The sequence below is a fragment of the Ammospiza caudacuta genome, chromosome 38 (assembly GCF_027887145.1).
Source record: "Ammospiza caudacuta isolate bAmmCau1 chromosome 38, bAmmCau1.pri, whole genome shotgun sequence".
NCBI classification, from domain to species: Eukaryota; Metazoa; Chordata; class Aves; order Passeriformes; family Passerellidae; genus Ammospiza; species Ammospiza caudacuta.
In genome coordinates this window covers 82,797-218,593 of record NC_080630.1, presented here as the reverse complement: position 1 = coordinate 218,593, position 135,797 = coordinate 82,797, and the positions used below count along the sequence as shown (strand labels likewise).

Genomic DNA, 135,797 nt, shown 5'->3' with positions numbered 1-135,797 from the left:
ATTTGGGGGGATTTTGGGGAGATTCTGAGGTAATATTGGGGGGGAATTTTAGGGAGATTTTTGGAGGAATTTAGAGCAAATTTTGGGGGAATTTGAGGAGATTTTTGGGAGATTTCTGAGGGAATTTTAGGAGAGATTTGGGGAAAATTTGCGGCGATTTTGCACAGAGTCCAGGGGAATTTTTGGAAATTTGGGGGGAATTTGAGGGGAGTTTGAGGAGGGTTAGAGGGAATTTGGGGAGGGAATTTTGGGGAAATTTGAGGGAATTTTGAGGAGATTTAGAGGGAATTTTGGGAGGGAATTTTGGGAGGGAATTTGAGGGGAATTTGGGGGGAATTTTGGGGAGTTTTTTGGAGTAATTTCGAGCGAATTTTGGGGGGAATCTGAGGGGGTTTTGAAGGAATTTAGGGAGGGAATTTGGGGGAATTTGAGGGAATTTTGGGGAGGATCCAATTAAATTTTGGGGAGATTGTGAAGGAGTTCTGGGATGAGTTTTAGGGCAGATTTGAGGGGATTTTGTGGAGATTCCACGGGAGTTTTGGGGGGAATTTGGGGACAATTTGAGAGGATCCCCCAAAATTCCCCAAATTCCCCCCAAAATTCCCCAAAATTCCCCCCAAAATCCCCCAAATTCCCCCCAAAATCGGCTTTTCCCGGGGTGGGGGAGGGGTGGGAAGGCCCCACCTGGGCCGGCACCGCCCGCCGGGGGTGGGGGAGGGGCCGCTCATTAATTAATCATTAACGAGGCCTCCTTTAATTAGCGGGGTGACGCGGAGCCCCCCCAGAACAGCCCCATGGAGCCCCTCGGCCTCGTCCTCCTCCTCCTCCTGCTGCCCCCCGGTGAGGGGACACCGGGTTGGGGGCAAAATTCGCGATTTCGGGGAATTTCGGGGAAAATTCGGGGGAGTTTCGGAAAAGTTTGGGGATTTTGGGGGGGATTTTAGGGGAAATTTTGAGCCATTTGAAGTAAAATTTGGGTGGTTTGGGGGGATTTGGGGGAAAATTTGGAGGAAACTTTGGGGGATTTTAGGGAAATTTCGAGAGGTTTTAAGGAAAGTTTGGCGGGTTGGGGAAATTTGGGGGGGTTTTGGGGAAATTCTGAGCGATTTTAAGGAAAACTTGGGGGGATTGTGGGGGAAATTTTGAGTGGTTTTAAGGAAAGTTTGGGGGGGTTGGGGGGGGAATTTGGGGGAAAATTTGGGGGATTTTGGGGGAAATTGGGGAATTTCGGGAATTCCGATCGCCCGTGTCTCTCTCTCAGGCCGGGCCCACCCCGGGCGGATTCTGGGGGGCTCCGAGTGCCCCCCCCGGGAGCACGCGGGGCTCGTGCGGCTCTTCCAGTTCGACCAGTTCGTGTGCGGGGGGGCCCTGCTGAGCCCCCAGTGGGTGCTGAGCGCCGCCCACTGCCACGCCAGGCACGCACTGGGAGGGACTGGGAGGGACTGGGATATACTGGGAGGGGATTGGGAGGGATTGGGATATACTGGGATATACTGGGAGGGGACTGGGATATACTGGGATGGACTGGGATATACTGGGAGGGGACTGGGATATACTGGGATATACTGGGAGGAGACTGGGAGTGGTAAAAAGGGGATTTGGGGTTACTGGTTTGTACTGGTTTATACTGGGAGGGACTGGCAGGGCCCTGCTGAGCCCCCAGTGGGTGCTGAGCGCCGCCCACTGCCAGGCCAGGTATGGACTGGGATGGACTGGGAGGGACTGGGATGGACTGGGAGGGACTGGGATGGACTGGGATATACTGGGAGGGGATTTGGGGTTACTGGTTTATACTGGGAGGGACTGGGAGGGACCCCAGTGGGTGCTGAGCGCCGCCCACTGCCAGGCCAGGCACGCACTGGGATGGACTGGGATGGACTGGGAGGGACTGGGAGGGGATTGGGATATACTGGGAAGGACGGGGATATACTGGGATATACTGGGAGGGACTGGGATTAAACTGGGAGGGACTGGGAGGGGACTGGAGGCGGTAAAAAGGGGATTTGGGGTTACTGGTTTATACTGGGAGGGGATTGAGAGGGAACTGGGGTGGACTGGGAGGGGATTGGGAGCGACGGGGACAAACTGGGAGGGACTGGGAGGGACTGGGATGGACTGGGAGGGACTGGGAGTGACTTCCCGGCCTCATCCAGGTGAGCACAGGTGAGGTGAATAACTGGGATTGATGGGATTTGTCTGGTTACTGGTCAAACTGGGATGGACTGGGATGGACTGGGATGGACTGGGTGTCACCGGGATGGACTGGGATGGACTGGGATGGACTGGGATGGACTGGTTTGAACTGGGATCTCTCTCAGCCACCTGCAGGTGCGCGCAGGTGAGCACAGCCTGGCCCAGGTGAGCGGCCACGAGCAATTCGCCGCCGCCGTGGAGCTCGTGGTGCACCCGGACTTCGGCAAAGCCGCGGGAAATGCCCGGAATTTCGGCGATTTTGGGAAAACCGGGAGTTTTTCCGGGAGTTTTTCCGGGAATTTTTCCGGGAGTTTTTCCGGGAGTTTTTTGGGGGAAGATGCGGGGGATTCGGGCCGCTCCCACGACCTGATGCTGCTGAGGGTGGAGCCGCCCTTCACCTGCGGGCCCCGCGTGAGGCCCCTCCCCCTCCCCCAGGCCACGCCCACCCCCGGCTCCGCCTGCACCGTCATGGGCTGGGGCAGCACCAGCAGCCCCGAAGGTGCGGACTGGTTTGGACTGGTTTGGACTGGGAGGGATTGGTTTGGACTGGTTTATACTGGTTTGGACTGGGAGGGATTGGTTTGGACCCGGTGTGTCCCAAGCGTATCCCAGGTGTCCCCAGGTGTGTCCCAGGTGTGTCCCAGCTGTCCCCAGGTGTCCCCCGGTGTGTCTCAGGTGTGTCTCAGCTGTCCCAGGTGTGTCATTGTCCCCAGGTGTCCCCAGAGTCCTACCCGGACGTCCCCCAGTGCCTCAATGTCACCGTGCTCAGGGACATCACCTGCCCCAGGTGTGTCCCAGGTGTCCCCAGCTATCTCAGGTGTGTCCCAGGTGTGTCCCCAGGTGGTGTCACCTGTCCCCAGGTGTGTCTCAGGTGTGTCTCAGGTGTGTCCCCAGCTGTCCCCAGGTGTATCCCAGGTGTCCCCAGGTGTGCCCCAGGTGTGTCTCACCTGCCCCAGGTGTGTCAGGTGTGTCCCCAGCTGTCCCCAGGTGTATCCCAGGTGTCCCCAGGTGTGCCCCAGGTGTGTCTCACCTGCCCCAGGTGTGTCCCAGGTGTCCCAGGTGTGTCATTGTCCCCAGAGTCGTACCCGGAGGTCCCTCAGTGCCTCAACGTCACCGTGCTCGGGGACAGCGCCTGCGGTGACGCCTACGGGGGGCAGGTGACACCGGACATGCTGTGCGCAGGTGTGCCCGAGGGCGGCAAGGACTCCTGCCAGGTGTGTCACCTGTGTGTCACCCGTGTCACATCATCACCTGTGTCACCTGTGTCACCTGTCCTTGTCACCTGTGTCACTTGTGTCACCCATGTCACCTGTGTTAAGTTGTGCCGCCTGTGTCTCATCACCTGTGTCACCTGTCCTTGTCAGGTGTGTCACCTGCGTCACCTCTGTTAGCTGTGTCCCGTCACCTGTGTCACCTGTGTCACCTGTCCTTGTCAGGTGTGTCGCCTGTGTCACCTCTGTTAGCTGTGTCCCGTCACCTGTGTCACCTGAGTCACCTGTCCTTGTCAGGTGTGTCACCTGTGCCACCTGTCCTTGTCAGGTGTGTCGCCTGTGTCACCTCTGTTAGCTGTGTCCCGTCACCTGTGCCACCTGTCCCTGTGGCACATTGTCACCTGTCTGTCACCTGTGTCACCTGTGCCACATCGTCACCTGCGTCCCCTCACCTTCCCCTGTGTCCCCCCAATCCCCCAATCCCCCAATGTCCCCAATCCCATTTCCCCCATTTTTTCCCATTTTTCCCATTTTTCCCAATTTCCCCCCATTTTTTCCCAGTGTCCCCAATGTCCCCAATGTCTCCAATCCCATTTCCCCCATTTTTTCCCATTTTTCCCATTTTTCCCATTTTTTCCCAATGTCCCCAATGTCCCTAATCCCATTTCCCCCATTTTTTCCCATTTTTCCCAATTTCCCCCCATTTTTTCCCAGTGCCCCCAATGTCCCCAATGTTCCCAATCCCATTTCCCCCATTTTTTCCCATTTTTCCCATTTTTTCCCAGTTTCCCCCCATTTTTCCCCAATGCCCCCAATGTCCCCAATGTCCCCAATCCCATTTCCCCATTTTTTTCCCATTTTTCCCATATTTTCCCAGTTTCCCCCCATTTTTTCCCAATGCCCCCAATGTCCCCAATCCCATTTCCCCCATTTTTCCCATTTTTCCCATTTTTTCCCCGTTTTCCCCCATTTTTTCCCAGTGCCCCCAATGTCCCCAATGTCCCCAATGTCCCCAATCCCATTTCCCCATTTTTTTCCCATTTTTCCCATTTTTTTCCCAATTTCCCCCCCTTTTTTCCCAATGCCCCCAATGCCCCCAATGTCCCCAATCCCATTTCCCCCATTTTTCCCATTTTTCCCATTTTTTCCCCGTTTTCCCCCATTTTTTCCCAGTGCCCCCAATGTCCCCAATGTTCCCAATCCCATTTCCCCATTTTTTTCCCATTTTTCCCATTTTTTCCCAATTTCCCCCCATTTTTTCCCAATGTCCCCAATGCCCCCAATGTCCCCAATCCCATTTTCCCATTTTTCCCATTTTTCCCCATTTTTTCCCAATGCCCCCCATTTTTCCCAGTGTCCCCAATGCCCCCAATGTCCCCAATGTCCCCAATCCCATTTCCCCCATTTTTTTCCCATTTTTCCCATTTTTCCCAGTTTTCCCCCATTTTTTCCCAGTGTCCCCAATGTCCCCAAAGTCCCCAATCCCATTTCCTCCATTTTTCCCATTTTTCCCATTTTTTCCCAATTTCCCCCCATTTTCTCCCATTGTCCCCAATGCCCCCAATCCCATTTTCCCCCATTTTTCCCAATTTTCCCCCGTTTTCCCCCAATTTTCCCCAGGGTGACTCCGGGGGTCCGCTGCTGTGCCAGGGCCGGCTCCAGGCCGTGGTGTCCTGGGGTGGTCACCCCTGTGGTCAGCCCGGCCGGCCGGGGGTCTACGCCCGCGTCCAGCCCGCCCTGGCCTGGATCCGAGAGGTCACTGGGCTGACCGGTGACCCCGAGTGTGACCCCTCGTGACCGTGGAGTGACCGGTGACACCATGGAGTGACCACTGACCCCTCGTGCGACCCCTCGTGACCACAGAGACCAATGAATGACCCCTCATGTGACCCTGAGTGACCACAGAGACCACAGAGTGACCGCTGAACCCCCCCATGTGACCACAGACATCATGGAGTGACCACTGACCCCTCTGAGTGACCACTGACCCCTCCTGTGACTCTGAGTGACCACAGACACCACGGAGTGACCACAGACAGCCTGAGTGACCACGGACCCCAATGAGTGACCACAGACACCACGGAGTGACCACAGACAGCCTGAGTGACCACTGACCCCTCCTGTGACCCTGAGTGACCACAGACACCAGGGAGTGACCACTGACCCCTTATGTGACCTCGAGTGACCACGGAGACCACAGAGTGACCACTGACACCACAGAGTGACCACTGAACCCTCATGTGACCCTGAATGACCACTGACACCATGGAGTGACCACTGACCCCTCCTGTGATGCCAACTGACCTCAGACAGCCAGAGTGACCGCTGACCTCTCCTATGACCCTGAGTGACCAATGACACCACAGAGTGACCACTGACCCTTCCTGTGACCCTGAGTGACCGCTGAACCCTCCTGTGACCCTGAGTGACCACGGACAGCCCAAGTGACCACTGAAACCCCTGAATGACCACTGACACCATGGAGTGACCGCTGACACCACAGAGTGACCGCTGACCCCTCATGTGACCCCTCATGACCAATGACACCACAGAGTGACCACTGACCCCTCCTATGACCCTGGATGTCCACTGACACCAATGAGTGACCACTGACCCCTCCTGTGACCCCGAGTGACCGCTGAACTCCCTGAGTGACCACTGACCCCTCCTATGACCCCGAGTGACCACGGACAGCCTGAGTGACCACTGAACCCTCTGAGTGACCATTGACCCTTCATGTGACCCTGAGTGACCACTGAACCCCCTGAGTGACCACAGACAGCCTGAGTGACCGCTGACCCCTCCCTTTGCAATAAAGACCAATCAGAGCTCAGAGCGCATCTGGCTCCACCCCCTTCGCATTGTCTGATTGGCTGGGGAGGGGGGTGAGGTCATTGGTGGCGCTGGGGGCGGCCCAGAGCCAAACTGGGAGCATTGGGAACCAACTGGGATCAACGGGCATCAAACTGGGATCAAACTGGGAACATTTTTCCCTCAGGTTTCATCCCTTTGTTGTCCTCAAGTTTCCCGCCCTTTTTCCCTGAAATTTCTCTTTTTCCCCCTCAATTTTCCCTCATTTTTCCCCTCATGTTTTCCTCACATTTCCCTGCATTTTCCCCCTCAGGTTTTTATCATTTTTCCCTTCATGTTTTCCTCACGTTTCCATTTTCTCCCTCATGTTTTGCTCACATTTCCCCTCATATTTTCCCTCAATTTTCCCCTCACATTTCCCTCCATTTTCCCCTCACATTTTCCCTCATTTTCCCCTCACTTTTCCCTTCACATTTTCCTCACATTTCCCCTCATGTTTCCCTCACTTTTCCCTTCACATTTCACTCCATTTTCCCCTCATGTTTCCCTCCATTTTCCCCTCATGGTTTCCTCCATTTTCCCCTCACATTTTCCTCACATTTCCCCTCACGTTTTCCTCACTTTTCCCCTCACATTTTCCTCCATTTTCCCCTCACGTTTCCCTCCATTTCCCCCCTCATGTTTTTATTATTTTTCCTCTCATGTTTTCATTATTTTTCCTCTCATGTTTTCCTCACATTTTCCTTCATTTTCCCCTCACGTATCCCTTGATTTTCCCCCTCACATTTCCCTCCATTTTCCCCATCATGTTTTCCTCCATTTTCCCCTCATGTTTTCCTCACTTTTTCCCTCACATTTTCCTCCATTTTCCCCTCACATTTTCCTCACTTTTTCCCTCACATTTCTCTCCATTTTCCCCTCACGTTTCCCTCCATCTTCCCCTCACATTTCTCTCCATTTTCCCCTCACGTTTTCCTCACTTCTGCCCTCACATTTTCTTCCATTTTTTCACATTTCCCTCCATTTTTCCCATCACGTTTCCCTCCATTTTCTCCTCATAATTCCCATTTTCCCCTCACGTTTTCCTCCATTTCCCCCTCACATTTCCCACCATCTTCCCCTCACATTTCCCTCCATTTTCCCCTCACATTTTCCTCATATTTCCCCTCACATTTCCCACCTTTTTCCCCTCACGTTTCCTTCCATTTTCCCTCTCGTGTTTCCCTCCATTTTCGCCTCATAATTCCCATTTTCCCATCATGTTTCCCTCCATTTTCTCCCACATATTTCCCTCCATTTTCCCTTCATGTTTTCCTCCACTTTCCTCGTCACCTTTTTTTCCATTTTCCCTTATGTTTCCCTCCATTTTTCCCTCATGTTTCCCTCTTTTTTTCCGCCATATTTTCCTCCCTTTTCTCCCTCACATTTCCCTCCATTTCCCCCCTCATGTTTTCCTCACTTTTGCCCTCACATTTCCCTCCATTTCCCCCTCACATTTCCCTCCATTTCCTCCTCACATTTCCTTCGTTTTTCTCCTCAAGTTTTCCATCCTTTTCCCCTCACATTTCCCTCCATTTCACCCTCATGTTTCTCTCCATTTCCCCCTCACACTTCCCTCCATTTTCCCCTCACGTTTCCCTCCATATTCCCCATCACATTTCCCCCATTTTCCCCTCACATTTTTCTCCATTTCCCCCTCACATTTCCTGCCATCTTCCCCTCACATTCCCCTCACATTTTCCTCATATTTCCCCTCACATTTCCCACCTTTTCCCCCTCAGGTTTCCTTCCATTTTCCTTCTCATGTTTCCCTCCATTTTCTCCTCATAATTCCCATTTTCCCCTCATGTTTCCCTTCATTTTCCCCTCATGTTTGCTTCCATTTTCCCCTCACATTTTCCTCCATTTTCCCCTCACATTTCTCTCCATTTTCCCCTCACGTTTTCCTCACTTCTGCCCTCACATTTTCCTCCATTTTTTCACATTTCCCTCCATTTTCCCCTCACGTTTTCCTCCATTTTCCCCTCACGTTTTCCTCCATTTTCCCCTCACATTTCCATCCATTTCCCCCTCACATTTCCCTCCATTTTCCCCTCACATTTCTCTCCATTTTCCCCTCACATTTCCCACCTTTTCCCCCCTCACGTTTCCTTCCATTTTCCCTCTCACATTTCCCTCCATTTTCTCCTCATAATTCCCATTTTCCCGTCATGTTTCCCTCCATTTTCTCCCTCATATTTCCATCCATTTCCCCTCACATTTTCCTCCACTTTCCTCGTCACCTTTTTTTCCATTTTCCCCTTATGTTTCCTTCCATTTTCCCCTCATATTTTCCTCCATTTTCCCCTCACATTTCCCTCCATTTTCCCCCTCACGTTTCTATTTTCTCCTCACGTTTCTCTCCATTTCCGCCCTCATGTTTCCCTCCATTTTTTCCTCATAATTCCCATTTTCCCCTTATGTTTCTCTCCATTTTCCTCTCACATTTCCCTCCATTTTCCCCTCACGTTTTCCTCCATTTTCTCCCTCACAATTTCTGCCATTTTTCCTTCATGTTTCCCTCCATTTCCCCCTCACGTTTCTCTCCACTCCCTCTTCATATTTTCCCTCACTTTTCCCTTCACATTTCTCTCCATTTTCCCCTCACGTTTCCTTCCACATTCCCCTTACTTTTCCCTCCATTTTCTCCCTCATGTTTCCCACTATTTTCCCCTCACTTTTCCCCTCACATTTTCCTTCCATTTTCCCTCACATTTCCCTTCATTTTCCCCTCATGTTTTCCTCCATTTCCCCGCTTACGTTTTTATTAATTTTCCTCTCATGTTTTCTCCACATTTTCCTCCATTTTCCCCTCATGTTTCCTTCCGTTTTCCTCCTCACATTTCCCTCCATTTTCCCCTCACGTTTCCCTCCATCTTCCCCTCCCAATTCCCTCCATTTTCCCCTCACATTTTCCTCACTTCTCCCCTCAAATTTTCCTCCATTTGTTCACATTTCCCTCCATTTTCCCCTCATGTTTGCTTCCATTTTCCCCTCACATTTTCCTCCATTTTCCCCTTATGTTTCCCTCCATTTTCCCCTCACATTTCCCTCCATTTTCCCCCTCACGTTTCCATTTTCTCCTCACGTTTCTCTCCATTTCCACCCTCATGTTTCCCTCCATTTTCTCCTCATAATTCCCATTTTCCCCTTATGTTTCCCTCCATTTTCCCCTCACATTTCCCTCCATTTCCCCCTCATTTCTCTCCATTTTCCCCCTCACGTTTCCTTACATTTTCCCCTCGCGTTTCCCTCCATTTTCCCCCTCACAGTTCCGGCCATTTCCCCCCCATGTTTCTCTCATTTTTCCTCTCATATTTTCTTTACGTTTCCCTCCATTTTCCCCTCACATTTGCCTCCATTTTCCCCTCACGTTTTCCTCACTTTTCCCCTCACATTTCCCTCCATTTTTTCACATTTCCCTCCATTTTTTCACATTTCCCTCCATTTTCTCCTCATAACTCCCATTTTCCCCTCACGTTTCCTGCCATTTTCTCCTCAGAATTCCCATTTTCTGCCTTTTTTCCCTCATTTTCCTCACGTAGGTGGGGCTTGGGGGGATTTGGGGGTGTCGATGTGACCTGAAGGCCCCTCCCAGGTATTACAAGGAGCCCCCCCAAGGTGTGCTCAGGTGCTCCAGGTGCCCCCCAGGTGCCCCCAGGAGTGCCCAGGTACCCCCCAGGTGTTACAGGTGAAGTAAAAAAAACCCACAGGTGTTAAAAGGAACCACTCAGGTGTTACAGGTGAGGCCAAGGAGCATCAGGTGCATCCAGGTGCCCTCCAGGTGCTCCAGGTGAGCCCCAGGTATTACAAGGAGCCTCCCAGGTGTCACAGGTGAGCCCAGGTGCCCCCCAGGTGCCCCCAGGTGTGCCCCAGGTGCATCCAGGTGAACCCCAGGTGCCCCCAGGTGCCCCCCAGGTGCATCCAGGTGAACCCCAGGTGCATCCAGGTGAACCCCAGGTGCTGCCCAGGTGCATCCAGGTGCCCCCCAGGTGCCCCCCAGGTGCGCCCAGGTGCGTCAGTCGCCACCGTTGGCGCGGATGGTGCGGCGGATCCAGGTGGTGAAGGCGCAGACACGGCTGTACACACCTGGCTTGCCCTGCTGGCCGCACACCTGCAGCCCCCAGGAGACCACGCCCTGCAGGTACCCGTCACACACCAGCGGGCCCCCGGAGTCACCCTGCGACAGGTGGGACACAGGCGGGACAGGTGGGACAGGTGGGACACGGGTGGGACACAGGTGGAACAGGTGAGACACAGGTGGGACAGGTGAGACAGATGAGATGGGTGGGACAGGTGAGACACAAGTGGGACAGGTGAGATGGGTGGGACAGGTGAGACACGGGTGGGACAGGTGAGTCCCCCCAGGTGTTCCCCAGGTGTGTCCCACCCATTCCCTCCCACACAGGTGAGTTCCCCTACAAAGGTGAGTTCCCCCCACACCTGACCCCTCCCCCGTCCCCTCAGGTGTGCCTCCCCCACACACCTGACTCCTCCTCCCCATCAGGTGTATCCCAGGTGTATCCAGGTGTGCCCAGGTGTATCCAGGTGTGCCCAGGTGTATCCCAGACATACCCATGTGTACCCAGGTGTGCCCAGGTGTGTCCCAGGTGTGCCCAGGTGTATCCCAGACATATCCATGTGTACTCAGGTGTGCTCAGGTGTAGCTCAGGTGTGCCTCTCCCCACACCTGACCCCTCCCCCCCCCTGCCAGGTGTGCCCCGCCCACACCTGTCCCCTCACCTGGCAGGAGTCGGTGCTGTCCCCGGCGCGGCCGCCGGCGCAAAGCATGTTGGGAGTGATGGCACCTGGGTACAGGTGAGCGCAGGCGGCGTTGGACCAGGTGAACACCTCCCCGCACTGCAGCACGTCCGGGAACGCACCTGGCACAGGTGAGGACAGGTGAGGGTTGGATGGGACAGGTGGGGATGGATTACACAGGTGTGACAGGCACAGGTGAGGGACAGGTGTGTGACAGGTGAGGACAGGTGAGGAATGGATGGGACAGGTGTGACACAGGTGTGATCGGTACAGGTACAGGTACAGGTGTAGGACCGGGTGAACACCTCCCCGCACTGCAGCACATCCGGGAGCGCACCTGGGACAGGTGAGGACAGGTGAGGGACAGGTGAGATGGATGGGACAGGTGAGATGGATGGGACAGGTGAGGGATGGGTAAGAACAGGTGAGGAGAGATGGAGACAGGTAAGGGACAGGTGAGAGATGGATGAGGACAGGTAGAACAGGTGGGACAGGTGTGAGGGACAGGTGAGGAATGGATGGGAAAGGTGAGCCCCCCCAGGTGTGTCCCCCCCAGGTGTGTCCCCCCCAGGTGTGTCCCCCCCAGGTGTGTCTCACCTGTCCCCCCCAGGTGTGTCCCCCCCAGGTGTGTCTCCCCCAGGTGTGTCTCCCCCAGGTGTGTCCCCCCCAGGTGTGTCCCCCCCAGGTGTGTCTCCCCCAGGTGTGTCTCACCTGTCCCCCCCAGGTGTGTCCCCCCCAGGTGTGTCTCCCCCAGGTGTGTCTCCCCCAGGTGTGTCTCACCTGTCCCCCCCACCCTCACCTGTTCCCCCCAGGTGTGTCCCTCCCAGGTGTGTCCCCCCAGGTGTGTCTCACCTTGCGGGCTGCGGGTGCTGCCCCAGCCGCTCACCACGCACCTGTCCCCTACCTGGGGGCACCTGCGCGGCAGCGGCGCGGGGCGCACGCGCGGGCTCAGCTGGGCGGGGCCGCTGAGGCGCAGCAGCATGACGTCACTGTCATGGCGGCCGGGCAGGTAGCGCGGGTGCACGAAGGCGCGCGCCCAGGTGAGGCATTGCTCCGCCCCGTCCCGCTCCTTGAGGCTGTGCTCGCCCAGCAGCACGCGCAGGGGGCTGGGGACGGACAGGTGAGCTCAGGTGAGCTCGGGTGAGCACACCTGGGACAGGTAAATGCACCTGGCACAGCTGAGCACAGGTGAGGCATTGCTCCGCCCCGTCCCGCTCCTTGAGGCTGTGCTCGCCCAGCACAGGTGAGCACAGGTGAGATCACCTGGGACAGGTAAATGCACCTGGGACAGGTGAGGGACAGGTGAGCACAGGTGAGCACAGGTGAGCTCACCTGGGACAGGTGAGCACAGGTGAGGGACAGGTGAGGGACAGGTAAATGGGGTTTATATTGGGCCAGGTGAGCACACCTGAGCACAGGTGAGGGACAGGTGAATGGAGTTTGTAATGGGACAGGAGAGGGACAGGTGAGCACACCTGGGACAGGTGAGGGACAGGTGAATGGGGTTTATATTGGGACAGGTGATGGACAGGTGAGCACAGGTGAGGGACAGGTGAGGGACAGGTGAGGGACAGGTGAGGGACAGGTGAAGGACAGGTAAATGGGGTTTGTAATGGGACAGGACAGGGACAGGTGAGCACACCTGGGACAGGTGAGCACAGGTGAGGGACAGGTGAGGGACAGGTAAATGGGGTTTATATTGGGCCAGGTGAGCACACCTGAGCACAGGTCAGGGACAGGTGAGCTCACTTGGGACAGGTAAATACACCTGGGACAAGTAAATGGGGTTTGTAATGGGACAGGTGAGCACAGGTGTGTGCCCAGTTGTACCCAGGTGTATCCCAAGTGTGCCCAGGTGTGCCCAGGTGTGCCCAGGTGTGTCTGTACCATACCCAGGTGTGCCCAGGTGTGTCTGTACCCATACTCAGCTGTGTCTGTACCATACCCAGGTGTGCCCAGGTGTGTGCCCAGGTGTGCCCAGGTGTGTCTCACCTGTCGCTGTGGCAGTGGGCGGCGGTCAGCACCCAGTTTCGGCCAATCAGGACGCCCCCGCAGTGGATGGCGCCCCCCGGCTGCAGCAGCAGCGCCTGGTACGGGTGGCGCCGCCGCTCGCACCTGGCCCCGCCCACGATGCGGTTCTCGTCCGCCCCCGCGGCCGCTGCCGACCAATGGAGACCGGTATGGACCAGTACGGACCAGTAAAAACCAGTTAAAACCAGTAGAAACCAGTAGAAACCAGTTAGAACCACTACGGACCAGTACGGACCAGTGTGGACCAGTGTGGACCAGTATGGACCAGTACGGACCAGTACGGACCAGTGTGGACCAGTATGGACCGGTATGGACCGGTATGGACCGGTAGGGACCGGTATGGACCAGTGTGGACCGGTATGGACTGGTATGGACCGGTATGGACCACTTAAAACCAGTAGAAACCAGTTTGGACTGGTCGTGTCCCAGTAGCCCCAAGGGGTCTCCCCGGTTCTCATCAGCCCCCATGGCCGCTGCCGACCAGTAGAAACCAGTTAGAACCAGTACGGACCAGTGTGGACCAGTATGGACCAGTTAGAGCCAGTAGAAACCAGTACGGACCAGTGTGGACTGGTGGTCTCCCAGTCCATCCCAGTCCATCCCAGACCCCTCCAGCCCATCCCAGTCCATCCCAGTACCCTCAAAGGGTCTCCCCAGTTCTCATCCGCCCCCGCGGCCGCTGCCGACCAGTAGAAACCAGTATAAACCAGTATGGACCAGTTAGAACCAGTATGGACCAGTTAGAACCACTTAAAACCAGTAGAAAGCAGTTAGAACCAATAGAAACCAGTAGAAAGCAGTGTGCACCAGTTTGGACTGGTGGTCTCCCAGTCCATCCCAGTTCATCCCAGTCCATCCCAGTTCATCCCAGTTCATCCCAGTCCGTCCCAGTTCATCCCAGTTCATCCCAGTTCATCCCAGTCCGTCCCAGTCAATCCCAGTCCATCCCAGACCCCTCCAGTCCATCCCAGTTCCTCCCAGTCCATCCCAGTCCATCCCAGTACCCCCAAAGTGTCTCCCCAGTTCTCATCAGCCCCCACAGCCACTGCTGACCAGTATGGACCAGTATAAACCAGTAGAAACCAGTAGAAACCTGTTTGGACCAAATAGAACCAGTATAGACCAGTATAAACCAGTAGAAACCAATTTGGACCAGTTAGAACCAATAGAAACCAATGGAAACCAGTGTGGACCAGTTTGGACTGGTGGTCTCCCAGTTCATCCCAGTTCATCCCAGTTCATCCCAGTTCATCCCAGTCCATCCCAGTGACCTCTCACTTCCCACCCACTCCTTCCCAGTTCATCCCAGTTCAATCCCAGTTCAATCCCAGTTCAATCCCAGTTTCCCCCAGTCCCTCCCAGTGCCCCCAGTTCACCCTCCCAGTACAAACCAGTTCACCCAGTCGATTGCCTCCCACTCATCCCAGTTCCCTCCCAGTCCCTCCCAGTTCCCTCCCAGTTCCTCCCAGTTCATCCCAGTTCCTCCCAGTTCCTCCCAGTCCCTCCCAGTTCCCTCCCAGTGTCCCCAGTTCACCCCTGGCTCCATCCCAGTATGGCCCAGTGTCCTCCCAGTGCTCCCAGTTCACTCCCAGTTCACTCCCAGTTCACTCCCAGTCCATCCCAGTTTCCTCCCAGTGCCCCCAGTTCCATCCCAGCTCCCTCCCAGTTCAATCCCAGTTCAACCCAGTGCTCCCAGTTCACTCCTGGCTCCATCCCAGTATGGCCCAGTTCATTCCCAGTGCTCCCAGTTCATTCCCAGTGCTCCCAGTTCCTCCCAGTCCCTCCCAGTACAAACCAGTTCACCCAGTCGATTGCCTCCCACTCATCCCAGTCCCTCCCAGTTCATCCCAGTTCCCTCCCAGTGTCCCCAGTTCACCCCTGGCTCCATCCCAGTATGGCCCAGTGTCCTCCCAGTTCATCCCAGTGCTCCCAGTTCAAACCAGTTCATTCCCAGTGCCCCCAGTACAAACAAGCAGTGTCAACCAGTACTAAACCAGAACAAACCAGTACAAACCAGTACAAACCAGTACAGGCCAGTACAAACCAGTGCCCCCAGTACAAACCAGTGCTGCCAGTACAAACCAGTCCTTCCCAGTGCCCCCCAGCCCAAACCAGTATAAACCAGTACAAACCAGCAGCTCCCAGTGTCCCCCCAGTTTGCTCCCAGTTCCCCCCAGCCCAAACCAGTACACACCAGTACAAACCAGTACAAACCAGGCCCTCCCAGTACAAACCAGTACAAACCAGGCCCTCCCAGTGCCTCCCAGTACAAACCAGACGTATAAACCAGTACAAACCAGTACAAACCAGTGCCCCCCAGTACAAACCAGCAGCTCCCAGTTTGTTCCCAGTTTGCTCCCAGTTCCTTCCCAGTCCCCCCAGCCCAAACCAGTACAAACCAGTACAAACCAGTGGCCAGCAGCCTCCCAGTGCCCCCCAGCCCAAACCAGTATAAACCAGCAGCTCCCAGTTTGCTTCCAGTTGCCCCCCGTACCCCCCAGTACAAACCAGTACAAACCAGTACAAACCAGTGGCCAGCAGCAGCCTCCCAGTTCACTCCCGGTGCCCCCCAGTCCCTCCCAGTATAAACCAGTACAAACCAGTGGCCCCCCGTCCCCCCCCCAGCCCAAACCAGTCCCTCCCAGTATAAACCAGTACAAACCAGTGGCCCCCCGTCCCCCCCAGCCCAAACCAGTCCCTCCCAGTATAAACCAGTACAAACCAGTGGCCCCCCGTTCCCCCCAGCCCAAACCAGTCCCTCCCAGTATAAACCAGTACAAACCAGTGGCCAGCAGCAGCAGCGGCAGCAGCCGCTCCATCGGGAGGAGGAGGAGGGCGAGGAAGGAGCCGCGGCCTTTAAATCCCAGTTCAGACCAGTTCGAACCAGTTCAGCCCAGTGCCCAGCCCAGCTCCCCTCCCAGTTAAATCCCAGTTCCCTCCCAGTTCATCCCAGTTCAGCCCAGTCCCTTTTCCAGTCCCTCCCAGTTAAATCCCAGTCCCTCCCAGTCCCTCCCAGTCCCTCCCAGTTCAGCCCAGTTCAATCCCAGTCCCTCCCAGTGCTCCCAGTTTGACTCCAGCTGTGATCCCAGTGCTCCCAGTCCCTCCCAGTCCATCCCAGTCTCTCCCAGTATCCCTAAGAGCCCTTCCCAGTTCAGCCCAGTTCAATCCCAGTCCCTCCCAGTTCACGCCAGTCCCTCCCAGTTCAGCCCAGTTCATCCCAGTTTCCCCTTTCAGGGCCTCCCAGTTCCCTCCCAGTCCCTCCCAGTTCATCCCACTGTCCCAAAGTGCCCTTTCCAGTTCAGCCCAGTTCCCTCCCAGTTCCCTCCCAGTTCATCCCAGTTCATCCCAGTTCATCCCAGTGCCTCAAAGCGCCCTTCCCAGTACAGCCCAGTGCTCCCAGTTTCTCCCCAGTGCTCCCAGTTCATCCCAGTAACCTCCCAGTCTCTCCCAGTCCATCCCAGTTTGACTCCAGCTGTGATCCCAGTGCTCCCAGTAACTCCCAGTGCCTCCCCAGTCCCTCCCAGTTCCCTCCCAGTCCCTTCCAGTTTATCCCAGTTCCCTCCCAGTTCCCTCCCAGTCCAGCCCAGTGCTCCCAGTTCAATCCCAGTAACTCCCAGTTTGGCCCAGTTTGGTCCAGAGTCCTCCCGGTCTCTCCCAGTCTCTCCCAGTCTCTCCCAGCAACTCCCAGTTTAGTCCAGTTTGGCCCAGTGCACCCTCAGTCCCTCCCAGTCCCTCCCAGTCCCTCCCAGTAACTCCCAGTTCCCTCCCAGTGCTCCCAGTTTGACTCCAGCTGTGATCCCAGTGCTCCCAGTCCCTCCCAGTTCCCTCCCAGTCCATCCCAGTACTCCCAGTCCATCCCAGTTCAATCCCAGTTCATCCCAGTTTGGCCCAGTTCAATCCCAGTCCCTCCCAGTCCGATCCCAGTTCAATCCCAGTTTGATCCAGTTCCCTCTCAGAGCCCTCCCAGTCCCTCCCAGTAACTCCCAGTTCAAACCAGTTTGGCCCAGAGTCCTCCTAGTTTGACCCAGTCCATCCCAGTGCTCCCAGTTCAATCCCAGTCTGTCCCAGTTCGGCCCAGTTTGGTCCAGAGCCCCCCCAGTTTTGAGCAGTCCATCCCAGTACATCCCAGTAACTCCCAGTCCAATCCCAGTTCTCTCTCAGAGCCCTCCCAGTGCTCCCAGTTCATCCCAGTAACTCCCAGTTCAGTCCAGTTCCCTCCCAGTCCCTCCCAGTGCTCCCAGTTCCATCCCAGTTCCCTCCCAGTTCATCCCAGTAATGCCCAGTGCCTTCCCAGTTCCTCCCAGTGCTCCCAGTATGACCCCAGTCCCTCCCAGTTTGACTCCAGCTGTGCTCCCAGTAACTCCCAGTTCAATCCCAGTAACTCCCAGTTTGGCCCAATTTGGCCCAGTTCAATCCCAGTTCCCCCCCAGTCCCCCCAGTCCCTCCCAGTTCAAACCAGTCCAGCTGTTCCCATGGCCGCGGTGATTTAGGAACCCCCAGATTTCCCAAATTTGGGGATTTTGGGGGGAAATTTTTTGTGGATTTTGGGGAAAATTTTTGAGGGAATTTTCCAGAATTTTTGGGGCTTCCTGAAATTTTGGGGATCCCAAATTTTTTTGGGGGGTGTCCCAGGTGATTTAGGAACCTCCAGGTGTCCCAAATTTGGGGATTTTTGGGGAATTTTTTGAGATTTTGGGGGAAAATTTGGAATTTTGGGGGAGATTTTTGGGGGCATTTTGTGGGGTATTTTTCATTTTTCATGGGATTTTTTTTCCGGATTTTTTGCATTCCTGAAATTTTGGGGATCCCAAATTTTTTCCGGGGGTGTCCCAAATATTTTCGGGGCGCCCCAGTTTCATTTTTGGGGTGTTCCCAGGTGAGGCCGCCCCGGCCCCGCCGTTCTTTGCTCAGCAATTACCGGAGCCGGAGCCGGAGCCGGATCCGGGGGGGCCCCAAAATTTTCGGGGGGTTCCCAAAATTCCCGAGGAATCCCCAAAAATCCCCGGGGGGGCCCTGAGTTAATTTCTGGGGTTTTGGGGGAAATTTGGGGGGGATTTTGGGGCTTTTTTTGGCTTTTTGGGGGATTTTTGGGGGATTTTTTTGTGGATTTTTTTTGGCCTTGATTTTTGGGATTTTTGGGGCTTTTTTGGGGGGCTTTTTTGGGGGGCTTTTTGGGGGGATTTTTTTGTGGATTGTGTTTGGCTTTTTGGGGGATTTTTTTGGGGATTTTTGGGGCTTTTGGGAATTTTTTGGGGCTTTTTTTGGGGGGATTTTTTGGGGGATTCTTTTGGGATTTTTTGGGGGGCTTTTTTGGGGTTTTGTTTGGGCTTTTTGGGGCTTTTGGGGGGATTTTTTTGGGATTTTTTAGGGCTTTTTTTGGGACTTTTTGATGACCCCCCCAAATTTTTGGGGTTTCTGTTTGACCCCCCCTCAATTTTTGCCCCCCCCCCATTTTTTTGGGACCCCCCCAATATTTTGGGGTCTTTAAGTGCCCCCCCTCGATTTTTGGGTACTTTCCCCAAATTTTGGGGTCCTTTGATTCCCCCTCCCCCCAAATTTTTGGGACCCCCCTTCAAATTTTTGGGGTCCCCCAAATCTTAGGATCCCCCTCAATTTTTGGGTCCCCCCGATTTTTGCGTGCCCCCCAAAATTTTTTGGGTCTCCCCCAAAAGTTTTTGGGTCTCCCCAATTTTTGCTTCTCCCCCCAAATTTTTGGTTGTCCCCCCCTCAATTTTTGGATCCCCCCCAATTTTTGGGTCCCCCCCTCAATTTTTGGACCCCCTCAAATTTTTGGAGCCCTCCCCGATTTTTGGTGCCCCCCCAATTTTTGGCTCCCCCCTCCCCCTCATGTTTGGACCCCCCCAATTTTTGTTTTCCCCCCAAATTTTTGGGTTCCCCCCAAAGTTTCGGGTTCACATCCCCCCCAAATTTTGGATCTTTTACCCTCCCAATTTTTGGGATCCCCCCCCTCGATTTTTGGGGCTCCCCCAAATTTTTTGCCCCCCCCCAATTTTTGGACCCCCCCGAATTTTCGGGTCCCCCCGAATTTTTTGACCCCCCAATTTTTGGGGTGTCCCCCCTCCATTTTTGGGCTCCTTCGGTTCCCCCTCCAAAATTTTGGGTTCCCCCCCCCCATTTTTGCCTCCCCCTTAAATTTTTGGAGCCCCCCCAAATTTTTTGTCCCCCCCCCAAAATGTTTTGGTTCCCCCCAATTTTTGGGTTCCCCCCGCCATTGTTCCCGCTCAATTATCGCGATTATGGTAATTATGGTAATTATGGTAATTATCGTGGGCAGGGAGCAGAGGGAACGGGAGTGGGGGGAAATGGGGGGAAAATGGGAAAATTTAGGGGAAAAATGGAAAAAAAAATTGGAAATTTGGGGAGAAATAATGGGAAAATTGGTGGGGGAAAAAGGGAAATTCGTGGAGAATAAAGCCCGGAAATTTGGGAGGGAAAAAAGGGAAAATGGGGGGGAAAAAAGGGAAATTTGGGAGGGAAAAAAATGGGGAAATTGGGGAGAAAAAAAATGGGCAAAATGGGAGAGAAATGGGAAAAATGGGAGAAAAAATTGGGGAATTTGGAGGGGGAAAATGAGAAAAATGTGAGAAAAAAAGGAAAATTGAGGGGAAAATGGGGAGGAAAAAATTGGAAATTTGGGAAGCGAAAAAACGGGGAAATTTGGGAGAAAAAACCTGGGACATTTTGGGGGGAAATAGGGAGGAAAAAATGGGAAATTTGGGAGAAAAATTTGGGAAAATGGGAAATTTGGGGAGGAAAAAAATGGGAGAGAAAATTGGGAAATTTGGGGAGGGGAAAAAGGAAAATTGAGGGGAAAATGGGGAAGAAAATAATGGGAAATTTGGGAAGGAAAAATGAGAAATTTGGGGGGAAAACGGGAAAAAATTGGGGGAAATGGGAAATTTGGGAGAGGAAAAAATGGGGGAAAAGTGAAATTTGTGAAAAATGAGGAAAATGGGGAGGGGAAAAATGGGAAATTTGGGGGAAAATGGGAGAAAATAGGGAGGAAAGGGGGAAATGGGAAAACTGGGCAGGAAAAATGAGGGGGAATGAGAAAATTGGGGGGAAATGGGAAATTTAGGGAATAAATGGGGGAAATTGGAAAATAAATGGGAAAATTGGGGGGAGAAAAATGGGAAAATTTGGAATAAAAAATGGGAGGAAATGGGAAATTTGGGAAAGAAAAAAAGAGAAATTGGGGGAGAAAAATGGGGAGAAAAATGGGGGGAAAATGGGGAAATTGGGGGGGAAATGGAGGAGAGAAAAGGGAAAATTTGGGGAGAAGAATTGGGGTTAAAAACGGGAAATTTGGGGAAATTGGAGGGAGAAAAATGGGGGAAAATGGGAAAATGAGAGGGGGGTGGGGAAAATGGGAACATTTGGGGGAAAATTGGGGAGAAAATTGGGGAGAAAATGGGAAAATTGGGGAGAAAATTGGGGAGAAAATGGGAAAATTGGGGAGAATAAAGTGAGAGAAAATGGGAAAATTGTGGGGGGGGTGGATGAGGATGAAGATGAGGATGAAGAAGATGAAGGTGAGGATGAAGATGGGGAACGTGAGGGAGGTGAAGGTGAAGAGGAGGATGATGATGATGAAGATGATGAAGATGAAGATGAAGATGATGAAGAGGAAGATGAAGGAATGGATGAAGATGAAGAGGAAGATGAAGAGGAAGATGAAGGAATGGATCGATCAGGATGAAGATGAAGAAGATGAAGGAAGGCCCAGTTCCATCCCAGTCCAAACCAGTCCAAACCAGTTCAATCCCGGTTCAAACCAGTCCAAACCAGTCCCTCCCAGTCCAAACCAGTCCAAACCAGTTCAAACCAGTCCAAACCAGTCCAATCCCCTCCCCCTCTCAGATCTTATCTCTCTCTCTCTCCCCTCCCCCCCCAAGATCTTATCTCTGATATCCCGGAGGGGGCGTGGCCAGAAGGGGGCGTGTCCCACAGTTGGGGGCGTGGCCCGAAAGGGGCGTGTCCCGAAAGGGGCGTGGCCCGGCTCCCATAAATGCCCGGCAGTTCCCGGGGCAGCCGAGCGCAGCTGGGAAGGTGAGGCCGGGACTGGGGAATTGGGGATTTTTTGGGGGATTTTTTGGGGGATTTTTTGGGGATTTTTGGGGATTTTTGGGGTATTGGGGATGTTTGGGGGATTTGGGGAATTTTTGGGATTTGTTGGGATTTTGGGGAATTCGGGACCTTGGGCAATTTTGAGATTTAGGGGGGTTTTGGGAATTTGGGGATTTCGGGGATTTTACGGATTTTGGGGATTTGGGGGGATTTTGGGGATTTTTGGGAGGATTTTTAGGGACTTTTGGGGGTTTTTGGGGGGTGTTCCTCTTTAATCCCGGGGGGGATTTTGGGGGGGGCATTTTTGGGGTTCTCTTTACTGCAGAGGGATTTGGGAGGGGGAATTTTTGGGGTCCCCTAAAATTTATGGGGAATTTTTGGGGGTTTTTCCACCAATTTCTGGGGGGGTTTTTTTGGGGTTCCCTTTAATCCGGGGGGGGGATTCTGGCGGTTCTCTAAAATCTGGGGGGGATTTTTGGGGTCGGGGCGTCCCCAAATCCCGGGGTCCCCCCCTTTTCTCACGCCCCTCCCCCACGGGCAGATGGGGCCCCCCCGGATTTTGCTGCTCTGGGCCTGGGTCCTGCTCGGCTGCCGTGAGTCTCAGAGCCCCAATTCCCACCCCGAACCCCCAATTCCCACCCCAAACCCCCAATTTTCCCATCAAAATCCCAATTTTTCTACCCAAATTCCTCTTTTCCCACCCAATCCCAAATTTTCCCACCCAATTTTCCCCCATTTTCCCCTTTTCCCCTCCCTTCAAATTTCCCTTTTTCCCCAAATCCCCATTTCCCCCAATTTTTTCTATTTTCCCCAATTTCCCCCATTTTTCCCCAATTTCCCCCATTTTTCCCCAATTTCCCCCATTTTTCCCCAATTTCCCCCATTTTTCCCCAAATTTCTCCCATTTCCCCCCAATTTTACCCATTACTCCCTCAATTTTCCCCCCAAATTTCCCCAGTTTTTTCCCAAATTCCCCCCATTTCCCCCCAATTTTTCCCCATTTCCCAAATTCCCCCATTTTCCCAATTTTTTCCCAAAATTTCCCCCATTTCCCTCAATTTTCCCCATTATTTTTCCCAATTTCCCCCCATTTTCACCCCAATTTTCCCCATTTTGTCCCAAACCCCCATCCCTCATTTCCCCCCCATTTTCCCCCAATTTCCCCAGTTTTTTCCCAAATTTCCCCTATTTTCCCCCAAATTTTCCCCATTATTTCCCCCATTTTTCCCCAGGTGCCGTCCCCCGTTCCCGGCCCGGCTGCTCCGGTGTCACCTGCGGCCCTGGTGGCACCTGCCAGGTGACAAACGAGGGGCCCAGGTGTGTCCCCGTCCCCTCGTGTGACAATGTCCGGTGTGGACAAGGGACACGGTGCCAGGTGACCCAGGGGTGGCCCAGGTGTGTCCCCGACGTCCCCTCGTGTGACAACGTCCGGTGCCACCAGGGCACACGGTGCCAGGTGACAAACGAGGGGCCCAGGTGTGTCCCCGTCCCCTCGTGTGACAACGTCCGGTGTGGACAAGGGACACGGTGTGAGATGGCCCAGGGGTGGCCCAGGTGTGTCCCCATCCCCTTGTGTGACACTGTCCAGTGCAGGGAGGGGACACGGTGCCAGGTGACCGATGTGGGGCCCAGGTGTGTCCCCGACGTCCCCTCGTGTGACAACGTCCGGTGCCACCAGGGCACACGGTGCCAGGTAACCGATGTGGGGCCCAGGTGTGTCCCCGACGTCCCCTCGTGTGACACCGTCTGGTGCCACCAGGGCACACGGTGCCAGGTGACAAACGAGGGGCCCAGGTGTGTCCCCGTCCCCTTGTGTGACACTGTTCGGTGCGGGGAGGGGACACGGTGCCAGGTAACCGATGTGGGGCCCAGGTGTGTCCCCGACGTCCCCTCGTGTGACACCGTCCGGTGTGGACAAGGGACACGGTGTGAGATGGTGCAGGGCTGGCCCAGGTGTGTCCCCGACGTCCCCTCGTGTCCCCTGCCCGGCTGTCCCCAATGCAAGATGGCCGACGGGTGGCCGCTGTGCGTCCGGCGTCGCGGCCGGAGCGTTCCGTGTCCCCGATGTCCCCGAGGAACCGCGTGTGACCTCACCCGAGGGTGGCCCAGGTGTGTCCCCACCAAAGTGTCCCCAAGGCCACCGGGCTGCGGTGACCTCCGGTGTCCCCAGGGCACCTCGTGCCAGGTGCTGGACGGCGACGCCAGGTGTGTCCATCGGCCACCGTCGTGTGACAGCGTCCGGTGTCCCCAGGGCTCCTCGTGTCACCTGCTCCAGGGGTGGCCACGGTGCGTCCAGAACAAGGTGGCACCGAGGCCACCGGCCTGCAGTGACCTCCAGTGTCCCAAGGACACCTCGTGCCACATGGTCCGTGGTCATCCCCAGTGTGTCCACACCAAGGTGGCACCAAGGCCACCGTCCTGCCGTGATGTCCACTGTCCCCAAGGAACCCAATGCCAGATGACCAATGGTCATCCTCAGTGTGTCCACACCAAGACGTCCATCAGGAGACCTTCCTGCAGTGACCTCCAGTGTCCCAAGGACACCTCGTGCCAGATGACCAATGGTCACCCTCAGTGTGTCCATCGGCCACCATCGTGTGACAACGTCCAGTGCCACAAGGACACCATGTGTCAGATGGTCGATGGGTGGCCACGCTGTGTCCAGACCAAGATGTCCATCAAGAGTCCATCCTGCAGTGACCTCCAGTGTCCCAAGGACACCTCGTGCCACATGGTCAGTGGTCACCCTCAGTGTGTCCACACCAAGGTGCCACCAAGGCCACCGTCCTGCCGTGATGTCCACTGTCCCCAAGGAACCCAATGCCAGATGACCAACGGTCACCCTCAGTGTGTCCACACCATCAAGAGTCCGTCCTGCAGTGACCTCCAGTGTCCCAAGGACACCTCGTGCCAGATGACCAATGGTCACCCTCAGTGTGTCCATCAGCCACCATCGTGTGACAGCGTCCGGTGTCCCCAGGGCTCCTCGTGTCACCTGCTCCAGGGGTGGCCACGCTGTGTCCACACCAAGACGTCCATCAAGAGTCCATCCTGCCGTGATGTCCACTGTCCCCAAGGAACCTTGTGCCAGATGACCAATGGTCATCCTCAGTGTGTCCGCACCAAGATGTCCATCAGGAGACCTTCCTGCAGTGACCTCCAGTGTCCCAAGGACACCTCGTGCCAGATGACCAACGGTCACCCTCAGTGTGTCCATCAGCCACCATCGTGTGACAATGTCCAGTGTCCCAAGGACACCTCGTGCCAGATGGTCGATGGGTGGCCACACTGTGTCCAGAACAAGATGTCCATCAGGAGACCTTCCTGCCGTGACCTCCAGTGTCCCAAGGACACCTCATGTCGCATGGTCCGTGGTCATCCCCGGTGTGTCCACACCAAGATGTCCATCCAGAGTCCATCCTGTGCTGACCTCCAGTGTCCCAAGGACACCTTGTGCCAGATGACCAATGGTCACCCTCAGTGTGCCCTCACCAAGGTGGCACCAAGGCCACCGTCCTGCAGTGACCTCCAGTGTCCCAAGGGCTTCTCTTGTCACATGGTCAGTGGTCATCCAAAATGCGTCCATCAGCGTCCATCCTGCCGTGATGTCCAGTGCCAGAAGGACAGCACGTGCCACATGGTCAGTGGTCATCCCCAGTGTGTCCCCATCAGGAGACCTTCATGCAGTGACCTCCAGTGTCCCCATGGAAGCTCGTGCCAGATGACCAATGGCCAGCCCAGGTGTGTCCACATCCAGCCATCCTGCCGTGATGTCCAGTGCCAGAAGCACAGCACGTGCCACATGGTCAGTGGTCATCCCCAGTGTGTCCCCACCAAGACACCCATCAGGAGACCTTCCTGCCATGATGTCCAGTGCTCCAAGGACACCTCGTGCCACATGGTCAGTGGTCACCCTCGGTGTGTCCACATCCAGCCATCCTGCCGTGATGTCCACTGCCAGAAGGACACCACGTGCCAGATGATTGATGGGTGGCCAAGGTGCATCCAGACAAAGGTGACCCCAAGGAGACCTTCCTGCAGTGACCTCCAGTGTCCCCAGGGCACCAGGTGCAAGATGACCGATGGGTGGCCGCAGTGTGTCCATCAGCGACCATCATGTCAGGACCTCCAGTGTCCCAAGGACACCACGTGTCACATGGTCAGTGGTCATCCCCAGTGTGTCCAGACCAAGACGTCCATCAGGAGACCTTCCTGCCAGGATGTCCAGTGCTCCAAGGACACCTCCTGCAAGATGGTCAGTGGGTGGCCACAGTGTGTCCCCACCACGACAGCCCTCAGGAGACCGTCCTGCAGTGACCTCCACTGTCCCCAAGGAACCCAATGCCGGATGACCGATGGGTGGCCGCAGTGTGTCCATCAGCGACCATCCTGCCAGGATGTCCAGTGCCAGAAGGGGACAATGTGCCACATGGTCAGTGGGTGGCCACAGTGTGTCCCCACCAAGACGTCCCTCAGGAGACCTTCCTGCCGTCATGTCCAGTGCTCCAAGGACACCTCCTGTAGAATGACCGATGGGTGGCCGCAGTGCGTCCATGACCCCCCATCATGTTACGATGTCCAGTGTCCCAAGGACACCACGTGTCACATGGTCAGGGGGTGGCCAAAGTGTGTCCAGACCAAGCTGACCCCAAGGAGACCATCCTGCAGTGACCTGCACTGTCCCCAGGACACCGTGTGCCGCATGGTCAGTGGTCATCCCCAGTGTGTCCAGACCGAGATGTCCATCAGGAGACCTTCCTGCAGTGACCTGCACTGTCCCCAGGGCACCAGGTGTAAGGTGACCGATGGGTGGCCGCAGTGTGTCCATCTCCAACCCTCGTGTCACGATGTCCACTGCTCCAAAGGTTCCACGTGTCAGATGGTCAACGGATGGCTTCGGTGTGTCCAGACCACGACGTCCATCAGGAGACCTTCGTGCCAGGATGTCCAGTGCCAGAAAGGGACAATGTGCCACATGGTCAGTGGCTGGCCACGGTGTGTCCCCACCGAGACGTCCATCAGGAGACCTTCCTGCCGTGACCTGCACTGTCCCCAGGGCACCAGGTGCAAGATGGCCGATGGGTGGCCGCAGTGTGTCCATCAGCGACCATCATGTAATGATGTCCAGTGCCAGAAGGGGACAATGTGCCACATGGTCAGTGGTCATCCCCAGTGTGTCCAGACCAAGACGTCCATCAGGAGACCTTCCTGCCAGGATGTCCAGTGTTCCAAGGACACCTCGTGCCACATGGTCAGTGGGTGGCCACAGTGTGTCCCCACCACGACAGCCATCAGGAGACCGTCCTGCAGTGACCTCCACTGTCCGAAGGACACCACATGTAAGATGACCAAAGGGTGGCCACAGTGTGTCCATCAGCGACCATCCTGTAGTGATGTCCAGTGTCCCAAGGACACCACGTGCCACATGGTCAGTGGGTGGCCAAAGTGCATCCAGACCAAGACGTCCATCAGGAGACCTTCCTGCCGTGACCTCCACTGTCCCCAGGGCACCAGGTGCAAGATGACCGATGGGTGGCCGCAGTGTGTCCATCACCAACCATCATGTCAGGATGTCCAGTGCTCCAAGGACACCAAGTGTCACATGGTCAGTGGTCATCCCCAGTGTGTCCAGACCAAGACGTCCATCAGGAGACCTTCCTGCCGTGATGTCCAGTGTCCACAAGGAACCCAATGCCAGATGACCGATGGGTGGCCGCAGTGTGTCCATCACCAACCCTCGTGTCACGATGTCCAGTGTCCCAAGGACACCACGTGCCACATGATCAACGGATGGCCTCGGTGTGTCCAGACCAAGCTGACCCCAAGGAGACCTTCCTGTGCTGACCTCCAGTGTCCCCAGGGCACCACATGTAAGATGACCGATGGGTGGCCGCAGTGTGTCCATGACCCCCCATCATGTCATGATGTCCAGTGTCCCAAGGACACCACGTGTCACATGGTCAAGGGGTGGCCAAAGTGTGTCCAGACCAAGCTGACCCCAAGGAGATCATCCTGCAGTGACCTGCACTGTCCCCAGGACAGCAGATGCCAGATGGTCAGTGGTCATCCCCAGTGTGTCCAGACCAAGACGTCCATCAGGAGACCTTCCTGCAGTGACCTGCACTGTCCCCAAGGAACCCAATGCCGGATGACCGATGGGTGGCCGCAGTGTGTCCATCAGCGACCATCCTGCCAGGATGTCCAGTGCCAGAAGGGGACAATGTGCCACATGATCAGTGGGTGGCCACAGTGTGTCCCCACCGAGACGTCCATCAGGAGACCTTCCTGCCATTACCTGCACTGTCCCCAGGGCACCAGGTGCAAGATGGCCGATGGGTGGCCGCAGTGTGTCCATCAGCGACCATCCTGCCAGGATGTCCAGTGCCAGAAAGGCCACGTGTGCCAGGTCATTGCTGGGTGGCCAAGGTGTGTCCCCACCAAGACGTCCATCAGGAGACCTTCATGCCAGGATGTCCAGTGCTCCAAGGACACCTCCTGTAGAATGACCGATGGGTGGCCGCAGTGTGTCCATGTCCCCCCATCATGTCAGGATGTCCAGTGCTCCAAGGACACCACGTGCCACATGGTCAGGGGGTGGCCACAATGTGTCCCCACCAAGCTGACCCCAAGGTCACCGTCCTGCAGTGACCTGCACTGTCCCCAGGACACCGTGTGCCACATGGTGAGTGGTCATCCCCAGTGCGTCCAGACCAAGACGTCCCTCAGGAGACCTTCCTGCCGTGATGTCCAGTGTCCACAAGGCACCAGATGTAAAATGACCAATGGGTGGCCGCAGTGCGTCCATCACCGGCCATCTTGTCACAATGTCCACTGTGCCAAGGACACCACGTGTCACATGGTCAGTGGGTGGCCACGGTGTGTCCAGACCAAGGTGTCCCCAAGGAGACCGTCCTGCGCTGACCTGCACTGTCCCCAAGGAACCCAATGCCGGATGACCGATGGGTGGCCGCAGTGTGTCCATCAGCGACCATCCTGCCAGGATGTCCAGTGCCAGAAGGGGACAATGTGCCACATGGTCAGTGGGTGGCCACAGTGTGTCCCCACCGAGACGTCCATCAGGAGACCTTCCTGCCGTCATGTCCAGTGCTCCAAGGACACCTCCTGTAGAATGACCGATGGGTGGCCGCAGTGCGTCCATGACCCCCCATCATGTTACGATGTCCAGTGTCCCAAGGACACCACGTGTCACCTGGTCAGGGGGTGGCCAAAGTGTGTCCAGACCAAGCTGACCCCAAGGTCACCGTCCTGCAGTGACCTGCACTGTCCCCAGGACACCGTGTGCCGCATGGTCAGTGGTCATCCCCAGTGTGTCCAGACCGAGATGTCCATCAGGAGACCTTCCTGCAGTGACCTGCACTGTCCCCAGGCCAGCAGGTGCCAGCTGACCGCAGGGTGGCCGCAGTGCGTCCCTGTCCCGCGCCGTGTCCGCGCCGTCCCCGCCCTGACCTGCTCCGACGTCACCTGCGAGCCAGGTGCCACCTGCCAGGTGCTGCAGGGCTGGCCCAGGTGTGTCCCCAAGGCACCATTGACCTGCCAGGACCTCACCTGCCCACCCGGCTCCACCTGTCACATGGACAGAACCACGCCCAGGTGTGTCCCCATCAAACTCACCTGCCAGGACCTCACCTGCCCACCTGGATCCACCTGTCACATGGACAGAACCACGCCCAGGTGTGTTCCCATCCCTCAGACCTGCCAGGACCTCACCTGCCCGCCCGGCTCCACCTGTCACATGGACAGAACCACGCCCAGGTGTGTTCCCATCCCTCAGACCTGCCAGGACCTCACCTGCCCGCCCGGCTCCACCTGTCACATGGACAGAACCACGCCCAGGTGTGTCCCCATCCCTCGGACCTGCCAGGACCTCACCTGCCCACCCGGCTCCACCTGTCACATGGAGAAATCGACCCCCAGGTGTGTTCCCATCATCTCAACCTGCCAGGACCTCACCTGCCCACCTGGCTCCACCTGTCACATGGAGAAATCAACCCCCAGGTGTGTCCCTGTCAAACTCACCTGCCAGGACCTCACCTGCCCACCTGGATCCACCTGTCAGATGGACAGAACCACGCCCAGGTGTGTTCCCATCAAACTCACCTGCCAGGACCTCACCTGCCCGCCCGGCTCCACCTGTCACATGGAGAAATCAACACCCAGGTGTGTCCCCATCCCTCGGACCTGCCAGGACCTCACCTGCCCGCCCGGCTCCACCTGTCACATGGACAGAACCGCGCCCAGGTGTGTTTCCAAGGCACCCTTGACCTGCCAGGAGCTCACCTGCCCGCCCGGCTCCACCTGCCAGGCCCCGCCCTGCCCACCTGGCCTCACCTGCGCGCCCACCTGCGCGCCGGCCCCGCCCCTCGTGTGCCACGTGCTGAGCCGGCGCCGCTTCCGCGCCTTCGACGGCCGCACCTGGCGGCTGCCGCTCACCTGCCCGCTGGTGGCCGCCTGCGGGGGCTCACCCGGCTCACCTGGGCTCCAGGTGTGGCTCTCGCGCCAGGCGGGCCCCGCGCAGGTGAGCGTGGCCGCAGCCGGGCTCCAGGTGCAGCTGAGGCACGGAGAGGGGAGAACGGCCTGGGTGAGTGACGCACCTGCACAGGTGTGTGCCGGTCGAGGTGTGTCCTTGTCCCAGGTGTGTCCCAGGTGTGTCTCACCTGTCCCAGGTGTGTTCTGGTCCAGGTGTGTTCCTGTTCCTGTCCCAGGTGTGTCTCACCAGTCCCAGGTGTCTCACCAGGTGTGTCCTTGTTCCTGTCCAGGTGTGTCCTTGTCCCAGGTGTGTCTCACCTGTCCCAGGTGTGTTCTGGTCTAGGTGTGTTCCTGTTCCTGTCCCAGGTGTGTCCTTGTCTCTGTCCCAGGTGTGTCTCACCTGTCCCAGGTGTGTCTCACCTGTCTCACCCCGTGTGTCTCACCTGTCGCAGGTGAGCGGCCGCCCGCTGTCCCTGCCAGTGTCCCTGGCCGGGGGGCGTGTCCAGGTGCGGCGCCGGGCGGGGCAGCGCCAGGTGCTGCTCACCTGGGCGGGGCTGCAGGTGAGCCTGGCAGGCGACGGCGCCGTCACAGTGACAGCGACGGCCAATGGGGGGCTCTGCGGGGCCTGCGCCGAGCCGCGCACCTGCCGGACAGGTGAGGGCACACCTGGGACAGGTGAGGGCACCTGGGGGGGCACCTGGGGGGCAGGTGAGGGGCTGGGGGGGCACCTGGGGGGCATCTGGGGGGGGTCACCTGTGTGCCACAGGTGAGGGGCTTTGTGGGGCCTGCACCGGGCAGTGCACCTGTCGGACAGGTGAGACACCTGAGGGGGTACCTGGGGGGCAGGTGAGAGGGGGGAGAGGCATCTGGGGGGGCTCAGGTGTGTCCCAGGTGTGGGTGGGAGGTCCCAGGTGTGTCTTCAGATGCCCCCAGGTGTGTCCCCAGCTGTGCTCAGGTGCGCCCAGGTGATCCCAAGCGTGTCTTAGTTGTCTCCGATTGCCCCCAGGTGTGTCCCGGTTACATCTCAGGTGCCCCCAGCTGCTCCCAGGTGTGCCCCAGGTGGAGCTCAGGTACCCCAGGTGTATCCCAGGTGTATGCCAGGTGTTCTCAGGTGTGCCCATCTGTGCCCAGGTGTGCTAAGGCATATCTCAGGTGCCCCCAGGTGTATCTCAGGTGCCCCCAGGTGTGTCCCATGTGCCTCCAGAGGCCCCCCCCAGGTGTGTCCCAGATGTCCCCAGGTGCCCCCAGGTGTCCCCAGGCACCCCCAGATGCCTCCAGATCACCCAGGTGTCCCCAGGTGTGTCCCCAGGTGTATCCCAGGTGTGTCTCAGGTGTGTCCAGGTCCCCCCAGGTGTATCCCAGGTGCATCCCAGGTGTCCCCAGGTGTATCTCACCTGTCCCAGGTGTATCCCAGGTGTGCCCCCCCCTCACCTGTCGGGGGAGGTTCCCGGACATTCCCCTCCCCCCATCCATGTCCGGGCCCCTCCCCCAACCCCTCCCCCCTCTCTCTCTTTCTCTCTCCCCTCCCCCCTCCAGCCCCTCCCCCACCCCAAGCCCCTCCCCCTCCCAGCCCCGCCCCCAGCCCCTCCCCCCCCACCTGCCAGGTGAGCTCGCGGCACTTCCGGAAGGGGCGTGGCCGCCACCCCTCCCCCCCCTCCCCGGTGGTTCTGCTGCGCACCTGCGCCCCTCCCCCACCCCGGGCGGGAGGCCACGCCCCTCCCCCGGCCCCGCCCCCCGCGCTGGAGGTGGCGCTGGAGGGGGGAGGGGCCGAGGGGGCGGGGCCGGCGACGGTGACGGTGACGGACAAGGAGAGGAGGTGGAGCCTGAGCGGGGGCGGGGCTCAGGTGAGACAGAAAAGGGGCGGGGCTTGGGGGGAGGTGGATGAAAGTGATGGAGATGATGGATGGATGATGGATGGGGATGATGAGGATGAAGGATGAAGGATGGAGTTGATGATGATGATGATGAGCGTGATGATGAACGATGGAGATGAAGAAGGTTGGAGGAAGGATGATGATGATGACGATGATGATGATGATGATGATGGAGTTGACAATGACGATGATGATGATGAACGATGGAGATGAAGGTTGGATGAAGGATGACGATGATGATGATGGATAAAGGATGGATGAAGACAGTTGGATGAAGGATGATGATGATGGAGTTGATGATGATGATGATGATGGATGAAGGATGGACGGAGAAGGTTGATGGAAGGATGATGATGATGATGATGACGATGATGATGACGATGATGATGACGATGATGGCGACGATGGTGACGATGATGGATGAAGGTTGAATGGAGAAGGTTGAATGAAGGATGCCGATGATGCCGATGAAGATGATGATGATGATGATGATGATGACAATGACGATGATGATGATGATGATGAAGCCCCTCCCTCCCCCCCTCCCCCCCTCCCCAGCTGGACGGATCCCCCCTCCCGCTGCCCTTCTGCCTCCCGGACGGCTCCGCCTGCGTTGGCCCCGCCCCCGGCCCCGCCCCCGGCCCCGCCCTGCTGCTGGTGACCCCTGACCTGCGCGTGGCCGCCGGCCCCGGGGACGGCGTGGAGGTGACCGTGTCCCCCCGGCTGCGCCGCGCCACCTGCGGCCCCTGCGGACACTTCCGGAGTGACCGCTGGAGTGACCGCCAGAGTGACCGCCGGAGTGACCGCCAGAGTGACCGCCAGAGTGACCGCTGGAGGGACACCGAGAGTGACCACGGGGACAGCAGGGACAGCAGCAGTGACCGCAGGGACAGCAGTGACCACAGGGACAGCAGGAGTGACCACAGGGACCACAGGGACAGCAGGAGTGACCGCAGGGACAGCAGTGACCACAGGGACAGCAGGAGTGACCATGGGAGTGACCGCAGGGACAGCAGGGACAGCAGGAGTGACCCCAGGGACACCGGCAAGGACCTCGGCACTGACCACAAGAGTGACCATGGGAGTGACCGCAGGGACAGCAGGGACACCAGGAGTGACCACAGTGACCTCAAGGACACTGAGAGTGACCATGGGGACACCAGGAGTGACCTCAGGGAGACAAAGAGTGACCACAGGGAGACCAGGAGTGACCACAGGGAGACCAGGAGTGACCACGAGGACACTGGGAGTGACCACGAGGACGCCAACAGTGACCGCAGGGATACCAGGGACACCAGGAGTGACCACAGGGACACCAGGAGTGACCACAGTGACCACGAGGAGCCCGGGAGTGACCCCGGGAGTGACCACGAGGAGCCCAGGCCGTGTCCCTGGGGTCGCTGCCGTGAGTGGACACGGGACAGGGACACGGGGGGCGGCGGGGACCTCACGGATCTCTGTGACCTTCTCGTGTCCGTCCTTGACCTCTGTGTCCATCTCCATATGTCCATCCTTGACCTCATGTCCACCCATGACCTTCCTGTGTCCATCCTCATGTCCACCCATGACCTCTGTGTGTCCATGCCTGTGTGCACTCTTGACCTTCTCATGTCCATCCCTGACCTTTGTATCCACCCATGACCTTCCCGTGTCCATCCCAGTGTCCAGCCTTCACCTTTGTGTCCATTTGTGACCTTCTCATGTCCCCCCATGACCTTTGTGACCATTCCAGTGCCCACCCGTGACCTCTGTGTCCATCCCTGTGTCCATCCATGACCTGTGTCCATCCCAGTGTCCATCCTTAACCTGTGTCCATCCCAGTGTCCATCCTTGACCGCCGTGTGCATCCCAGTGTCCACCCGTGACCTCCCCATGCCCACCCGTGACCTCTGTGTCCATCCCTGTGTCCATCCTTGACCTTCTCGTGTCCACCGTGGTGTCCACCCGTGAGCTTTGTGTCCACCCCTGACCTCCAAGTGTCCATCCATGACCTCCTGGTGACCCCATGGTGACCCCGCGGTGACCCCGCGGTGACCCCATGGTGACCCCTTGGTGTCCCCCCCCGCAGGTGCCGCCCCCCGGCCCCCCCGGGACCTGAACACAGGTGAGGAGGAGGAGGAGGAGGAGGAAGGCCAGGGGGGAGGAAAGTGAGAGTGGTGGGATGAAGATGATGGTGAAGATGAGGGTGGGATGAAGATGATGATGAGGGTGGGATGAAGATGAGGGTGGGATGAAGATGGTGACGGTGGGATGATGGTGAAGATCGTGGTGGGATGATGAAGAGGAGGGTGGGATGAAGATGGTGAGGGTGGGATGATGATGATGAGGGTGGGATGATGATGATGAGGGTGACGATGATGAAGGTGGGATGGGGATGATGGGCAGGGGGCGATGAAGGTGAGGGGGGGAGGATGGTGGGGATGAGGATGGTGGGATGAAGGTGAGGATGGTGGGATGACGATGATGAAGATGGTGGGATGAAGGTGGTGGTGGGATGATGATGAGGGTGGGATGAAGATCAGGAGGATGAGGATGGTGGGATGAGGATGATGAGGGTGATGGTGGGACGAAGATGATGAAGGTGAGGGTGGGATGAAGGTGGTGGGGATGACAGTGGTGGTGGTGGGATGCTGACAGTGATGATGATGAAGATGATGATGACGGTGTGGTGGGATGAAGATGATGATCATGATGATGGTGGTGGTGGTGGGATGACAGTGATGAAGATGATGGTGGGGTGGTGGGACAAAGATCACGCTGAGGGCGATGATGGGGTGGTGGGATGGTGATGATGGTGGGGTGATGGGATGAAGATGACAATGACGATGATGGGATGATGGGACAAAGATCATGGAGATGATGCTGATGGTGGGATGAAGCTGATGGGATGATGATGATGATGGTGGTGGGATGGTAATAGTGGGATGAAGACGATGATGGTGGGATGATGATGGTGGGGTGGTGGGAGGAAGATGATGAAGATGCCAATGATGATGGTGGTGGGATGATGATGATGATGACGATGATGATGGGGTGGTGGGATGAAGATGACGATGATGGTGGTGTTGGTGGCATGGCAATTGTGGGATGATGAAGACGACGATGATGATGGTGGTGGTGGGAGATGATGGTGGGATGATGATGACGATGATGATGATTGTGGGATGAAGATGATGGGGTGGTGGGATAAAGATGATGATGGTGGTGGGATGATGATGATGATGATGATGGGGTGATGAAGATGATGATGGTGGTGGTGCTAGGATGACGATGGTGGTGATGTGATGGTGACAATGATGACATGGCGATGATGATGACGATAACGGGATGAAGATGATGATGATGATGATGACGATGATGATGACGATGGTGTGATGAAGATGGCAGTGGTGGTGGTGGAATGGTGATGGTGGTGATGTGATGGTGACACCAATGATGACGCGACAATGACGATGACAATAACGGGATGAAGATGATGACGATGACGATGACGATGATGATGATGGTGTGATGAAGACCACCACGATGACCATAATGAGTGACCCCACCTTGTCTCCCCCCCCAGGGCGCCTGCTGGAACCACTGGGAGCACTGGGAGCCCCACTGGGAGCCCCACTGGGAGCACTGGGGGGACTGGGGGGACTGGGGGGACTGGGAGGATTGGGGGGACTGGGGGGACTGGGGGCACCACTGGGAGCACTGGGGGGACTGGGAGGAGCTGCTGGGGGGCCACTGGGGGCACTGGGAGCCCCACTGGGAGCCCCACTGGGGGCACTGGGAGCACTGGGAGGGGCACTGGGGGCACCACTGGGAGCTCTGGGGCCGCTCCCGGGGGTCCCCCTGGGGCCGTGAACTGGGGGGCACTGGGGACAATAAAGGCACTGGTGTCACCTGGCGGTCACTGGCGTGAACTGGGGGGAACTGGGACAAACTGGGACAAACTGGGAGGGGATGGGGGGGCACTGGGAGGGGCACTGGGAGCTCTGGGGCCGCCCCCGGGGGTCCCCCTGGGGGCGTGGGGACAATAAAGGCACTGGGAGGGACTGGGGGGCACTGGGGGGCACTGGGAGGGAACCGGAACTGGAACAAACTCCCCCAAATGTCCCAGAATGACCCTGAACTGTCCCCAAACACCCCAAACTGTCCCCGACCCCCCCAAAGTGTCCCCAAGCCCCCCAAACTGACCCCGAATGTCCCCAAAGTGTCCCCGAAGGTCCCCAGAGCCAAGGAGCGCTCCCACTTTTAACCCTTTATTGTCGGTGTCCCCTCCCCGGGGGTGGCACTGCCACGCTTTGGGGACAAGGTCACAACGTGGGGAGCCGCGTCCCCCCTCCCCCCGCGGTGTCACCCCCCCGGCCGTGTCCCCTCGGTGTCACCAGGGCCTGGGGACAGCTCAGATCTTGCCGGGGAAGGTCCCCTCCTCACGGGCCTCGTCCCACGCCGTCACCTGGGGACACAGAGGGGACACTGGGGGACACTGGGGGGGTTGGGGACATTTGGGGGGGTTGGGGACATTGGGAACATTGGGGACATCGGAAGGATTTGGGACAGTGGGGACATTGGGGGGGTTGGGGACATTGGGGACACTGGGAACAACGGGGATGTTGGGGACATTGGGGACATTTGGGGGGTTGGGGACATTGAGGAGAATTGGGGACACTGGAGATGTTGGGGACATTGGGGACACTGGGGGACATCTGGGGGGTTGGGGACATTGGGGACATCGGAAGGATTTGGGACAGTGGGGACATTGGGGACACTGGGGGGGTTGGGGACATTGGGGACAGTGGGGACATCAGGTGACATTTGGGGACACCGCTCACCCACGAGGTGGGGCACGAGGGGACACTGGTGGCCCTTGGGGACATTTGGGGACATTGGTGGCATCGGGGACTATTGGGGTCCCTTGGGGACATTTGGGGACACTGGGGGTTGGGGACACTGGTGGCACTTGGTGCCATCACTCACCCACGAGGTCGGGCACAGGGACTTGTACACGCGGAAGTACCACTGGCACGGGGTGGCATCGGCGCCGCGGGCGTCCATGGCGCGCTGGCACCGCTGGAAATCTGGGGACACACGGGGACATTGGGGACACCAATGGGGACATTGGGGACACTGAGGGGACAATGGTGGCATCGGCGCCGCAGGCGTCCATGGCGCGCTGGCACCGCTGGAAATCTGGGGACAACAATGGGGACATTGGGGACACTGAGGGGACAATGGGGACATTGGGGACACTGAGGGGACAATGGGGACATTGGGGACATTGGGGACATTGAGGGATCAGGGACGTTGGGGACAATGGGGACACTGAGGGGACAATGGTGGCATCGGCGCCGCGGGCGTCCATGGCGCGCTGGCACCGCTGGAAATCTGGGGACACACGGGGACATTGGGGACACCAATGGGGACAATGGGGGATCAGGGACGTTGGGGACACTGAGGGGACATTGGGGACAGCGAGGGGACATTGAGGACATCAAAAGGATGTCAGGGACATTGAGAGGACATTGGGGACACTGAGGGGACATTGGGGACATTTGGGGGATTTGAGACATTGGGGACATTGGGGACGTGGGGGACACTGAGGGGACAATGGGGACATTAAAAGGATGTCAGGGACATTGAGGGGACATTGAGGGGACATTGGGGACACTGGGGACAATGGGGACATTGAGGGGACAATGGGGACACCAATGGGGACATTGGGGACATCATTGAGGGACATTGAGGGGACGTTGGTGACACCGAGAGGACATTTGGGGACACTGAGGGGACACTGAGATGACCCCAATGAGATTCTGGGGACAATGGGGACGTTGGGGACACTGAAGGGACATTTGGGGACATTTGGGGACATTTTGGGGACATTGAGGGAACCTTGGGGAAAATGGGGGCGGGGCCAAAGGGACACCAGCTCCACCCAGCCACCACTGGAGCACAAAAACCCAAATTGGGCATTTTTGGGGCATTTTTGGGGCATCTTTTGTGGGATTTTTGTGGGAGTTTTGGCATTTTTGGTATTTTGGGATTCCCCGTGTGGATTTTGAGGTGAATTTGGGGGATTTTGGGGAGTTTTTGTGGAAGATTTTGAGGATAAAAACCCCAAATTTGGGCGTTTTGGGGGCATTTTTGAGCCTTTTTTTTCGGGTTTTTTGGGGCATTTTTGGGCCATTTTTTGTGAGATTTTTATGGAAATTTTTGTATTTTTGGTATTTTGGGGTTTCCCAGGAGGATTCTGGGGTGAATTTGGGGGATTTTGGGGTGAATTTGGGAGTTTATGGCAAACATTTTGGGGATGAAAAACCCCAAATTTGGGCGTTTTGGGGCATTTTCGTGGGAATTTTTGTGGGATTTTTGTGGGAATTTTGGCATTTTTGGTATTTTGGGGTTCCCCAGGTGGATTTTGGGGTGAATTTGGGGCATTTTGGGAAGTTTTTGTGGAAGATTTTAGGGATAAAAATGCCCCAAATTTGGGCGTATTTTGGGAGCATTTTTGAGGCAATTTTGGGCCATTTTTGTGGGAATTTTTCAGGGATTTTTGTGGGAATTTTTGCAGTTTTGGTGTTTTGGGGTTCCCCGTGCGGATTTTGGGGTGAATATGGGGCATTTGGGGTCCGTACCCAGGTAGTTCTGCCAGCAGTTGCGGGTCTGGTTCTGGTTGGGGAAGCGGCTGTCGAACGGCGCCGTCTTGTAGCGGCAAAGCTTCAGCTTCATGTCCTCTGCCATGGCTAATTAGCACAATTAAACACGCTAATTAACGCCCGCGCTCGTTAACCGCCTTCCAGAGAATGCTAATTAGCAGCCTGAGGGGCTTAATTGGGTATAAAGAGCGTTAATTGCTTAAAAAACACAAAAAAATTTGAATTTTTCAATCTTTTTTATGAGGGTTTAAACCAAAAAAATGTTGTTAACGGAATTAATTAGCAGCTAATCAGTTAGCTAAATATCTAATTAGAACCTAATTAGCTAATTGCCAATTTCTTCATTATTAGTAGTTTATTAATACTTATTAGTTAGCTCATTAATTATTAACCAATTGCAACCCAAAAAAATTCAGCTTTTTCATTTTTTAATGAGAATTTAAAGGAGGAAAATAATGTTAATTAAGTTAATTAGCAGCCAGTTAATTAGCTAAATAACTAATTAGAATCTAGTTAGTTCATTGTCAATCTATTTATTATTAATAGCTTATTTATGCTTATTAATTAGTTTATTAATTACTAACAAATCCCAACCCACTACAATAAACATAGGAAGTGAAACCAACAAAAAAAGGAATTAAAAATCACAAATTATGCTACTTAGCAGCTCATTAATTAGGTGAACAACTAATTAGAGCCTAGTTAATTAGTTGCCAATCTAGCTATTAATTGGCTCATTAATTATTCATCAATCCCAACCCACTGTGATAAATTTGGGAACTGAAATCAGCAGGAAAAGAAATTATAAAAATCACTAATTATGCAAATTAGCAGCTAATTAATTAACAAAACAACTGGCCAGCACCTAACTAATGAACTACCAATCCAAGCAGGTAATTAGCTCATTAATTGTTAATTAACCACATCCAATAGTAATAAATAACGCAATAAAAGAGAAACAGCAGCAGCAACCAGTGCTCCCAGTTCAAACCAGTTCAAACCAGTAACCCCCAGACCCCTCCCAGTTTATCCCAGTTCATCCCAGTAACCCCCCCAGTGCTCCCAGTTCACCCCAGTCCCTCCCAGTCCCCCCCAGTCCGGCCCTCACCGCCCTCAGCGCTCCCCTCACGACCCTCGCACCCTCTCCAGTCCCTCCCAGTCCCTCCCAGTTTATCCCAGTACCCCCCCCAGCGCTCCCAGTAGCCCCCAGTCCCTCCCAGTCCCCCCCAGTCCCTCCCAGTCCCCCCCAGTCCCTCCCAGTCCCCCCCAGTTCATCCCAGTCCATCCCAGTTCATCCCAGTCCATCCCAGTCCATCCCAGTCCCCCCCAGTCCATCCCAGTCCCCCCCAGTTCATCCCAGTTCATCCCAGTACGTCCCAGCTCTCAAAGTCACTTTCACCCCGGCTCTCCGCTCGCCGGAACCAACGAGACGCGACGGAAGCGACGGAGAGTCGCCGGAAATGACGTCAATAAAGACCATCGAGAGCAGGCTTCCGGCCGGAGCGTCTTCTCCGGGAGGAAAAATGGCGGCGGCGCCCACCCGCGAGTCCGCCGGAACTGCCCCGAAACGGCGCCAAAACGCCGCGAGACGCCGAAAAAACCCGTTAGAGCCCCAAAATCCCAAGTTTTTACCACAAAATTTCCATTTTTGACCTAAAATCCCCATTTTTGTCCCAAAATCGCCATTTTTTACCTCAAAAGCCCCTCAGGAGCCTCCTTGAGGCGCTCTGAGGGCACTTCTGCCAAAAGGTGGGCGGGGTTTGAGCGTCGGGAGCAGGGATGCGCATGCGCGGGACTGGGATGAGGGGACTGTTGTTGTGACGTCATTTCCGGTTCCGGCAGAGACGCGCGGGCCCCGCGTGGAGAGAGCGGCGCGATGAGGCCGGGTGGGAACTGGGACAAACTGGGACAAACTGGGACAAACTGGGACAGACTGGGACAGACTGGGGGTGACTGGGACAGACTGGGACAGACTGGGACAAACTGGGACAAACTGGGACAGACTGGGACAGACTGGGACAAACTGGGACAAACTGGGACAGACTGGGACAAACTGGGACAGACTGGGACAGACTGGGACAAACTGGGACAAACTGGGACAGACTGGGACAGACTGGACGGACTGGGACGGACTGGGACAGACTGGGACAGACTGGGACAAACTGGGACAAACTGGGACAGACTGGGACAGACTGGGACAAACTGGGACAAACTGGGACAAACTGGGGGTGACTGGGACAGACTGGGACAAACTGGGACAAACTGGGACAGACTGGGACAAACTGGGGGGGACTGGGACAAACTGGGACAGACTGGGACAGACTGGGACAAACTGGGACAGACTGGGACGGACTGGGACAAACTGGGGGGGACTGGGGCAGACTGGGAGGATGTGGGAGAGAGAGGTATGAACTGGGATGAACTGCTTTGAACTGGGATGGACTGGGAGGGACTGGGAGAGGGAACTGGGGTTACTGGGATATACTGGGAGAGGACTGGGATGGGATTGGGCCAAACTGGGAGGGACTGGGAGAGGATCAGAGGGTAACTGGGATGAACTGAGAGCGAACTGGGCCTTACTGGGATGGAGGCAGGGCTGAACTGGGAGAGGATTTGGGGGTAACTGGGAGGAACTGGGCCAGACTGGGATGGAGCCAGGGGTGAACTGGGGACACTGGGAAGGAACTGGGGGTAACTGGGATGGACTGGGGGGGAACTGGGAGCGTTCTGGGGGTAACCGGGTTATACTGGGTTATACTGGGAGCAGACTGGGGGAGGCGTTGGAGCCAAACTGGGAGCACTGGGAGGCCCAAGAGCTGCTCCCAGTATAACCCAGTCCATCCCAGTATAACCCAGTCCATCCCAGTATAACCCAGTCCATCCCAGTATAACCCAGTCCCTCCCAGTTTGTCCCAGTCCATCCCAGTTCAATCCCAGTCTATCCCAGTCCATCCCAGTCCATCCCAGTCCATCCCAGTCTGACCAGTTTCCCCACAGGTTTCAGCCCCCGGGGTGGACGCGGTGGATTCCGAGGCAGAGGTGAGTCCCAGTACAAACCAGTATAAACCAGTATGGACCCATATGGACCAGTAACACTCCCAGTATAGCCCAGTATCCCCAGTTCCCCTCCCAGTATCCCCAGTCCCTCCCAGTATAACTCGTTTCACCTCCCAGTCCCTCCCAGTATATCCCAGTATATCCCAGTCCCTCCCAGTATAACCCAGTTCCTCTCCCAGTACCCCCAGTGTCCCTCCCAGTCCCTCCCAGTATCCCCAGTTCCCCTCCCAGTCCATCCCAGTCCCTCCCAGTCTCTCCCAGTATAACCCAGTATCCCCAGTTCCCTCCCAGTCCCTCCCAGTATATCCCAGTCCATCCCAGTGCCATCCCAGTGCTCCCAGTCCATCCCAGTTCCATCCCAGTCCCTCCCAGTATATCCCAGTATAACCCAGTTTCCCCCCGCAGGTTCCGGTTTCACGCCCCGCGGAGGGGGCGGAGCCAGAGGAGGGGGCGTGGCCCGAGGAGGGGGCGGAGCCCGAGGAGGCCCCCGGGGGCGGGGCCGAGGCCGAGGGGGCGGGGCCAGGGGCGGGGCCCGCGGCGGCTTCAAAGGCGGCAAAAAAGTGACGGTGGAGCCGCACCGGCACGAGGGTAACTGGGATATACTGGGTTATACTGGTTTATACTGGGAGGGTGGAGCTGCACCGGCATGAGGGTAACTGGGATATACTGGGTTATACTGGGAGGGACTGGGGGGGACTGGTTTGTACTGGGAGGGTGGAGCCGCACCGGCACGAGGGTAACTGGGATATACTGGGTTATACTGGGTTATACTGGTTTATACTGGGAGGGTGGAGCCGCACCGGCATGAGGGTAACTGGGTTATACTGGGTTATACTGGGTTATACTGGTTTATACTGGGAGGGTGGAGCTGCACCGGCATGAGGGTAACTGGGTTATACTGGTTTGGACTGGTTTGTACTGGGAGCAGAACTAGGGGTACTGGGAGGGGAACTGGTTTATACTGGGAGGGACTGCGCACGGGGCTGTGGAGCAGCTGAGGGTCCCAGGTGTATCCCAGGTGTACCCCAGGTGTGTCCCAGGTGTAACCCAGGAGTATCTCAGGTGTAACCCAGCTGTATCTCACCTGTCCCTCACCTGTCCCAGGTGTGTTCATCTGCTGGGGCCGTGAGGTGTAGTTACCTGTACCAGGTGTATCCCAGGTGTAGTTACCTGTCTCAGGTGTATCTCAGGTGTAACCCAGGTGTATTTACCTGTACCAGGTGTATTCCAGGTGTAGTTACCTGTACCAGGTGTAACCCAGGAGTAACCCGGGTGTAGTTACCTGTCTCACCTGTCCCTCACCTGTCCCAGGTGTGTTCATCTGCCGGGGCCGCGAGGACGCGCTGGTGACGCGGAACCTGGTGCCGGGGGAGTCGGTGTACGGGGAGAAACGGATCAGCGTGGAGGTGGCACGGGGGCACTGGGGGGGACTGGGAGGGACTGGGATGGGAGTGGGTTATACTGGGAGGGACTGGGGGGGACTGGGTTATACTGGGTTATACTGGGAGGGACTGGTTCATACCAGTCCATACTGGTTTATACTGGCTCATACTGGTCTATATTAGTCTATACTGGTTCATACTGGTCCTTACTGGTCCGTACTGGTGTGCAGGAGGGCGAGGCCCCGGTGGAGTACCGTGCCTGGAACCCGTTCCGCTCCAAGCTCGCCGCCGCCATCTTGGGCGGCATCGACCGCATCCACATCCGGCCGGGGGCCAAGGTGCTGTACCTGGGCGCGGCCTCGGGCACCACCGTCAGCCACGTGAGCGACATCGTGGGGCAGGTACGGCACACCTGGGCACACCTGGGCACACCTGGGGATGGCACACGCACACCTGGGCACAGGGGCCAAGGTGCTGTACCTGGGCGCGGCCTCAGGCACCACCGTCAGCCACGTGAGCGACATCGTGGGGCAGGTACGGCACACCTGGGCACACCTGGGCACACCTGGGGATGGCACACGCACACCTGGGCACAGGTACAGGCACACCTGGGCACACCTGAGGTGGCACCAAGGCCTCAGCTGGCACCGATTTGGTGTCCCCAGGGTGCGGGGAGCGGCTGGGGGTGGCACCTGCAGGACACGCTGGGTGGCCATTGGTGACCTTTGGTGACACCGGTGACCTTTGGTGGACATTGATGGCCTTTGCTGACCCTGGGTGGACATCAATGACCATTGGTGACCTGGGGGGGGCCTTTGCTGACACCCGCTGACCTTGGGTGGCCATTGCTCACCCCCGGTGACACCCCATGACCTTTGCTGACCCCCGGTGACCTTTGCCCCCCCAGGAGGGCGTGGTCTACGCCGTGGAGTTCTCGCACCGCTCGGGCCGGGACCTGCTCAACGTGGCCAAGAAGAGAACGAACGTGGTGCCGGTCATCGAGGACGCGCGGCACCCGCACAAGTACCGCATGCTGATTGGTCAGTGACACCCGGGGGGCGTGGCCAGTGCCAAAAGGAGGCGGGGCTTCCTCCTGAGGGGGCGGGGCTTCATCCTGGGTCACGCCCATGGGAACGAACGTGGTGCCGGTCATCGAGGACGCGCGGCACCCGCACAAGTACCGCATGCTGATTGGTCAGTCTGGGAACGGGGGCGTGGCCAGTGCCGCGGGGGGCGGGGCTTCATCCTGAGGGGGCGGGGCTTCATCCTGGGTCACGCCCATGGGAACGAACGTGGTGCCGGTCATCGAGGACGTGTGGCACCCGCACAAGTACCGCATGCTGATTGGTCAGTCACTGAGAGGGGGCGTGGCCAGTGCCGCAGGGGGCGGGGCTTAGACCCGGGTCACATCTGGGTGGTTTTGGAGTCTCCCGCGGATCCGGAAGGTTCTGGAGGAGGTTTTGAGGGGCTCGGAGGTGATTTGGACGCTCTGGAGAAGGTTCTGGAGACGTTTGGGTTTCTCCTTGGTTTGACTCCAAGGGATTTTGGGGTCTCCTCAAGATTCTGGGAGGTGGTGACGCCTCGGGGAGACGTTTGGGGACACTTGGGGCCAGTGGGAGAAGGTTTGGAGGTTCTGGAGATCTTGGGGTGTCCTGGGTGGGACGTGAGGTGGTTTTGGAGGTCTGGAGAACAATTTTGGGGTCTCCTCGAAATTTTGGGCATTGTTGAGTTGGTTTGGAGCTTCTGGAGAAGGTTCTGGAGGTGCCTCCAGGGGGTTTTGGGGCATCCTGAGAGAATTTTTGGGGTCCTGGAGAAGAATTTTGGGGTCTCCTTGAAATTTTGGGAGGTTCTGAAACCTTGGGGAGAACTTGGGACATGTGAGGCTGGTGGGAGAAGGTTCTGGAGGAGGTTCTGGAGATGTTGGGGTGTTCTGGGTGGAACTTGAGGTGGTTTTGGGGTCCTGGAGAAGAATTTTGGGGTCTCCTCAAAATTTTGGGGATTTTGGAGTGGATTTGGAGCTTCTGGAGAAGGTTCTGGCTGGAATTTTAATGGGAATTCCATGGAAATTTTGGGATTTTTTTTCCCCTGGAATTTTGGGGGTTTTGTCCAGAACTCCAGGAAATTTTGGGATAAATTTGGGAAATTTTGGGACAAATTTGGGAAGTTTTGGGATAAATTTGGGATTTTTCCCATTCCAGGCATGGTGGACGTGATCTTGGTGGGCACCAAATTTTGGGGTCATTTTGGGTTCCTGCCTGGAATTTTGGGGGAATTTTGAGGAATTTTTTGTAGAGATTTCATGGAAATTTTGGGATTCTTTCTGGAATTTTGGGGTTTTTTTTGTCTGGAATTTTGGGGTAATTCTGTGCCGATTTGGGGTTCCCAGGCATGGTGGACGTGATCTTCGCCGACGTGGCGCAGCCGGACCAGACGCGCATCGTGGCGCTGAACGCGCATCACTTCCTGCGCGCGGGGGGGCACTTCCTCATCTCCATCAAGGTACGGACCAGTACAAACCAGTACAGACCAGTACAGACCAGTACGGACCAGTACAGACCAGTACAAACCAGTATGGGCTGGTTAGAGACCAGTACGGACCAGTACAGACCAGTACAAACCAGTATGGGCTGGTTAGAGACCAGTACGGACCAGTATAGACCAGTACAAACCAGTACGGACCAGTACAAACCAGTACGGACCAGTTAGAGACCAGTACGGACCAGTATAAACCAGTACAGACCAGTTAGAGACCAGTACCGGGCACTGGGTGGCTGGAACCAGTCTGGAACTGGGGTTGAACTGGTTTGAACTGGTTCTGGCTGGGACTGAACTGGTTCAGACTGGTTTGAGTTGGGTTTGAACTGGTTCAGACTGGTTTTTAACTGCAGTTGAACTGGTTCGAACTGGGACGGACTGGTTTGAACTGGTTTGAACTGGTTCTGCTGGTTTGAACTGGTTGGAACTGGTTTGAGTTGGTTTCGAACTGGAGTTACACTGGGTTGAACTGGTTCCGACTGGCATTGAACTGGTTTGTACCGGTTCTAACCAGTTCTAACTGGGTTCTAACTGGTTCTTACTGGGATCTAACTGGGATCTTACTGGGATCTAACTGGTTCAAGCCAATTCTAACTGGTTCTAACTGGGATCTAACCGGCTCAGACTGGTTCTGACTGGGCTCAAACTGGTTCTAACTGGGATCCAACTGGAATTGAACCACTTCTAACTGGCTCAAACTGGGATTTCACTGGTTCTAACTGGCTCAAACCAGATCTAACTGGTTCTGACTGGGATTGAACTGGTTCTGACCAGTTCTAACTGGGATCTAACTGGTTCAAACTGGTTTTAAGTGGGCTCAAACTGGTTCTAACCAATTCTAACTGGTTCTATCTGGTTCTGACTGCAGCTCTAACTGGTTCTAACTGGCCCAAACCAGTTCTAACTGGGTTCTAACCAGTTCTAACCGGCTCTAACTGGGTTCAAACTGGTTCTGACTGGGCTCAATCCAGTTCCAACCAGTTCTAACTGGTTCTAACTGGTTCTAACTGGTTCTAACTGGTTCTAACCAGTTCAAACTGGCTTTAACTGGTTCTGACTGGTTCAAACCAGTTCAAACCGGCTCTAACCGGTTCTAACTGGGCTCAAACCAGTCCCAAACCAATCCAAACCAGTCCAAACCATTCCAACCAGTCCCAAACCATTCCAAACCATTCCAACCAGTTCCAACCAGTCCAAACCATTCCAACCAGTTCTAACCAGTTCCAACCAGTCCCAAACCAGTCCAAACCAGTCCCAACCGGTTCCACCCGCCGCCTGCAGGCGAACTGCATCGACTCGACGGCGCCGGCCGAGGCCGTGTTCGCGGGCGAGGTGAGGAAGATGACGGCCGAGAGGATGAAGCCGCAGGAGCAGCTGACGCTGGAGCCCTACGAGAGGGACCACGCCGTGGTGGTCGGCGTCTACCGGTGACTGGGGCACACTGGGTTATACTGGGTTATACTGGGAGGGATCTGGGTTATACTGGGTTGTACTGGGAGGGGCCGGGGGGAAAAATCCCAGGAGATTTGGGCGCAAAAATGGCGATTTTGGGGTGAAAAATGGGGATTTTATGGGGAAAAATGGGACTGGGAGGGACTGGGTTATACTGGGAGGGAACTGGGACAGATTGGGAGAGACTGGGTTATACTGGGACAGACTGGGTTATACTGGGAGGGACTGGCGGAAAAATTTGGGAGGTTTAGGTGCAAAAATGGAGATTTTAGGGTGAAAAATGGGAACTGGTCCATACTGGTTTCTCACCGGTCCATACCGGTCCATACTGGTCCTTACTGGTTTCTCACTGGTTTCTCACTGGTTTCCCCCCCAGGCCCCCTCCCAAGGAGAAATGACGTCATTGCTCGTCCGTCGGGGGCGTGGCCTAACCCGGAAGTCGCTGTCACCACTTAAGAATGGGCGTGGCCTAACCCGGAATAATCTGGTGCTGCTCAAGAGTGGGTGTGGTCAAATACAGATGTGGGCGTGGCCTAACCCGGAAGTGGCTGCGGGGTTTGGGGTGTGGGCGGGGCCTGGGGGGGTTTTGTTAAATAAAGGAAATTTGATTAATTAGCGTTGCTAATTGATTAATTAGGGGTTAATTCATGGCTTGGGGGGTTAATGGGGTAATGAACGGGGCTCGGGGTGATTAAAGGAGTTATTAATTATTAATTAATCAATGGTTATTATTGACAAGCTATTAATTAGATTTCATTAATTAACTACCGCAAGAAGTTAATTAATTCCTGGGTGTGCTAATTACCACAATGGATAATTAGCAGTGATTAATTAATTACTGGGGTTTGGGTATTGAGGGGGAGCTGTTAATTGGGGTCATAATTAATTAATGGAGGTGGTTAATTAGCTGTAGGATTCATTAATTGGCAATTTAGGGTTAATTAATGATAGGTTAATTAACGGGGGTTAATTAATGTTGGGTTAAATAATGGGGGCTATTAAGGACGGCTAATTAATGATGAGGTAAATAATACCAGGGTTAATTAATGAGGGTTAATCATGGAGGTTAATAATCCTGGGCTTAATTAACAGGGTTAATTAACGAGGGCTAATTAATGGTGCTAATTAATGCCGGTTATTTAATGCCAGGGTTAATTAATGGGGTTAAGTACTATAAGTTAATTAATGACAGAGTTTATTAGTGGGGGTCTGTTAATGGGGTTAATAAGGGCTAATTGATAGAAATTAATTAATTCTGGGGGTTAATTAATGGGAGTTAATGAGGGTAAATTAATGACCAGGTTAATTAATGGGAGTTAACTACTAGGGCAAATTAATTGGATTAATTAATGGGGGTTAATTAAAAAGGTAGTGAATGTGGTTGATTATTGGGCATTAATTAATTCTCTGGTTAATTAACATGGATAATTAATGAGAGTTTATTAATGGAGGTTAATTAATGCTGGGGTTAATGTTGGGGGTTAATTCATGGGAATTAATGGCAGGGTTAATTAATGGGGGTTAATTGGCTTAATTAATGAGGGTAAATTAATGGGGTAATTAATGTGGCTCATTAAAGTTTTTAATGGGGTTAATTAATGAGGGTTAATTAAAGACCAGGTTGATTAATGGGGTTAATTAAGGAGGATTAATTAAAGACAGGGTTATTTAATGGGGCTTAATTAATGCCAGGGTTAATTAATGGGTGTTAATAATGAGGGTCAGTTAATGAGGATTAATTAACGAGAGTTAAAGATTAAGTTAATTAATGGGGGTTAATTCATGAGCGTTAATTAATGATTATGTTAATTATTGAGTGTTAATTAAAGATGAGGGTAATTCATGAGAGTTAATGAATAGGGGTTAATTAATGCCAGGGTTAATTAATGGGAGTTAATTAATGAGGGTTAGTTAAAGACCGGATTAATTAAAGGGGGGGTTAATTAATGCCGGGGTTAATTAGGGCCGGGTTAATGAATGGATTGCTGTTCATTAATGGAGGCTGCAATTAACGAGTGGGGGAGGGGAGAGACTGGGACGGACTGGTTTGAACTGGGAGCACTGGGATGAACTGGGACAGACTGGGGGTTACTGGGAGGGACTGGGGGGTTACTGGTTTGAACTGGGATGAACTGGGAGGGAACTGGGACAGACTGGGGGTTACTGGGAGGGACTGGGAGGGTTCTGAGGCGTTACTGGTTTGAACTGGGATGAACTGGGAGCACTGGGAGGGGAGTGGGGGTTACTGGGATGAACTGGGAGGGGCTGGGGGGGCGCTGGGAGCACGGGGATGGGTGTGGGGGGTTACTGGTGTGAACTGGTTTGAACTGGTTTGAACTGGGAGCACTGGGAAGGGACTGGGAGGGACTGGGAGCACTGGGAAGGGACTGGAGGTTGCTGGTGGTTACTGGTTTGAACTGGGAGATACTGGGAGGGCCCTGAGAGGGAACTGGTTTGAACTGGGAGGTGTCTGGGGGGGTTACTGGGATGAACTGGGATAAACTGGGATGAACTGGGAGGGAACTGGGATGAACTGGGAGGAGTTCCTGGCCCGAACTGGTTTGAACTGGTTTGAACTGGGAGGTTCCCAGTCCCAGCCCTGGAGCTGCTGACTCAGCACCGCCCTCCCAGTAACGCCCAGTTTGGGACTGGGCCAGACTGGGATTGAACTGGGAGGGACTGGGATGGACTGGTTTGAACTGGGATTGGACTGGGAGTGAACTGGGATGGGACTTGACCTTACTGGGATGGACTGGGATGAACTGGGAAGCACTGGGAATGGACAGGGGCTTACTGGGATTGGACTGGGAGTGACTGGTTTGAACTGGGATGGACTGGTTTGAACTGGGATTGAACTGGGACTGACTGGGCTGAACTGGTTTGAACTGGTCCATAGGGGTCCCTACTGGCCCCGCCCACTTTCCCATCAGCCAATCAGAGGCCGAGCCCTGGCCCCACCCCCAGGGACCCAACTGGGGCCAATTTCCCCAATTTGGGGCAAATTTTTCCCAAATTTTTGGGAATTTCTCCCAATTTTGTAAAAAATTTTTCCCAAATTTTTGGAATTTCTCCCAATTTTGGGGAAAATTTATTCCAAATTTTAGAAATTTCACCCAAATTTTGGGGAATTTCGCCAAAATTTGAGGAATTTCTCCCAATTTTTGAGGGATTTTCCATCAAAATTTTGGAAAATTTCTCCCAAATTTTTGGGATTAATCCAAAATTGAGCGAATTTCTTCCAAATTTTGGGGAAATTCTCCCATTTTTTTGTAATTTCTACTGCAATTTTTGGGAAATCCTCACAAATATTGAGAAATTCCCCAATTTCTTGGGGACATCTCCCAATTTTTAAGTAATTTCTCCCAATTTTTTAAAGATTTCCCCCATTTTATTTTATTTTTCTCTCTCAATTTTTTGGGATTGTTTCCTCTCAAATTTTTGGGAATTTTTTGGGATTTTTTGGGGGGATTTTTTTGGGTATTTTTTTGAGATTTTTTTGGGGATATTTTGTGGATTTTTGGGGATATTTTTGGGATTTTTTGGGATTTTGGGGGGATTTTTTGGGGATTTTTGGGGATTTTTTGGGGATTATTTTGGGATTTTGGGGGGATTTTTTGAGGATTTTTTTGGGAATTTGGGGGATTTTTTTCTGGGATTTTTTGGGGTTTTTTTTTCCGGGATTTTTTTAGGGAATTTCCCCCAATTTTTGGGATTTTTTTCTGGGATTTTTTTAAGGAATTTCCCTCCATTTTGGGGATTTTTTCCGGATTTTTCTGGGTTATTTTGGGGGAATTTTCCCCAATTTTGGGGGGTTTTTTTCTGGGATTTTTCTGGGATTTTTTTAAAGGAATTTCCCCCAATTTTTGGAATTTTCGGGGATTTTTCTGGGAATTTTTCCGGGATTTTTTTAGGGAATTTTGCCCCAATTTGGGGGATTTTTCGGGGATTTTTCTGTGAATTTTTCAGGGAATTTCCCCCCAATTTTTGGGGATTTTTTCGGGAATTTTTCCGGGATTTTTTCAGGGAATTTTGCCCCAATTTTGGGGATTTTGGGGGATTTTCCGTCTCTCCCTTTCCGGCCGCTCCCGGAAGGATTTTGGGGCTCGGGCGGCGCTTCCTCCCCTCCCCTCCCCCACCCTCCTCCTCCTCCTCCTCCCCTCCCCCCCCTCCTCCTCCGGGACCGGCTCCAGGTGAGACCCGGCCAACGCCGCCCCTGGGATTTTCGGCAATTTTGGGCTTTTTCTGGCAATTTTGGGGTTTTTTTCTGGCAATTTCGGACTTTTTCTGGCAATTCTGGGGTTTTTTTCTGGCCATTTTGGGGTTTTTTTCTGGCAATTTTGGGGTTTTCCGCTGAGAATTTGGGATTTTCCTGAAGATTTTCGCTTTTTCCCGGGAGATTTTTGGGTTTTTCCGGGTGATGTTTGGGATTTTCCAGCACATTTGGGTGTTTTTGGGGGGAATTTTGGGATTTTCCAAGGGAATTTTAGGATTTTCTGGCAGATTTTGGGATTTTCCGGAATATTTTTGGGGTCTTTCTGGGAACTTTTGGGGCTTTTCCAGTGGGATTTTGGGGATTTTCCCGAGGGAATTTGGGCATTTCCGGGAGATTTTTTTTGTTTTTCCCGGAAGTTTTGGGGTTTTCGGAGAGAATTCTGGGATTTTCTGGCAGATTTTGGGATTTTCCAAGGGATTTTGGGGCTTTCCCCTGAGAATTTGGGATTTTCCGGAAGATTTTCGGATTTTTCCGGGATTTTCAGGGAATTTTTGGGGGGTTTTTCCGGGAATTTTGGGGTTTTTTTTCTAAGGGAATTTGGGGTTTTCTGGGGAGTTTTGGGACTTTTCTGGGAATTTTTGGGATTTTCCAGTGAGAATTTGGGGATTTCTGGGGAATTTCTGGGGTTTTCCGGGAGATTTTTGGGATTTCCGGGAAGTTTTTTGGGTTTTTCCGGGAGATTTTTGAGAATTCCGAGGGGATTTGGGATTTTCCACGCATTTTCTGGGAATTTTTTGGGTTTTTCCAGGGAATTTTTTTGGGTTTTTCTGGGAAATTCCGGGAATTCCCAAATGAATTTTGGGGTTCCCAAAGGAATTCTGGATTTTTCTGGGATGTTTTTGGGTTTTTCTGGGGAATTTTTGGGATTTTTCTGGGAATTTTTGGGTTTTTCCAGGAGATTTTTGTGGTTTTCTGGGAGATTCTGGAATTTTCGAAAAGGATTTGGGGATTTTTCCTGGGAGATTTTGGGGCTTTCCAGGGAATTTTTTGAGACGTTTTGGGATTTTTCCAGGGGATTTTTTGGGTCTTCTGAGGGAATTTGGGGATTTTTCCAGGGGATTTTGGGGATTTTCCGGGAGATTTTTGGATTTTCTAGGAAATTTTCAGGAAGTTTTTCGGTTTCCCAGGGGATTTTTGGGATTCTTCCAAGGGAATTTGGGGATTTCTGAAGGAAATTTTGGGTTTTCCACAGGACTTTTGGGGGTTTTTTGGGTTTTCCAAGCGATTTTTGGGCTTTTCCAGGGATTTTTCTGAGACATTTTTTGAGTTTTTCTGGGGGAATTTTTGGGATTTCCGGGAATTTCGAGATTTTTTTTTTTCCAGCGAATTTTGGGACTTTTTGGGGAGATTTTGGGGTTTTTTCAGGGGAACTTCGGAGTTTTCCAGGGAATTTTGGGACTTTCCTGGCAGATTTTGGGGGATTTCTGGGAATTTTTGGGGTTTTTGAGGAAGTTTTGGGTTTTCCCGGAACTTTGGGGATTTTTTCCCAGGGGAATTTGGGATTTTCCAGGGATTTTGGTGTTTTTCCCAGGGGAATTTTGGGATTTTCCAGGGGCTTTTTTTTATTTTTCTGGAGGTTTTTGGGTTTTTCCAGGGAATTTGAGGATTTCCCTGAGAGCTTTTGGGATTTTTCAAGGGATTTTTGGGCTTTTCCTGGAGATTTTCAAGGTTTTTTTTTTTTCTGGGAGATTTTTGGGTTTTCCGGGAACTTTGGTTTTTGGTTTTTTTTCCATGGGAATTTGGGATTTTCCGGGGAATTTTTGTCTTTTCCAAGGGAATTCTGGCGTTTCCCAGGGGATTCCAATCAGGAAATTTGGGGTTGGAGTTGGGAATTTTGGGGTTTGCCATTCCCCCCCTTTTATCCCAAATTTTCCCTCCCAAATTCCCATTTTTTCCTGAAATTCCTCATTTCCCCCCCAAATTTGATTTTTCACCCCAAAATTCCCCTTAAGCTCCACCCACCCCTCTAAGCCCCACCCACCCTTTAAGCCACGCCCACTCATTTAAGCCACGCCTGCTTCTTTAAGCCACACCCATTTCTTTAAGCCACGCCCATTCCTTTAACCCACGCCTGCTTCTTTAAGCCACGCCCACTCATTTAGACCACACCTGCTATTTTAAGCCACTCCCACTCCTGTAAGCCCCGCCCACCATTTAAAGCCCATTTAACCCCAAATTCCCATTTTGCCCCATTTTCTCCAAATTCCCCCAAATTCCCCCAAATTCCCATTTTACTCAAATTCCCATTTTTCACTCTTGAATTTCCCCCAAAATTCCCATTTTTCTTCCCAATTTTCCCCTCCCAAATTTCCCCAAAAATTTCCAAAATTCCCATTTCCCCCCCCCAAATTCCCAATTTTCTCCACCAAAATTCCCATTCCCCTTCCCAAATTTCCCCCAAATTCCCCTTTTCCCCTCCCAAAACTTTCTGATTTTTCCCCCAAAATGCCCAAATTCCCCAATTTTCTCTCCCGTTTTTACCCAAAATCTCGGTTTTTTCCCCCATTCCAGCCCTTGGGATGCGGCTGCTGCTGCTGCTGCTCCTGCCCGCGGCCACAGGTGAGAGCCCAAAATGCACCTGGCACCCCGAAATTCACCTGGGGGACCCCAAAATTCACCTGGGGGGCCCCAGACACACCTGGGGGATCCCAAAATTAATCTGGGATCCCAAAATTTACCTGGGGGACCCCAAACCTCACCTGGGCATCCCAAACCCCACCTGTAATCATGGAAACTCACCTGAGGGACCCCAAACCTCACCTGTCCCGCAGGTGTGTGGGTTCTCGAGGGTCACACCTGTGCCCCGCCCTGGCAGGCCCCGCCCTGGCACACCTGTGCCCACACAGGTGCCTGGGTGCTGGAGGGTCACACCTGTGCCCCGCCCTGGCACACCTGTGTCTCACCTGTGTGCCCATACAGGTGCCTGGGTGCTGGAGGGTCACACCTGTGCCCCGCCCTGGCACACCTGTCTCACCTGTCTGTCTCTCACAGGTGCCTGGGTGCTGGAGGGTCACACCTGTGCCCCGCCCTGGCAGGCCCCGCCCTGGCACACCTGTGCCCACACGGTACCTGGGTTCTCCAGGGTCACACCTGTGCCCCGCCCTGGCACACCTGTGTCTCACCTGTGTGCCCATACCTGGGCGCTGGAGGGTCACACCTGTGCCCCGCCCTGGCACACCTGTCTGTCTCTCACAGGTGCCTGGGTGCTGGAGGGTCACACCTGTGCCCCGCCCTGGCAGGCCGCGCTGTTCCGGGGCCGGCGCTTCATCTGCGGGGGGACCCTGGTGGCGCCCAGGTGGGTCCTGACGGCGGCGCACTGCCACGCCCCCGGGTACGGACAGGTAACACACCTGGGATACACCTGGGCACAGCTGGGCACACCTGGGTACAGCTGGGCACACCTGGGATACACCTGGGTACAGCTGGGTACACCTGGGCACAGCTGGGATACACCTGGGCACACCTGGGTACAGCTGGGCACAGCTGGGCACACCTGGGTACAGCTGGGTACACCTGGGCACACCTGGGCATGGGTACACACACAGCTGAGCATGGGGAACACACCTGGGCACACCTGGGGTACACCTGGGATAGGTACAGACACACCTGGGCACACCTGGGATACACCTGGGTATGGGTAGAGACACACCTGGGCATGGGGAACTCACCTGTCTCTCACCTGTCCCATCTCACCTGTCCCATCTCACCTCTCTCACCTGTCCCATCTCACCTGTCCAATCTCACCTGTCTCTCACCTGTCCCATCTCACCTGTCTCTCACGTGTCTCTCACGTGTCTCTCACCTGTCTCACCTGTCTCTCACCTGTCTCACCTGTCTCTCACCTGTCTCTCACCTGTCTCACCTGTCCCATCTCACCTCTCACCTGTCTCTCCCCCACAGCCCCATCACCGTCCGCCTGGGCCGCCCCACCCACCCCCAGGTGCGCCCAGGTGAGGCCTCGCCCAACCCCCCCCCTCCGGCCGAGGCCTCGCCCGCACCAGGTGAGGCCGGGGGGGCGGGGCCGGGCGCGGCCGCACCTGCGCCAGGTGAGGCCGGGGGGGCGGGGCCGGGCGCGGCCGCACCTGCGCCAGGTGAGCAGCGGCGCCGCTCGGCGCGCGCCTTCCCCTTCCCCGGCTACAACGAGAGCTCCAAGGACGGCGACCTGATGCTGCTGCGGCTGCAGGCGCCCGCGCACCTGAGCCGCCAGGTGAGCCCCCTGCCGCTGGCACGCACCTGCGCCGCGCCCGGCACCGCCTGCCAGATCTCGGGATGGGGCTCCACCACCAGCCCCACAGGTGAGACACACCTGGGATGGGGGGGACACACCTGGGATGGGTGAGACACACCTGGGATACACCTGAGATACACCTGGGACACACCTGGGATGGGGGGGACACACCTGGGCACACCTGGGATACACCTGGGATGGGTGAGACACACCTGGGACACACCTGGGCACACCTGGGATAGGTGGGACACACCCGAGATACACCTGGGGTAGATGAGGGACACCTGGGCACATCTAGGATACACCTGAGACAGGTGAGAGACACCTGAGATGGATGAGGGACACCTGAGACACACCTGGGATAAGGGGGGCACACCTGGGACACACCTGGGATGGGTGAGAGACACCTGGGTGTGTCCCCAGGTGTGTCCCCAGGTGTGTTCCCAGGTGTTACCTGCCCAGGTGTGGCTGTTCCCTGACCCCAGGTGTGTTTGCAGTGACGTTTCCCCAGGCCCTGCACTGCAGCCAGGTGCGCATCGTACCTGAGCTCACCTGCCGCCGCATCTACCCCAACTCCATCACCCCCAACATGGTCTGTGCCGGGGAGCCGCGGAGCCGCGCCGACACCTGCCAGGTGAGTGCACAGGTGTGACAGGTGTGACAGGTGTGTGCCACAGAGCCGCGGAGCCGCGCCGACACCTGCCAGGTGTGTGACAGGTGTGACAGGTGTGTGTCACAGAGCCGCGGAGCCGCGCCGACACCTGCCAGGTGAGTGCACAGGTGTGACAGGTGTGACAGGTGTGTGTCACAGAGCCGCGGAGCCGCGCTGACACCTGCCAGGTGAGATGGGACAGGTGTGATGGGACAGGTGAGACAGGTGAGGTGGGACAGGTGAGATGGGACAGGTGTGCACAGGTGTGATGGGACAGGTGTGCAGAGGTGTGTAACAGAGCCCCAGAGCCACGCCGACACCTGCCAGGTGAGATGGGACAGGTGAAGGACAGGTGAGACAGGTGAGGTGGCACAGGTGAGGTGGGACAGGTGGCACAGGTGAGGGATGGGACAGGTGCGGGCCTGAGGTGATTTGGGCTCAAGCCCAGGTGAGTTTGGGCTGATTTGGGGCAATTGGAGATTTGGGCAATTTCGGGTGCAGATGGGGACAATTTGGGACAGTTTGGGGCAATTTGGGACCATTTTGGGGCAATTCGGGGCCATTTTGGGGCAATTTTGGGGCCTTTTGGGGGGAAATTTCGGGACATTTTGGGGGTGATTTTTTGGCATTTCTGTGTCAATCCCTGACAGTTTTGGGGTGATTTTGGGGCATTTTTGGGGCGATTTTGAGGTGATTTTGCGGCAGTTTTGGGCCATTTTTGGGGTGATTTGGGGGCGGTTTTGAGGTGGTTTTGGGGACAATTTTGGGTTGATTTTGAGGTGATTTTGCGGCATTTTGGGGTCAAAACCTGGCGGGTTTGGGGTGATTTTGTGGCAATTCCGGGGTGGTTTTGAGGCATTTTTTGAGGCGTTTCTGGGGCAATTTTGGGGTGGTTTTGAGACATCTTTTGGGTGATTTTGGGGTGTTTTGGGGTCATTTTTGGGACATTTTTTGGGTGATTTTGGGGCAATTTTGGGGGGTTTTGGGGGTGATTTTGGGGAAATTTGGGGGCTTTTTGGGGCATTTTAGGGGCAATTTTGGGGTAGTTTTGGGACGATTTGGGGGCATTTTTGGGGCACTTTTGGGGTGGTTTTGGGGCAATTTAGGGGCATTTTTGGGTTGATTTCAGGACATTCTGGGGGTGATTTTGGGGCATTTTTAGGACTTTTTAGGAAATTTTTGGGGTGGTTTTGGGATATTTGTGGAGTGGTTTTGGGGCAATTTTGGGGTTTTTTTTGGGGTGTTTCTGGAGCAACTTTGGGACATTTTTGGGACATTTCTGGGTTGATTGTGGGGCGGTTTTGGGGCCGATTCCTTCCAGTTTTCAGCAGATTTTCATTGGGTTCTCGCCGGGTTTTCGGGGATTTGCTGGAACGTCGGGGTCCCGCCGCCGACCCCCCGAGTTTTGTCCCCCCAGGGCGACTCCGGGGGGCCCCTGATGTGCAACGGGCGCCTGCAGGGCATCACCTCCTGGGGGCCGGGGGTCTGCGGGGACCCCCACAAACCGGGCGTCTACGTCAACCTGTGCCGCTACGGCCGCTGGCTGCACCGCACCATGGCCCACAACTGACCCGAAAACGGCCGAGTTCACCCCGAAAATGGACCTGTCTGCCACTAAAAGCCTCAGAGGTCACGAGCCCAAAAACCCCGAAAATGCGAGTTGCAGCCCCAAGATTAAAAGAATTTTCCACTCCTAAATTCTGGTGTTCAGGAGGAGAAAAATGCTAAAAATAATTCACCCAAAATCCAAAAATTCCACCCCAAGAATCCCCCAAAATCCAAAAATTCCACCCCAAAAAAACACTTCCAAATGCCAAAGTGTCATCCCAAAAATCCACCCCAAAGTGCCTAAATTCCACCCCAAAAAATCCACAAAAATCCACCCCAAAGTGCCTAAATTCCACCCCCAAAAAATCCACAAAATTCCACCCCCAAAAAATCCATAAAATTCGACCCCAAAAATCCACAAAGTTCCACCCCAAAATTCTGAAATTTTCACCCAAAAATTCCACGAAAATTCCACACCCTCAGTGTCACCTGTGCCACCCCCCGGGGTCACCTGTGCCACCTGTGTCCCCCAGTGCCATCTCCACAGTGACACCTGTGTCACCTGTGCCCCCCCGGTGTCCCTCTGGTGTCCCCAGTGCCACTTCTGGTGCCACCCCCCGGTGTCCCCGTGTCCCCCTGTGCTGTGACCGCCACCCCCCGGTGCCACCTGTGCCACCTCCAGGTGTCACCCATGTGCTCTGTGCCCCCCCCAATGCCACCCCAGTGCCACCTGTGCCACCCCCAGGTGTGACCAGCGTCACCTGAGCGATGCCCCAGTGCCACCCCTGGTATCTCCAGTGCCATCCTCGGTGTCCCCGGTGCCACCCGTGTCACCCTCAGTGTCACCCTCGGTGTCCCCAGTGCCACCCCCAGTGCCACCAGCGCCACCCCTGGTATCTCCAGTGCCATCCTCGGTGTCCCCGGTGCCACCCGTGTCACCCTCAGTGTCACCCTCGGTGTCCCCAGTGCCACCCCCAGTGCCACCAGCGCCACCCCTGGTATCTCCAGTGCCATCCTCGGTGTCCCCGGTGCCACCCGTGTCACCCTCAGTGTCACCCTCGGTGTCCCCAGTGCCACCCCCAGTGCCACCAGCGCCACCCCTGGTATCTCCAGTGCCATCCTCGGTGTCCCCGGTGCCACCCGTGTCACCCTCAGTGTCACCCTCGGTGTCCCCAGTGCCACCAGGGCCACCCCTGCTGTCCCCTGGGCCACCCCCAGGTGTCACCCGTGTCCCCTGGGCCACAGCCACACCCCCAGTGTCCCCAGGGCCACCCCCGGTGCCACCCCGAGTGCCACCCTCAGTGTCCCCAGTGCCACCCCCGGTGTCCCCAATGTCCCCAGTGCCACCCCCGGTGTCCCCAGTGTCCCCAGTGTCCCCAATGTCCCCGGTGTCCTCAATGCCACCCCCACTGTCCCCAATGTCCCCAATGCCACCTGTGCCACCAATGTCCCCAGTGCCACCCCCTGGTGTCCCCAATGTCCCCAATGTCCCCCATGTCCCAAATGTCCCCAGTGTCCCCAATGTCCCAGTGCCACCCCCGGTGTCCCCGCGGTGTCCCCGCGGGCGGGGGCGGCGCTCCCCGGTGACACACGGGTGACAGCGCGGGTGGCACAGGTGACACCATGGGTGGCTCAGGCGACACGCGGGTGACACCATGGGTGGCACAGGTGACAGCACAGGTGACACCTGCGGGACCGGTCGGGCCCCGCCCCCCGCGGGCGGTGGCGCTGTCGCTGTCGCTGTCACCTGCCCGGGGTGGCACTTCCGGGGTCCCTTTTGCCACCTGTGTCCCCTCAGGTGTCCCCTCATTGTCCCCCGTGTCACCTGGGTCCCCTCACTGTCCCCTCAGGTGTCACCTGGGGGCTCCTCAGGTGTCCCCGTGTCGTCTCCTGTGTCCCCTCAGGTGTCCTCTCCTGTGTCCCCTCAGGTGTCCCCTCATTGTCCCCCGTGTCACCTGTGTCCCCTCAGGTGTGCCAAATGTCCCCTCATTGTCCCCTCAGGTGTCACTGGAGTCCCCTCACTGTCCCCTCAGGTGTCCCCTTATTGTCCCCTCAGGTGTCCCCTGTGTCCCCTCATTGTCCCCTCAGGTGTCCCTGTGTCCCTTCAGGTGTCACCTGTGTCACCTGTGTCCTCTCAGGTGTCACCTGGGTCCTCAACCAGGACAGGACCAGGACAGGACCAGGATGAGGATCACGCTTGGGCTCAGGACCAGGACCAGGACAGGACCAGGGCCAGGACCAGGACAAGGACAGGGATCGCGCTTAGCATTGGGATCAGGATCAGGACCAGGACAGGACCAGGACCAAGACTTGGATGAGGACCAGGAGCAGGATTAGGCTCGGGATCAGGACCAGGATTAGGCTCGGGACCACAATCAGGACCAGGACCAGGCTCAGGACCAGGATCAGAATCAGGACCAGGACCAGGATGGGGATCAGGACCAAGATAAGGACGGGGATCGGGATCAGGCTCAGGCTCAGGACCAGGATTAAACTCGGGATCAGGACCAGGACCACGGTTAGGCTCAGGACCCGGACCGGGATCAGGATCAGGACTAGGACCAGGATTAGGCTCAGGACCAAATTTAGGACCGGGATCAGGACCAGGATCAGGACCAGGACCAGGACCGGGACCAGGATTAAGCTCAGGACCAGGACTGGGACCGGGACCAGGATCAGGATTAGGCTCAGACCAGGACCAGGGCCGGGGCCAGGATTAAGCTCAGACCAGGGCCGGGACCGGGACCGGGGCCAGGATCAGGCTCAGGACCAGGATTAAGCTCAGGACCAGGACCAGGATCAGGCTCAGACCAGGGCCGGGACCGGGGCCAGGATCAGGCTCAGGACCAGGATTAAGCTCAGGACCAGGACCAGGCTCAGGCTCAGACCAGGGCCGGGACCGGGGCCAGGCTCAGGCTCAGACCAGGGCCGGGGCCAGGATTAAGCTCAGACCAGGGCCAGGCTCAGGCTCAGAGCAGGGCCGGGTTGATCCCGGGCCAGGACCGGCTCCAGGCTCGCGCTCAGTCCCGAGCTCAGCACCGACCCCGACCCCCCCCCCCCCCCCCCCGGGCGCTCCCCGGGCCCGATCAAAGCCCGGGCGGGGCGGGGCTCCGCCCACTGCGCCTATGACGTCACCGCCACGCCCACAGCAAACCACGCCCCCTCCCACCCCTATAAAAGTCCCCGGCCCGGCCGAGCCCGGCTCGGCAGCTCCGGACCCGATCCAGGTGAGCCCCCGACAGGTGAGGGCTGAGCCAGGTGAGGCTGATCCAGGTGAGTCCCTGACAGGTGAGCCCCGATCCAGGTGAGCCCCTGACAGGTGAGGGCTGAGCCAGGTGAGGCTGATCCAGGTGAGATCTGAGCCAGGTGAGATCCAATCCAGGTGAGCCTCTGACAGGTGAGATCTGAGCCAGGTGAGTCCCGATCCAGGTGAGCTCCTGACAGGTGAGGGCTGAGCCAGGTGAGCCCCAATCCAGGTGAGACAGGTGAGACAGGTGGGTCTGAGACAGGTGAGACAGGTGAGATCTGAGCCAGGTGAGGCTGAGCCAGGTGGGGCAGGTGAGATCTGAGCCAGGTGAGTCCCTGACAGGTGAGACAGGTGGGACAGGTAGGGGCTGATCCAGGTGAGATCCAATCCAGGTGAGACAGGTGGGACAGGTAAGGGCTGATCCAGGTGAGTCCCTGACAGGTGAGGGCTGAGCCAGGTGGGCCCTGATCCAGGTGAGGCTGAGCCAGGTGAGGTGAGCCAGGTGAGCCCCAATCCAGGTGAGCCCCGATCCAGGTGAGCTCCGATCCAGGTGAGTCCGATCCAGGTGAGTCCGATCCAGGTGAGTCCCATCAGGTGAGTCCGATTTTGGGGGATTTTGGGTGTTTTGTCCCTTCCTGAAATCCCCAATCCCAAATCCAGCAGGAAGGAGGAGATCCGAGATCCCCAAAATTGCCCAGAATTTCCCCAATAATTCCCAAAAAAATTTCCCCCAAAATTTCCCCCAAATCCTACCTGGGTCATGGCCACGCCCCTTCCATTACTTGGATCTCACCTGGATCCCTGAAATCCCAAAAATTCCTTCAAATTTCCTCCAAAATCTCCCCCCCCCCCCAATTGCCCCAAAACCCCCAAAATTCCCACCTGGATCTCACCTGGCTCCCAAAATCCCAAAAATTCCCCCCAAATCTCACCTGGATCCAAAACCCCCAAAATTCCCCCCAAATCCCAAAAATTCCCCCCAAAATCCCCCAAGTCTCCCCCAAATCCCACCTGGATTTTACCTGGATCTCACCTGGACTCACCTGGCCACCAAAATCCCAAAAATTCCCCCCAAATCCCAAAAATTCCCCCCAAAATCCCCCAAGTCTCCCCCAAATCCCACCTGGATTTTACCTGGCTCTCACCTGGACCCCCCTGGCTCCCAAAATCCCAAAATTTCCCCCCAAATCCCACCTGGACCTCACCTGGTTCTCACTGGACTCACCTGGATTTTACCTGGCTCCCAAAATCCCCCAAAATTTCCCCAAATTACCCCAAAATTTCCCCCCAAAATCCTCCCAACCCCGCCCAAATTCCCCAAAAATTCCCCCCGAAAATTCCCCCCAATTCCCACAAAATCCCGACAATTCCCAAAATTTCTCCTGAAATCCCCCAAATTTTCGCCAAAATTAAAAAATAAATTCCAAAAAATTCCCAAAAAATCCCCCCCAATCCCACCAGGGATTGTGGCCACGCCCCCATTTCACTGCCCCACCCATTTCACTGACCACGCCCCCATTTCACTGACCACCCACAAAATCTCCACAATTCCCAAAATTTCTCCTGAAATCCCCAAATTTCCCCCCAAATCCCCAAAATTAAAAAAAAAAAAATTAAAAAAAATTCCAAAAAATCCCCCCAAATCCCACCAGGGACCGTGGCCACGCCCCCATTTCACTGGCCCCGCCCTCATTTTACTGACCACGCCCCCATTTCCCTGAGCACGCCCCCATGTCGCTGACCACGCCCCTTTAACCCCCTCGTCGCCGGTTGTTTTTCTGTGCCCTGCCCAGGAATGGCCCCCGGAGCCTTCGGCCTCGTCCCGCTCCTCACCCTCCTCCCCCTCCTCATCCTCGGCGCGGCCCCGGGGAGCGGCCAGGAGCGTGAGTGGGGAGGGGAGCCGCAAATCCGGGAATTTGGGGGAAATTTGGGGAATTTTGGGAATTTTTTGGGATTTTTTTTTTTTAATTTTGGGAATTATTTCAGGAATTTTGGGGAGTTATTTTGGGAATTTTTTTTTTTTTTAATTTTGGGAATGTTTCAAGGAATGATTTGGGGAATGATTTGGGGAATCTTAGGGGGATTTTTGAGAATTGTTTTGGGAAATTACTTTGGAACTTGGGGGATTTTTTAGGAAATACTTTGGGAATTTCGGGGGAAATAATTGGGGAATTTTGAGAATTGTTTTGGGGAATTTTAAGGAATTATGTGGGGAATTTTAAGGAATTATTATGAGAATTTTTGTGAATTATTTTGGGAATTATTTGGTGAAATTTTTGGGAAATTATTTTGGGAAATTATTTTGGGAAATTTTTGCAGGAAATATTTTGGGAATTTTGGGGAAATAATTGGGGAGTTTTGAGAATTATTTTGGGGAATTTGGGGAATTTGAAGGAAATATTTTGGGAATTATTTGGGAAATTATTTAAGGAATTTTGGAAATTTTTGGGACTTACTTGAAGAATTTTAAGGAATTGTTTGGGGAATTATGAGAATTATTTTTGGAATTACTTTGGAGGATTGTTTTGGGAATTATTTTGGGAATTTTCGGGAATTATTTTCAGAATCTTAAGGAATTATTTGGGGAATTTTAGGGAATTTTTGAGAATTATTTTGGGAAATTATTTTGGAATTTGGGGAATTTTTTCAGGAAATATTTTGGGAATTTTGGGGAATTTTAGGCAATTATTTTGGGAATCATTTGGGAAAGGTTTTGGGAACTGTTTTGGGAATTATTTTCGGGAATTTTGGGGAATTATTTCAGGAAATATTTCAGGAATTTGGGTTTTTTTTGGGAATCCTGGGTTTGGGATTTGGGGTTTTTGGGAACTCTCAGTTTTGGATTTGGGGATTTGGGATTTTTACTTTTTGGCTTTTGGGGGTTTGAAGTTTTGGGGTTTTGGGGTTGGAATTTTGAGGTTTTGGGGTTTGGGGATTTGGGGTTTTGTGATTTGGGGGTTTTGGTTTTGGGGGTTCCAATTTTGGGGTTTTGGGGTTTTTGGCATTTTTGCTTTTTGGGGTTTGGGTTTTGGGGGTTTGAAGTTTTGGGTTTGGAATTTTGAGGTTTTGGGGATTTGGGGGATTTGGGATTTGGGGTTTGGGGATTTGGGGATTTTGGTTGTTTGGGGATTTGGTTTTGGGATTTTGGGGTTTCGGGCTTTTTGGGATTTTTGCTTTTTGGGGTTTGGGGGTTTGAAGTTTTGGGGTTTTGAGTTCTTGGGTTTGGGGTTTGGGATTTTGAGGTTTCGGGGTTTGGGGATTTTGGGGATTTGGGGTTTTTGGGGTTTTGGAGATTTGGGGATTTTGGGATTTAATGTTTTGGGGGTTTGGGGTTTTTGGGGTTTTGGGGATTTTGGGATTTAATGTTTTGGGGGTTTGGTGTTTTGGGATTTTAAGTTTTTGGGTAACTCTGGTTTGGGGTTTTGGGGATTTTGGGGTTTGGGGTTTTTGATTTTGGGGCTTTGGGGAATTCCCACTGGGACCCGGCTGGAATTCCCGGGATTCCCCGACCCCATCCTGGCGTTTCTCACCCCAAATCCGCTGCTCCTGGGGTCCCCAATTCCCCGGGCACTCCCGAGGGGGACAAGGGCTCCAGGTGGTCACTCAAGGTGGTCAAGGTGGTCACAGGTCCAGGTGGTCACTCAAGGTGGTCACAGGTCAAGGTGGCCCCAAGGTCCAGGTGGTCATTCAAGGTGGTCATGGTGGTCATGGTCAAGGTGGTCATTCAAGGTGGCCCCAAGGTCCAGGTGGTCACTCTTAAGGTGGCCCCAGGTCTCCAGGTGGTCACAGGTCCAGGTGGTCACTCTCAGGGTGGTCAGAGGGTCCAGGTGGTCACTCTCAAGGTGGTCAAGGTGCTCATGGTCAAGGTAGTCACAATCAAGGTGGCCCCAAGGTGCAGGTGGTCACTCAAAGTGGTCATGAAGTCCAGGTGGTCACTCTCCAGGTGGCCCCAATGTCCAGGTGGTCACAGGGTTCAGGTGGTCACTCTCAGTGTGGTCAGGAGGTCCAGGTGGTCACTCTCAAGGCGGTCACAGGTCAAGGTGGTCACTCTGGTCACTCTCCAGGTGGCCCCAATGTCCAGGTTATCCCAAGGTCCAGGTGGTCACAGGGTCCAGGGGGTCACTCTCAGGGTGGTCAGAGGGTCCAGGTGGTCATGGTCAAGGTGGTCAAGGTGCTCGTGAAGTCCAGGTGCTCCCAATGTCCAGGTGGTCACTGTTCAGGTGGTCACAGGTGGGGTCAGGTCAGACCAGGTGAGCTCAGATGGGACCACTTGGGACCAGGTGGGGTCAGGTGAGCCGAGGTGGGACCAGGTGGGGTCAGGTAGGACCCCAGGTGAGCTCAGGTGGGTTTAGGTGGGATCAGCTGAGCTCAGGTAGGACCAGGTGGGACCAGGTGGGACCGGGTGAGCTCAGGTGCAACCACAGGAGCTCAGATGGGACCAGGTGGGACAAAGTGGGACCAGGTGTCCTCAGGTGTGACCAGGTGAGCTCAGGCAGGACCAGGTGTGGCCAGGTGTCCTCAGGTGTGACCAGGTGAGCTCAGGCAGGACCAGGTGTCCTCAGGTGCAACCAGGTGAGCTCAGAGGAGCTCAGGTAGGCCCAGGTGAGCTCAGGTGCAACCAGGTGAGCTCAGATGTTCTCAGGTGTGACCAGGTGTCCTCAGGTAGGTCCAGGTGTGACCAGGTGAGCTCAGGCAGGACCAGGTGTCCTCAGGTGTGACCAGGTGAGTTCAGGTGTCCTCAGGTGCGACTGGGTGAGCTCAGGTGAGCGCAGGTGGGAGCAGATCTCCTGCAGGATGTCCCCACAGCCCGTGGGAGGAGAGCTGGGATTCCAGGGCCGGGCAGGGTCCCCACCCCACCAGTGCCACCAGTTCAGACCAGTGCCACCAGTGCCGTGGGGCCGATGGCCCAACCCAGACACAGCAGAGCCACCTGTGCTGGGGGCGGGGCCACCAGGTGGGCACAGGGGCAGGTGGGTGCAGGCCAAGGTGGTCCCAAGGTCAAGGTGCTCATGGTCAAGGTGGCCACAAGGTCCAGGGGGTCACAAAGTTCAGGTGGTCACTCTCAGGTGGCCACAGGTCCAGGTGATTTTGGCCAAGGCGGTCACAAAGTTCAAGACGTGGTCAAGGTGGACACAGGGTCCAGGTGGCTCCAAGGTTCAGGTGACAATGGCCAAGGTGCTCACAAGGTGCAGGTGGTCCCGGGGTCACGGTGGTCCCGAAGTTCAGGTGATCACAGGTCCAGGTGGACACAGGGTCCAGGTGGCTCCAAGGTTCAGGTGGCCCCAGGTGAGCCCAAACTCGTTCTTGGCCCATCTGGGTGTGGTTGGAATGTCCTGGCCAGGTGAGACCTGACCCCACCCAGGTGAGACCTGACCCCACCCAGCTCAGGACCACACCAGGTGAGATCCTGACCACACCCAGACAGGTGTGGGCACATCTGGACAGGTGAGACCTGACCCCACCTAGGCAGGTGAGACCTGACCAAACCCAGGTGGGATCTCACCCAGGTGAGACCCTGACCCAGGTGAGACCTGATGACACCTGGACAGGTGACATCTGACCCCACCCAGGTGAGACCTGACCCAGGTGAGACCCTGACCCAGGTGAGACCCTGACCCACCTGGACAGGTGAGATCCTGACCCCACCCAGGTGGGACCTGACCCAGGTGGGACCTGACCCCACCTGGGCAGGTGGGACCTGACCCCACCCAGGTGACCTCCATGACCTCTCAATGACGTCACACCTTCCGTGCCCCCTGATTGGCTGCTTTGGCATCGCGTCATTTCCCCAAATTTCCACCCCATTTTCCCCGTTTTTTCCCCATTTTTTCCATTTTCTCGCAATTTTTCCCCATTTTCCAGTTTTTTTGCCCCGGTTCCCAAGGAGGGTGAGGGGCTGATTATTTCCCCATTTCTCCTCCCATTTCCCCCCATTTTTATGCATATTTTCGCCATTTCCCCCATTTTTTTCCCCGTTTTTTTGCTGTTTTTCCCCCATATTTTCAGTTTTTTCACATATTTCCCGTTTTTCCCGTTTTTCGCCCCAGTTCCTGAGGAGGACGAGTCGCGGATCGTCGGGGTCGGCCCTGCTCCGTGGCCCAGCGCCCGTTCCACCACATTTCCCCCATTTTCCCCCATTTTTTCACCGTTTTTCCCCGTTTTTTCACCGTTTTTCCCGTTTTTTCCCGTTTTCGCCCCATTCCGCAGTTCCTGAGGAGGACGAGTCGCGGATCATTGGGGGCCGGCCCTGCTCCGTGGCGCAGCGCCCGTTCCAGGTGGCGCTGATCAAGCGGGGGCAGATCCTGTGCGGGGGCAGCCTGGTGGGGGCGCGCTGGGTGCTGACCGCCGCCCACTGCAAACAGCCAATCAGGTGAGGGCACACCTGGGCACACCTGGGATACACCTGGGTACACCTGGGCACACCTGGATACAGCTGGGATAGGTTACACACACACCTGGGCACACCTGGGACAGGTTACACACACACCTGGGCACACCTGGGATATACCTGGGCACACCTGGGACAGGTTACACACACCTGGGCACACCTGGGCACAGCTGGGACAGGTTACACACACACCTGGGCACACCTGGGATATACCTGGGCACACCTGGGACAGGTTACACACACCTGGGCACACCTGGGCACAGCTGGGACAGGTTACACACACACCTGTGCGGGGGCAGCCTGGTGGGGGCGCGCTGGGTGCTGACCGCCGCCCACTGCAAACAGCCAATCAGGTGAGGGCACACCTGGGTACAGCTGGGATAGATTACACACACACCTGGGCACACCTGGGACAGGTTACACACACACCTGGGCACACCCGTGCACACCTGGGATACACCTGGGCACACCCTGTCTGGGTGGTGACACCTGTCCCAGCCCACCTGTCCTTTGCAGGGGTCTCCAGGTGCTGATCGGCACCAACACCCTGTGGGCAGCTACGGGCCAGGTGCGCTCACCTGTCCTGTGTCACCTGTGTCACCTGTCCATCTCTTTTCCAGGGATCTCCAGGTGCTGATCGGCACCAACACGCTCCGCTCAGGTACGGGCCAGGTGCGCCGCGTGCAGCGGCTCCAGGTGCACCCCGCCTACAACCCGCGGCGCAACGACAACGACTTCATGCTGCTGCACCTGGACGCACCTGTGCGCTTCGGGCCCCGCGTCAAGAAAATCCGCCCGGCCACCAGGTGTCCCCGGGCGGGGCAGAACTGCAGCGTGTCCGGGTGGGGCACCACCAAATCACCTGGAGGTACCTGGGCACAGGTGGGGGGGGTCAGGGAGGGGCACAGGTGTGTCATAGGTAAGGGCACAGGTGTGTCCCAGGTGTCCCCGGGCGGGGCAGAACTGCAGTGTGTCCGGGTGGGGCACCACCAAATCACCTGGAGGTACCTGGGCACAGGTGGGGGAGGGGCTCAGGTGTGTCCCAGGTGGGTCCAGGTGTGTCCCAGGTGTCCCCGGGCGGGGCAGAACTGCAGCGTGTCCGGGTGGGGCACCACCAAATCACCTGGAGGTACCTGGGCACAGGTGGGGGGGGGCTCAGGTGTGTCCCAGGTGTCCCCGGGCAGGGCAGAACTGCAGCGTGTCTGGGTGGGGCACCACCAAATCACCTGGAGGTACCTGGGCACACCTGGGCACACCTGGATGGGTCCAGAAAGGTTTTGGGTCCCAGAATGGGGCAAATCCAGGGGATTTTGGGTTCTGCTGACCAAAAATTGAATTTTTTTTTTTGTTCTTCTCTCTCACCTGTCCCACCTGTCCCGCCCGTCTCACCTGCGCAGCCAAGCTGCCGCGGGACCTGCAGTGCGCGCAGGTGCAGACCTTCGGGCCGGAGCAGTGCGCCCGCGCCTACGGCAGCGCCGTCACCAGGAACATGTTCTGCGCAGGTGTGCCCCAGGGCGGCGTCGACTCTTGCCAGGTGAGTACAGGTGTGCCAGGTGTGTGTGTGCCTGTGCCAGGTGTGTGTGTGCCTGTGCCAGGTGTGTGTGCCCCAGGTGTGCAACACCTTCTGCGCAGGTGTGCCCCAGGGCGGCGTCGACTCCTGCCAGGTGAGTGCCCAGGTGTGCCAGGTGTGTGTGTGCCAGGTGTGTGTGTGCCCAGGTGTGCAACATGTTCTGCGCAGGTGTGCCCCAGGGTGGTGTCAACTCCTGCCAGGTGAGTGCCCAGGTGTGCCAGGTGTGTGTGTGCCCAGGTGTGCAACACGTTCTGTGCAGGTGTGCCCCAGGGCGGCGTCGACTCCTGCCAGGTGAGTACAGGTGTGCCCCAGGTGTGTGTGCCCAGGTGTGCAACACGTTCTGCGCAGGTGTGCCCCAGGGTGGCGTCGACTCCTGCCAGGTGAGTGCCCAGGTGTGACTCAGCGTGACTCAGGTGGGCCCCTGGTGTGCGGGGGGTACCTGCAGGGCGTGGTCTCCTGGGGCCTGGAGTGTCCCAGGTGTGTCATTACCTGTCCCAGGTGTGTCCCAGGTGTGTCATTACCTGTCTCTCACCTGTCTCTCACCTGTCGCAGGGTGACTCAGGTGGCCCTCTCGTGTGCGGGGGGTACCTGCAGGGCGTGGTCTCCTGGGGCCTGGCCGTGTGCGGTCAGCGCGGGAACCCCGGCGTGTACAGCAACGTCTGCCGCGCCACGCCCTGGATACGGCGCATCATCGGCAGTGACCGATAGTGACCACGAGTGACCACGAGTGACCAGCAGTGACCACGAGTGACCAACAGGGACCAGCAGTGACCATCATGGGCCGGGAGTGACCTACAGCGACCAATGAGTGACCACGAGTGACCAACAGTGACCACGAGTGACCAACAGGGACCAGCAGTGACCACGAGTGACCAACAGTGACCACGAGTGACCAACAGGGACCAGCAGTGACCACGAGTGACCAACAGTGACCACGAGTGACCAACAGGGACCAGCAGTGACCAGCAGCAACCAGCAATCAGTGACCAGCAGTGACAAACAGTGACCATCATGGACCCGGAGTGACCACAAGTGACCAACGGGGACCAGGAGTGACTAACAGCGACCAATGAGTGACCAGGAGTGACCAGCAGTGACCAACAGCGACCAGCAACCAGTGCCCAGCAGTGCCCAGCAGTGACCAACGGGGACCATGAGTGACCAACAGTGACCAACAGGGACCATGAGTGACCAACAGTGACCAGGAGTGACCAGCAGTGACCATGACTGACCAGCAGTGACCATGAGTGTCCATGACTGACCAGCAGGGACCAGCAGTGACCGGGGATATGGGAGGGAAATAAAGAAAAATGGAAAAAACCCCAAGAGATGTGAACTGGGATGGACTGGGATGGACTGGGAGGGAATCCCGGGGGGGCATCGCGGGGACACCCTGGGGACATCCTGAGAACCCCAGGGGGACATCATGGGGACACCGTGGGGACACCGTGGGGACACTTGAAGGACATCTTGAGAGCACTTTGGGGACATGGCGGGGACTCCTCAGGGACACCTTGGGGACACTTTGGGGCCAATTCAAGGACACTTGGGGGCCATCACGGCCGCCCTGGGGACCCTTTGTGGCCATTTGGGGACACTTAGGGGACACTTCGGGGGATATTTGGGGACATTTGGGGCCATTTAGGGACATTTGGGGACACTTTGGGGCCATTAAGGACATTTGGGGACACTTTGGGGCCATTCGGGGACACTTTGGGGGATATTTGGGGCCATTTGGGGCCATTTAGGACATTTGGGGACATTTGAGGACACTTTCAGGCCATTTGGGGACATTTGGGGACACATTGGGGACACTTTGGGGACATTTTGGGGCCATTTGGGGACACTTTGGGGCCATTTGAGGACATTTGAGGACACTTGGGGGCCATTTTGGGCCATTTTGGGACACTTTGGGGACAATTTGGGGACACTTTGGGGACAATTTGGGGCCATTTTGGGCCCAAAATCCCCTCAGAACCCCCAAAGTGACCCCAGAATCCCCCGAGGAGCCCCCAAACCCCCTCAGGACCCCCCCAGGACCCTCCAAGGGGATCCCAAATCTCCTCAGGCCCCCTCAAATTCCCGCCCGCCCCTCACGGAGCCCTCAGGGGGGCTCCCACCCCCGGCCCCCCGAAACCCCTCAGGCCCTCCCCGCCTCAGGGGGGTCCCCATGGGCGTCCCCGGCTGGTCCCGACCTGCGGAGCGCGGCCGGGGAGGGGGTGGCAGAGGGCGGCAGCTCCATCTCCTCCCGGAGCCAGCGCCCCACAGCCTCCGCCATCACGGCCGGGGGGCGCTGAGGGGAGCGAAAAGCGCGGGAAAAGCGCCGCGGGGCAGCACGGGAGTTGTAGTGCGGGGGGGGCGGAGCCTGCAATGATGGGCTATGGGAGGCGCGGGGCAGGACGGGAGTTGTAGGCGAAAAACCGACGTGCCGTAGTGCGCGGCTATAATGGGAGTTGTAGGCTCGGCTGTAATGAGTCTCAATGGGGCGCGGGGGCTGATGGGAATTGTATGCGCGTTTGTAATGGGGCTCTATGTGTTATAATGATTCTTTATAGGACGCGGGGGGTGACGGGAGTTGTATGCGCCTTTGTAATGGGGCTTTATGGGCGTCGCGGAGCATGATGGGAGCTGTAGGCCGGGAACTTGCTCGAATGGGAAACTTGGGGGTCCTAATGGCCATTTATGGGTCAGAGGAGACATTTAAGGGAGATTCAAAAGGCACCCGAGAGGAACTTTGGGGTCTGAGGGCGCTCGGGGGTCACTTGGAGAGCTGGGTCGTGGCGCTACTGGGCCTCTGTGGGGCGCGGGGCATGACGGGAGTTGTAGTCGAAACAAGACAAAATGGCGCGGCTCTGAGGTACCGCCTTCAAGGCCGCTGATTGGCTGCGCGCCTTGATTGACAGGCGCTTTGACCAATGGGCGGCTGCGCTGGCGGAAGGCGGGAAGCGGCGGCTCCTGAGGGCGGCGGTGGGGGGGGGGCGCGGATTTTGGGGAGGTTTGAGGCGATTTTGGGGCTTTTGGGGGAATTTTGGGGCATTTTGGTTTCCCTCATGACCCCACAACCCTGCCAGGCCCCAGAGACGCGTCCGGAGCCGTGATGGCCGCCAAGGTGAAGGTGGAGAAACCAGGTGAGCTCGGCCGGGAGCCCCAAAACCCCAAAAATCGCCCCAAAAAAACCCTAAAATCGCCCCCAAACCCCAAAATCCCACTCGGGACCCCCTAAAATCCCAAAAGGATTCCCGAAATCGTCCCAGGACGCCACAAATCCCCCTCAAAATTCCCAAACTATTCCCAAAATTCCACTAAAAATTCCCCCAAATCCCCCCCCAAACTCCTTCAGAACCCCCAAATTTCCCCCAGTTCCCAAATTTTCCCCCAAATTCCCAATTTTTCCCTCAGATTTTTTTTAAAACCCCTCCCAGGACCCTCAGAGTTTCCCCAGTTTCTCCAATTCCTGGAGCTGGACCCAAACCTTTACAAAAAATTCCCCAAAATTCCGAATTTTTTCCAGAGCTGGAGCCCCAAATTCCCAAAATTCCCCCCAAAATCCCCTTGGAATTCCCGAGATTTTCCTCAGAGCCCAGAAATTCCAAAAAATTCCCCCAAAATCCCAATTAAAAGCCAAAATTCCCCTAAAATTCCCATTTGAATCCCCCAAACTCCCAATGAAACCCCAAAAAATCCCCTTCAAACTCCAAAAATCCCCTCCAAATCCCCCAAATTCCCAATTAAAACCCCCAAATTCCCATTTCAATCCCTCAAAATTCCTCTTTTAACCCCCAAAAAAATCCTTTTTAAACCCCTAAGTCCCCTCCAGGACCCCAAAATTCCCATTTCAACCCCAAAAAAATCCCCAAAATTCCCCGAAAATTCCCATTTCAACCGCAAAAAATCCCCTTGGAACCCCCAAAACCCCCCTAAAACTCCCCCAAATCCCCTCAAATTTCTCCCAAATTTTCCCAAAAACCCCAAAATTCCCAAATTTTCTCAGAATTCCCCAAATTTCCCCAGAATTTCCCATTTTTTCCCCATTCCCAGAGCTGTCCCCGGGGGCCGCCCGGCGCCGCCTGGACGCCGTCCTGGAGCAGCTGCTGCTGAGGGGCGGCCGGTGAGGGAACCCGAACGTTCCGGAACGTTCTGGAAATTCCCAGAAATTCCCAGAAACTTTGGGCCATTTGGGGGAATTTTGGAGAAGATTTGGGGGATTTTTTGGGAATTTTTTTGGGAGTTTTGAGGGGTTTGGGAGAATTTTTGGGGGAATTTTTTGGGGATTTTTGGGGGGTTTCAAGGGGATTTTTGGAGGAAATTTGTGAAGTATTTGGAAATTTGGGCTTTGAGGAGGGAAATTCCAAAAGATTTGGGATTTTGGGAGCCCAAAAGTTGGCGATTTTGGGGGGGGAAATGTCGGAAAATTGAGGATTTTGGGGAAAAAAATAGGATTTTAGGGTGGAAAATGGCCAAAAATTGGGATTTGGGGGGGGGAAAAAAATGGGATTTGGGAGGGAGGGACAGCAAAAATTGGGGATTTTTGGGGGGAAAATACCCAAAAATTGGGAATTTGGGGAAAAAGTTGGGGTTTGGGGAGGGAAAATGGCCCAAAAATTGGAGATTTTGGGAGGGAAAAATACCCCAAAAATTTGGGATTTTGGGAGGGAAAAATACCCCAAAAATTTGGGATTTTGGGAGGGGAAATGCCCCAAAAATTTGGGATTTTGGGTGGAGGATGTGAAGAGGATTTTGGGGGGTTTCAATGGGAATTTTGGGAGTTTTTTGGAATAATTTTGGGTTTTTTCCCCAGGGAGCCGCTGGAGGAGGAGCCTGGGAAGGGCCCTGGGGAGCCCCCGGCCAAGTGAGGAACCCCAAAAAGAAAATTGGGAAAAAAATGGGGAAAAAATGGAGAATTTGGGCAAAAAATGGGGAAAAAATTGAGAATTTGGGGGAAAAAATGGGAAAAATTGAGAATTTGGGAAAAAATTGGGGTTTGGGGAAGGAAAATAGACAAAAAAAATGGAGAATTTGGGGAGGGAAAATATTGAAAAATTGGGATTTTTGGGAGGGAAAATAAGGAAATATTTGGGGTTTTATGGGGAAATCCCCAAAAATTGGGAATTTTAAAGAACAAAATGGGATTTTAGGGGCAGAAAATCCCCTGGAAATCAAGATTTTGGGAGGGAAAGTGCCAAAAAAAATTGGATTTTGAGGAAAAAAAAAATTGGGGATTTTACGGGGCAAAATAGGGAAACATTTGGGATTATGGGTGGAGAAAATGCCCCGAGATTGGAAATTTTGGGGAAAAATTGGGGTTTTGGGAGAGAAAATCCCCCAAAATTGGGGTTTGGGGGAAGAAATTGGGGTTTGGGGGGAGAAAATACCCAAATTTGGGAATTTAGGGGGGAAAATCCCCAAAATTGGAGATTTGGGGAGGGAAAATTCCTAAAAATTGGGGATATTGGGAAAAATGGGGGTTTGGGAGGAAGATACCCAAAAGCTGGGTTTTGGGGAGGGAAAATCTTCAAAAAAATTCTGATTTTGGAGGCAATTCCCAAAAATTTGAGGTTTTGGGAGGGAAGGTTACAAAAAATTTGGGGTTTTCTGGTTCTGGGACCCCAAAATTTGGGATTTTATGGGGAAGGGAAATCCCAAAAATGGGGAATTAGGGCCCAAAAATTGGGATTTTGTGAGGGGGAACCCCCAAAAATTTGGGATTTGGGGAAGGAGAATCACAAAACTTTTGGGATTTTGGGATTTGGGATCTCAAATTTTCCTTCCTGGAGCCCAAAAGTCCCAAATTTTCTGCAGGGAGGCCTCGCCCAGCGCCCCTGGCAAGAGGTGAGAGACAAAAATCCCCAAAGTTCCCTCAAAATTTTCTCAAAACCCCACAAATTTCCCCAAAATTTCCCCCAAAATTCAAATAAATTGCCCAAAATTCAAAAAAAATTCCAAAATGTCCCCAAAGCCTCCAAATTCCCATAAAATCCCCACAGAATTCCCCAAAATTCCCTCAAAACTCCCTCAAAATCCCCTCAAAACCCCCCAAACTCCCCCCCAAATTGCCCACCCCCTCCCCATTGGGAATTCCCAGAATTTCCAGGATTTTCTGGGATTTTCCGGAATTTTCTGGGATTTTTTCCCCCTGTTTTTCCGGAACGTTCCCCGCAGGCCCTCAAAAGTTCTGTAAAAAATTCCCCAAATGGCTCCAAATTTCCCCCCAAAATTAAAAAGAAGCCCAAAAATCCCCCAGAATTCCTTAGGAAAAAATTCCAAAACATTAAAAAAAGAATCCCTCAAAAATTCCCCAAAAAAATCCCAAAAATTTGCATAAAAATTCCCATTTAAATCCTAAAAAATCCCCATAAAAATTCCCAAAAAAATCCCCAGAAAGTCCCCATTAAAAACCCCAAAAACTCTCCAAAAATCCCAAAAAAATCCCCATTAAAATCTCCTAAAATTCCTCAAAAAATAAAAAAAAAAAAATCCCCAAAATTTCCCATAAAAATCCCCAAAAAATCCCATAAAAATTCTCTAAAATTCCCATTAAAATCTCAAATAAATGCCTAAAAATTCCCATTAAAATTCCCATTAAAATCCAAAAAAATCCCCCAAAAATCCCCCACAATCCCGCACACCCCCCCCCTTGGGATTTCCCGTGATTTCCCTTGATTTCCTGTGATTTCCCGTGATTTCCTGAGATTTCTGTGATTTCCCGGGATTTCTGTGATTTCCTGTGATTTCCCGTTATTTCTGGGATTTCCCGTGATTTCTGGGATTTCCCGTGATTTCTGTGATTTCCCGTGATTTCTGTGATTTCCCGTGATTTCTGGGATTTCCCGGGATTTCCCGTGATTCCCCGTGATTCCCGCGGTTCCGGAATGTTCCTCGCAGGCCCCCCGGGCGTTTCCCGCAGCAGAGGAGGAAGAAGAGGAGGGAGGGGGGGGAGGGGCCCGAGGCGCCCCCCCAGAAACACAGTGAGCAAAAACCACAATTCGGGAATTTCAGACAAAATTTGGGAAATTTCACACAAAATCGGGAAATTTTTTTTGCTGAGTTTTGGGCTGATTTTGGGGCTGATTTTGGGGCCGATTTTTGGGCGGATTTTTCCCATTTTTGGGTTGATTCTGGCTGATTTTGGGCCGATTTTTGGGCTGATTTTGGGGCCAATTTTTCCCATTTTTGGTCTGACTTTTGGGCCAATCTTTGGGCTGATTTTGGGCCGATTTTTGGGCCGATTTATCCCATTTTTGGGCCGATTTTGGGGTGATTTTGGGCTGATTTTTGGGCCGATTTTTGGGCTGATTTTTGGGCGGATTTTCCCCGTTTTTGGGCTGATTTTTTTGCTGATTTTGGGCGGATTTTCCCCGCTCCAGACTCGTTTGTGATCCGGCTCTTTGACCGCAGCGTGGAGCTGGGGCAGTTCCCGGCAGGGACCCCCCTGTACCCCGTGTGCCGCGCCTGGATCGGGCACTGCCCCGCCCCCGCCCCACCCCCCGAGCAGGTAACCCTGCGGGTTTGGGGTGAAAAATGGGGATTTTGGGGCAAAAATGGGAATCTTGGGGGCAAAAATGGGAATTTTAGATGGGGATATGGGACTGGTCTGTACTGGGGTATACTGGGAGGGAACTGGGAGGGACTGGGTTATACTGGTTTGTACTGGGTTATACTGGTTTGTACTGGGAGGGAACTGAGTTATACTGGGATGGACTGGGAGGGACTGGGAGCAAAAAATCCGGGGCTTTTGGGGGCTAAAATGGGGATTTTCGAGGAGAACGTGGGACTGGAGGGATGGGTTTGTACTGGTCCGTACTGGTCCATACTGGTCTCTAACTGGTCCGTACTGGTCCATACCGCTCTCTAACTGGTCCGTACCAGTTCCAGGCCCCCCCCGGTGCCGAGGACGTTCTGTCCCTGCCCCCCCCCGGCCCCGCCCTGGCCCCGCGCGTCCCCTCCCCCCTGGGCCCCGACGAGGGAGCGGCGCCGCCCGACCAGGTGGGACTGAACCCCAAAATCCGCCAAAGTCACCCCAAATCTGCCCCAAAACTGCCCCAAAATCTGACCCAAAACTGCCCAAAATCTGACCCAAAACTGCCCAAAATCTGCCCCAAAATCTGACTAAAGTAACCCCAAAATCTGACCCAAAATTGCCCCAAAATCTGCCAAAAATCACCCCAAAATCTGACCCAAAATCACCACAGAATTCACCCTGGATTCACCCCAAAATCAGCCTAAATGCACCCCAAAATTCACCCCAAAATCTGACCCAAAACTGCCCCAAAATCGCCACAGAATTCACCTCAAAATTCAGCCCAAATTCACCCCAAAATTCATCCTGAATTCACCCTGAATCCAGCCCAAAACCCCCTGGATTCACCCCAAAATTCAGCCCAAAATCTGCCCCAAAACTGCCCAAAATTCACCCCAAAACTGACCAGAATCAGCCCAAAATTCAGCCCAAAATCTGCCCCAAAATCCCACCAAAATCTGCCCAAAATTCATCCCAAAATCAGCCCCAAATCTGCACAAAATCACTCCAAAATCAGCTCAGAACTTACCCTGATTTCACCCCCAAATTGCCCCAATGTTACCCCAAAATCAGCCTCAAATCACCCCTAAATCAGCCCCCAAATCAGCCCAAAATTAATCCCAAATCCACCCCAAAATCAGCCACAGGTACCCCAAAATCAGCCTCAACCTGCTCCAAAATCCACCCCAAAATTCACCCCCAAATCAGCCCCAAAATCCCCTGGATTAACCCCAAAATTCAACCCAAAATCACCCCAAGATTCAGCCTAAATCACCCCAAAATCTGCGCCAAAATGAGCCCCAGAATCACCTCAGAATTTACCTTGAATTCACCCCAAAATTCAGCCAAAATTTACACCCAATTCACCCCAAAATCACCCCAAAATAGCTCCAAAATCAGCCCCAAATCACCTCAGAGTTTACCCTGAATTCACCCCCAAATCACCCCAAAATATCCCCAAAATCCCCAGAATTCACCCAAAAATTCATCCTGCATTCACCCCAAAATTCACCCCAAAATCAGCCCCGAGTTCACCTCAAAATTCCAAAATTCACCTCAAAATTAAGCCCGAAGTTCGCCTCTAAATTCGCCCAAAATTCACCCCAAAATCAGCCCCGAGTTCACCTCAAAATTCCCCCAAAATTCACCCCAAATCAGCCCCGAGTTCACCTGAAAACTCCCCCAAAATTCACCTCAAATTCAGCCCAGAATTCACATCAAAATTCCCCCAAAATTCACCCCAAAATCAGCCCCGAATTCACATCAAATTTCCCTCAAAATTCCCCCAAAATCAGCCCCGAATTCGCCTCAAAATTCCCCCAAAATTCCCCCCAAAATTCAGCCCGAATTCACCTCAAAAGCGGCCCCAAAAATTCACTCCAAAATCCCCTCAAAATTCCCCAGAGTCACCCCAAAATTCAGCCCAAAATCAGCCCCAGAACTGCTCAAAATAGCCCCAAAATCCGCTCAGAATTTACCCTGAATTCACCCCAAAATCAGCCCCAAAACAGCCCCAAATTCAGCCCCAAAACCAGCCCCAAATCACCCCAAAATCACCCTGAATTCACCCCAAAACTCACCAAAGTCACCCCAAAATCACCCCAAAATCTGATCCAAAATCACCCCAAAATCTGCCCCAATTCACCCCAAAATTCAGCCCAAATTCACCCCAAAATTAGCTTCGAGTTCACCCCAAAATCACCAAAATCTCCCCCCAAATGTCCCAAAAATCTGCCTAAAAATACCCCAAAAAACCCCCTTAAAATACCCCAAAACTCCCCTAAAAATATCCCAAAACTCCCCTAAAAAAACCCAAAAAAATTTCTAAAAATCCCCAAAAAATTTCTTTAATATATCCCAAAAACCTCCTAAAGAAAATTCCCAAAAGATCCTGAAAATCCTCCCCAAAACGTCCCTAAAAATTCCCTAAAAACCCCCAAAAATTCTCCTTAAAATCCCCCAAATTCCCCCCGGCCCCGCCCCCCGATGATGTAATGGTTCTTGGCCCCGCCCCCAGGTGTTAGACCCCGCCCCCTCGATTACGTCACTGATCTACAAGAACATGGACAGGTGGAAACGCGTCCGGCAGCGGTGAGGGGGGGACTGGGACAAACTGGGATGGACTGGGATGGACTGGGGGGAACTGGGATGGACTGGGATGGACTGGGGGGAACTGGGATGGACTGGGATGGACTGGGGGGGACTGGGATGGACTGGGGGCACTGGGACAAACTGGGATGGACTGGGGGGGACTGGGAGGGACTGGGAGGAACTGGGCCATACCGGGACAAACTGGGAGGTTGTCACTGGTTCGTAGTGATCTGTACTGGTCTATTCTGGTTTATACTGGTCTGTACCAGTCTGTACCGGTTTATACCAGCCCATACTGGTTTGTACTGGTTTGTACTGGTCTGGATGGGTTAACAGCAATCCATACCAGTCTGTACCCGTCCATACTGGTCTCTAACTGGTCCGTACTGGTCCGTACCGGTCCCTGACCGGTCCGTACTGGTCCGTACTGGTTTATACTGGTCCATACTGGTTTGTGCCGGTCCCTGACTGGTTTGTACTGGTCTCTAACCGGTTCCCAGCTGGCGGGAGGCGGCGCAGCGGCAGCAGCAGCGCTACGGGCCCAGCCTGCGGCTGCTGCGAATCATCTACGAGAGACAGTGAGGCCACGCCCACCCGGGACATGCCCACTTAGACCCCACCCACGTTGGCCACCCCCACTTCAGCCGCACCTGAGACCCCGCCCGCGCTGGCCACGCCCACCCGGGCCCCGCCCCCTCCACAATAAAAACGCCTTTGATGCCGTATTTGGGTGTGGGCGTGGTCAATGCCTTTATTTGGCAAAAGGGGCGGGGCTCCGCTGGGTTCAGGGTGACGTCATCGCTGCTGTGGGAGGAAAGAAGGGGAGGGGGTAAAAGCTGAGAGGCCACGCCCCCTTTTGGAATGGCCACGCCCACTTCAGGGGGTTGAGCTCACTCTGCCTGCTTTGCCATTGGCTGGGTTTGGCCATGCCCCTGTCTTGCCATTGGTTGCTTTATGCCCCACCCCTCAATCAGAAAAGCCACACCCACAACCTCCCCCATTGGTTGCTGTAAGCCCCGCCCTCCCCCCGGGGACTTTCCCATTGGTCGGTTGAGGCCCCACCCCCTTTTAGCGCTCCCTTATTGGCGGAGTGAAGCCCCGCCCCCTTTCAAGCTTCTCCCATTGGTTGTTTTAAGCCCCGCCCCTTTCAGATTGAAGCTCCACCCCTCAGTGGTCTCCCATTGGTTCCTTCAGGATCCGCTTCCTTTCTCGTGTCTCCTATTGGCTGATCTAAGTTCCGCCCCCCTTCTGACTTCCCATTGGTCAAATTTAGTGGTGCCCAATCCCATTGGTCACCTCAAGCCCCGCCGCTCCAGAGCTCTCCTATTGGCTGTTTTAAACCTCCTCCCCTGCCATTGGCTGCTTTATGCCACGCCCCCAATTTGAGCTTTCTCATTGGCTGTTTTAAGCTCCACCTCCTCTCACAGTTTTCTATTGGTTCTCTTGAGCCCCTCCCCCAAATCCACTCATGGCCCCGCCCCCCAATCCAGGCTCTCCCATTGGCTGCTCACAGCCCCACCCCCAATTTAGCCCTTTCCCATTGGCTGCTTTAAGCCCCGCCCCTCTCCCATTGAAGTCCCGCCCCTTTTCCTTCCCCATTGGCCGCTCCAATCCCTGCCCCAATTCCCAGCTCTCCCATTGGCCGAATGAAGCCCTGCCCAAATCAGGACCGAGCCCCGCCCCCTCCCTCCCCCATTGGCCCATTCCGGCCCCGCCCTCACCTGGCTGCGCCGCCATTGGCCGCTGCCGGAGCTCAGGGCTCTCCCATTGGCTGGGTGAAGCTGAGGGCGTCGCCCAGGGCTCCCCATTGGCCGCGGCGCGTCTGGAACAGCCCCACCCACACGCCCAGGCCCAGCCCCCAGAGCCCCGCCCCCAGCGCCGAGCGCAGCACGTCTGAAATGGGGGAAAACGGACCAAAATCAGCCAAAATGAACCCAAAATTCACCCCAAAGTCACCCAAAATTCACCCAAACTCAGCCCAGGCCCTGCCCTAGAGCCCCGCCCCCAGCGCCGAGCGCAGAACATCTGCACAGGGGGAAAAATGACCCAAAATGAGCCAAAATTCACCCCAAATCAGAGGCAAAACCTACTCAAAAGTTAGCCAAAATCAGTCCAAAAATCACCCCAACAATCATCCCAAAATCAACCAAAATTAGCCCAAAAGTCAGCCCAAAATGAGCCCAAAAATCACCCAAATGCCGCCTCCAAAATCAGTCCAAGTTAGCCCTAAAAGCAGCCCAAAATCAGAGCCAAAACTGGCTCAAAATCAGCCCAAAAATCACCCAAAACTGCCCCCTAATCAGCCCAAAAATCACCCAAAAACCTCTCCAAAATCACAGCCAAAACTGGCCCCAAATCAGCCCAAAACGAAGCCCAAAATCAGAGCCAAAAACTGACCTGAAATCCCCCAAAACCAGACCCAAAACTGATTGAAAATCAGCCAAAATTCACCCAAAACTGACCCAAAACTGGCCAAAATCAGCCCAACATCAGAGACGATTTCCCCATTTTCCCCAAACCTCCATTTTCTCCCCATTATTCCCCATTTCCTCCCATTTTCCCCCAATTTCCCCATTTCCCTGTTTTTCATATTTCCCCCATTTTTCCTTTTCTCCTTGTTTTCCCCATCATCCCCCCAAATTTCTCCCATTTCCCCCCCAAATTTCTCCCATTTCCCCCCAAATTTCCCCCATTTCCCCCTCCCAATTTCCACATTTCCCATTTTGCCCATTTTGCCCATTTTCCCGTTTTCCCCAGAATTCAGTTTTGCTCTTTTTCCCCTTTTTTCCCCATTTTCCCCCTTTCCCGCTTCCCCATTTCTTTCCCCATTATTCCAATCTTCCCCCATTATTCCCCATTTTCCCCCATTTTTCCCATTTCCCCTCTGTTTTCCCCCATTTCCCCCATTATTTCCCATTCCCCATTTCCCACATTATTTTCCCATTTTACCCCATTTCCCCCCGTTTTTCCCCCCGTTTTTCCCCCCGTTTTTCCCAATTTCCCCGTTTTTCCCAATTTCCCCATTTTTCCCCCCGTTTTTCCCAATTTCCCCGTTTTTCCCCCGTTTCTCCCCTCACATGCTTTGATGCGCGGCTGCTCCCCGAAGGGCGGGGCCAGGAACGCCTCGCGGAAAAACCAAACCACGTTCACCAGCCAGAGGAACGGCAGCAGCAGGAACCCACCTGGGACAGGTACAGACAGGTAAATACACCTGGGATACTCCTGGGTCACACCTGAGATACACCTGGGATACACCTGGCACAGTCACACAAACCAAACCACGTTCACCAGCCACAGGAACGGCAGCAGCAGGAACCCACCTGGGACACAGGTACAGACAGGTAAATACACCTGGGACACAGGTAAATACACCTGGGTTACACCTGGGATACACCTGGGTCACACCTGGGTTACACCTGGGTCACACATGGGTTACACCTGGGACAGGTAAATACACCTGGGTCACACCTGGGTCACACCTGGCACAGTCACACAAACCAAACCACGTTCACCAGCCAGAGGAACGGCAGCAGCACGAACCCACCTGGGACACAGGTACATACACCTGGGTTACACCTGGGTTACACCTGGGATACTCCTGGGTTACACCTGGGACAGGTAAATACACCTGGGACAGGTAAATACACCTGGGATACACCTGGGATACACCTGGGACAGGTAAATACACCTGGGTTACACCTGGGATACACCTGGGTTACACCTGGCACAGGTAACACACACACAGGCGCAAGCACCCCACACCCGAACAGGTCACTCAGGGTCACTCAGGGTCACTCATTGGTCACTCAGGGGTCACTCAGGATCACTCAGGGGTCACTCATTGGTCACCCCTGGGTCACTCAGGGTCACTCACCCAGGTAGTATTTGGTTCATTGGTCAGTGATCAGTTGGTCAGTGGTCACTCAGTGGTCACTCAGGGTCACTCAGGGTCACTCAGTGCTCAGTTGGTCACTCAGTGATCACTCATTGGTCACTCAGTGGTCACTTGGTCAGTGGTCACTCAGTGGTCACTCATGGTCGCTCATGGTCACCCAGGTAGTATTTGGTTCATTGGTCAGTGGTCGGTGGTCACTCAGGGTCACTCAGGGGTCACTCAGGGGTCACTCATTGGTCACCCCTGGGTCACTCAGGGTCACTCACCCAGGTAGTATTTCCGGCACAGCTGCAGCTTCTCCTCGTTGGAAACGCGCTCCAGGTTCATCTGCACCGGTACGGACCAGTATGAACCAGTATGGACCAGTACGGACCAATATGGACCAGTAAAACTCATAGAAACCAGCATAAAACAGCATGGACCAGTACAAACCAGTCCATCGCAGTGCTCCCAGTTCATCCCAGTCCCTCCCAGTATAAACCAGTATCCCACAATCTCATTCCCAGTCCATCCCAGTGCTCCCAGTAACGCCCCAGGTCTCTCCCAGTCCATTCCAGTCCATCCCAGTTTACCCCAGTATCGCTCCCAGTTTATCCCAGTCCCTCCCAGTCCCTCCCAGTTTATCCCAGCCCCTCCCAGTCCCTCCCAGTTTATCCCAGTATCGCTCCCAGTTTATCCCAGTCCATCCCAGTCCCTCCCAGTTTATCCCAGTTTATCCCAGTATCGCTCCCAGTTTATCCCAGTCCATCCCAGTCCCTCCCAGTTTATCCCAGTTTATCCCAGTATCGCTCCCAGTTTATCCCAGTCCATCCCAGTCCCTCCCAGTTTATCCCAGTTTATCCCAGTATCGCTCCCAGTCCCTCCCAGTTTCCCCCCGGTTCTCACCGCGGCTCCGGCGCTGCCGCTTCCACTGGAAGCGGAAATCTCGCGAGACTTCGGCGCAGGGATTGAACTGGGCGGGACTGGGAGGGAGCACTGGGACCGAGCTGGGCCTTACTGGGACAAACTGGGACCGAGCTGGGCCTTACTGGGACAAACCGGGACCGAGCTGGGCCTTAATGGGAGAACCGGGAGGTTTCCGCTCGCCACTTCCGCGTCCAAAGCCCCGCCCACTCCGCCGTAACCAATCAGCGCCGCCAGCGCATCCCCCACCGACCAATCAGCACCGCCCATTCCCTCCCGAGCGATCCGCACATCCTCTACCCAGACAACCAATCAGCGCCGCCGGCCCGTCCTTCCCAACCAATCAGAGGAGGGGTGCGCCTGGAACCCGCCCCCAAGACGTCATGGCAGAGCGGGCAAGACCAACGCGGATATGAGGGGGGGCCGGCGGGGGATTTTGGGGCATTTGGGGGGTCCCAGGTGGGAATTTGGGAATTTTGGGGGTCCTGGGTTGGGATTTGGGGGAATTTTGGGGGTCCCAGGTGGGAATTTGGGAATTTTGGGGGTCCTGGGTTGGGATTTGGGGGAATTTTGGGGGTCCCAGGTGGGAATTTGGGAATTTTGGGGGTCCTGGGTTGGGATTTGGGGGAATTTTGGGGGTCCCAGGTGGGATTTTGGGAATTTTGGGGGTCCTGGGTTGGGATTTGGGGGAATTTCGGGGGTTCTGGGTTGGATTTGGGAATTTTGGGGGTCCTGGGTTGGGATTTGGGGGAATTTTAGGGGTTCTAGGTTGGGATTTGAGGAAATTTTTAGGATTTTTTTGGGGGATTTTGGCTGAAGTTTGGGAATTTTTGGGGGGGATTTTGGCTGAATTTTGAGAATTTTGGGGGAATTTGGGAGTCCCGGGTCGGAATTTTGGGAATTTGGGAGAAGTTTGGGGGAATTTTGGGGGTTTGGGGGGAATTTTTGGGATTTTTGGGGGAAATTTTGGAATTTTTTGGGGATTTTGGGGAGGAATTTTGGGGCGGATTTTGGGGGGAAATTTTGGGATTTTTGGGGGGAAATTTTGGGGGAATTTTGGGATTTTTTGGGGATATTTTTGGGATTTTGGGGAGGAATTTTGGTGGGATTTTTTTGGGATTTTTGGGCCCCCACAAACACGAACAGCGCCCCCCATTGGCCGTATCCAAACCTCTCCTTTATTTCACCGCGGGGGTGCCCAAAATTCGGGGAGACCCCAAAATTCCGGGGGGGGTCTCCAAACCTCCCCTCCCCCCCTTTTTGGGCTCCTCCCCCTTTTTTGGGGTCCCCAAATTTTCGGGGTCTCCCCAGTTTTGGGGTCTCAAAGTGCATTTAGGGGGGGTCCCCAATTTTTTAAGGGGGTTCCCCTTAATTTTGGGGGGGTTCCCCAATTTTCTGGGGGTGTCCCCAATATCAAAGTGCATTTTTGGGGGGGGGGGGGTCCCCAAATGTTTTGGGCTCTCCCAGGTGTCAAAGTGCATTTTCAGGGGGGGTCCCCCAAATTTTTTGGGGGGTCCCGAGTGCTTGAGGTGGGTGGGGGAGGGGTCCCCAATCTTGGGGGGGTTTCAAAGGGGAGGGGCCCCAAAATTCGGGGTTTTTGGGGGGGTTTTGGGGATTTTTTGGGGTTTTTTTGGGTTTTTTTGGGGTTTTTGGGGTTCCTTGGCTCCGTGCAGGGGGGGGGTCCCCCAAATTTCCCCCCCAATTTTTTTGGGGGGGTTTTCATGCACTGGGGGCGGGGCTTAGCCCGGGTGGGCGGGGCTTGACCCGTGTGGGCGGGGCTTCATTCCGGGGGGCGGGGCTACGCCGAGGCCGTGGGAGCTGCGGAAAAAAAGCCCAAAAATCCCAGAAATTCCCCCAAATTTGGGGAAAATTCCGGGTTTTTGCACGAAAATTCGGGATTTTGGGGGCGTTCCAGAGAAAATCCCGAATTTTTCACGAGTTTTCCCAAAAAACCCCGAATTTTCCCCCCCAAAATCCAACAATTTTGCCCTAAACCCCAAATCCCCCCAAATTTTCCCCAGGGTTGTCACAAATTCTCCGCAAAATTCTCCCCAAATTCCCCTCCCCCCAAAAAATAAGATTTGTCAAAATTTCCCCGAAATCGCCCCAAAATTTCCCCCAAAATACAAAAAATCCCCAAATTTTGCCCCCAAAAATCCCCAAATTTCCCCCAAAATTCCCCCAAATTCCCAAATTTTCCCAATTTATCCCCAAATTTTCCCTCACAAAATTTCCCAGATTTTCCCAAAATTCCCCAAATTTCCCCAAAAACTCCCCCAAATTCCCAAATTTTTCCCAAAATCCCCCAAATTTTCCCCAATTTTCCCCAAATTTTCCCCAATTCCCCCAGTTTCTCACCCGGGCTTTTCGCTGCCTCGGGGGCGCTGCTGGAAAGGGGGGAGGGGTCAGCGAACCCCAAATTTGGGAAATTCCCCCCAAACTTTGGGTCCAAAATCCCAAATTTGGAGCTTTGGGCTCCCCAAATTTTGGGGATTTTTTTTTTTATTCAATTTTGGGATCCCCAAATTTTGGGGTTTTTTTTGGATTTCGGGGCCCCCAAATTTTGGAGTTTTGGGATCTCAGGGTTCTTAAATTTGGGATGTTTGGGGTTTTGGGTTCCCCAAATTTGGGATTTTTGGGTTCCCCAAATTTGTGATTTTTTGGGGTTTTGGGTTCCCCAAATTTGGGATTTTTTGGGGTTTTTGTTCCCCAAATTTGGGATTTTTTGGGATTTTTGGGGTCCCCAAATTTGGGATTTTTTGGGGTTTTGGGTTCCCCAAATTTGGGATTTTTTGGGATTTTTGGGGTCCCCAAATTTGGGATTTTTTGAGGTTTTGGGGTTTTTGGGGTTTTTGGTTTTGGGGTCTCACCTGGGCTCGGCCTTTTTGCACTTGAATTTCTTACCTGGGGAGAGAATTCGGGGTCGGGAGGGGACCCCAAAACTGGGGAGGATTTGGGGGAAATTTGGGGATTCGGGGGAAATTTGGGGATTTTGGGGGATTTAGGGATTTTGGGGGAATTTTTGGGGTTTTTGGGGTGGGGATTTTGGGGGAATTTTGCGGATTTTTGGGGGAATTTTTGGGGTTTTTGGGGTGGGGATTTTGGGATGGGGATTTTTGGGGGATGTTTGGGGAAAATTCTGGGGGTTCTGGGGCTGCTTTTGGGGTTCTGGGGAGGTTTCGGGGCTTTCGGATTTTGGGGATTTTTGGGGCGGCTTTAGAGGAGTTTTTGGGGTCCCGGGGGTTTTTGGGGCCGTTTCTGGGGATTTTTTAGGGTCTCTGGGGAGTTTTCGGGGTGGGGATTTTTGGGGCTTTTGGGTGAGTTTTGGGTTTGGGGTTTTTTGGGGTTCTTGGGAAGGCTCCAGGGAGGATTTTGGGGTCCCGCAGGGGTTTTGGGGGGAATTTTGGGGTTTTGGGGGGAGTTTTGGGAGGGTTCAGGGGATTTTAGGGTCCAGGACTTTGGGGGCTTTGGGGCAATTTTGGTGGGGTTTTGGGGTCAGGATTTTTGGGGGTTTTGGGACAGTTTTGGGGGATTTCTTAGGGTCCCAGGGGAGGATTTTGGGGTGCTGGGGGGGGTTTTGGGGTTCGGGATTTTGGGGGATTTTGGGGTTTTTGGGGTATTTTGGGGTTTTTGGGGTTTGGGATTTTGGGGGATTTTGGGGTTTTTGGGGTTTGGGGTGGGGATTTTTGGGGATTTTGGGGTGACTCACTGAGGGCGATCAGCACCCCCAGCACGAACATGACGATGCTCAGGATCAGCCCCGCCAGCCGCAGCGATTCGTAATCTGGGCACCCCCAAAAAGCCCCGAAATCAACCCAAAACCGCCCTCAGCACCCCCAGAAATGAAATCCCCGCCACAAAAAAACCCCGGGGACCCCAAAACCCCAAAAATTCACCCCAAAAAACCCCAAATTTACCAAAACCCTCCAAAAAAATCAACATAAAATCACCCCAAAAGCCCCAAATTCACCCCAAAATCACCCAAGGGAGCCCAAAAATGAAATTCCCACCCCCCAAAACCCCCGGGGAACCCAAAAGTCAAAAAATTCACCCCAAAAATCACCTAAAAACCTCAAAATGCACCAAAATCATCCAAAAATCAACATAAAATCACAAAAAAGCCCCAAAATCAACCCAAAATCGACCCAAATACCCCCAAAATGAAATTTCTGCCCCCCAAAACCCCTGGGAACCCCAAAACCACCAAAAAATGAACCCAACCCAGCCCAAAATGAATCCAAAACCCCAAAAATGAACCCAAAATCCCCCCCAGACCCCAAAACCAACTCCAAACCCTCCAAAAATGAACCCCAAACCAGCCCAAATCACCCCAAAATCAGCGAAGAACCCCCAGATTCTGCCCAAATCACCCCAAAATTCCTCCCAGGACCCTCCAAACCCTCCCAGAACCCCCGAAATGTTCCCCAAATCCCCCCCAAATTCTCCAAAATCCCCCAAAAATCCACTCCAAATTCCCCTGGATCCCCCCAAAGCCCAAATTTCCCCAAATCCCCCAAACTTCCCCCCCAAAAAAATCTCCCAAAATTCCCCATTCTCAGTTTTCCCCCAAATCCCCTGAAAATCCCCCAAAATTCCCCCCAAAATCCCCAAATTTCACCTAAAATACCCTAAAAATTCTCCCAAAATCCACAATGCTCACCCCAAAAATCCCAAAAATTTCCCCCAAATTTCCAAAATGCCCAAAAATCCCCCAAATTTGCCCAAATTTGCCCAAATTCCCCCCAGATTCCGTCTCACCGTAGTGAAAAGGCTCCCGGGCCCGCGCAGCCTCTGCAAGGAAAATTCGGAAATTTGGGAAAATTTGGGATTTTTGGGGCAAAAATTGGGATTTGGGGGGGGATTTTTGGGGATTTGGGGTTTTGGGGAGTTCAGGATTTTGGGGGGAAATTGGGATTTTTGGGGGAGTTCAGTAATTTCGGGGTTTTGGGGAATTTGGCGTTCTGGGAATTCACCCTCCGGGGTTTTGGGGGAGTTCGGGATTTTTTGGGTTTTTTGGGGTTTTTTTTTTGGGGGGGGGGGAGGGGGAGGAATTTGGGATTTTGGGGGGGGGGGGGGGGGGAAATTCGGGGATTTTTTGGGGGGAGAATTTGCGGGGTTTTGGGGGGAGAATTCGGGGTTTCAGGAATTGGAACCCCATAGAAACCCCACAGGAAACCCAGAGACCCCCCAGAACCCCCCCCCCAAACCCCCCAAAACCCACCCGGGACCCCCCAGAACCCCATAGAACCCCATAAACCCCCCCCCCCCAAAACCCACCGAGACCCCCCCAAAACCCCCCAGCACCCCACAGAACCCCCCAAAACCCACCGAGATCCCCCCGAACCCACCCGGGACCCCAAAGAACCCACCCGGGACCCCAAAGAACCCACCCGGGACCCCCCCAGAACCCACTGGGACCCCCCGAACCCCATAGAACCCCCCCAGAACCCACTGGAACCCCACAGAACCCCCCAGAACCCACCGGGGACCCCAAAGAACCCCCCAGAACCCAATGGGACCCCCCAGAACCCACCCGGGACCCCCTGAAACCCCCCAGAACCCACCCGGGACCCCACAAAACCCCCCAGAATTTCCACAGACCCCACAGAACCCCATAAACCCCCACAGAACCCACCCGGACCCCCCAGAACCCCCCAGGAACCCCAAAACCCCCCAGAACCCAATGGGACCCCCAGAAGACCCCAAATGGCTGTCCTGGCACCCCACAGCACCCACCCTGCACCCCAAATCCTGCAGTGGCACCCACCTGGCACCCACCCGGGAGCCCTCAGCACCCAAACCCTGCATTGGCACCCACCGGTGCCCCAAACCCCTGCGGTGGCACCCCCTGGGCACTCCCTTGGCACCCACCCAGCACCCACCCTGCACCCCAAACCCCTGCACCGGCACCCCCTGGCACCCACCCGTGTCACCCCTGCGCCCCAAATCCCACCCCTGGCACCCACCCGTGTCACCCCCGCACCCATCCTGCCCCACCGCGCACCCTCTGCAAGCCCTGGCACCCACCCAGCACCCACCTGGCACCCTCGGGAACCCCCTGGCACCCCCAGATCCCTGCGGCGGCACCGCCCGCTGGCACCCACCCTGCCCCACCCTGCGGTGCCCCGTCAGCGCCCACCCGTGCCAGCCCTGGCACCCCAGACCCTGCTCCGGCACCCCTGGCACCGCCTGGCACCCACCCTGCACCCGTCAGCGCCCACCCGTGCCAGCCCTGGCACCCCAGATCCAGCCCTGGCACCCCCCTATAGCACCCCCCTGTGCCCCAGACCCTGCACCAGCGCCCCTGGCACCCACCCTGCACCCCCCAGCGCCCCACGGAACCCACCCAGGACCCCACCTGGCACCCCAAACCCCGCAGGACCCACCTGGCACCCACCCTGCCCCACCCTGCGGTGCCCCTGCAGCGCCCATCCCGCACCCCCTGGCACCCCAAATCCTGGCACCGGCACCCACCCAGGACCCGCTGGCACCCCCCAAATGGCTGCTCTGGCACCCCTGGCACCCAACCCCTGCAGCAGCGCCCACCTGTGCCCCCGATCCCTGCACTGGCACCCCCGGCACCCCCAAATCCCCCTCAATGCCCCCCAGGACCCCCTGGCACCCACCTGTGCCCCCGATCCCTGCAGTGGCACCCCTGGCACCCACCCGGGACCCCCCCAAAGCCCCCCCGATCCCTGCACTGGCACCCACCAGCACCCCCTGGCACCCCCTGCAGCGCCCACCTGTGCCCCCGATCCCTGCAGTGGCACCGCCAAATGCCCCCCAGGACCCCCCAAAGCCCCCCCGGGACCCCCTGGCACCCATCCTGCACCCCCTGCAGTGCCCACCTGTGCCCCAAATCCCTGCACTGGCACCCCCGGCACCCCCAAATCCCGGCATTGGCACCTCCCAGGACCCCCTGGCACCCCCAAATGCCCCTCAATGCCCCCCCAGGACCCCTCAGTGCCCCACAGGACCCCCTGGCACCCATCCTGCACCCCCTGCAGTGCCCACCTGTGCCCCCGATCCCTGCAGTGCCACCCCCAAATCCCTGCACTGGCACCCCCCAGGACCCCCTGGCACCCTCAAATCCCCCTCAATGCCCCCTCCGTGCCCCTCAGTGCCCCCCAGGACCCCCCAAAGCCCCCCCGGGACCCCCTGGCACCAACCCCCTGCATCCACCTGTGCCCCAAATCCCTGCACTGGCACCCCTGGCACCCCAAATCCCTGCACTGGCACCCCAAATCCCTGCATTGGCACCCCTGGCACCCCCAAATCCCCCTCAGTGCCCCCCAGGACCCCCTGGCACCAACCCCCTGCACCCACCTGTGCCCCAAATCCCTGCACTGGCACCCCTGGCACCCCAAATCCCTGCATTGGCACCCCCGGCACCCCCACCAAATCCCCCTCAGTGCCCCCCAGGACCCCCCAAAGCCCCCCCGGGACCCCCCCCCACCTCCCATGGCCGGCTCTGTGGGGGTGGCCATGGCGCCTCCCTTCGGCTCCGCTCGGCTTCGGTTCGGGTCCCGTTCGGGTCCGCTCCGGGTCCGCTTCGGGTCCGGTTCGGGTCCGGTTCGGGTCCCGCTCGGGTCCGGTTCGGGTCCGGTTCGGGTCCGGTTCGGGGTCTCCCCCCCCACCGGTTCGGATTCGGAGCCCTTCGGGTCCGCTCGGAACCGCTCGGAACCGCTCGGCTCCGGCCGCCGCGCTGCGGCAGAAGGGGCGGGGCCAGCGCGGGGAGGCCACGCCCAGCGGGGCGGGGAGCGGCAGAGAGACCCCAAAAAACGGCCCAAAAAAGCACCAAAATGCCCCCAAAATGCCCCGAAAACTGAAAAAAAAATACCTCCAAAATACCCCCAAACTATACCGTAAAATATGCCCCCAAAAATAGTCCCAAAACCGTCCAAAAATACTCCCAAAAATAACGCAAAAATAAAAAAAAAAAATTAAAAAATTTAACCCCAAATATTGCACGCAAATAACCGCAAAATGCCCCAAAATGCAAAAAAAATTGAAAAAAATCCGAAAAAATGCCTCTCAAAAATACCCCAAAATATACCCAAAAAAACTGCCCCCAAGCCACCCCAAAATATCCCCAAAATAAAAAAAAAATCCCCAAAAATACCCCAAAAAATTACTCAAATATACCCCTCAAACCAACCAAAAATAGCCCCAAAATTAAAAAAAAATCCTAAAAATACTCCAAAAATTACCCAGAAATATCCCCCAAAACCACAAAAAAATACCCCCCAAAATAACCCGAATATTTTAATAAATCCCCAAAAAGATCATAAATATTGCCCAAAAACACCCCCAAAACCACCCTGAAAAAAAATAAAAAAATACCCCAAAATAGCCCCCAAAAACACACCCAAAATCAAAAAAATATTTTTAAAATACCCCAAAAATTACCCGAAAATTAACCCCAAAACCACTGAGAAATACTGAAAAAATTCCCCCCAAAAACCCCAAAATGACTCAAAAATACCAGAAAAGGAGCACCAAAATACCCCAAGAAATGGACAAAACTTTTTAAAACCTCCCCCAAAATCCCCCCAAAACCACCCAAAGCATATGCCCCAAAAATACACAAAAAATACCCCCCAAAAAATGAAAAAAAATCCCAAAACCCACAAAAAATACCCCAAAGCCACAACAAAAACACCCAAACCGCCCCAAAATACAAAGAAATTATCACAAAATGGCCAAAAAATACCCCAAAAAACGAAAAAAACAAATTCCCGAAAAATATCCCCCCAGAATCCCCAAAATCCCTTCAGACCAACTAAACAGTACCCCAAAAATGCCAAAAAATATCCCAAAATCCCCCAAATTCTCTCCAAGCCACCCCAAAACCACCACAAACCCCACCAAAAATACCCCCCAAAATATCCCAAAAAATGACCCCAAAATCCCCAAAAATTCCTCAAATCCACAAAGATTCTCCCAAAATTGCCCCAAAATTTCCCCAAATTTGCCCTAAAATTCCCCAAAATCAAAAAATCCCCCAAAACTCCTCCAAAATTCCCCAAAAATCCAAAAAAAATCCCCAAAATCCCAAAAAGTCCCAAAGAATTCCCAAAATCTCCCCAAAAATTCCCAAAATCTCCCCAAAAATCCCACAAAAATCCCAAAAAGAATCCCCAAAAATTCCCCCAAAATCCCCAAATTTCCCCTAAAATCCCCAAAATTCTCCCAAATTTTCCCCAAAATCCCAAAAATCCCCAAATTTTCCCCTCAGGCAGTGCCAGGAGCCGAACAGGGCCTCCTTTATTGGGGCCGGCTTGGGCCATTTGGGGAGATTTGGGGAATTTGGGGGAAATTTTGGGGGAACTTCTGGGTATTTTGGAGAATTTTGGATTTTTTGGGGATTTTTGGGGTCAGGATTTGGGAATTTTTTTCTTTTTTTGGGATTTTGGGGTCGGGATTTGGGGTTTTGGGGAATTTTTTTATTTCTGGGGTCAGGATTTTGGAGGAGTTTTGGGGTGGAGATTTGGGAATTTGGGGAATTTTGGGGATTCTTGGGTTGAGGATTTGGGAGATTTTGGGGGAATATTTGGGATTTATTTTCATTTTTGGGGTAGGCATTTGGGATTTTGAGCATTTGGGATTTTTGGGGTCAGGATTTGGGGGGAATTTGAAATTTTGGGGATTTTTGTGGAATTTTTGGGGTCAGGATTTGGGGGAATTTTGGGGATTTTCAGGGTCAGGATTTGGGGGAATTTTGGGGATTTTTGGGCTCAGCATTGACGATTTGAGGAATTTCTTTTCATTTTGGGGTTCGGGATTTTGGGGTTTCTGAGGTTTTTTGGGATTTTTGGCTGCAGGAGGCTCCGTGGGGCCAAACCCCAAAATTTCATCTCATGCGCGTGGAGAGACCTGGGCAGGAAAAATTGGAGGAATTTTCAGGAAATTTTGGGAAATTTTGTGGAAATGTGAAAATTTGGGGAATTTGGGGTTTTTGGGGGGGATTTCAGGGTATTTTGGAATGGGATTTTTGGGGAATTTTTTTTGAAATTTTGGGAAAATTTGGGGACATTTGGGAATTTTGGGGGTTTTTGAAGGGAATTTTGTGGTGAATTTGGGGAATTTTGGGATTTTCAAAGAATTTGGGGGGGGATTTGGAAAATTTGGGGTTTTCCAGAAATTTGGGGGGGAATTTGGGAGGAATTTTGAGGAATTTGTGGAATTTTGGGGGCAATTTTGGGAATTTTGAGATTTTCACAGAATTTTGAGGGAATTTTGGGGGGAATTTTGGGAACTTTGGGGATTTTTGAACTTTGAGGAGGATTTTGGGGATATTTCGGAGTTTTGGATTTTGAGGGGAATTTTTGGGGGGAATTTTGTGGGTTTTGGGGTTCGGGGCCCCTCCCCCACTCACGTCTCATCGACTGCCGCAGCGGCCCCTCGGTCTCGTCCGGCTGCCCCGTCCTGAAACCAGCACGGACCGGTATGGACCGGTACGGACCGGTATAAACCAGCACGGACCGGTACGGACCGGTATGGACCAGTACGGACCGGTATAAACCAGCACGGACCGGTATGGACCGGTACGGACCAGTACGGACCGGTATAAACCAGCACGGACCGGTACGGACCAGTATAAACCAGCACGGACCGGTATGGACCGGTACGGACCGGTATGGACCAGTACGGACCAGTATAAACCAGCACGGACCGGTACGGACCGGTATGGACCAGTACGGACCAGTATAAACCAGTACGGACCAGTATGGACCAGCACGGACCAGTATAAACCAGTATGGACCGGCACGGACCAGTACGGACCAGTATAAACCAGTAAGCCCCTCCCAGTGCCCCCCAGTTCCCCTCCCAGTACAAACCAGTATAAACCAGTCCCATTCCCAGTTCATCCCAGTCCGTCCCAGTTTGGCCCAGTTCCCTCTCCCAGTATAAACCAGTAACTCCCAAACCCATTCCCAGTCTGTCCCAGTTTGTCCCAGTTTGTCCCAGTCCCTCCCAGTATAAACCAGTGACCCTCAATCCCCCTTTGAACCTTTCCCAGTTCCTACCAGTCCCTCCCAGTACAAACCAGTATCCCCAATTGCCCTCCCAGTCCCTCCCAGTATAAACCAGTATAAACCAGTATCCCCGGTTACTTTGGCTGTTGGTCGAACTTGCAGCGGCAACGGCGACCTGGGGGGAGAAACTGGGATGGACTGGGGGGAGCTGGAATGGAACTGGTTTATACTGGGAGGCACTGGGAGGGACTGGGAAAGGGCTAAAGGGGGATTGGGGGTCACTGGTTTATACTGGGATAAACTGGGAGGGCACTGGGACCATACTGGGAGGGACTGGGAGGGCACTGGGGGTTACTGGTTTGTACTGGGATGGGGCTTTTGTTACTGGTTTGAGGTTTCGGGTTACTGGGAGGGAACTGGGAGGGACTGGGACAAACTGGGAGGGACTGGGAGGGAACTGGGGGGATTTGGGGTCACTGGTTTATACTGGGAGAGAACTGGTTTATGCTGGGAGGGAACTGGTTTATACTGGTTTATACTGGGAGGGACTGGCAGGGAACTGGGGGGGCCCTGCTGGGAATTTTGGGAGAATTTGGGATCAATTTGGGGAAATTTGGGGGGATTTGGGGCAGATTTGGGGAACTTTGGGGGATTTTTGGGGATTTGGGGAATCTTTGGGGAGTTTTGGGGATTTGGGGAATTTTTTTTTTTAATTTTTTTGGGATTTTTGGAGATTTTTTTGGGGGATTTTTTGGGAAATTTTGAGGATTTTTGGGGATTTTTTGGGGAGTTTTGGGGGGTATTTGGGGAGATTTTGGGGAATTTTTTGGGGATTTTTTGGGGAGTTTTGGGGATTTTGGGGGAATTTTTGGGGGATTTTTGGAGGGATTTTTTTGGGAGTTTTGGGGAAGTTTTGGGGAATTTTTGGGGATTTGGGGGGATTTTGGGGGATATTTTGTGGATGCTTTTGGGGGTAATTTTGGGGTATTTTGGGATAATTTTTGGAGGGTTTTGGTCACTCACTGAGGATGAGGAGGACCCCAAGCACGAAGAAGATTTTGGGGATAATTTTGGGATTTTTGGGATGTTTTGGATTAATTTTTGGGATATTTTGGGATATTTTTTGGGATAATTTTGGGATAATTTTGGGGATAATTTTGGGATATTTTGGGCTAATTTCGGGAGGAGTTTTTTGGGATATTCTGGAGATATTTTTTGGGGGTAATTCTGGGGTATTTTGGGGATATTTTGGGACATTTTTGGTCACTCACTGAGGATGAGGAGCACCCCAAGCACGAAGAAGATCCCAGCCACAATGAGACCCCCGAGGCGCAGAGACTCGTAATCTGGGGTGGGACAGGTGAGACCCAAAACCAGCCTCAAACACCCCCAAAACAGCCCCAAAACCACCCCAAAAACCACAGCTGGAACCCAAAACCACACCTGGGACAGGTGAGACCCAAAAACCAGCCCCAAACACCCCCAAAACAGCCCCAAAACCACAGCTGGAACCCAAAACCACACCTGGGACAGGTGAGACCCAAAAAACAGCCCCAAACACCCCCAAAACAGCCCCAAAACCACCCCAAAAACCACAGCTGGAACCCCAAAACCACACCTGGGACAGGTGAGAGCCCAAAACCACCAAAACCACCCCGAAAATGCCCCCAAACCACTGCAAAACAACCAAACCTACACCTGGGCACACCTGGGACACACCTGGGCACATCTGGGGGTATGTGGGCACACCTGGGCACACATGTGGGTACCTGAACCCACTCTGGGCACACCTGGGCACACTTGGGCACAGCTGGGCACACCTGGGATACACCTGGGATACACCTGGGCACATTTGGGGCACAGCTGGGCACACCTGAGGGTATCTGGGGGCATTTGGGGCACACCTGAGGCACATCTGGGATACACCTGGGGGTATCTGAACCCACTCTGGGCACACCTGAGCACAGCTGGGATACACCTGGGCACACATGGGGCACACCTGGGCAAACCTGGCCACACTCACCATAGTTGAACCGGTCCCACTCCGACTTCACCGGCTCTGCAAGGGGCGGAGCTCAGTCAGTGACGTCACCGATGACGTCACCGCGCCCCTCGATGACGTCACCGCCCCCAAGCTCACCTGTCCCAGCCGCGCTCGGCGCCATCGCAGCCGCACCTGCACGGGGGAGAGGATTTCCCACAATTTTCCCATTTTCCTCAAAATTTTTCCCATTTTTCACCCAATTTCCCCCCATTTTTCCCATTTGCCCCCAATTTTTCCCAATTTTCCACAAGTTTTTGCCAAGTTTTTCCCCATTCTCCCCAATTTTCTCCCATTTCTTTTCCAATTTCTCCCCAATTTTCTCCATTTCCCTCCAATTTTTTCCCATTTTTCCCCAGATTTCCCCCTTTCCCTCATTTTTTCCTCAATTGCCCCCCAAATTGTTCCCATTTTTCCCAACTTTTCCCATTTTCCCCCCATTTCTCCCAAGTTCTTCCCAATTTTTCGCCATTTTCTACAATTTCCCCATTTTTTCCACCTCACTTTTTCCTACAGAACCCCCCAAATTTCCCAATTCTTTTCCCAATTTTCCTGGGGGTTTTTGGCCTTTTTGGGGAAATTTTGGGGGGAAATTTGGGGAAGATTGGGAAAAATTGGGGGAAAATCGGGAAACTTGGGGAAATTTGAAGGAAATTCGGGAAAAAATTGGACATAGAGAGGAAAATTGGGAAAACCCAGGGGGATAAAAGGGAAATAATGAGGGAAATTCATTTAAAAATGGAAATAAAATGGGGGAAATTTGAGAAAATGGGAAAAATTCCAAGCAAAAAGGGAAAAATTGGGGGAAATTCATGGAAAAAGGGGAAAAAGGGAAAAAAACTCAAGAATAAAGGAAAATTGGGGGGAATTGGGGAAAATCCAGAAAAAAAAGCGAAAACTTGAGGGAAATTAATGGAAAAGGAGAAAAAAGGGAATAAAAGGAAAAAAAATCCAAGAAAAAAGGGAAAATTTGGGGAAAATGAATGAAAAAAGGATAAATTGGGGAAAATGGAAGGAAAATGGAAAATTGGGAAAAATCCAAGAAAAAATCTAGGGGAAAATCCAAGAAAAACGCGGAAAGCTGGGAAAAATACCAGAAAAAAGGGGAAACATTGGGGAAAATTGGGAAAAATCCAAAAATAAAAGGTAAAAAAATGGGGGAAATGGGAAAAAATTGGAAAAAATGGCAATAATTGGGAAAAATCCAAGAAAAAAAAAGGAAATTGGGGGAAAAATCCAAGAAAAATGGGAAGAAAATGGGGAAAATTTTGGAAAAAGTGGAATAATTGGGAAAAATCCAAGAAAAAAATGGGAAAATTGGGAACATTTGGGGAAAAATAGCGAAAAAATAATAAATCGGAGGAAATACAAGAGGAAAAAGGAAAATTGGGGAAAATCCAAGAAAAAGTGCAAGAAAAAAGGGGGAAATTGGGGAAAATCCAAGAAAATGGGAACATTGGGAGAAATTTTGGAAAAATCCCAGAAAAATTGGTGAAAATCCAAGAAAAAAATGGGGAAAAAATGGGGAAATTGGGGAAATCCAAGAAAAGGGAAAATTGGGGAAAAATTGAAAAAAAGAAAAAAAAAAAGGGGGGAAATCCAAGGAAAAAATGGGGGGAAAAGAGGAAAAATGGGGGGAAATCCAGGCCTGGACCAGTTTAAACTGGGACAAACTGGGAGGGAACTGGGACAAACTGGTGGAGCCTGTCAGGGGTTACTGGGAGGACGAACTGGGTCTCACTGGGAGCTACTGGGAGTTACTGGGAGCTACTGGTGGAGCCCCTGGGGGTTACTGGTGTTACTGGGAGGACAAACTGGGAGTTACTGGGGGTCACTGGGAGCTACTGGGGGACAAACTGGGAGTCACTGGGAGCTTCTAGAACTTACTGGGAGTTACTGGGAGCAACTGGTGTTACTGGGAGGACAAACTGGGAGGTACTGGGGGACAAACTGGGGGTTACTGGGACAAGCTGGGAGTCACTGGGGGACAAACTGGGAGTCACTGGGAGTTACTGGTGGAGCCCCTCAGGTGTTACTGGGAGTTACAGGTGGAGGCCCTGAGGGGTTACTGGGAGGGTCACTGGGGGTCACTGGGAGGGTCACTGGTATTTACTGGGAGCAACTGGGGCTTACTGGGTGCGGCCCCTTCCCCCCAAGGTCACCCCGAGGTCGGGGGGGGGACCCGGCCCTGCCCCCCCCAGTCCCTCCCAGTTTATCCCAGTCCCTCCCAGTGCCCCCCAGTGGGTCCCAGTTTGCCCTAGTGGGTCCCAGTTTGCCCCAGTCGGTCCCAGTTTGCCCCAGTTTGTCCCAGTACCTGCCCGGCCTCTCCGGCTGCCCCCGCGCGGCTCCGGCACGGCCGGGGCTATTTATAGGTGGTGACGTCATCGGGGTGGGCACAGGCCACGCCCCCTCCCAGTCACACCAGTATGGGACTGGGGAGGATCCCAGGCCACGCCCCCTCCCAGTAACAGACCAGTTACAGACCAGTTACACCAGTAACACCAGTTACACCAGTACGGGACCAGTTACACACCAGTTACAGTCCAGTTACAAACCAGTTACACCAGTTACAGACCAGTTACAGACCAGTTACACCAGTTACAGACCAGTTACAGACCAGTTACAGACCAGTTACACCAGTTACAGACCAGTAACAGACCAGTTACACCAGTTACAGACCAGTTACACCAGTTACAGACCAGTTACAGACCAGTTACACCAGTTACAGACCAGTTACACCAGTTACAGACCAGTTACACACCAGTTACATATCAGTTACACCAGTTACAGACCAGTTACACCAGTAAAGGACCAGTACCGGACTGGGAACCCCCCCAGTCCCTCCCAGTACTCCCAGTAACAAAGTGCGCTCTGTCCCAGTGACCCCAGTGCCCTCCCAGTGACCCCAGTGACCTCCCAGTTACAGCTCCAGTCCCTCCCAGTTACAGCTCCCAGTGCTCCCAGTCCCTCCCAGTGCTCCCAGTTACAGCTCCAGTCCCTCCCAGTTACAGCTCCCAGTAACTCCCAGTCCCTCCCAGTACAACCCAGTTCCTCCCAGTGCTCCCAGTAACAAAGACCGCTCTGTCCCAGCGACCCCCAGTCCCTCCCAGTTCCATCTCCCAGTCCCTCCCAGTCTCTGCCAGTTCCCTCCCAGTAACCCCCCCCAGTGCTCCCAGTAACAGGGTCCCCTCTGTCCCAGTCCCTCCCAGACTCTTCCAGTCCCTCCCAGTCCATCCCAGTTCCCTCCCAGTAACTCCCCCCAGTCCCTCCCAGTGCTCCCAGTAACAAAGTGCACTCTTTCCCAGTGACCCCCAGTCCCTCCCAGACTCTTCCAGTCCCTCCCAGTCCATCCCAGTTACCTCCCCCAGTCCCCCCAGTAACAAAGCCCCTCAGTCCCAGTGACCCCCAGTGCCCCCAGTCCCTCCCAGTACAGAGCCCCTTTGTCCCAGTGCTCCCAGTAACAGGGTCCCCTCTGTCCCAGTTTGCCCCAGTCCCTCAGTTCCCGCCCCCGCCGCCTCCCATTGGCTGACGCTCCCGCCCGTCACTTCCTGCAACCAATCAGCGCCAGGGAATAGGACTTTGGGGCGGGGCCTGGAGTCGGCGCCATTTTAGATACGTTTAGCCTACATCTCCCATCATCCCCCGTGCCCCATAGATCCCCGTTATAGCCGCGCCTCCAACTCCCATCATGCCCCGCGACCCATAGAGCCCCGTCATACCCGCGCCTACACCTCCCGTCATCCCCCGCGCTCCATAGATACCTATTATACCCGCGCATACAACCCCCATCATCCCCTGCGCTCCATAGGCTCCCGTTATACCCGCGCCTTCAACTCCCATCACCCCCCGCGCTTCATAGAGCCCATTATACCCGCGCATACAATTCCCATCATCCCCCGCGCCCCACAGATCGTCATTAATTCCCTCCCACACCCTACAACCCCCCCCCCCCCCCAAACAATGAAAAAACCCCAAATTTATTTGACCACCAACACTCAGACACCTCCGAGCTCCCAAACCCTTTAATATTTACAATTTCCTCCTGTTTAACCCCTCCCTTCCACGCCGTTCAGCTCAGCAGGTTTGACTGAGCTCCATCTGCTCCATGGAGGTTTTTGGGGGGGTTTTGGGTTTTTGGGGTTCCTCAGAGCAGGGCCCGGCCCCGCTGGGTGAGCAGGACCCCGAATCTCCGTTTCAGGGCCAGGCGGTGCCGCGAGAATTTGTCATCGGGGGAGAAGCGGGCGGGGTGGGCCGAGCGTGTGGGGAGCCCGGCCGGGGACACTTTCTGAGGGGAAAATTTCACAAAATCCCAAAATATTGTACAAAATCGTATAAATTACCCGAAATCCCCCCTCAGAACAGCCAAAATCCGCCGAAATCCCCCCAGATTCCCTTCAGAATCCTTAGAATTCCCCCCAGATTCCTCTCCTCAGGACACCCGAAATTTCCCGCCAAATTCCCCCCTCAGGACACCCCAAAATTCCTCCAAGATCCCAAAACTGCCACCCCAGGACACTCAAAATCCCACAAATTCCTCCCAAAATGCCCTAAATTCCCCCCAAATCATCCAAATTCCCTCTCAGAACACCCAAAATCCCCAAAAATGCCCCAAATTTCCCCCTCAAGACACCCAAAATCCTCCAAATCCCCCCAAAATCCCTCAAACTCCTCTCAAAATCCCCCAAATTCCCCCTCAGGACATCAAAAATCCTCCAACATTCCCCAGATTCTCTCCAAATTCCTCCAAAATACCCCAAATTCCCCCTCAGGATCCCCTAAATTGCCCCAAAATCCACAAAGTGCTCCTCAGGACACCCCAAATGCCCCAAATTCCTCCAAAATCCACCAAATTTCCCCAATTATCCCCTCAGGAAACCAAAATTCCCCCAAATTCCTCCCTCAGGAAACCAAAATTCCACCCAAATTCTCCGAAATCTTCCAAATTCCCCCAAAATTCCCTCTCAGAACACCCCAAATCCCCTCAAAATCTTCCAAATTCCTCCCCAAATCCCCAAAAATTCCCCTTCAGGACACCCAATTTACCCCAAAATCCCCCAAATTCCCCTCAGGACACCCAAAATCCACAAAAATCTCCACAAAATTCCCCAAAATCCCCTCTAAGGACACCTAAAATCCTCAAATTCTCTCAAAATCCCCCAAATTCCCCCTCAGGATCCCCCAAATTGCCCCAAAATCCCCAAAATTCCCTCTCATGATGCCCAAAATCCCCCAAATTCCCCCCAAATTTCCTCCAAATTCGCTCAAATTCCCCCTCAGGACATCAAAAATCCTCCAAAATTCCCCAGATTCTCCCCCAATTCCTCCAAAAATTCCCCCCACGACACCCAAAATCCACAAAAATCCCCCCAAAATCCCCACAAAATTCCCTCTAAGGACACCTAAAATCCTCAAATTTCCTCAAAATCCCCCAAATTCCTCCAAAACTCCCCCAAATTCCCCCCTTGCGACACCAAAATCCCCCAAATTCCCATTTTTTAGTCCCGAATTTTCCTTTCCGGGATCAAAATTCTCCATTTTTAGTCCCAAATTCTCCCCTTTTTCACCCCAAAATTCCTTTTCTTGGACCCAAACTTTCCATTCCTTGACACAAATTATCCTTTTTTAGTCCCCAATTTTCTCTTTTGGAGCCCAAATTTTCCCTTTTTTCAGCCCAAATTCCCCTTTTGGAGTTTAATCTTCCCACATGAGCACCCAAATTCCCTTTTTTGGTACAAATTTCCCTTTTTTGGACCCAAATTCTCCCATTTTCAGCCCAAATTCTCCATGTTTGGACCCAAATTTCCCTTTTTTATACCCAAATTCTCCTTTTCTGGTACAAATTTCCCTTTTTTGGACCCAAATTCTCCTTTGTTAGTATTAAATTCCCCCTTTTTTAGTCCCAAATTTCCTTTTCTTTAGTTCCAAATATTCCTTTTCTGGTACAAATTTCTCATTTTTGCCCCAAATTCTCCATTTTTAAACCCAAATTTCTCCTTTTAGCCCCAAATTCCCCCTTTATGGACCCAAATCCCCCCTGTTTAGTCCCAAATTCCGCTTTTTTAGTCCCAAATTTCCTTATTTTATTCCCAAATTTCCCTTTTTTACTCCCAAATTCTCCCTTTTTAGTCCCTATTTCCCCATTCCCAGTCCCAAATTCCCATTTCTTATTCCCAAATTCCCCTTTTTTCTAACAAATTTCCCCTTTTCGCCTCACAACTCCCGTCCCAATTCCCCCCTCAGCCCACCCAACGTCTCCCTCATTGCTCCCAAACCGCTCCCAAGGCACCCAAACCCCGCGGATCCCTTCAGAACCCTCCCCAAAATCCCGAAAATCGCCCAAAATTTGCAAAAATCGCCCCAAAATCTCTTCGGTACCTTGAGGGTATAAACGCGCTCCCCGCGCTCGTTCTCGTAGCACTGCAGGAACATGGCGGCGGTGGCGGGAAAAAGAAGCGGAAGTCGCCTCAGGATTTAAAGAGATGCGGGCAGGGTTTATAGCGGAAGTTGGCGAAGGGGGTGATGGGAAATGTAGTCCCAAAAGGAGCAGGAGTACAGAGGGGAAGTGCGTAGGGTTTGAAGCGGAAGCTGACAAAGGGGATGATGGGAAATGAAGTCCCGGAACGGAGCGGGAGTACAGAGGAAGAGTGGGCGGGGTTTGTAGCAGAAGTGAGCGAAGGGCACGATGGGAAATGTAGTCCCGGACAGAAGCGGAAGTACTGGGCGGGAAAAAAGAGGAACTTGAACCAGAAAGGGAAAGATTGGGTCATAAAAGGAGAATTTTGGCCTAAAATGGGAATTTGTGCCCAAAAATGGGAATTTGGGCACTCAGGGGAGGTTTGGAGCCAAAAATGGAATTTCTGGGTTGAGGAAAAAAAAAATTGGACCAAAAAAGAGGAAATTTGGGTCCAAAGAGGAGAATTTGGGACTAAAAAATGGAAATTTGTGCACAAAAAATGGAATTTGCGCAACAACAAGGGAAAATTGGGTCAAAAAAAGAAGAGAATTTGGGACAAAAAAAGGGAATTTGGGTCCAGGATGGGAAAATTTGGGTCAAAAAGAAGAATTTGTGTCCAAAAATGGAGAATTTCGACCAAAAAAGTGGAATTTGGATGAAGAAAATGGAAATTTGTGCCCAAAAAGGGAAAATTTGGGTCCAAAAATGGGAATTTTGGTCGTAAAAGGAGAATTTTGGTTGAAAAAAGGAGAATTTGCTTCAAAAAGGGGAATTTGAGCAACAAAAAGGAGAAATTTGGAATTAAAAAGGGAATTTGGGTGAAAAGAGGAAAAATTGTGGCCAAAAATGGGAATTTGGGTGCTCAGATGGGAAGTTTGGACCCAAAAATGGAAATTTGGGACAAAAAAATTGAAATTTGTGCCCAAAAAAGGGAATTTGAGCAACAAAAAGGGGAATTTGGCTGAAAAAAGGGAAAATTTGGGTCCAAAAAATGAGAATTTGGGACTCAAAAAGGTAAATTTGTGCCCCAAAAACGGGAAATTTGGGTCCAGGAAAAAAGAATTTGGACCAAAAAAAGGAAATTGGGGGAGAAAAAAAGGGGAATTTGGGGCCAAAAAGGGAAAGTTTGGGCTCAAAAAGGGGAATTTGAGAAACAAAAAAGGTAAATTGGGTAAAAAGAAAAGGGAATTTGTGCTGAAAAAAAGGAAAATTCGGGTCCAAAAAATGGAAAATTTTTTGGGGGAAAAAAAAGGAAAATTTGGACGCAAAAAAGGGGAAATTGGGCTGATAAATTAAGAATTGTCGCAGAATGAGGCCTTTGTCGGGGATGAGAAAACTCGGACACTCAACATGAGTCAGCAGCAAGTTCCGTTTATTGAAGAGAGCACCAGACACTGATACAGCAAGCAATGAGCTCACGAATATTCTGTGAGCCAAGCGATCTGTTGGTCAAACTAAACATCAATTCGCCCTCATTCCTTTGGGCCTACGTTCCCTATTTCCCACACCTCTCTGTCCACTCGTTATCCCACCCACCCCAAAATCGCCTCAGGACCCCACCAGCCTCGGCTACCACCCCCAAATTCCCCCCCGTTCCCCCCAAAAAGCCTCAACTCCCCCCGAAATCGCCTCAGGACCCCGCCAGCCTCGGCTACCATCCCCAAATCCCCCCGATTCCCCCCAAACCCCCCCGCGGACACCCCCAACCTGAGCCGGGCCGATCCCGCCGCCACCATTGCCGCGCCCGCAAGCCCTGAGCATTTTGGCGGGAAACATCCGGGGCATTTTGGCAGGAAACTCCCAGAACTCCGGCCCGAAAAGTCGGGGCTTTTGGGCTTCAATCCCCCCCGTTCTGGGCATGCATTTGGGTGGGGATTTTGGGGGTGAAAACCCGGGAAAGTTGGGCTTGAAAATCGCGACTCTGGGGGTTCCAGACCGGGACCTTTGGGTCCTGGAAGGGGAAAAAAATCGGGGAAGATTTGGGGTTCAAAATCGGATTGTTTGGGGTTCAAGCCCGGCATTTCTGGGCTTCAAAACCCGAATCTTTTAGGGATGGATCTCCGGATTTTTGGCAGACTCATTTCAGGTGGAACATGGATCCACATCACCGATCATCCAAAAGATAAGTAGGGGGCCACGGCCTGGAGATGAGAGAGTAGTGGGTTGCGAGTTCTTGGGGCAGATTTAAAAATGAGCAGTGGGAAAAGCAATCTTCTCCAAGGGCCTCTTAGGAGAGCTAAAGGGAGAGGCTCTACTTTTGATGGCAGCTTTCAGGCGGGCAGTGCAGAACAGCTCCGGTCTGTGTTGTGTTGTCCGGTGTGCCGTGTTCCCTGGTGTGTCTTTGGGGTCCCTTTTCCCTTCTCCCCTCGAGGCCCTCACCACAAGCATGCTGTGTCGTGTTTCATGTCCCCCTGTTTGTCACGTTCTGTGTCACGGGTGTCTGCAGGTATTTGTGCCGGAGCTGTTCTGCCCTGCCGCCTGGCCTGCTGCAATAGGACAAACCATGGGGAGTGGGAATTTGTAATGTGGGCTGTACTTGGGCTCTAGATGCATTTCACTCTTTGTGCATTTCACTCTTTGGAACCTCTCAGATGGTTCTTTGGTGCAGCACCACCCCATGGGACACTTGGCTGCTCTCCTGAAGGGGTTGGTCGCTAGAATTGTAAATCCTGGAGAGTTTGTAAGTCTTCTGTCCCCAGGGAGGTACCATGCTTTGTTTACCTTTGTTCTGTTGGTTAGGCGCTGCTTCTCGTTGCAAGTATGAATTTCAAACTGCCCTGTTCTTATTTTAACTGTTTTCCTGGTTCTCTCCCTACGGCAGGGAAAGACTCTCGTCTCCTTGTCGTCAGGCTCGGTGCTGTCCAAGAAGATGCAGAGACTAAAAAAATCATAAGAAGCAAAATATGACTGCAGGGAAAAGAAGCTGGAGAGAACAGAAGGTGATATTGTTATCCTTACCCTGTATTAGAAACATCCGCTGTGCTTTGATGCTGGCAGCTGCCAGGGGCTTGTTAGCTCTTTGTAGGCAGGTGTAGGTGTTCACTTGTAGGTTTTTTCTCCGGACAAGTCAATTCAAACTTTGCTCAGCTTATATTTGCAAATTACTCTCTAGCACAGTCCAGCATGACGTTTTGAATGTTGTAAAAATACCATGTTACTTGGAAATTGCTAATGAAGAGAAGCTTTAGGGGAAAATAAGATTTCAGGGTTGGAAGATGTGAGAAGAATTTTGTGGGGATGTTAGACTGAAATAAAGCACACTTGAAGCTGGACTGGCACGCTGGCAGGTCCCCTATTAAACAGTAGTGCTGAGGTTAGCCTGGGGGTTGCCCACTGTTTCTGTAGAAATCAGTGTTTTCTGGTCTTCAGAGGTAAGCTGCTTTGAAAAGCTGGAAGGTGCAGCATGCTGACAAGCCCCGTGCTTTGGATTAAAAGTAGATTTCAGAAGGGTCCTAAGCTTTTGTCTTTTCCTAGAAGTCGATGTAATCCTGTCGAGGAGTTTTTAATTCTGTGCTGCCATGTCATCGATCAGGGCCCTGTCGTACTGATCATCATACAGATGCAAAACAAAAAATCAGACCCTGTCCCGACCACTTAGAGCCCAGAACACGATTTCCTCAGGCTGCCATTTGTGTGCCATCGGTACTCACCATGGAAGCGAGCTGGGGATTGTTGCACCCGTTGGGAACAAACCGCTTCTCGTCACACAGAAATGGAATTGGGACGACGCCTCAGCCAGCCTCTCTTTCCTGAATCTGCAGCAGAGCAGTTCCAGTCCATGCGGGCACGTGTAATCCAGTTCCTGACGATCTGAGCACACAGAGCAGCGCTCAGCTGCTGTGGGGGGCTCAGGGAGGGCAGAGTGTGCATTGTCATCTTCCTGAACCTACAGACGAATCCAAGTGAGAAGCCTCAGCGTGGAAATCAGTCGCATATATGCTAAATAAAACTTGCAGATTATTTAAGAATTGTTGTTGCTTGTTCTTTGTTGTGCTTCTGTGCTTAGAAAACCTCCCTTTACAATCAGTTCAATTCATCAATTGAACCTTTGTTTGCAGACTCTCACTGAGCAGAATTTGTTGCAGACTCAGTGCACGCTGTGCAGGCCTCCCGGGAGTGTGAGGAGCTCATGTGTGCTACTTTTTGCTTTAGGACGCTCTGAGGTATTTATTCCTTTTGGGATACATGATGAGAATTCCCAAGAGAGGTAATTATAAGGTATGACATCGGGAAAAAGCCTGTGTGGTTGGAATGTTGTTGCTGTCAAAAGTTAATTTTTTCTTAGCCAGTAGTTAGCTTTTTGCTTTATTTTTGTGGTATCAGTATTTTATTGTTTAAAAAATTCCTTCAAAATAACTTCAGTGGCTGGCCATCAGTACCTTGTTCAGATTTGCCTATTTGCTTGTAGCTAAAATGTTCACATCTTGTTTATCATTCTATTTAAGAAACTGCTGCCCAGCCAACTAATAACTGAATATCCATCTGTCTAGGACACAGGGAGAGGATTTAGGTAATGTCTTTGTTTCCAGAAAAAAGTTCCAGTGTAGTTTCTAAATAGAGGAGAAGGGGGTGAAGACTCGGGGCTCTGATGCCGTTGGGGCACCCCAAGGTCCCCAGGAGAGGGGGCCCCACTGCGGTGCAGGAGCAGGTGTGTTCTCATGTAATATTGAACAAATTATAAATATAAATATGAAAATTATAAACATGAAAATATTTTTAAAATACTTAAATAAAGCGGGTTTTCTTTATTGGTCAATAGGCAGGGTTTTGATTGTAAAAATTATAAATACAAATAATATAAAGGTAGAAATCTAAGTTTAGAAATATATAATAAATACATACAGATAAATATAAAAATTGAAAATATAAGAAAGAATTAGTTGTAGCAGTAGATGTTATACATAATTTAAATAATAATTTAAATTTATTTTAAAATTATATATATATATCATTATTAATCCAATACATCCAAAGAAACGATAAATTAAAATATGAATGTATAATTATACAAAGTATAAATAAAAAACATTTCAATATCCTTTAAAAGAAGGGGGTTTTTTATTTATTTGGTTAGAGACGGGGTTTTTATTTGGAATAATGAAAGTATTATAGAAGTATAAAACTAAATATAGAAATATACAGTCAATATAGAAAGATATTTGTAAAAACACGAACGAACGACGCCTCCTTCGGCCGAATGGAACGAGCTCAGCCGAACCAAGGCGAGACCGGCGGAACCTGACGGCCTCGAGCGAACCGAGGCCAGGCTTGCGAGGCTGCCTGAACGGAGCCGAGCTCAGCCGAACCGAGCCCGCTGCTCTCGTGCGCGCTAATTAGCGCGAGTGCGGTCACTGCCCAATGAGCTCCTGTGCCACGCCGCGCTCCCGATCGTGTCCGTGCGATGGCCGGGCCGCCCGCGGGACGCGGCAGCAGGAGAGCCCCGAGCCGGGCGAGTTTAACGTGAGGCGGCGCCGCTTGCCCGCCGTCAGGGAGCCGAGCCGAGGCGAGCTCAGCCGAACGCGGAGAGAGCGGCTCCGAGTTGGGCCGAAGCGAGCCGAGCCGCGCCGAGGGCAGAGAGCGGCTCCGAGTTCGGCCGAAGCGAGCCGAGCGGCTCCGAGTTCGGCCGAAGAGAGCCGAGCCGCGCCGAGCGCAGAGAGTGGCTCCGAGTTCGGCCGAAGCGAGCCGAGGCGAGCCGAGCGCAGAGAGCGGCTCCGAGTTCGGCCGAAGCGAGCCGAGCCGCGCCGGGCGCACTGATCGGCTCCGAGTTCGGCCGAAGCGAGCCGAGCCGCGCCGAGCGCAGAGAGCGGCTCCGAGTTCGGCCGAAGCGAGCCGAGCCGCGCCGAGCGCAGAGAGCGGCTCCGAGTTCGGCCGAAGCGAGGCGATCCGTGCCGAAGGGTCGAGTCCAGCCGAATGCAGATGACAATGGCCGAGTTTAGCCGATTAGAGCCGAGTTTAGCCGAGCAGCTGTGAGCCTTGCACGCTTGAGGTGAGCGTGCATCGTTGCCGGCCTGGGATTGAGTGAAATGCACTAAGGAAACCAGCTCTGGGGAGGGAGGCAGGGAAATCCTCTCTTAACGTTTACCAATTCTTCCGTCAAACTCATCACGGCAGGACAGCGTGAAGACTGAAAGTGTAAGAAGATGTGGAGGGAAACAGAGAATCTGGCAGGAGCATCGAACGCACAAGTGCACGAATTTTGCTTTTTGCTTGGATGTAAACTCAGAAGTTGTAAGGAATTTGGGAAGGAGAAGGGACATTTCAGAAGGAGAAGAAGAAGTTGTTACAGTCCTGGGAAAAGCTTTTGTTCTAGCTAATAAAAGAAGTTAGTTTAAATTAAAAAAAAAAAAAAGAAAGTGGTTTCTTTTTTCTTCACTATTATATTCTTTGGTGGTATATGGTGTGCTGTTTTATTTCTTGGTGTTATTAGCTCTGTGTAAATTGTTTATTGAGTCAAGCTAACTTTGCATGGGTTGTTTTGTATTTGAGGTAGGATCAATTTCAAGAGGTTTCTTTCACAGACTTCTGATAGGTATTACTGGGATTTTGGTTTTGTTTGCTGTATGCATAAACAGAGATTTGGTAGGGCCAGCTGGGCTGCTGGAGTTTTGGGTGTGAATTTATTAGATGGCTTTTGTTAAACAGAATAATTATGTAAGGTAACAGCAAATTACCCAATTACCCCATTGATCTAGCTATGTAACCTTACCACGAAGTTTTATATCTTGCCAGTTTTCTGTTCTTCTGCTCCAAGTAGTTGTTGCAAAAAAGAAAGTGCTGTTACTTTTCTGAAGAGTTTTCTTCTATAACAAGCCCTTTACTGCCCTTGAATGTGAGTCAGAGGAGCCAAACAGCTGCAGCTGCTCTGAGGGCTTGGTGGGATTCGCCCCCTCCCTTTTCCCGGGTGGCATGGGAACGAGAGGCGGGCACAATCAGGGGTATATTAACCCCAGCCGTGGCTGAGGGGCTTCATTCCCTCTCTGGGATGTGCTGGGTTAAGAGCTCTCCTCATTTCAGTGAAGAGGCTTTTTCAGCCCGTCTCAGCATCTTTTCAGCAGGTGTTTCTGGGCATCTAAAGCACAGAGGCTTGGAAGATTCTGTGAAGAAAACAGCATGGAATACAGGGAGTATTTAGGTTTGTGATTTTGGGTTTTGTGTTTAGAAGTGGTAAGGGGCTTTTGTAATTTTTAGTTTTCTTCTGATTGTTTTTTTGGTTGGATTTCTTTTGGTGGAATTTTTGGGGTTTTTTGGGGGGTTTTTGGTTGGTTTTCGTGGGTTTTTTGGATTTTTTGATGTTTTCTGTGGTTTTTTTGTTTCTGTGGGGAGTTAGTTGTTTTGGGTTTTATTGTTTTTGTGGGGTTTTGTTTGTTTCCTTTTTTTTTTTTCTTTGGGATTTTCTTTTTAAATTGAGGAGTGCAACTCCCTGAAATTCCAAGCTGTGTCAAGCACAACATTTGTTTCAGCAGATCGATCATGTCACAAGAGGGATCTGCCCAGTGTCCAAGATGATGTTTGAGATTGAGGCTTCAGGTGAGTTGAGGATTGTGACTGGGAGAGGGAGGGTGATCAGGTATCCAGTTAGGAGTTCTGGGGAGGGGGTTTGCAGGCAGCAGGGTGAGAAAGGGTGTTTATTTGAGGGCTCCCCCACACAAGGCTTCTCAGAAGCCTAGCAGAGGCATTCCCATGTCTTAGAGCACACAAGGTCCTCCACTGCACTCACAGCAATGCCATTTACCTTTGCCTTTCTCTAAGCCAGGTGCCACCCCTAATGAAGGCCACAGCCTTGGAATCAGGATGAAGCTGGAGCCTGAAGGAGCCAGGCACACTCAGGAGAGGGCAAGTAGCTGACTTGCAGGGATTTGGCGCACATAACTCTGGACTCACACTTTGGTTTTGGTTTTCTTTATTGTAGCTCACCGAGAGGCTCACAGGCCATCACAGAGCCCTCCAAGGCAGACTCATTTCAGGTGCAACGTGGATTCCCATCACCGATCATCTAAAAGATAAGTTGGGGGCCTTGGCCTGGAGATGGGAGAATAGTGGGTTGGGAGTTCTTGGGGTAGATTTGAAAATTGGCAGGAGGAAAAGCAGTCTTCTGCAAGGGCCTCTTAGGAGAGCTAAAGGGAGAGGCTCTACTTTTGATGGCAGCTTTCAGGCGGGCAGTGCAGAACAGCTCCGGTCTGTCGTGTTGTCCCGTGTTCTGTGTCCCCTGGTGTGTCTTTGGGGTCCCTTTTGCCTTCTCCCCTCAATCCCCTCACCACAAGCATGATGTGTCGTGTTTCATGTCCCCCTGTTTGCCACGTTCTGTGTCACGGGTGTCTGCAGGTATTTGTGCCGGAGCTGTTCTGCCCTGCCGCCTGGCCTGCTGCAGTAGGACAAACCATGGGGAGTTGGAATTTGTAATGTGGGCTGTACTTGGGCTCTAGATGCTGTTCCTAGATTGACATAAGGTGTTTGCAGCTTGTGAGATACCCTGGTAGTGTTTGACATATGTTGTAACTTTCTTTCAGGTGCAGATGCATTCCACGTGTGGCAGAGGGTCAGGGTTAGGAGGTGCCGGGCCTTCTTAGGAGTGCGGTGAGTAGCAGAGTGGTGGGGTTTTGGCCGATGCGGTGCCAAGATCAGGCACTGATGTTTGGTTCTCTTTACTCTAGCTGTCTGAGAGACACCAGCCCGGTGCCAGCAGGACCTTCCCAGGTGACGAGGTGGCCTTTCTTTGCACCTGACAGGGACCAGCATCCCCAGATGTCTGAGAGATAAGTAGAGGGCTGTGACCCACAGAGGGGATGAAGGCATGGTGCTGGTTTGGGAATTACTGGGAGGGGTTTTTGAGTCCAGTTTGGAGGGGGGGGGGTTTCATTAAATGGCCCCTTAGGCCCCATAAAAGCCAAGTCTCACTTTTGATCCCAGTGCTGAGGCGCGCAGGGCAGAGCAGTTCTGGTGTGTCTCGTGTCACTTGTGTGTTGTGCATTATGTGTTGTTTGTGTATCCCATGTCTTTTACCTTAGGGGGGCCTGTCAGAAACCCTGGCATCATCGTTAACATCTGTGATCTCTGCATTCTCTGGCCTGGCACCCAGGCCATAGATGCGATTCTGATACCTGTCTGAGATCCCCAGTCAAAAGTTCTCTCTTTGGAAGCATCCAGTCAGATTTCTTGTCAGGTCTTCTTCCTAGCTGTAGGGACAGCTATGCCCCACCTGGATCCATTGTGGGGAATTAGGACTTGCAATAATATGAGGTTAGGTGCAGCATTCTGACAGTCGGATTCCTAGGCATCCATCTTTGCTGTTCTTGGAATTAATCATTCAGTTATAATCTTCTTCCTCCAGGGTTCTCTGAGCCTCATCAGCTCACCATCGGTCTCAACTCAGTCATCTCCTTTTGCATTCTCTCAGTCCTTGCAGCCCTTTTCCTTGCCAAGAGTTTTCTGTTCCTGTTGTGTCCCCGTTGTCTCTCCTGTCCTGTCCTGTCTGTCCTGTGTCACGGGTGTCAGCACACATTTGGGACGGGGCTGCTCTGCCCTGCCGCATAGCCTGGTGCGATAGGAGAGGGCCCCGGGCCTTGGAACGTGCAATGTGGGGTGTAGTTGGACTCTAGATGGGATTTGTAGATGGACACAGGATATCTGGAGCTCATCAGTTATCCTGCAACAGTGTGACTCTTGTCCTAACTTTTTTTTTCAGATTGAGATGGATTAAATCTGCGCCAGAGGGCCCCATGCCGGGTGAGGGGATTGTCCCGAGCAGGTGAGGCCCCATTTGTCTCTGCAGCAGAAGTGTGTATGGTGAGTGTGTTACAGCTCTGTTCTTTGTCTTTCTTTTTAGGAAGTCAATCTGGATACCAGCAGCCAAGGTGAGCAGTGGAGAGAAGTGGTTGTTATTGCTCAGCTCTCAAGCACAACAATTTTTCAGCAGATTCATCGTGTCACAACAGAGATCAGCCCAGTGTCAAGGATGATGTTTGAGACTGAGGCTTCAGGTGAGTTGAGGATTGTGACTGGGAGAGGGAGGGTGAGCAGGTATCCAGTTAGGAGTTCTTGGGAGGGGGTTTGCAGGCAGCAGGGTGAGAAAGGGTCTTTATTTGTTTATTTGGGCCTCCCCACTCCCCACAAGGCTGTTCAGAAGCCTAGCAGAGGCATTCCCATGTCTTACAGCATACAAAGTCCTCCACTGCACTCACAGGAATGCCATTTAACTTTGCCTTTCTCTAAGCCAGGTGCCACCCCTAATAAAGGCCACAGCCTTGGAATCAGGATGAAGCTGGAGCCTGAAGGAGCCAGGCACACTCAGGAAAGGGCAAGTAGCTGCCTTGGTGGGATTTGGCCCGCAATCTGTCGACTCACACTTTGGTTTTGGTTTTCTTTATTGCAGCTGACCGAGAGGCTCACAGGCCGTCACAGAGCCCTCCAAGGCAGACTCATGTCAGGTGCAACGCGGATTCCCCTCACCGATCATCCAAAAGATAAGTTGGGGGCCACGGCCTGGAGATGACGGAGTAGTAGGTTGGGAGTTCTTGGGGAGATGCAAAAATGAGCAGTGGGAAAAGCAATCTTCTGCAAGGGCCTCTTAGGACAGCTAAAGGGAGAGGCTCTACTTTTGATGGCAGCTTTCAGGCGGGCAGTGCAGAACAGCTCCGGTCTGTGTCGTGTTGTCCAGTGTGCTGTGTTCCCTAGTGTGTCTTTGGGGTCCCTTTTGCCTTCTCCCCTCGAGGCGCTCCCCACAAGCATGATGTGTCGTGTTTCATGTCCCCCTGTTTGTCACGTTCTGTGTCACGGGTGTGTGCACATGTTTGTGCCGGAGCTGTTCTGCCCTGCCGCCTGGCCTGCTGCAATAGGACAAACCTGGGGAGTTGAATTTTGTAATGTGGGCTGTACTTGGGCTCTAGATGCTGTTCCTAGATTGACATAAGGTGTTTGCAGCTTGTGAGTTATCCTGGTGGTGTTTGACATATGTTCTAACTTTCTTTCAGGTGCAGATGCATTCCATGTGTGGCAGAGGGTCAGGGTTAGGAGGTGCCGGGCCTTCTTAGGAGCGCGGTGAGTAGCAGAGTGGTGGGGTTTTGGCCGATGCAGTGACAAGATCAGGCACTGATGTTTGGTTCTCTTTACTCTAGCTGTCTGAGAGACACCAGCCCGGTGCCAGCAGGACCTTCCCAGGTGATGAGGTGGCCTTTGTTTGCACCTGACAGGGACCAGCATCCCCAGATGTCTGAGAGATAAGTAGAGGGCTGTGACCCACAGAGGGGATGAAGGCAGGGTGCTGTTTCAGGAATTACTGGGAGGGGTTTTTGAGTCCAATTTTTGGGGGGGGGGGGGTGGGGTGGTGTGTTCATGAAGTGGCCCCTTAGGCCCCATGAAAGCCAAGTCTCACTTTTGATCACAGTGCTGAGGTGTGCAGCAGGGCAGAGCAGTCCCGGTGTGTCTGGTGTCACTTGTCTATTGTGCATTATGTGTTGTTTGTGTATCCCATGTCTTTCACTTAGGGGGCCCTGTCAGTACCCCTGGCATCATTGTTAGCCTCTGTGATCTCTGCATTCCTAGACATGGCACCCAGGCCATAGAACTTTTGACTCGGGAGCTCAGACAGGCATCAGACTCTCTTCTCTCTTTGGAAGCATCCAGTCAGATGTTGTGTCAGGTCTTGTTCTGAGCTGTATGGGCAGCTGTGCCCCACCTGGATCCATTATGGTGGTTTAGGACTTGTAATAGTACGAGGTTAGGTACAGCATTCTGACAGTAGGATTCCTAGGCATCCGTCTTTGCTGTTCTTGGAATTAATCATTCAGTTATCATCTTCTTCCTCCAGGGTTCTCTGAGCCTCATCAGCTCACCATCGGTCTCAGCTCACTCATCTCCTTTTGCATTCTCTAAGTCCTTGCAGCCATTTTCCTTGCCAAGAGATTTCTGTTCCTGTTGTGTCCCCGTTGTCTGTTCTGTCCTGTGTCACGGCTCTCAGCACACATTGGTGCCAGAGCTGCTCTGCCCTGCTGCACAGCCTGGTGCCATAGGAGAAGTCCCAGGGACTTGGGATTTGTGTTGTGGGGTGTAGTTGGACTCTAGATGGGATTTGTAGATGGGCACATCATATCTGGAGCTCATAAGTTATCCAGCAGCAGTTTGACTCTTGTTCTAACTTTTTTTTCAGATTCAGATGGATTAAATCTGTGCCAGAGGGCCCCATGCCAGGTGTGGGGATTCTCCCGAGTAGGTGAGGCCCCATTTGCCTCTGCAGCAGACCCTGTTACACCTCTCAACTTACTCTGTTACACTGCTGTTCTTTGTCTTTGTTTTAGGAAGTCAGTCTGGATGCCAGGAGTCAAGGTGAGCAGTGGAGAGAATTGGCTGTTATTGCTCAGCTCTCAAGCACAACAATTTCGCAGCAGATTCATCGTGTCACAAGAGGGATCCGCCCAGTGTCAAGGATGATGTTTGAGACTGAGGCTTCAGGTGAGTTGAGGATTGTGTTTGGGAGAGGGAGGGTGAGCAGGCATCCAGTTAGGAGTTCTTGGGATGGGGTTTGCAGGCAGCCGGGTGAGAAAGGGCCTTTATTTGTTTAATTGAGGACCCCCGACACAAGGTTGTTCAGAAGCCTTTCAGAGGCATTGCCATGTCTTAGAGCACACAAGGTCATCCACTGCACTCACAGGAATGCCATTTAACTTTGCCTTTCTCTAACCCAGGTGGCACTCCTAATGAAGGCCACAGCCCTGGAATCAGGATGAGGCTGGAGCCTGAAGGAGCCAGGCACACTCAGGAAAGGGCAAGTAGCTGCCTTGCAGGGATTTGGCCCACATAACTCTGGACTCATACTTTGGTTTTGGTTTTCTTTATTGCAGCTGACCGAGAGGCTCACAGGCCATCACGAGGCCCTCCGAGGCAGACTCATTTCAGGTGCAACGGGGATTCCCCTCACTGATCATCTAAAAGATAAGTCGGGGGCCACAGCCTGGAGATGGGAGAGTATCAGGTTGGGAGTTCTTGCACCAGATGTAAAAATGAGCAGTGGGAAAAGCAATCTTCTGCAAGGGCCTCTTAGGACAGCTAAAGGGAGAGGCTCTACTTTTGATGGCAGCTTTCAGGCGGGCAGTGCAGAACAGCTCCGGTCTGTGTCGTGTTGTCCCGTGTTCTGTGTTCCCTAGTGGGTGTTTGGGGTCCCTTTTGCCTTCTCCCCTCGAGGCCCTCACCACAAGCATGATGTGTCGTGTTTCATGTCCCCCCTGTTTGCCACGTTCTGTGTCACGGGTGTGTGCAGGTATTTGTGCTGGAGCTGTTCTGCCCTGCCGCATGGCCTGCTGCAATAGGACAAGCCTTGGGGCGTTGAAATTTGTAATGTGGGCTGTACTTGGGCTCTAGATGCTGTTTCTGGATTGACATAAGGTGTTTGCAGCTTTTGAGTTACACTGGTGGTGTTTGACATATGTTCTAACTTTCTTTCAGGTGCAGATGCATTCCACGTGTGGCAGAGGGTCGGGGTTAGGAGGTGCCGGGCCTTCTTAGGAGTGCGGTGAGTAGCAGAGTGGTGGGGTTTTGGCCGATGCGGTGCCAAGATCAGGCACTGATGTTTGGTTCTCTTTACTCTAGCTGTCTCAGAGACACCAGCCCGGTGCCAGCAGGACCTTCCCAGGTGACGAGGTAGCCTTTCGTTGCACCAGAGACCTACATCCCCAGATGTCTGAGAGATAAGTAGAGGGCTGTGACCCACAGAGGGGATGAAGGCATGGTGCTGTTTCAGGAATTACTGGGAGGGGTTTTTGATTCAGCCTTGGAGGTGGGGGGTGTTCATGAGGTGGCCCCTTAGGCCCCATAAAAGCCAAGTCTCACTTTTGATCCCAGTGCTGAGGCGCGCAGGGCAGAGCAGTCCCGGTGTGTCTGGTGTCACTTGTCTGTTGTGCATTATGTGTTGTTTGTGTATCCCATGTGTTTTACCTTAGGGGGGCCTGTCAGAAACCTTGGCATCATTGGTAGCATCCGTGATCTCTGCATTCCCTGGCCTGGCACCCAGGCCATAGATGTGATTCTGATACCTGTCTGAGATCCCCAGTCAAAAGTGCTCTCTTTGGAAGCATCCAGTCAGGTGCCTTTTCAGGTCTTGTTCTGAGCTGTAGGGACAGCTATGCCCCACCTGGATCCATTGTGGGAAATTAGGACTTGTAAGAATGTGAGGTTAGGTGCAGCATTCTGACAGTCGGATTCCTAGGCATCCATCTTTGCTGTTCTTGGAATTAATCATTCAGTTATAATCTTCTTCCTTCAGTGTTCTCTGAGCCTCATCAGCTCACCATCAGTTTGAACTCGGTCATCTCCTTTTGCATTCTCTCAGTCCTTGCAGCCATTTTCCTTGCCAAGAGATTTCTGTCTGTGTTGTGTCCCCGTTGTCTGTCCTGTCCTGTCCATCCTGTGTCACGGCTGTCAGCACACATTTGTGCCCGAGCTGCTCTGCCCTGCCGCATAGCCTGGTGCGATAGGAGAGGGCCCGGGGATTTGGAATGTGTATTGTGGGGTGTAGTTGGACTCTAGATGGGATTTGTAGATGGACACAGGATATCTGGAGCTCTTCAGTTATCATTGAACCGTCTGACTGTTGCCCTAACTTTTTTTTCAGATGCACCTCCTCAGATGACTGCAGTAGTTGTGTAGGTTCCTTCTTCTGAAAGGGAATAGGCCTCAAGAATTCATGTTCCAGAGAATTTTTGCAAGTCCTGGCTTGTATTGTATCTGCCTATGGTGGCTTATGTTGTATGTACCTATACATCTGTCTTTTATTGGATTTTGGGTAGAAAATTTATCAGTCCAGAGTGGAGACAAGTCCTAGCTGTCAGATAACCACTCGTTGACACTTCCTGTCGTCTCGCAGGTCCCCGAGGCTGCTGATTTCCCCAGGATTTGCCTTTTTACCTCAAGGAGCGGCAGCCAGAAGATGTGTCACAGCACGTTCTTCAGCATCTCGAGTAAGGGCCGCAGTGAGCGTGTAAGTGGCAAGATTGTGTGAGCGTGTGTGAGAGCACGTGGCTGTGTCTGTCTGTGTCTGCTCGTCTCTGCGTGTGTGAGTGCATGCTGACTGGATTTAACCTTGTGTGTGTGACTTTTCCTTTCCAGGTTTTGCGACTCTTTGTTAAATTTAGAATAAAAAATCCCCAGCCGGGTTGTATTGCATGAACTGACATGGTATGTACCTATGTTGGCTTAAAACCCAGAGAAACAGACGAAGATGAGCAGGAAAAAAACAGAAAAAAACCCCATGATGGACAAGAAAAAAACCCAGAAAAAACCCAGGATGGGCAAGAAAGAAATGAGAAAAAAACCCCAGAAAATAATCCCAGATTGGCAAGAAAAAACTCGGAAAAAAACCCCAAGATGGACAAGAAATAACCCAGAAAAAAATTCCAAGAAGGGCAAGAAAAGACTCAGAAACCACCCAGAAAAAGATCGCAACCAAAGTATAAATATAGAAATGTTTTTCAAGTATATGCAGATATATAAAGAATTGTTAAATTGTTTAAGATATGAAATGACATAAATAGCATATATATACAGTATTACTTGTATTATGGATCGTATTGATTTATGTTTATTTCCTATAATACACTACAATATTTATATCAATTTTACATCTATCATATCTATCGTTTGTTATATGTTACACCATGTTGATGTACTCTAGGTTTTTCTAAGTAGTTTAAAATAAAGGGGAGGTTTTTTTTTTATGTGGCAAAAGCAGGTGTTTTAGTATAAAAATTATAAATACAAATACTATAAAGGTAGAAATCTAAGAATAGAAATAGATCATAAATAGCTAAAGGTTAATATGAAAATTAAAAATATAAGAAAAAGTTGTAGCAGTGGATATGGTACGTAATTTAAAAAATAATTTATCTCTAGTATTTGAATAGGATACATATTATACATAATGAGTAATATAATACTTAAATATAAACTATAAATATAAATGTGAATGTAGTAATGCTAGCTATAAATATAAAAATATTTCAATACAGTTTCAAAGAATAGAGCTGTTTTGTATTTATTTAGTTAGGATGGGACTTTTATTTTAAATAATGAAAGCATGATAGAAATGTAATTTAAACATAGAAATCTACAATCAATGTGGAAAGATATTTATAAAAGCACAAAATATAAGTAAATATAAGTAATAGAAATAGACAGAATATATTATATAAATTACATGCCACATCAATGTCCACTATAGATATGCATGTGAATATAAATACGAAAAATAGAATTGAAAAATTTATTTCAACGTGACTTTAAATCAAGGGGGCTTGTCTGCACATATTTGTGCCGGAGCTGTTCTGCCCTGGCGCGTGGCATGCTGCAGTAGGACAAGCCTGGGAAGTTGGAATTTGTAATGTGGGCTGTACTTGGGCTCTAGATGCTATTCCTAGGTTGGCATAAGGTGTTTGCAGCTTGTGAGTTGTCCTGGAGGTGTTTGACATATGTTCTAACTTTCTTTCAGGTGCAGATGCCTTGCATCCCTGGCAGAGGGTCATGGTTAGGAGTAGGAGGTGCCCGGCCTTCTTAGGAGCACTGTGAGTAGCACACTGGTGGGGTTTTGGGTGATGTGGTGCCAAGATCAGGCACTGATGTTTAGTTTTCTCTATAATATAGCTGTCTGAGAGACACCAGTGCGGTGACAGGAGGACCTTCCCAGCTGACGAGGTGGCCTTTCTTTGCACCTGAGACCAGCATCCCCTGATGTCTGAGAGATAAGTAGAGGGCCATGACCCACAGAGGGGATGAAAGCAGAGTGCCGGTTTGGGAATTACCGGGAGGGGTTTTGGAGTCCCCTTGGAGCTGGGGGTGTCCATGAAGTGGCCCCTTAGGCCCCATGAAAGCCAAGTGTCACTTTTGATCACAGTGCTGATGTGTGCAGCAGGGCAGAGCAGTCCTGGTGTGTCTCGTGTCACTTGTCTACTGTGCCTTATGTGTTGCTTGTGTATCTCATGTCTTTTTCCTTAGCCCTTTGAGGGTCCTGTCAGAAACCCTGGCATCATTGGTAGCATCTGTCATCTCTGCATTCCTTGGCCTGGCACCCAGGCCATAGATGCAATTCTGATACCTGTCTGAGCTCCCCAGTCAAAAGTTCTCTGTTTAGAGGCATCGAGTCAGTTGTCTTTTCAGGTCTTGTTCTCAGTTGTATGGACAGCTATGCCCCACCAGGATCCATTATGGTGGATTAGGACTTTGTAATAATACGAAGTTAGGTAGAGGCTTCTGATTGTAGGATTCCTAGGCATCCATCTTTGCAGTTCTTGGAAGAAATAATTCAGTTTAGCATCCTCTTCCTCCAGGGTTCTCTGAGCCTCATCAGCTCACCATCGGTTTCAGCTCGGTCATCTTCTTTTGCATTCTCTCAGTCCTTGCAGCTGTTTTCCTTGCCAAGAGATTTCTGTCTGTGTCTTGTGTCCTTTGTTTGTCACGTCTGGTCTGTCCTGTGTCACGGGTGTCTGCACATATTTGGGACGGGGCTGCTCTGCCCTGCCACATAGCCAGCTGCAATAGGAGAATCCCAGGGACTTGAAGTTTGTAATGTGGGGTGTACCTGGACTCTAGACGGGATTTGTAGATGGACATAGGATCTCTGGAGCTCTTCAGTTATCATGCAACTTTTTGACTCTTGTCCTAATTTTTTTTTTCAGATTCAGATGGCTTAAATCTGTGCCAGAGGGCCCCATCCCAGGTGAGGGGATTCCCCCAAGGAGGTAAGGCCCCATTTGTCTCTGCAGCAGAAGTGTGTATGGTGACTCTGTTACAGCTCTGTTCTTTGTCTTTCTTTTTAGGAAGTCAATCTGGATACCAGCAGCCAAGGTGAGCAGCGGAGAGAAGTGGTTGTTATTGCTCAGCTCTTAGGCATAACGATTTTTCAGCAGATTCATGGTGTCACAAGAGGGATCTGCCCAGTGTCAAGGATGACGTTTGCGACTGAGGCTTCAGGTGAGTTGAGGATTGTGACTGGGAGAGGGAGGGTGAGCAGGTATCCAGTTAGGAGTTCTTGGGAGGGGGTTTGCAGGCAGCCGGGTGAGAAAGGGTGTTTATTGGAGGGCCCCCCCACACAAGGCTTCTCAGAAGCCAAATAGAGGCGTTCCCATGTCTTACAGCATACAAGGTCCTCCACTGCACTCACAGGAATGCCATTTAACTTTGCCTTTCTCTAAGCCAGGTGCCACCACTAATGAAGGCCACCGCCTGGGAATCGGGATGAAGCTGGAGCCTGAAGGAGCCAGGCACACTCAGGAGAGGGCAAGTAGCTGCCTTGCTGGGATTAGGCCCACATAACTCTGAACTCACACTTTGGTTTTGGTTTTCTTTATTGTAGCTGACCAGAGGCTAACAGGTGATCATGGGGCCCTCCGAGGCAGACTGATTTCAGGTGCAACATGGATTCCCATCACCTATCATCCAAAAGATAAGTCGGGGGCCACGGCCTGGAGATGGGAGAGTAGCAGGTTGGGCATCCCTGGGACAGATTTAAAAATTGGCATGTATGTAAGCATGTCGCCTTATATTGTGTGTACTTACACTCTATGTGGACTTGCACTGTATGCATCAGCTTATATTGTGTGTACTTACATTGTACCACTTATGATCGCAGCTGCCCTGCCCTGGCACGTAGTCACAGTTAGGTAGAACAGTTATAACAACTTTACTGTTCATCTGTCTTTCGTGGGATTTTGGGTAGAAAATTTATCAGTCCAGAGTGGGGACAAGTCCTAGCTGTCAGCCACCTGTTGACCCTTCCTGTTGTCTCACAGGTCCTCGTGGCTGCTGTTTTCCCCAGGATCTGCCATTTACCTCAAGGAGCGGCAGCCAGAAGATGTGTCAAAGCACCTTCTTCAGCATCTCAGGTAAGGGCCACAGTGAGCATGTAAGTGGAAGGAGTATGTGTGAGAGCACGTGGCTGTGTCTGTCTGCTCGTCTCTGTGTGTGTGAGCGCATGCTGACTGGATTTAACCTTGTGTGTGTGACTTTTGCTTTCCAGGTTTTGCAACTCCTTGTTAAATTTAGAATAAAAAATCCCCAGCTGCTTTCCACCCTGGCTGATTTTTTTTTTTGGTCCCGTCCAAGTAAAAACCCAGAAAAATACCACAAGACAGGCTAGAAAAGAACCAAAAAACCAAGAAAAAAAACCCAATATGGGTGAGAATACCGAGAAAAAAACCCCCAAGATGGGCAAGAAAAAAATGCAGAAAACACCCACAGAAAACCAAGAAAAAAACCCCAGGATGGGCAAGAAGAATCCCAGAAAAACAACGCTACATGGACCAGAAAAAACCCAGGAAAAACCAGAAAAAAAACCGGAAAAAAAAGGGAAAAAAATCCCAAGATGGGCAAGGAAAAAAACCCCCCCAAAAAAAACCACAAGATGGGCAAGGAGAAGATCCACAAAAAACCCAGAAAAATCACAGAAAAACCCCCAAGAAGGGCAAGAAAAAACCCAGAAAACACCCACAGAAAACCAAGGGAAAAACCCCAAGTTGGGTGAGAAAACTCCCAGGAAAAAAAACCAAGATGGACCAGAAAAAACCCTTAAAAAACCAAGGAAAAAAAAAAAAAAAAAAAAAAACGGAAAAAAAAACAAGGATAGGCAAGAACACTCCAGAAAAAACCTCAGAAAAAATCCGCAAGATGGGCAAGAAAAAACCCAGAAAAAAACACAAAAAAAACCCCCAAGATGGGCAAGAAGAAATCTGGAACAAACACCCCAAGACTGGCAAGAAAAAACGCCAAGATGGGCAAGAAAAAAGTGACGTAAAACCGGCTGCAAAGCGCGACTGTCGTAAAAGCGGCCGTAAAGCGCGACTGTCGTAAAACCGGCCGTAAAGCGCGACTGTTGTAAAAGGTGTCGTAAAGCGCGACTGTCGTAAAAGGTGTCGTAAAGCGCGACTGTCGTAAAAGGTGCCGTAAAGCGCGACTGTCGTAAAACCGGCCGTAAAGCGCGACTGTCGTAAAAGGTGCCGTAAAGCGCGACTGTCGTAAAAGGTGCCGTAAAGCGCGACTGTCGTAAAACCGGCCGTAAAGCGCGACTGTCGTAAAAGGTGCCGTAAAGCGCGACTGTCGTAAAACCGGCCGTAAAGCGCGACTGTCGTAAAAGGTGCCGTAAAGCGCGACTGTCGTAAAGACGGCCGTAAAGCGCGACTGTCGTAAAAGGTGCCGTAAAGCGCGACTGTCGTAAAAGGTGCCGTAAAGCGCGACTGTCGTAAAAACGGCCGTAAAGCGCGACTGTCGTAAAAGGTGCCGTAAAGCGCGACTGTCGTAAAAGGTGCCGTAAAGCGCGACTGTCGTAAAAGGTGCCGTAAAGCGCGACTGTCGTAAAAGGTGCCGTAAAGCGCGACTGTCGTAAAAGGTGCCGTAAAGCGCGACTGTCGTAAAAGGTGCCGTAAAGCGCGACTGTCGTAAAAGGTGCCGTAAAGCGCGACTGTCGTAAAACCGGCCGTAAAGCGCGACTGTCGTAAAAGGTGCCGTAAAGCGCGACTGTCGTAAAAGGTGCCGTAAAGCGCGACTGTCGTAAAAGCGGCCGTAAAGCGCGACTGTCGTAAAACCGGCCGTAAAGCGCGACTGTCGTAAAAGGTGCCGTAAAGCGCGACTGTCGTAAAGACGGCCGTAAAGCGCGACTGTCGTAAAAGGTGCCGTAAAGCGCGACTGTCGTAAAAGGTGCCGTAAAGCGCGACTGTCGTAAAAGGTGCCGTAAAGCGCGACTGTCGTAAAAACGGCCGTAAAGCGCGACTGTCGTAAAAGGTGCCGTAAAGCGCGACTGTCGTAAAAGGTGCCGTAAAGCGCGACTGTCGTAAAAGGTGCCGTAAAGCGCGACTGTCGTAAAGACGGCCGTAAAGCGCGACTGTCGTAAAAGCGGCCGTAAAGCGCGACTGTCGTAAAAGGTGCCGTAAAGCGCGACTGTCGTAAAACCGGCCGTAAAGCGCGACTGTCGTAAAAGCGGCCGTAAAGCGCGACTGTCGTAAAAGGTGCCGTAAAGCGCGACTGTCGTAAAAGCGGCCGTAAAGCGCGACTGTCGTAAAACCGGCCGTAAAGCGCGACTGTCGTAAAAGGTGCCGTAAAGCGCGACTGTCGTAAAGACGGCCGTAAAGCGCGACTGTCGTAAAAGGTGCCGTAAAGCGCGACTGTCGTAAAAGGTGCCGTAAAGCGCGACTGTCGTAAAAACGGCCGTAAAGCGCGACTGTCGTAAAAGGTGCCGTAAAGCGCGACTGTCGTAAAAGGTGCCGTAAAGCGCGACTGTCGTAAAAGGTGCCGTAAAGCGCGACTGTCGTAAAGACGGCCGTAAAGCGCGACTGTCGTAAAAGGTGCCGTAAAGCGCGACTGTCGTAAAAGCGGCCGTAAAGCGCGACTGTCGTAAAACCGGCCGTAAAGCGCGACTGTCGTAAAAGGTGCCGTAAAGCGCGACTGTCGTAAAAGGTGCCGTAAAGCGCGACTGTCGTAAAAGGTGCCGTAAAGCGCGACTGTCGTAAAAGGTGCCGTAAAGCGCGACTGACGTAAAAGGTGCCGTAAAGCGCGACTGTCGTAAAAGGTGCCGTAAAGCGCGACTGTCGTAAAGACGGCCGTAAAGCGCGACTGTCGTAAAAGGTGCCGTAAAGCGCGACTGTCGTAAAAGCGGCCGTAAAGCGCGACTGTCGTAAAAGGTGCCGTAAAGCGCGACTGTCGTAAAAGGTGCCGTAAAGCGCGACTGTCGTAAAAGCGGCCGTAAAGCGCGACTGTCGTAAAAGGTGCCGTAAAGCGCGACTGTCGTAAAAGGTGCCGTAAAGCGCGACTGTCGTAAAACCGGCCGTAAAGCGCGACTGTCGTAAAAGGTGCCGTAAAGCGCGACTGTCGTAAAAGGTGCCGTAAAGCGCGACTGTCGTAAAACCGGCCGTAAAGCGCGACTGTCGTAAAAGGTGCCGTAAAGCGCGACTGTCGTAAAGACGGCCGTAAAGCGCGACTGTCGTAAAAGGTGCCGTAAAGCGCGACTGTCGTAAAAGCGGCCGTAAAGCGCGACTGTCGTAAAAGGTGCCGTAAAGCGCGACTGTCGTAAAACCGGCCGTAAAGCGCGACTGTCGTAAAAGCGGCCGTAAAGCGCGACTGTCGTAAAAGGTGCCGTAAAGCGCGACTGTCGTAAAACCGGCCGTAAAGCGCGACTGTCGTAAAAGGTGCCGTAAAGCGCGACTGTCGTAAAAGGTGCCGTAAAGCGCGACTGTCGTAAAACCGGCCGTAAAGCGCGACTGTCGTAAAACCGGCCGTAAAGCGCGACTGTCGTAAAAGGTGCCGTAAAGCGCGACTGTCGTAAAAGGTGCCGTAAAGCGCGACTGTCGTAAAAGGTGCCGTAAAGCGCGACTGTCGTAAAAGGTGCCGTAAAGCGCGACTGTCGTAAAAGGTGCCGTAAAGCGCGACTGTCGTAAAAGGTGCCGTAAAGCGCGACTGTCGTAAAAGGTGCCGTAAAGCGCGACTGTCGTAAAACCGGCCGTAAAGCGCGACTGTCGTAAAAGGTGCCGTAAAGCGCGACTGTCGTAAAAGGTGCCGTAAAGCGCGACTGTCGTAAAAGGTGCCGTAAAGCGCGACTGTCGTAAAAGCGGCCGTAAAGCGCGACTGTCGTAAAAGGTGCCGTAAAGCGCGACTGTCGTAAAAGGTGCCGTAAAGCGCGACTGTCGTAAAACCGGCCGTAAAGCGCGACTGTCGTAAAAGGTGCCGTAAAGCGCGACTGTCGTAAAAGGTGCCGTAAAGCGCGACTGTCGTAAAACCGGCCGTAAAGCGCGACTGTCGTAAAACCGGCCGTAAAGCGCGACTGTCGTAAAAGGTGCCGTAAAGCGCGACTGTCGTAAAAGGTGCCGTAAAGCGCGACTGTCGTAAAAGGTGCCGTAAAGCGCGACTGTCGTAAAAGGTGCCGTAAAGCGCGACTGTCGTAAAAGGTGCCGTAAAGCGCGACTGTCGTAAAAGGTGCCGTAAAGCGCGACTGTCGTAAAAGGTGCCGTAAAGCGCGACTGTCGTAAAACCGGCCGTAAAGCGCGACTGTCGTAAAAGGTGCCGTAAAGCGCGACTGTCGTAAAAGGTGCCGTAAAGCGCGACTGTCGTAAAAGGTGCCGTAAAGCGCGACTGTCGTAAAAGCGGCCGTAAAGCGCGACTGTCGTAAAAGGTGCCGTAAAGCGCGACTGTCGTAAAACCGGCCGTAAAGCGCGACTGTCGTAAAAGGTGCCGTAAAGCGCGACTGTCGTAAAAGGTGCCGTAAAGCGCGACTGTCGTAAAACCGGCCGTAAAGCGCGACTGTCGTAAAACCGGCCGTAAAGCGCGACTGTCGTAAAAGGTGCCGTAAAGCGCGACTGTCGTAAAAGGTGCCGTAAAGCGCGACTGTCGTAAAAGGTGCCGTAAAGCGCGACTGACGTAAAAGGTGCCGTAAAGCGCGACTGTCGTAAAAGGTGCCGTAAAGCGCGACTGTCGTAAAAGGTGCCGTAAAGCGCGACTGTCGTAAAAGCGGCCGTAAAGCGCGACTGTCGTAAAACCGGCCGTAAAGCGCGACTGTCGTAAAAGCGGCCGTAAAGCGCGACTGTCGTAAAACCGGCCGTAAAGCGCGACTGTCGTAAAAGGTGCCGTAAAGCGCGACTGTCGTAAAAGGTGCCGTAAAGCGCGACTGTCGTAAAACCGGCCGTAAAGCGCGACTGTCGTAAAAGGTGCCGTAAAGCGCGACTGTCGTAAAAGGTGCCGTAAAGCGCGACTGTCGTAAAGACGGCCGTAAAGCGCGACTGTCGTAAAAAGGTGCCGTAAAGCGCGACTGTCGTAAAAGGTGCCGTAAAGCGCGACTGTCGTAAAAGGTGCCGTAAAGCGCGACTGTCGTAAAACCGGCCGTAAAGCGCGACTGTCGTAAAACCGGCCGTAAAGCGCGACTGTCGTAAAACCGGCCGTAAAGCGCGACTGTCGTAAAACCGGCCGTAAAGCGCGACTGTCGTAAAAGGTGCCGTAAAGCGCGACTGTCGTAAAACCGGCCGTAAAGCGCGACTGTCGTAAAAGGTGCCGTAAAGCGCGACTGTCGTAAAAGGTGCCGTAAAGCGCGACTGTCGTAAAACCGGCCGTAAAGCGCGACTGTCGTAAAACCGGCCGTAAAGCGCGACTGTCGTAAAAGGTGCCGTAAAGCGCGACTGTCGTAAAACCGGCCGTAAAGCGCGACTGTCGTAAAACCGGCCGTAAAGCGCGACTGTCGTAAAAGGTGCCGTAAAGCGCGACTGTCGTAAAAGCGGCCGTAAAGCGCGACTGTCGTAAAAGGTGCCGTAAAGCGCGACTGTCGTAAAAGGTGCCGTAAAGCGCGACTGACGTAAAAGGTGCCGTAAAGCGCGACTGTCGTAAAAGGTGCCGTAAAGCGCGACTGTCGTAAAGACGGCCGTAAAGCGCGACTGTCGTAAAAGGTGCCGTAAAGCGCGACTGTCGTAAAAGCGGCCGTAAAGCGCGACTGTCGTAAAAGGTGCCGTAAAGCGCGACTGTCGTAAAAGGTGCCGTAAAGCGCGACTGTCGTAAAAGGTGCCGTAAAGCGCGACTGTCGTAAAAGCGGCCGTAAAGCGCGACTGTCGTAAAAGGTGCCGTAAAGCGCGACTGTCGTAAAACCGGCCGTAAAGCGCGACTGTCGTAAAAGGTGCCGTAAAGCGCGACTGTCGTAAAACCGGCCGTAAAGCGCGACTGTCGTAAAAGGTGCCGTAAAGCGCGACTGTCGTAAAAGGTGCCGTAAAGCGCGACTGTCGTAAAACCGGCCGTAAAGCGCGACTGTCGTAAAAGGTGCCGTAAAGCGCGACTGTCGTAAAAGGTGCCGTAAAGCGCGACTGTCGTAAAACCGGCCGTAAAGCGCGACTGTCGTAAAAGGTGCCGTAAAGCGCGACTGTCTTAAAAGCGGCCGTAAAGCGCGACTGTCGTAAAAGGTGCCGTAAAGCGCGACTGTCGTAAAACCGGCCGTAAAGCGCGACTGTCGTAAAAGGTGCCGTAAAGCGCGACTGTCGTAAAACCGGCCGTAAAGCGCGACTGTCGTAAAAGGTGCCGTAAAGCGCGACTGTCGTAAAACCGGCCGTAAAGCGCGACTGTCGTAAAAGGTGCCGTAAAGCGCGACTGTCGTAAAACCGGCCGTAAAGCGCGACTGTCGTAAAAGGTGCCGTAAAGCGCGACTGTCGTAAAAGGTGCCGTAAAGCGCGACTGTCGTAAAACCGGCCGTAAAGCGCGACTGTCGTAAAAGGTGCCGTAAAGCGCGACTGTCGTAAAAGGTGCCGTAAAGCGCGACTGTCGTAAAACCGGCCGTAAAGCGCGACTGTCGTAAAAGGTGCCGTAAAGCGCGACTGTCGTAAAACCGGCCGTAAAGCGCGACTGTCGTAAAAGGTGCCGTAAAGCGCGACTGTCGTAAAAGGTGCCGTAAAGCGCGACTGTCGTAAAAGGTGCCGTAAAGCGCGACTGTCGTAAAAGGTGCCGTAAAGCGCGACTGTCGTAAAAGGTGCCGTAAAGCGCGACTGTCGTAAAAGGTGCAGTAAAGCGCGACTGACGTAAAAGGTGCCGTAAAGCGCGACTGTCGTAAAAGGTGCCGTAAAGCGCGACTGTCGTAAAACCGGCCGTAAAGCGCGACTGTCGTAAAACCGGCCGTAAAGCGCGACTGTCGTAAAAGGTGCCGTAAAGCGCGACTGTCGTAAAACCGGCCGTAAAGCGCGACTGTCGTAAAAGGTGCCGTAAAGCGCGACTGTCGTAAAAGGTGCCGTAAAACGCGACTGTCGTAAAAGGTGCCGTAAAGCGCGACTGTCGTAAAAAACGGCCGTAAAGCGCGACTGTCGTAAAAACGGCCGTAAAGCGCGACTGTCGTAAAAGGTGCCGTAAAGCGCGACTGTCGTAAAAGGTGCCGTAAAGCGCGACTGTCGTAAAAGGTGCCGTAAAGCGCGACTGTCGTAAAACCGGCCGTAAAGCGCGACTGTCGTAAAAGGCCCTAGGTAGGTTCTAGATATAGTTCTAGGTCTAGTTCTAGGTGCGTTCTATGTATGTTCTAGATGTAGTTCCGTACACTGAATATGGTCTGGGTGTGGTCTAGATTACGTTATAGGTGCATTCTAGACTGCGTTCTAGACTGCGTTCTAGGCATGTTCTGGGTTACGCTCTAAGTTTGTCCTAGAGCGCGTTCTAGGTACGTTCTAGGTTGCGTTCTAGGAGTGTTCTAGATTGCGTTCTAGGTGTGTTCTAGATTGCGTTCTAGGTGAGCGCTAGATTGCGTTCTAGGCACGTTCTAGACTCTAAATTGCGTTCTAGATTGCTTTGTATTGGCCTCTAGATTTGCGTTCTAGGTGCATTCTAGACATGTTCTAGACTCTACGAATCGTTGTAGATTGTGTTCTAGGTATGTTCTGGGTTCCGTTCTAGGTACAGTTCTAGGTACGTTCCAGAATGTTATGTTCTGTATATGTACTAGATATGTATTAAGTATGCTTCCGGATATGGTTCTAGGTATGGCTCTATGTTATATAGAATTATGTATAATATATATTAATAATATATAATACATACAATATATAATTCTATATAATCTATATAATACAATATATAAAGTATATATTCTATTTACAAATATTAATTGGTTTCACTCCAAGTATGAATTGAATTTGGCTGCTCAGTCATGCAACAAGCTGGTCCTTCATCTGAATGGATGTGCTTGCTTGAATGCTGGCCAGTGCCTGATGGCTGGAAGGCAAATGAAACTTTCCCTCACAAAACTGTGCAGTGGTATCATGGGTTGACTGGGAAAAAATAATGTATTTTCCTATGCCCGTTTCAGTTACTGTTGATTATTTTCAGATTCAGAATAGAAGCATAAATTGTCAAAGCAAAATACCAGGTGAGAATTCTCTGAGGAAGAAGGAAAAGCCAGGCGTTTTTATAATCCCTAAAAGTTTGTTCTTTAGAAGAATCCAAACATAAACTTAACTCTTGAGCATTTATGTTTATACAATTCATTGTACTCACAGGAAATAACATTAGGAATTGATTACTGCTGGTATCACCCCCTTCATAGCTGTGTGGACTAAGTTGATTCCAGTCATGTACAGAACTTGTGGGATTTTACTTCTTCAATTGTAATTGTTGTCCCAACCTCAATTTGAACCTGAAATGTCACCAGACTATCCTTTTTAGGTTAAAATAGAAAATAAAATATTGGAGCCTTTTGACTTCAGTAGTCTAACTCTGCTGAGTTTCCAGGATCCATCTGTAAATTAGTTTGGCTTTCAGCTTCCACTGTCCATAACATGTTCACTGTTCATGATTTTAACTTCAGACAGGGAACTGATGTTCAGGCAAAAATGGATGGTTTAACACATAGCTCTAGATATAGCTCTAGATATAGCTCTAGATATATAGAATTAGATATAATATATAATAATAATATATAATATATAAAATATATAATTATATATAACAATAGATATAATATTATCTATAAAGTATATATTCTATATAAGATATATTTCTATGAATACTATATATTTATATACATATTTTCAACTGCTTCTCAGATGAAAATTATTCAAGAACACTCCTCTTTCCAGACCAGTGACAAAATTGGATTTTCAGCAGAACAAAACACGTGTGAGCTCTCAGGTGGGGAGCTCCAGAGTCCTGAGCCCCCAGCTGATTCCAGTGCTGCCTTCTGTCTAATCCCAGCCTGTGTTGGCAACCTGCCCTCCCATTTCAGCAGAAATTCAGAGAGGTGAGCTGGAGTCACTGGGCACAGCACAGTGGCTGGAGCTCATCAGCCTGTTCCATACAGAAACCAGCTCTAGCAGAGTTATTCTGCTCCTGTGGTGTGCTCAGCTGGGCTGAGGTGAATCAGTCTGTTTGAATGGATTGCCTGGGAGCATCATGCAGTAATAGTCTCAAAGTGCATTGTCACCATATCCTTACCTGCTCAAGGAAAATTCCCTGGAGCTTTGAGTGCTAAGAACATGGAGTGCATGGAGGAATGGTTTCCTTCAGGCTCTCTGGTTTCCCAATATGTTTTTGGTGGCGACTGGTTCATGGAGAGGATGAGAAACAAGTATGATGTTCTGTAGAAGAAGGTTTATTAGTTCTGTTGGTCTCTGACTATATTTCTGTTATTAATCTGTTTTAGTTAGTAATTGGACAGGTCACCTGTGCATAGGACTGGGAGTTGTTATAACTCCTCTAGGTGAGGCTGTAGCATGTTTCTTCAATCCTTGGCATAGAGAGGAGTCAATACCATGTTATTTAATGGAGGCTGAAGAGTGTTTGTGCTCCTAAAATATTTGAGACAAGGAAGATCCTGTCCATAGTGATTTGATAAAGGACAGGGATCCTACCCTTTCTGTCTGTCAGTGCTGACTCACACATGTTTGTTATTTGCACCATACCACTGCCTGTGTAGCTCTTAAGACCCCCTTAGGCATCCAGACACAGTCTGTATCTCAAACAGCCTAAAAATTCAATGATGGGATGAATTCTTTTGGAGACTATTTTTCTCTTATTAGGTTCCTATCTCAAGTGAACAAACTGCTTGATTTACAGCACTGTTGTTTGAGAGGTTCCCTTGTGTAGCTGAAGATTCGTGTAATTGCTACTTTGCAGCAAATAAAAAAAATTTCTCTGGTTCAAACTGCAATTTGACTATTTCTGATGTGTAGAGCCCATTATCAGAGCCTTGATGAGGCGCAGAACAGATTTGGATGAAAATGATGAGATTTGGATGAAATGGCCCTCCATCAGGGCAGGCTACAAAGATCCTCCTCTTTGAGGTATTGGCCCTTTTGATGCATAAAATGCATGAAAATTTGCTTGAAAAGTGCAAGTTGATGAGTAAAAGAGAATTCACAGTAATTGTAGTGAAATGAAAAAAGAAAACAGGCAAAAGCATTGGAAAGAATATGTTTAATTGCATGTAATTACTTGATGTGGGTTTCAGTCAGGGAAAAAGGAAAAAGGAACATGCTAAATAGCGCTGGTGTGGCAATTACTCTTTGATGATTTTCTCAAATGACTGAACTTTGTGTATTATTAAAAAAAATAAAGATACAGCGACAACAAAAACAAAAAAAAAAAAACCCAACCAGGAAAACCACACACACTACTTTATGTTGTAAGAACTTTGCTGTATCAGTCAAAATGCTCTGCCACGTCTTTCACCTCATGATTTTTGCATGTGTAGACAAAATGAACTTTGTTTCCTGGTAATGCTGTGTCAACATGCTAGGTGGGATGCAAGTTTAATAGTTTTAACTATCAGGGTGTGAGTAAAACATTGCCTGGGTTATCTGATAGCCTAAGCACTTTGAGATGGAGCTTCTCAGTTGAACAATTTTTTGACATGCCAGGTTTGCTGACAAACAAATCTGAACAAGTTGCAGTCTGGTGAAATAAAAATACAAGAGAAGCAGAAATAGAGGTCCAATAGAGGTGGGACAAGGTTCCTAGCACTAATTCAAATGGTTTTGTCTCTAAACAAGTAATCAGACTGTGGTGGTGTTTGAGGGTCCCCAGGACAAGGGAAGAAATGACATCTGATAATGCCTCATCTTCCCTGAGGAGGCTTCCAGTAAGGAAAGGACAAATGCGGGAGTCTGGGGCTTCCCTTCTGGGAAATTGAAAATCGAGGAAGAAAACTAGATAGGGACAAAGAAAACTGATGCTATCCTTCTGATAACAGAACTGAAGTCATAAATGAATTTAGGACTGGTCCTCAGCATCTTTTAGGATTCTGTCAATGCACCTGTGACTGAGACTGGCAGTGATTTTCCCAGGTACAAAAATACAACTTCATTTCAATGTGAAGGATTAGTCAAGGTCCAGCAGTATTTTGCTTGGAAAAAAATTCTGCCTGCTATATCTGCACCAGAACAGGCTTATTGGTGGAATTCTTTTCTGCAGATGTGGCAATTTTTGGGGGGGCTGTTTTTGGTCCTAATCTGGATTATTTCTTCTGGTTTTTGTGATAACTTTCACAGATAGGCAGGTAACTGGTAGTATTCTCCCAGTCTAAGTAGGTTTCTAGGAAAATGGAGTAGTAATAAAAAAGTAGGCATAGCAAGCTAAAGAAAGAAAAGACCTGTGCTGCATCTTTGTAGCCTTTTTTTTATTTCACTGTGATGGAACACCACTCAGCTGAGTAGGGAAATATTGTCCAGTTCAGACTGTAATTGAGTAGAATCTGACTTATTTGGGGCTGAACACAAAAGTGAGGATAAATCAAGGAATTAACAAGACCGAGAGAACAGACTCTACTTTCCAAATCCCAGAGTGCCAGTGCTGGAAAGTTTATTGTAATGGAATTTCAAGCCAGGATTTCCAGGCTCAGGAGGTTTAGTTATTTTGGATGCATTTCAGATCAGCAGTGCCTGCTTGGCATGCTGTCTGCTCCTGTTGCAGCATTTAGTTTTGTGACAGGTTCTGTGTGAGAAACAAGAATGGCCCATATCAGCACACCTTGGCAGCTTTATTTCAGCTGTAGCATTTTCAAGGAGAAGTTCCACAGCTGTTATTCCTTGTAACCCTGGGCCGGTGTCTTTGCTTGAAATGGTTGAAAAGGACGTGCAAACTGAAGGCTCTTCCCCATAGAAAGGTGTCAGCTCAGCTGCTCTCGCTCCCAACGTGTGCAGAGTTACAAACACAGAGCCCTGGGGCAGCAATGCCATCAGCTGGCAGTTCAGCAGTTATAATTTACCACAGGGGATGGAATGGTTTTTTTGTGAGGGTTATCTTAGCAAGGCGCTCACTGGGGGACCCATCTGTTTCTGCTCATGTGCTTCCAAGGGTGACGTTTGCTAGCAGGGCCAAAAACCCCCCGGGAAACTGCATGTGAGCACAGTTCTCATGCGTAACCCATTGTAACTACATTTCCTCCTGTCTGTGATCTGCAGAACTCATCTGATAGGGAGTTTCTTTCCCAGTACTTTGGGTGAGTAGACTCACTAAATCCTGCTTCCTCTGTTTCTGCACTAGGGTTCATCCAGCACTGAGTACTGTGGGAATGCGTAAAATCAGAGGGGTTTGGGAAAGCTGCAAAAGGCAGGCCTCAGAGACAGCAGAACTGTGATCAGAGCTGAGCAGCAGCCATGAGATTGGTCAGCAGAAAAACTATTTAAACTGTGGAAAAGCAAGGACAAATAGAACAATGGTCTGTGTATTAACACTTGCCTAGAATGACTCCCTAAGCTACAGAAAGTTTATCTAGCAAGATATTAGGAAGTTCTAGGCTTAATACTGGAGCTCTGTGCATTGTGTTTAAGGCTCACAAGCAGGTATTGTATTTGAAATAAGCAAGCATTGTTTAACCAAAGGTACCTGTGCTTACAGTGGTTGGATAGAGCTACTGTCAATGTGCTTTTGCTTTGTGTGATTGGGCAAAAAACTGATAAAGTGAGTTGTGACATTGAGTTCTTGGTCTGCTGCCTGGGATGTGAGCTGGTGGCATCTTCCCATTGCCGTAACCATGGAATGAGGCTGATGCTGGAAAATCAAACGGCTCAAGGCAGTTCCCAGCAGCCCTGCCCTGTTTGTGATTTGTGCACAGACCCCTGCCAGTGTCAAGTACTTGGCACAGAGCTATGGTGAGAGGCACTGTGAAACTCCTGATCTCCTGCCTTCCTGCTTCCTCCCCATTTCCCTGATCCCTGAAAGCGTTTAGCCATGACAGCACTTCACTTTAGCCATGACAGCACTGCACTTCATGTTCTAACAAGTGTTGGTTGCACAGAGGTAGTGCTGAAACTGTTGATGGTGCTGTTATTAGATGACCCCTGACACTCACCAACTAACTGAGAAACTGGACACCATGAATTTCCCATTTCTCCTGAAATCACTTTCTTTCAGAAACTGCTGCACAGTCTTCCACACAACGCATTACTTAAAGGCAGAGATGAGAATTCAGGGAGTGGGGTCTGACTTCCAGCTGAGGTAATTGTGCAAGGCTACTGCCAGGGAAGAAGGGAGGCAATCCTGACTGGATTGAAAGCTGCCTCACTGTGAGCAACCCCTGAACCTGGAGAGAACATCTGAGTGCTTGTTAGGCTGCTGAGAGGTGGGTCTGACAGCTGCTCCTTGTGTGCATAAAGACACAGAAAGCACACAGTCCTGAGGAAGGGAAAGTTGGATGTTAATTGGCTCCGAGTGACTTCTGGTGCCAGGAATGCTCAGTATGGGATGATGCTGGGGATGTAAATGGCAGGAGAGAATTAATTGCATATTGTGAGTGAGGAAGGACTATGGTGCTCAGAAATGAGTTTAGCTTGTTTTGTTGGTTTTCTGGTAATTTTTCTAATTTGGGTTAATTTTGTGGTAGTGATTATGCCTAAATATTGTTCTAAGTCTGAAATTAGTACTGTGGTTATCTGTTGAAAAAGTTCTTAGTCTCTTATCAGGTTTTTTTTGTATATATATATTTGTATATATTTATTTAATTTAAATAAATATAAGTAAAAAAATATGATACAGAAAATATATATCTATTATTATATTAGAAGGTATTCTCTCTAATATATATAATATCTATGAATAAAATAAATAAAAATATCCATATAAATATCATTAAATTTTGAAAAATAAATTTACTTTCTAAATTTTAAATCTGGTTCAAATAAAGGGGTGTCCTTGGTTTTTATTTGGTTAGAGGCAGGAGTTTTATTTTAAATAATATAAGTAATATAGAAATGTGGATCTTAAGATAGAAATATATAATAAATATATAAAGAGAAATTGCTAAAGTATGAATATAAATTTATATATAAATATATGTAAGTAATAGGAAGAGTTGTAGTATAGAATATAAATAACATTATATGGGAATATAAATATAAAAATATGTAAATATAGTTTAAAAGAAAGGGAATGTTTTGGCTTTTATTTAAGTAGAGGCAGGGGTTTTATTTTGAATATTATAAGTGTTAGAGAAGTAAAAATCTTGACGCAGAAATATTTAATCAATGCATAAAAATATGT

General features: G+C 52.5%; 11 protein-coding genes across 18 annotated transcripts; 5 read left to right on the top strand and 6 right to left on the bottom strand.

Annotated features, from left to right (window-relative positions):
- Positions 1–794: 794 nt before the first annotated feature.
- On the top strand, positions 795–5,201 carry LOC131570721 (trypsin-like). The gene is made up of 5 exons (XM_058823101.1): positions 795–840; positions 1,262–1,419; positions 2,329–2,692; positions 3,244–3,407; positions 5,025–5,201. Exons 1-5 carry the CDS (start codon positions 795–797, stop codon positions 5,199–5,201), a joined length of 909 nt encoding a protein of 302 aa, XP_058679084.1.
- A 5,007-nt stretch (positions 5,202–10,208) lies between these two features.
- On the bottom strand, positions 10,209–15,963 carry LOC131570742 (kallikrein-6-like). The gene is made up of 5 exons (XM_058823124.1): positions 15,829–15,963; positions 13,008–13,173; positions 11,868–12,121; positions 10,998–11,137; positions 10,209–10,434 (listed from the first exon to the last, which is right to left on the bottom strand). The coding sequence occupies exons 1-5, from the start codon at positions 15,863–15,865 to the stop codon at positions 10,273–10,275; spliced, it is 759 nt and encodes a 252-aa protein (XP_058679107.1). The 5' UTR covers positions 15,866–15,963; the 3' UTR covers positions 10,209–10,272.
- Positions 15,964–35,734: 19,771 nt separating this feature from the next.
- Positions 35,735–39,908, bottom strand: LOC131570743 (cytochrome c oxidase subunit 6B1). Of its 4 annotated transcripts, none has more exons than XM_058823128.1 (4): positions 39,836–39,908; positions 38,122–38,229; positions 36,464–36,564; positions 35,735–35,942 (listed from the first exon to the last, which is right to left on the bottom strand). In XM_058823128.1, the coding sequence occupies exons 2-4, from the start codon at positions 38,225–38,227 to the stop codon at positions 35,889–35,891; spliced, it is 261 nt and encodes an 86-aa protein (XP_058679111.1). In that variant the 5' UTR covers positions 38,228–38,229; positions 39,836–39,908; the 3' UTR covers positions 35,735–35,888. The 4 variants fall into 4 exon arrangements, with proteins under 4 accessions (XP_058679111.1, XP_058679110.1, XP_058679108.1 ...); XM_058823127.1 differs by having other exon boundaries at positions 36,464–36,676; positions 39,836–39,884; XM_058823125.1 differs by lacking the exon at positions 39,836–39,908 and adding an exon at positions 39,521–39,789 and having other exon boundaries at positions 36,464–36,676; positions 38,122–38,230.
- Positions 39,909–39,983: 75 nt separating this feature from the next.
- On the top strand, positions 39,984–47,123 carry FBL (fibrillarin). Its single transcript, XM_058823122.1, has 9 exons — positions 39,984–40,028; positions 41,140–41,181; positions 41,605–41,787; positions 42,511–42,605; positions 42,812–42,982; positions 43,489–43,621; positions 44,968–45,080; positions 46,398–46,543; positions 46,945–47,123. The coding sequence occupies exons 1-9, from the start codon at positions 40,019–40,021 to the stop codon at positions 46,964–46,966; spliced, it is 915 nt and encodes a 304-aa protein (XP_058679105.1). The 5' UTR covers positions 39,984–40,018; the 3' UTR covers positions 46,967–47,123.
- A 6,237-nt stretch (positions 47,124–53,360) lies between these two features.
- On the top strand, positions 53,361–57,375 carry LOC131570720 (kallikrein-14-like). Its single transcript, XM_058823100.1, has 6 exons — positions 53,361–53,400; positions 54,037–54,172; positions 54,742–54,791; positions 54,888–55,136; positions 55,567–55,703; positions 57,139–57,375. The coding sequence occupies exons 1-6, from the start codon at positions 53,361–53,363 to the stop codon at positions 57,289–57,291; spliced, it is 765 nt and encodes a 254-aa protein (XP_058679083.1). The 3' UTR covers positions 57,292–57,375.
- Positions 57,320–69,765, top strand: LOC131570719 (kallikrein-14-like). The gene is made up of 8 exons (XM_058823098.1): positions 57,320–57,327; positions 58,131–58,372; positions 60,419–60,511; positions 62,310–62,399; positions 66,724–66,886; positions 67,525–67,772; positions 68,302–68,438; positions 69,027–69,765. The coding sequence occupies exons 1-8, from the start codon at positions 57,320–57,322 to the stop codon at positions 69,180–69,182; spliced, it is 1,137 nt and encodes a 378-aa protein (XP_058679081.1). The 3' UTR covers positions 69,183–69,765.
- Positions 69,766–71,414: 1,649 nt separating this feature from the next.
- Positions 71,415–79,306, top strand: LIN37 (lin-37 DREAM MuvB core complex component). The gene is made up of 9 exons (XM_058823131.1): positions 71,415–71,602; positions 72,513–72,582; positions 73,273–73,323; positions 74,274–74,303; positions 75,357–75,439; positions 75,839–75,966; positions 76,341–76,457; positions 78,509–78,582; positions 79,083–79,306. Exons 1-9 carry the CDS (start codon positions 71,572–71,574, stop codon positions 79,162–79,164), a joined length of 666 nt encoding a protein of 221 aa, XP_058679114.1. The 5' UTR covers positions 71,415–71,571; the 3' UTR covers positions 79,165–79,306.
- Position 79,307: 1 nt separating this feature from the next.
- Positions 79,308–83,600, bottom strand: PSENEN (presenilin enhancer, gamma-secretase subunit). Of its 2 annotated transcripts, none has more exons than XM_058823129.1 (5): positions 83,363–83,600; positions 82,744–82,804; positions 81,660–81,764; positions 80,304–80,475; positions 79,308–79,386 (listed from the first exon to the last, which is right to left on the bottom strand). In XM_058823129.1, exons 2-4 carry the CDS (start codon positions 82,802–82,804, stop codon positions 80,336–80,338), a joined length of 306 nt encoding a protein of 101 aa, XP_058679112.1. In that variant the 5' UTR covers positions 83,363–83,600; the 3' UTR covers positions 79,308–79,386; positions 80,304–80,335. The 2 variants fall into 2 exon arrangements, with proteins under 2 accessions (XP_058679112.1, XP_058679113.1); XM_058823130.1 differs by having other exon boundaries at positions 79,308–79,383.
- Positions 83,601–84,544: 944 nt separating this feature from the next.
- On the bottom strand, positions 84,545–91,989 carry LOC131570771 (FXYD domain-containing ion transport regulator 7-like). 3 transcript variants are annotated; one of them, XR_009275922.1, is made up of 6 exons: positions 90,837–91,989; positions 88,139–88,171; positions 87,090–87,164; positions 86,251–86,284; positions 85,739–85,767; positions 84,545–85,198 (listed from the first exon to the last, which is right to left on the bottom strand). XR_009275922.1 is itself a non-coding variant. In XM_058823168.1 (5 exons), exons 1-5 carry the CDS (start codon positions 90,865–90,867, stop codon positions 85,120–85,122), a joined length of 252 nt encoding a protein of 83 aa, XP_058679151.1. In that variant the 5' UTR covers positions 90,868–91,989; the 3' UTR covers positions 84,545–85,119. The 3 variants fall into 3 exon arrangements, 1 of the variants encoding a protein (XP_058679151.1); XR_009275921.1 differs by having other exon boundaries at positions 85,739–85,764; XM_058823168.1 differs by lacking the exon at positions 85,739–85,767.
- A 633-nt stretch (positions 91,990–92,622) lies between these two features.
- LOC131570763 (phospholemman-like) lies at positions 92,623–98,771 on the bottom strand. 2 transcript variants are annotated; one of them, XM_058823157.1, is made up of 7 exons: positions 98,715–98,771; positions 96,500–96,535; positions 96,383–96,418; positions 95,631–95,705; positions 94,498–94,534; positions 93,759–93,808; positions 92,623–93,256 (listed from the first exon to the last, which is right to left on the bottom strand). In XM_058823157.1, exons 2-7 carry the CDS (start codon positions 96,522–96,524, stop codon positions 93,234–93,236), a joined length of 246 nt encoding a protein of 81 aa, XP_058679140.1. In that variant the 5' UTR covers positions 96,525–96,535; positions 98,715–98,771; the 3' UTR covers positions 92,623–93,233. The 2 variants fall into 2 exon arrangements, with proteins under 2 accessions (XP_058679140.1, XP_058679141.1); XM_058823158.1 differs by lacking the exon at positions 98,715–98,771 and adding an exon at positions 98,288–98,332.
- Positions 98,772–100,407: 1,636 nt separating this feature from the next.
- NOP10 (NOP10 ribonucleoprotein) lies at positions 100,408–102,881 on the bottom strand. The gene is made up of 2 exons (XM_058823171.1): positions 102,776–102,881; positions 100,408–100,685 (listed from the first exon to the last, which is right to left on the bottom strand). Exons 1-2 carry the CDS (start codon positions 102,827–102,829, stop codon positions 100,545–100,547), a joined length of 195 nt encoding a protein of 64 aa, XP_058679154.1. The 5' UTR covers positions 102,830–102,881; the 3' UTR covers positions 100,408–100,544.
- Between the last annotated feature and the right edge of the window lie 32,916 nt (positions 102,882–135,797).

Bases quoted from the DNA above. Each gene is read 5' to 3' on its own strand.
- NOP10 (XM_058823171.1), bottom strand. From the start codon at position 102,829: ATGTTCCTGCAGTGCTACGAGAACGAGCGCGGGGAGCGCGTTTATACC. The intron at 100,686-102,775 runs GTACCGAAGAGA...TTTTCCCCTCAG, and splicing joins AGCGCGTTTATACCCTCAAG to AAAGTGTCCCCGGCCGGGCT.
- PSENEN (XM_058823129.1), bottom strand. From the start codon at position 82,804: ATGAACCTGGAGCGCGTTTCCAACGAGGAGAAGCTGCAGCTGTGCCGG. The intron at 81,765-82,743 runs GTGAGTGACCCT...TACCTGTCCCAG, and splicing joins GTGCCGGAAATACTACCTGG to GTGGGTTCCTGCTGCTGCCG. The intron at 80,476-81,659 runs GTGAGGGGAGAA...CCCCCATTTCAG, and splicing joins GCAGCCGCGCATCAAAGCAT to ACGTGCTGCGCTCGGCGCTG.
- FBL (XM_058823122.1), top strand. The intron at 43,622-44,967 runs GTCAGTGACACC...TGGGGTTCCCAG, and splicing joins CAAGTACCGCATGCTGATTG to GCATGGTGGACGTGATCTTC. The intron at 46,544-46,944 runs GTGACTGGGGCA...TTTCCCCCCCAG, and splicing joins GTGGTGGTCGGCGTCTACCG to GCCCCCTCCCAAGGAGAAAT.
- LOC131570719 (XM_058823098.1), top strand. The intron at 58,373-60,418 runs GTATCTCCAGTG...CCACGCCCACAG, and splicing joins TGCCACCAGCGCCACCCCTG to CAAACCACGCCCCCTCCCAC. The intron at 60,512-62,309 runs GTGAGGGCTGAG...TGCCCTGCCCAG, and splicing joins TCCAGGTGAGCCCCCGACAG to GAATGGCCCCCGGAGCCTTC.
- LOC131570763 (XM_058823157.1), bottom strand. From the start codon at position 96,524: ATGGCGCCGAGCGCGGCTGGGACAG. The intron at 93,809-94,497 runs GTAACCGGGGAT...TGCTGGTTTCAG, and splicing joins AAGTTCGACCAACAGCCAAA to GACGGGGCAGCCGGACGAGA. The intron at 93,257-93,758 runs GTGAGTGGGGGA...TTTCCTGCCCAG, and splicing joins GCTGCGGCAGTCGATGAGAC to GTCTCTCCACGCGCATGAGA.
- LIN37 (XM_058823131.1), top strand. From the start codon at position 71,572: ATGGCCGCCAAGGTGAAGGTGGAGAAACCAG. The intron at 71,603-72,512 runs GTGAGCTCGGCC...CCCCATTCCCAG, and splicing joins GGTGAAGGTGGAGAAACCAG to AGCTGTCCCCGGGGGCCGCC. The intron at 75,440-75,838 runs GTGAGCAAAAAC...TCCCCGCTCCAG, and splicing joins GGCGCCCCCCCAGAAACACA to ACTCGTTTGTGATCCGGCTC.
- LOC131570721 (XM_058823101.1), top strand. From the start codon at position 795: ATGGAGCCCCTCGGCCTCGTCCTCCTCCTCCTCCTGCTGCCCCCCG. The intron at 2,693-3,243 runs GTGCGGACTGGT...GGTGTGTCCCAG, and splicing joins CAGCACCAGCAGCCCCGAAG to GTGTCCCAGGTGTGTCATTG. The intron at 3,408-5,024 runs GTGTGTCACCTG...AATTTTCCCCAG, and splicing joins GCGGCAAGGACTCCTGCCAG to GGTGACTCCGGGGGTCCGCT.
- LOC131570720 (XM_058823100.1), top strand. From the start codon at position 53,361: ATGCGGCTGCTGCTGCTGCTGCTCCTGCCCGCGGCCACAG. The intron at 54,792-54,887 runs GTGAGGCCTCGC...CACCTGCGCCAG, and splicing joins CCACCCCCAGGTGCGCCCAG to GTGAGGCCGGGGGGGCGGGG. The intron at 55,704-57,138 runs GTGAGTGCACAG...TTGTCCCCCCAG, and splicing joins GCCGCGCCGACACCTGCCAG to GGCGACTCCGGGGGGCCCCT.
- LOC131570743 (XM_058823125.1), bottom strand. From the start codon at position 39,622: ATGGTCTTTATTGACGTCATTTCCGGCGACTCTCCGTCGCTTCCGTCG. The intron at 38,231-39,520 runs GGGACGTACTGG...TTGTGCTAATTA, and splicing joins TGAAAGTGACTTTGAGAGCT to GCCATGGCAGAGGACATGAA. The intron at 35,943-36,463 runs GTGAGTGATGGC...CTGTGTCCCCAG, and splicing joins CCCTGTGCCCGACCTCGTGG to GTGACGGCGTGGGACGAGGC.
- LOC131570771 (XM_058823168.1), bottom strand. From the start codon at position 90,867: ATGGCCACCCCCACAGAGCCGGCCATGGGAG. The intron at 88,172-90,836 runs GTGGGGGGGGGT...TTTTCCTTGCAG, and splicing joins CACAGAGCCGGCCATGGGAG to AGGCTGCGCGGGCCCGGGAG. The intron at 87,165-88,138 runs GTGAGACGGAAT...GGGGGTGCCCAG, and splicing joins CCGGGAGCCTTTTCACTACG to ATTACGAATCGCTGCGGCTG.
- LOC131570742 (XM_058823124.1), bottom strand. From the start codon at position 15,865: ATGGAGCGGCTGCTGCCGCTGCTGCTGCTGGCCACTG. The intron at 11,138-11,867 runs GTGAGACACACC...CACCTGTGCCAG, and splicing joins CAGCACCCGCAGCCCGCAAG to GTGCGTTCCCGGACGTGCTG. The intron at 10,435-10,997 runs GTGAGGGGACAG...CACCTGTCGCAG, and splicing joins ACAGCACCGACTCCTGCCAG to GGTGACTCCGGGGGCCCGCT.